The sequence below is a fragment of the Sceloporus occidentalis genome, unplaced genomic scaffold (assembly GCF_023333645.1).
Source record: "Sceloporus occidentalis isolate IW3139 unplaced genomic scaffold, rSceOcc1.0.p SCAF_358, whole genome shotgun sequence".
Taxonomy (NCBI): domain Eukaryota; kingdom Metazoa; phylum Chordata; class Lepidosauria; order Squamata; family Phrynosomatidae; genus Sceloporus; species Sceloporus occidentalis.
Window position 1 is genome coordinate 384,173 of NW_028317338.1, and position 144,179 is coordinate 528,351.

At 38.1% G+C, this 144,179-nt stretch overlaps 1 protein-coding gene across 1 annotated transcript; it reads right to left on the bottom strand.

Annotated features, from left to right (window-relative positions):
• Window positions 1-29,114: 29,114 nt before the first annotated feature.
• On the bottom strand, window positions 29,115-107,939 carry LOC149273819 (rho GTPase-activating protein 7-like). Its single transcript, XM_089505991.1, has 14 exons — window positions 107,846-107,939; window positions 43,738-43,809; window positions 40,568-40,649; window positions 37,435-37,498; window positions 34,910-36,321; window positions 34,261-34,437; window positions 33,160-33,319; window positions 32,844-33,042; window positions 31,896-32,109; window positions 31,241-31,355; window positions 30,635-30,853; window positions 30,072-30,289; window positions 29,783-29,956; window positions 29,115-29,235 (listed from the first exon to the last, which is right to left on the bottom strand). Exons 4-14 carry the CDS (start codon window positions 37,465-37,467, stop codon window positions 29,115-29,117), a joined length of 3,042 nt encoding a protein of 1,013 aa, XP_089362117.1. The 5' UTR covers window positions 37,468-37,498; window positions 40,568-40,649; window positions 43,738-43,809; window positions 107,846-107,939.
• Window positions 107,940-144,179: the final 36,240 nt, after the last annotated feature.

The following is a 144,179-nucleotide window of genomic DNA, read 5'->3' on the forward strand; positions in this document are numbered from 1 at the left end:
ATTTTTTGTCATTTCCCTTTCTGCCTGTCTAGGACTGATATTTTGTAATGGGAAGATTTCTGCACTCAGCCTTTCACAAGGCCATGGGAGACAAAGCATTATTTACAGAGAGGTACAAATCTGGAGATATCACTCTAAGAAAACATATGTATCGTATTCCTTACTGCGTATGCTGTCTCTAGCGTAGCACATATTATCAGCAAGCAGGAACCTGAAGAGAGTTAATGTTTGGCTCTGTCACTTTGATCTACATCTGCATTAGCCACAACATCTGGTGTAATAACAGCATCGCAAAGAGAAAGACCCTTAACCTTGCATGACTTACAATAATGTTATTGGGAAAAATACTTTGGAAACTGCTTGCCAAACATTATATATATATATATATATATATGTATATATTTATGTGTATATATATATATATATATATATATATATATATGTGTGTGTGTGTGTATATATATATATATATATATATACCGTATTTGCTCGATTATAAGACGAGGTTTTTTCCAGAGCAAATTATCTCAAAAATACCCCTCGTCTTATAATCGAGGTCGTCTTCTAATCAGACCTCAAAAAAATGTCTGCTGGGGCCAGGCTGCTTTGGTCGCGAGCAGCGTCTCTGCTCCTAGCAGCAGGAGAACAGGAAGCTAGCAAAGTCCTCACATAACTCTACCTCCCCCTCCTTCCTCTGGGGGCGGGGCCAGAGAAGTTGCTCGCACAGCCGGGCCCCTGCAGAAGTCTGCGAGTGGGAGATCTGCAGTTCAGGTAAGGGGGTGGGGGAGGGTTTTTGTAATTAATGTGTGAAGTATGTGTGATTAATTTATTTAAATGTTTGTGAATGAGTGTGTGTGTGATAGCATGGATGTGTAAGGGGGGTGGTGGTGGTAGCATGGCATAGGGAGGCTGTAATCACACTACTATCATCCCCAGGTTCCAGCATGTACTGGTTGCCTTGGCTTGATAGGAGTGTGATTGCTGTTAGCAGTTATATATATATATATATATATACCTCCAAAAATGCATTTTAACCCCCTATATGCCACTCAGCCCAAAGATATGCATTTTAACCCCCTATATGCCACTCAGCCCCATGATATGCCTTTAACCCCCTATATGCCAGAGTGGCATATAGGGGTATAAGGCATATCATGGGGCAGAGGGGCATATAGGGGGTTAAAAGGCATATCATGGGGCACAGTGGCATATAGGAGGGTAGAAGACATTTCTGGAGGCAGAGTGGCATGTAGAGGGTTAAAAGGCACATCAAGGGGCAGAGTGGCAAATAGGGGGGTATAAGGCATTTCTGGGGGCAGAGTGGCAAGCCTGGGGGAAGATGTGCATAACTGGGGGGGGGCAGGTTGGCAAATAAAAGGAAATAAAAAATATATATTTTTCTCAATCATAGCTTTTATTAAATATGAAAAAATAGTTTACATTAATTAATATTTACTAGTAAAACGTTTTTCCTATAGGGTAGTCTTATATTCAGGCTTTTTGTTTTTTCCCTAAATTAATATTTTGATTTTGGGGGGTCGTCTTATAATCAGGGTCGTCTTATAATCGAGCAAATACAGTATATATATATATATATATATATATATATATATATGCACAAAAACGGTGAACATTAATTACAAGAAATAATGTTTAACCTTTTAGGCCAAATAATTAGGTATGGATATCGGGGACAGGAAATAACATAGTACCAAAGTAATGAGAAGTATTTCCTGCGGTTGGGCTGTTGCAGAATATTTTATCTAAGGCAGAGGATTGTTGGAAGTTCACCCAACTGTATGTCTGAGATAACAGAGTTCTTACAAGTTCCCTTTTCATTTTGGTCAGACTGAGCTGTGTTTTTCCATTTGTAGATTTCTTTTCTATCTATGGGAGGCTGTTCTAGAGCATTTACTGAGCACCGTTTTCTATTTCCAGGGCAGCTTTTAAATCCTGTTGGGTATTTTAAGTAAACCTCCAATTAAGATCACATGAATTATTATTATTATTAATATGAGTTTCCATCCAGTGATAACCAGAGTGTTTGTGCGCTCACAGTAAAAATTCTGAAAACAAACATTGTATATCCTTCCGTTATAATAAGACAATGCCTAATAAAATAGTAAAATGTTAAAGAATGTCTAGACCTCAAAATGGGATTTTTATTTTTGGATGCGTGTCCATTTTCCATGGACTCCAAAACATTTTTTATATGCAAACCGGTGCATGCATTCCTTAGTTATCAGAGTTAGAAAAGGAGCCACTTCCAAGACACCAATAAAGTAAACTGTTTAATGAGATGTTTGTAACATGGATCTGTGACCATGCTTATTTCTCGTTGCTATGTTTATACCCTTTCAGAAAGTTCTGCAAAGCATATCACCTGATTCTAAAAGCCTTAAAAATATTTTTTAAAAACTGGAGCATAAAATACAGCGGTGTATACAATAATGCAGATTAGTATTGATAAAAACCTAGTTTTATCTTCTTTTGTTCCAATCAATTTCCGTTATCTGCAGAACAGGAGGCCGCCATTGTTGTCAGTCATGTGATCTGTTGGATGACTCTCCCTGCACAATCACCACACCGAGTTGACTCTTTATGGCAATACTATGAAGTTTCTTCCCGCATAGATTTTTATTAGTCAGAGTGTCTTGCTGGGTGGTTAACAATGAGCCATTGTATTGTTTACAGAAGGCAGTAGGGTAAGGGTAGGATAAGGGCGGTCTGCATGTTTGTTAAGTAGATCAGGCTGAGATAACACAGCTATAACACATACAGATGGTTAATATGCAGCTACCTAAAAGCATGACAAGCGCATAGTTGAGATTGTGCCCAGGAAGACCGTACCCCATACCCAAATAATGACACAGACATTATTTGGGTGCACAATATATTTTCCACAGCTTTATTAACATATATACAATATTTAAAGGTCATTGTCAAGCCAAGCCACCCCGGTTAGAACATAAATAACAGTTTTCCTTTTATTAACACAATGACCTTCCATAACAAATACAATAACCGTATAACAATGGCACCAACACATACCAGGTGCCTCCACATTAACCCATTAACACATTGACCACAATAGGGGTATACCAAGACACCCCTACCAGACCGTTTAACCAAATAATAAACCATGTAGGGGCATACCGAGACACCCCTACACCACCAATTTAACCAAACCACCAATGCAGGGGCATACCGAGACACCCCTCCACCACCAACTTAACCAAACTACCAATGCAGGGGCATACCGAGACACCCCTACACCACCCCAGGTTCTGAGCCACAGGCCAGCTCGAAACCTACCCAAATAACTTGAACCAAGTCAAATTATTAAACCAAAACATAAAAAACCACCGTACTAGGCAATAATCCCCAACTATCTCCGCCGCTGTGACCAAACGGGGTAGTCACCTCCCACAACCCACCATTAAAGGGAGGGACGGTGGGACAACCAGGATTTAGAAAAGCAGTAAAGTGACCGTTTACAAAATTGTTGCCACTTATATACCTTGATAATAACCCCACCCATAACAACTTTGAACCAATTAAATTAAATCACTCCTTATGCACATCACCTAGCTCTGTCAAGGCCCACTCCACCTAAGCTGCGCTGTTCCATGGGCTTCATTAATCAAAAACTAAATAAAAAAAAGAAAGCAGCACAAAATTTTTACAAACATAATGTAAACTAACAATAGTAATGAAGAGAATGGGTAGGTCTGATACATGTTTAACCCCTTAACGACAATTGCCGGTCCTGGCACGACACGGAAAAGCATGTGCTTTACGACAATTTTCGCTTTCTGCACCCAAAAAACGTTGCTGAATGCCTCGACCTCGAGGCATTCAGCAACGCCGCGATCGGAACGAAGGGGCCATCTCTGGCCCCTCCACGGGGCGTCAACATCCGCCATACTTTGTATGGTGGCGGACGCCCGTTTTAAAAGCGTTTAGGAGGCGATCGCCGATCGCCTCCTAAACTTAAATGGTGTCGCTGGAATGCCTCGATCAGGAGGCATCCAGCGACACCAAACACTTACCTTTCGATGGGCTGTGACCGCTCCGGAGAGCGGCCACAGCCGCAGCTGCCAGTGATCTTCGCCATCAAGCAAGATGGCTGCTGCCCTGTAACAGGAACCAACAAATTTTAAAAGTTCGCTAGATGGTCCAGACCATCTAGAGAACTTTGGCTCCACTTGCAGGTTGAATACAGGTACTGCATTCACCATGCAAGTCAATGGAACCCAGCTTTCTAATCACAGTGTGATTAGTAAAAATAAATTAAAAAATAAAATAAAATTAATAATAATTAGAAAAAAAATAGTAAAAAACTAGTAAAATGTAAAAATCATTTCCCACTGATGTCACTATCAGGGGAACCTCCAAGTTGAAAAAAAATGTTAAAATTCTTTTTTTAAAAAGACAAAAAAATATATATATATATAAAAAATATATTTTTGTGAGCAAGTCCTAAAATTAGCATATTAGCTTAAAACAATTCTCGCATGGAAAGAGTTAAAATACTGGCATATTAAATGCCCGTGGGGTGTCTACTTTTAAAAAAGGTATGATTTGATGGGGTAAATTGAATTGGCCAGGTTCAACAACGTCCCAATTAACACCGGGGGAAGGATGGCCACACACCTAATTTCCAATTAGAAAAATGCACACGTACCAAATGTGGCCTTTTAGTTCCCACAAAAATGACAAACCCATGCATGTGGGGTATCACTGCACTCAGGAGATGTTGCTGAACACATTATGGGGTGTCGTGTGACAGCGGCATATACCAGGAGCTGTATATTCATACATAAAGTAGGTGTGTGTGGGAAAAATACACACACAAAAATACTACTGCAAACTTTGAAAATATGCTGGTGGTAAAATGTGTGCATGCAAAGAGTTAAAATACCAGCATTTAAAATACCCTGTGGTGTCTAGTTTTGAAAAATATATGGTTTTGTTGGCCACACTGAAATGGCCCGGCTCAAAGATGTACCAAATAGGGCATGGGCAGTGAATCCCCAAATGCCAAAGTTCAACATTGAAAAATGCGCATGCCCCAAATGTGGCCCTTTTGCCCCCAAACAGCCAGGCAAAATCATTCATGTGAGGTATCGCTGTACTCAGGAGATGTTGCTGAACACATATTGGGGTGTTTTGTGATAGTGACATATACGTGAACCTTTTAATTCATACCTGAAGTAAAATGTGTGTGACAAAACAAATGCAAAAAAATGACTACCACAAAGTTTGACAAAAACTGGTGGTAGATATGGTGCATGGAAAGAGTTAAAATACTAGCATTTGGAATACCCTGGGCTGTCTAGTTTTCAAAAATATATGATTTGATGGGGTAAATTGCATTGGCCGGCTTCAAAGATACCCGAAATGGCACATGGGGGGAAGAATTACCAGATTTGGAAAAAATGGCTTTGAAATAGCAAAACGCTACCTGTACTTATTGCCCCATAATGGGTAGAAAAAAGCAAAAAAACATAAAAACATTGGGTATTTCTAAACTCAGGACAAATAGTAGAATCCATTTAGCAGGTTTTTTCATTACCTTTTATAGATGAGTAAAAGATTTTTCAACTAAAAGTTAGAAACAGTCATTTTTTTCTAAATTTTTCACCATATTTTATACTTTTTTTAGTAGTAAATAATATGATACAATCAAAACAATGTCATCTAAAGAAAGCCCTTCTTGTCCTGAAAAAAACAATATCTAATGTGTGTGGGTTCAGTAAACGGGAAAGAAGAAAATTACAGCTAAACACAAGCAGCGCAGAAATGTTAAAAAGGCCATTGTCACGAAGGGTACAAAAAGTAAAATCAGCCTTTGTCACGAAGGGGTTAAATATTTAAAGCACATCAGACATGTGCTGTTGCTGTAACTTACTCTGTGGAGTATGGATATAATCATTAATGCTCCAGAAAAGCTAAATCAACACAATAAACATGATCCAACTGAAACACATAATTACAACCAGATGTTTTCTGTAAATACATAAGAATGTTTGGCTACCTGGACAAAAAAGCTTTTTCAGATGCCATTTAAAATAATCAGAGAGGTCCTTGTTGCAGAAACAAAGTAATAAAATATTATTAAAATATTATTATTATTGTTATTATTATTATTATCTTTTATTTATATAGCGCCAACAATTTACGCAGCGCTTCTTACAATACATATATTCAAGGGGTATGACAACACTAGAATTAACAGACTAAGACAAACTGATACATTAGGTGGAGAGAGATTTTCTTGCCACTAATACCTCTTTTAACATGAATGAGATTTAATTAGCACACAAATCTAAAAGATTAAAAATGTTACAGAGCTCTATTAAAACAAGTCAGTCATTGAAGCACCATACCCCAGCTCAGTTACCTGGGTTGGACTGGACTTAAATCACACACGGCGCTGTTATTTTTAAAGGAACAGAATTTAGAATTCTTGAATGCAGAGCTTTGTGGAATTTAGCCCAAACCCCAATAACACAATCTAATTACTGAAATCTGGATTAGTTGTGGTGTCTGTAAATATCAGGAATAACACGAACATTAAAAATGCAAGAACAACATGAAAAAAGTCATAAATAAAAGAGTGCAGTAAGAATGGGTCAGAGAGAAATTCTTAAGAAAATGGCGATGATGCATTGTATACCATTTTGCAGGTACTTATAGTATTTTACAGACTACATATTTTTTCCCACATCAATCCATGGTCTTTTTTCTTCTACGTGGAATGATGTGGTCAAGATTGTATGGTTAAAGATGCCTTAGGAAAGCATTGTGTCTCTGTGGATTATTGTCTCTTCCCGTTTTCTGGAGCTCGAAGTTATAATGTAATAGGATAATAGTTGCAAGCCGACCCCAACTGAAGTCTGTTGTGAAACTCATATTTCATCTGGTCAAATAGAAAAGAATTGCTTCATGCTTGAGCTTGTATAATTACCGTATTCTGATCCGCTAAGCCATGCATTACACATGTATATTATAATTATTTCCTAGAAACCAGAACTTCCATTAAAAGTATGAGAGAATTTTTTTCTCACAATTAGAGTCTCTTCTGTATAAATTCCAGACTCAATTACATTAAGCATGCTGACAACTTAACCATTTGAAACCATCAGTGTTCCAATAACTTGCTTTAGCAAACTAGGTATTGGATCTCTCATTTGAAATGATTGGAAGAGAGGAACCGCTGTATTATGTAACAGCATTCAGCCGTTTTATACCTACAAATGTTGTGTTTATAATGAAAATTACTAATAAGTTGACTTATGGATACATGATCCATTGTCTATCCATTGTCCATTGACTGCTAATTGGATTTTAGAATTTTAGTATAATAATTATGTCCATGCTGGTTATCAAATATGTTGAGCTTTGCACACGTATGTAACTAGGGTGACCATGGGAAGAAACATTTTATTACATTAACATACATTATGAAGGCCCAAGCTGTTCCTCTGCAAGATTGAATCAGTGGACCCTACATAATTAATTGTTAAAATGGTGAAAGGTAAAGTCATCCATAAATACATTCTATATTTGAGTGCAAAAAGCCTTTCTAATCGCCTTCATAGAATGGTCAGCAGCTTTTCCCCAGTGTGTCTGTACCAAAAATATTGGAACAGTACTGCCCTCCAGGACTCTGTCAGCTAGTGTGATGGATAATGTAATATCTCTCAGGATACTATTTAATATGTTAAATATGTACATTACACATTTATTCCAGATCACATCAGAAATAACTTTACATTTTCACATGCCAAGGTTTACGTTGAAATCCTTCCAAGTCGACTGTTAAATCCATTTTCAGGCAGGTGCCTCAGGAACTAATAAAACGCAGTTGCGTACAGATTTATGTCATATGGTTCTTTGCCATTTGGAAAAAAGAAACGTAAACTGGACTTGCCAGTAATATCTGTGACCTTCATTTACCAAACGCAAACTCTTCTAAATCTGTTTATTTCCTCGTAGAGTCACTTAACATTATGGACCTCATTTCCTGAAACTGGCTTTGTGTTGATGTGTTGGCAATAATTAATATATCAATCCACTATTCAAAATTCATTTTGATAAGTTTTTGTAAAGTTGTTTTTTTTGTTTCACTAAAAGTTTGGTAGACCTTAATGGATCTCTGGCTGTCAGCTAAGTCCCCAGAAAGACAGAATGCTAATAAATTATAGTTTCTCAAAAACATACACAACAAAAAAAGTATTGCGTTATCTTGAGTTTCTGAACTTAAAAAAAGCTTAAATTATATTTACATTGGATTTTATTAGATGCCAGTTTGAATGTATGATAGTTCACCTACTGAGTTGTGATGACTATTTAGTATGTAATAAAAATAAAAAATTTTCTTAGGTTTGTACTAGTGCCACCTCAGCACTAAACCTACTGGATCCACAGTCTAGGCTGGAAAATCCTATTATGTGGTACAGAACTGTAGCAAAATAAAATTTTTATTTTTTAGTATTATACAGTAGATATTTTTGCATAAATGTGTATTCATTTCTAGACTCACGTAGCCTGTGTTTTATAAATAACGCCATAACAATAAAGAGATGACATCAGAGAGTAATGGTGATATATTAAAATTAAATTGTCATAAAAAATCTGTGCTACTGTATGCATGTTGGTTTTATGGGAATATTGGATATTATTACATTTCAGATGTATTTAAAGTGCTGGTATGCGATGCGGATACCTTTTTTCAAGGAAATGGCTAAAATGGTAGTCTGCTCTGCCAGTTCCATCAAACTTGCCAAATTCCATTCATGTCTGTTCTGTAGATTAGGAGAACCGCGTAAACTGTTGGCACTATATAAATAAAGGATAATAATAATAAAATATAAATCCATATTTAAATCCAATTCTACTTCTGCTTTCTACTGTGGATATGAGTATATATATGTGTGTACTGTATATATATATATATATATCAATATATATATATTGTTCCCTTTAAAATTGTTTATCATGTGAAATTACATGCTCCTACAGTTTTTTTTCTTTAATGTGTCCACAGTACAGTAAAAGTGTATCATACGCTATGCCCAAGCGCCATTTCATTATACCAGAATGCACCTGTAACTCTACTTTATCTAATCCTGTTATTTTACACTTCATGTCACATGTCATTTTCTAATTTTTTCCCCAGCTTTGATTCCGAGTTCTCTTACTGAAGAGTATGTTAAAGAATATGAGGATGAGTATGAGCATATTTCACACCCCCTGTCTCCACTTATGCAAAAATAACTTATTTTGCAACGGGGGCAGCGATGGAGTCAGTGTGAAGACTGACCACGGGTGGGGTTAGAATGTCCTAGTAGATGTACTGGTTCGTTCTACAACTACACATTGTCTTTGTTAAACTTGACCACTACAAATTTTGTTGTCTTGTGTAAAGAAAGAGGACACTAAAGACATTCAAAACATAGAAATAGTTGATATTGGCCCTAACATCAAAATCATTGGCCACTCTTGCATTTTGCTTACTTATAACACATGTATTAATAATGGAAAGGTACTATGGACACAGAAAGACAAGTTTTTCCTGTGGCCATAATAGTGTCAATCAGAATTATCATTCCATGGGTGGCAGCTTATTTGTTTGAACTGTTTGCATTCCAAATAGTATTCTGTGATTATCCTCAACTAATTTATCTTAAAGCAGGCCTGCCACTTAATATAAACGTGGCTATATTCAACCAAGCATAAACAAGATGCCTATATGTTGTGTTAACTAATTCAAATATAATATAGCCGTTTTGAGGTATTTGTAATGAAAGAGTTCAGATTTATGCTTCAAAATCCTCTCCTGTGTCTGCATCAGTTACCAAACAAGCGAGGAGCCAGTCAGGAATCATTTACATAGTTGCTCACATCAGGTAACTTTTAATCTGTTTTCCTTTTTAATTAAGAAAAAACTAAATTATTTATGTGTGTTTCATTAGAGTTAAGGGATTTCTGAGTTCCGGTTATTATGGGACTGGTGGAACGGCTAACTAGAAAAATATAAGGGTGGTTCAATAGATCCTTCTGATCTTTCTAACACAGATGAAATAACACATACATTCATACATTCATACATATACTGCAGTAGTGGAGCTTCCATGTCTAACAAGAGCACAACACAAAGAGGCAGCAAAGTTAGAAATAAAACTTACATTTTAATATTTTTGTGGATTTTTAAAAACAGAGAACTCTCAGTGGCATGTGAAGTACACTTACAGAGTCTGTATTTGCTTTATGGCATTAATTTCTCACGCCGAGCCTCTAGTGTAAAATCAACATTCCAGAAGGAGTTATAATGTAAATTATCCCAATGTCAAACATACTCATCCACTTTCTTTTTTTCCCACCAATACCCCCATGCTCCAAGTATGTCAAACTGTTTGCCCTGTCGACGTATTAATCCACACATTATAGTTGCAGTGGGTTCACTCTGTAAGGGGATAGGTTTCACCCTTACATTGTGGTAGCCAGTTGAAAATTAATTTAAAAGTTTAAGCTTTCTCCTTATCGCTCCATTTCATAGCTTGCATTCCACTTGATCGTATTTCTATAGAGTTTTAGTAGTATCAGTGCTAGGGATTGCAGTTCACAACACAATCTGGTTGGATTGTTACAGACCTCTTATCCAGTAGCATGGTTGCAAACATGGCTGCCTAAAATTCTTTTTTCTCCTAAAGCATAAATATAAAGTGATATTCAGAATACTTTCGTATTTTTCCCATTGCTATAAATTAATTGTATGGCTGGCCTTAGCTGCCAAGGATTTCAATTGTGTTGGTTTTTGAAATGGTTAGGTTTGTCACATTCTTTGCATTGCTTCCCATAAGAAAGGCATTCCTCTTTCAGTCTCTCATGGAGCACCCCACAGTCTATGTATTCTACCATGCTTGTTTGGGTCCAGTAGTATTTTGTTTTGTGTTTATTTGGGGGGGATTCTACCTAGTGAATATGTACAATAGCTGTGTTGAGACTCTTCTGCACCTTAGAAAAGTATTATTCTGTTAACAATATATGTTGAGGTGCACCTTTATTCACATTTTAGTTCCAGATTGCTCTTGTGTTTGTGATTTGACTGATATGCTGATGGAGAATTTTCCTCTGCTATGGCAAGTGTGAGCTAAAATCTGGGACTCTTCTGAGTAGGGACTCTCTGTCGGACAACTTACTTAAGTTTTGAGTTCTTAGCTGAGCTAGTCTCATCTTTTATTGTATGCAGCATAACCCTTTGGGAATCTGTAGAAAAAGTCGGGTCTAGATGTGAACCTACTAGGTCATTGTGGTCAGAACTCACCACTGTACAGTTCTTGGTAGACTTGTGCATTCGTCTTCGGGCGAACATGGAAACGAACACGAAGAGTGCGTTTTCGTGTTCGTTCCGAAGACACGCCGAAGAGAAGACGGCGGCGGTAAAACGTAGGCGAAGACGAAGACACACACCACGAAGATCTTCGTGATTGTCTTCGTCTTCGTCTACCATTCCCCCCCTTCATCTTACCTTGTCTTGTCTTCGCGGCTTCGCGGCATCGCGGCAGTTCCCGGAAGTGGAAATCCGCAGGTTCGCCGTCACGGGTTACAGGGCAGTGCGAATGAGCCTATTGGTCGCCTACAGGGACCTCCTCTGGCATCAACCAATTGGTTGATGCCAGAGAAAGACCCTGCAGGTGACCAATAGGCTCACTCGCACGGTCTTTGTAGCCCCTGACAGCGAACCTATGGATTTCCGCTCCCGTTAACCCCTTCGATGCTGCGTTAACACAGCATCGAAGGGGTTAACGGGAGCAGAAATCCATAGGTTAAAGGGCCGTGCAAGCGACCAATAGGCTCACTTGCACGGCCCCTTAACCCTTTAAAAAAAGGTTAACCCCTAACTAATTGAACAGGGAGGGAGACCAGTGGCATCGGCAGTGCCGATGCCACTGGTCTCCCTCCCTGTTCAATTAGTTAAATGTCCGTACGAGCGACTTTATTGGTCGCTCGTACGGACATTTAACCCGGCACAGACTAACTAATTGAACAGGGAGGGAGACCAGTGGCATCGGTCTCCCTCCCTGTTCAATTAGTTAAAGACCAGTGGCATCGGCAGGGCAAGTTGCAGCATTGGGGTTTTAAAACCCCAATGCTGCAACTTACCCTGCCGATGCCACTGGTCTCCCTCCCTGTACAGAGTTAAATGTCCGTACGAGCGACTTTATTGGTCGCTCGTACGGACATTTAACCCGGCACGGACTAACTAATTGAACAGGGAGGGAGACCAGTGGCATCGGTCTCCCTCCCTGTTCAATTAGTTAAAGACCAGTGGCATCGGCAGGGCAAGTTGCAGCATTGGGGTTTTAAAACCCCAATGCTGCAACTTACCCTGCCGATGCCACTGGTCTCCCTCCCTGTACAGAGTTAAATGTCCGTACGAGCGACTTTATTGGTCGCTCGTACGGACATTTAACCCGGCACGGACTAACTAATTGAACAGGGAGGGAGACCAGTGGCATCGGTCTCCCTCCCTGTTCAATTAGTTAAAGACCAGTGGCATCGGCAGGGCAAGTTGCAGCATTGGGGTTTTCAAACCCCAATGCTGCAACTTACCCTGCCGATGCCACTGGTCTCCCTCCCTGTACAGAGTTAAATGTCCGTACGAGCGACTTTATTGTTCGCTCGTACGGACATTTAATTAATTGAACAGGGAGGGAGACCAGTGGGATGTGCCGGGTAAGTTGTAGCATTGGGGTTTTAAAAGTCTGCACGAGCGACCAACAGAGTCGCTCGTGCAGACTTTTAAAACCCCAATGCTGTAACTTACCCGGCAGATCCCACTGGTCTCCCTGTTCTATCAGTTAATAAATTATAGAACAGGGAGACCAGCGGGATCTGCCGGACAATTACGGCACCAGGAGTATAACAGTCTGTACGAGCGACCCTATTGGTCGCCAGCAGGGGGCTCGTCTGCCATCAACCAATGGCAGACGAGCCCCCTGCTGACGACCAATAGAGTTGCTCATACGGACATTTAAACTCCTGGCGCCAGAGCGGCTTTAACCCCGTTTTAACCCCTTAACCGGGGAAAACGAAGAAAACCCGAGCACGAAGAATGTCCGCGAATATTCGCCCGAAGAGAAGACAGGACCAGGCGAATATTCGCGGAATACGAAGTTCTTTTTTTTGCCGAAGACGAGCACGAAGACGAACACGAAGAGCCCCCTGGTGCCCAAGTCTAGTTCTTGGGACCCCATCTCCAGGACCATATTGAGATTCTAAAGATAGTTCATAGAAGAGATACTAAAATAGTGGATGGTTTGCAGAATAAAACGTATTAGGAACATCAATTTCAATATGTATAGCTCAGAGGAAAAAAGAGAAATGGGGACATGATTCAAACATTTAAATACATTAAATAATTTAACAGAGGAGAAATGTTAGAACAATAGAGCATAATCTAAAACTAAAGGGTCATAGGCTTAGCCTCCCATTAGAGGTGGTAGATATTTACACAGTAAGGGAATTTGAACATGCATTGGATTAATATAGGACTATCGTGAATCTAAAGACCAGACTAAGGACTGATTCAGATTTAAAGCAGGACAAACCGCTAGAATGGCTGAATGGTTCTTATCTGCCATCAAATTCTGTATCCTTTGATAGAAATTGCACAATTGCATTTTAATCAGGTAATCAGTTGTGTCCACTTTAAAACTAAACTATACCATCAGTTGCCGTACGGAAAGGGTATAATAGGATCTGACCATTAAGAGTCTACCCATCACAATCTTAATTCTCCATTTTATAGGTCCAGCTACCGATGTCCACACTGGCCATTATGCATAATAAGCAAGCTATCAGCTGTTCTTTGGGAGGAACATGAGCTGGTGTGGCTCTAGGTTTTTAACACCTAGATAAATATATCAATATACCTTGTGAGAGATTTATAGGGCAATTTTGAGTATAGAAAAAAAGGAGTTGTGCGTTCTGCAACCTTGAGTAGTCTTATGTCTAAGGTTATTTATACAGCTCTAATTGGGCTGTGAAAAGTGTGTCTTATACTTTGTGTCCTGTGAGGTGAAAAGCCATAAAGCTTTAAGAGTGTGATGGACCATTTTATAGATTGCATTACATCCTGGCTATGCTTAAAGGAATGTGCTGTTTTGGCTAAAGCACCAGAACAAGCCCAATCATGCATTTAATATAGGTTAACCTTATGCCTAGGCATTCATAACATATGATCTAAAGCACAAGTGTTAGCACAGTGACTATTTTTAAGAGCTGAGTGTTTCCACCCAACTGAAGAAAGGACATTTGAGGTCTTGAAAGCCTATGCGTCGTATTCTGTAAACCTAAGTCATTTTAAAGATCCACGGGATTGTAAGCTTGCTAGATCAGGGTCCTCCTTACTTTTTTTTACTTTCTGTCCAAATTGATATGTTAGCACCACTTGTTTTATCCGGTTTATGCCTTCTTCACCTCAATGGGATATGATGGCTCTATATAAATCACCAAAGTAATAATAATATCACGTGTGCAACATATTGGAACTAGCCAAAAAGAATGTTGACTATTGTTTTATTAGTTCTATTTTGTTCTCTTCACATCATACCTCTTAAGTTTCCCACTTTAGGAAGTACAGTCTCTCCTTCTTCCTTTGATGTCTCTCTTCTAGAATCTCAGAATGTTTGCTGGAAGTCACAATAATGTATACAGAATAAAGAGAAAATGCTTGTAAAGTAAATTGTGTACGTATACACTATTCTAAAAAAACTAAATGAATCAGTTACATAGATAGCTATCAATAAGTTACAAAGCAACATAAAAAGTCTTGGTAAAGTCATGTCCACTAGTCATACCTCTAACATCCCTAAAACAAAAAAAAGCCAATCTTTGGTCATATAAAGTGTAGGGAAATTTGCCACATATTAAACATATATTTAAGTTTCAAGATAATATTTTACCATTTGTAATGTAGATTAGAGTTATTCAGGGGAAACAAGTATGTGCGGAAATACCTGATAAAACACAACAGAGCATTCTGTTGTTCAAGCATTTCCTTCTTTTTATGGTTTATTGCAATACAAGATTCTAGGGAATTAGCAGACAATTTACTGGCTCTGGGTAATTTATGAACATGTAAAATAAGATGATATTTCCATGTTGACTCAAAAACTTCATAGCGTTCTAGCATTAGAAGTAGTAGAGTAGGGAGGAGTCATGCTAACACATACACGCATACTCACGAGCACACATATACTCATTCTAACACACATGCTCTCTCTCTCACACACAAATACAACACATACACATCCATGCTAATACACAAAAATGTACACATTCATGCTCGCATACACTTATTCATAGACATGCATCTTCACATACACTTATACATAGACATTCATGCTCACATGTATATAAACATAAATACCCCCTCCCTTTAAATCAAACCATGAAAGTTTAGGACCACTCAGGTATAGTGTTTATGAAACAAAACAAGCACATATCCAATAAATATTGAAAAATGATCTGGAAAAATCAGCTACCTTACATAAGGTGTAAATTGAGAAAAAAGCATGACTGACACAATAAAATTAAGAAAACACCATTGTAGGCTGTTCCAAGTTTTTGATGTAAGATAGTGATTTGTATCTGTAGTCAGCATGAAATAGTTCTTTGGATTCTCTTGTTACTTGTTTTGACTTTAATCCAAGGTGTCACTTATGCTCCAATTTTCTGCAGATTCCCCAATTTGTTATGTTGCTTCTAAAGAATTTACACGTTTCCTGAGCTGTCATCATTGCTTCCTGATAAGTTGTAAAGTTGCACACTAACCTGTTTGGACCTGTCCTTCCATTGTGAAAGACATAGAGCATTTTTTTTTATGTGGATATAATGAAACAGTGTGATGTAAAACTGAGTAGTCTAATGCCCCATGGACCCCTTCCATTGAAGAATGCATATTAAGTTACTTGGCAAGTACTTCAATATGTATTCTTTACTTGTAAACATAAATAAGTAGATAATGTATCTGGTAAAACCCCTGCAGCTCCATACCTGCAGTGTATCGCCCTATCCGTTGTCCTTGCAGGAGGTCAAACTCATCTCCTGGGATGCAAATAGCTGGGGGGGGGTGGCAAGTGAATCAAATGAATCCTTCTATTCATTTGCATGCAAAAAAAATATTTAAGGGTGCATAACACCTTTGTTTACATTAGAATTAGAAATAGTTTAAGTATATTCATAAAAACTAACACTAAAAAAACACCTTTTCAGAGAAGGAGTGCTCTATAAAAAGTAGCAGCACTTATTTATATATGTGTCTTAAAATATAATATGATTTTCATATTAATTAACTAATAACACACAAATTACTGTATTGTTCTTGTCCATATTGAATACATCAATATGCTATTCTCAAGAAGCATCTGCTTATGTGAACCGCGCCTCACACAAAGAAAATTGACATACAGATACAAGAGGAATGGAGGGCCCTGTTCCCGCAGGAACTTACATTCCTAGAAGTGGGTGCCCAGCCAAGATGAACCATCGAGTAATTTCTAAAGGCTTGAAGGAATCATTGGAATTGGTTAACATCTCTGTTCATGAGTCTACCATACGCAAAACACTGAACAGGCCTGTATTCCAAGGCAGGACACCACAGAGAAAGTAGCTGCTCTCCAGAGTAACATTGCTGCGTGCCTGAAGTTTGCCAAAGAGCACCTTGACACTACACAATGCTACTGAGAAAATGTTTTGTAGCCTGATAAAAGTAAGGTTGAATTGTGCAGGAAGAGCATGCAGCACTACATTTGACATAAAAAGGCCACTGCATACCAACATGAAATCATCATCCGAATGGTAAATTATGGTGGACATGGTAACATTATGATTTGGTCTGCTTTGCAGTTTCAGGGCCTGGACAGCTTGCCATCATCGAGAGAACAATTCCCAAGTTTATCAATGTGTAATACAGGATAATGACAGGGTAGATGTCTGCCAGCTGAAGTTCAGTAGAAGCAGCAGGACAATGACACTAAACATCAAAGTAAATCTACTACAGAATGGTTTAAAAAAAAAAAAAAAAAGACCCAAAGTCCAGACCTTAACCCATTAGACCCAGATTTAACCCTTTAATCACATTTCACAAGTAGTGATGGTGCAAGAAACTTTTCTTCCCTGTGTGTTCTCCAGCATCTTGTGAAAGGTATTTGTTCTGCTAATCATGTGTATCTCTTAACCTGTTTACCTCAGCACCTCTGCATATTTTAATTAATCCTGTAACTTTACTCTGTGGTCAATGGACCGTGAACATGGTTTTAATTCTAACCTTTTAACACTTGTGGCTTATGCCTAAGCAGTGGCGTCGCTACAGGGGGGCAATTGCCCCCCCTAGGTTAATCCTTGCCCCCCCGGTTGCCCCCCTGCCGAATTTGGAATAAAGTCGCAATGCGACTTTAAATCCCGTCTTTTTAAAAAAAAAAAAAAATTAATGTGGAGGAGAGAGAGGGGTGCCTAGCAACCGCTCGGCGCCCCACATTCTCCTCCACGAGGCCTCTACCTCCGTCGCGGTGCCGGCATTTCATGCTGTGAAGCAGCGGCCACCGCAGCAGAGAAGGAAGAGTGAAGCCTCGTGCTCCCGTCGCTGGACCTAAAGGTGAGAGAACTACAAAGGGGGAGGGTAGATAGTGAGTAGGGAGGGGGGTTAGAAAGTGATAAGGGAGGGAGAGGGGGTAGAAAGTAATAAGGCAGGGGCGTCCAACATGCGGGCCAAATGCGGCCCGCGAGACCTCGAGGTGCGGCCCACGTAAGATCGGCAGCTAGGGCAACCGATCTTACACAGGCCGCACCTCGAGCATGTGCTGGCTGACTTGGCATGATAGGAGTGTGATTGCTAACAGCAATCACAGTCCCATCATGCCTAGGTCCTAGCACTTACACATCCAACCAGTAAATGCTGGAACCTAGGCATGATGGGACTGTGATTGCTGTTAGCAATCACACTCCTATCATGCCAAGTCAGCCAGTACATGCTGAAACCTAGCTAGCTGCCCCCCTTGTGTATTGATGCTGCCAGCAGTATGGGGTCTGCACATCACTTACAGCCACCCTGTACCAGCATGTACTGGCTGACTTGGCATGATAGGAGTGTGATTGCTAACAGCAATCACAGTCCCATCATGCCTAGGTACCAGGATTTACTGGTTGCCTGGGTATGATAGGAGTGTGATTGCTGTGTGGGCAGTGTGGATGCCAGGGCTGGCTTTGGGGTGTGCAACCTGTGATCTATGCCTGTAATTTAGGGGGTTTTAAATATACCTTTTAATGACAAGTTTTTATGTGAATTCCAATTGATCTATATCTGCAAAGCTGGGTTTTTGCGTTATTCAGTAGATCCATATCTATATATTTCCATACATTATTTATGTATACCTGCAAATACAGTGTTTGTATGTCTTATTCAGTTAATACCTGCAATGCTGTTTCCATGTATTTATTTGATCTATACCTGCAGTGCTACGTTTCATATACTATTGTATACCTGCAAATACAGGATTTGTATGTCTGATTCTGTTTATTTGATATATACCTTCAGTGCTGAGATCACAAGTGAATTTCAGTTGATCTATACATGCAAAGCTTGGTTTGTGTGTTAATGTGTTGATCTATACCTGCTATCGGCAACTGGGGCTAATAATATATATGGGCAGCAGGGGCATCAATACACAAGGGGTAAAAACACTAAGGGGGGTATAAACGACAATGCAGTGGGAAAAATCCATCCTGATGTAGAGGTCTGTGACGTAGATTGTGTCCTGCTGTTTGTTTGTTTTTGGTTATCAGTGTAGCAGAGCCTGTCCTCGGGTGTGTGTTTGGGTGTTGGTGTGGCAGAGTCTGTCCTAGGGTGTGTGTTTGGGTGTCAGTGTGTCAGAGCCTGTCCTGGTGTGTGTGTGTGTGTTTGGATGTGTGGCAGAGCCTGTCCTGATGCGTGTGGGTGTCTGTGTGGCAGAGCTTGTCCTGGTCTGTGTGTATGTTTGGTTGTCGGTGTGGCAGAGCCTGTCCTGGTGTGTGTGTCTGGGTGTCGGTTTGACAGAGCCTGTGTTGGTGTGTGTTTGGGTGTTGGTGTGGCAGAGTCTGTCCTAGGGTGTGTGTTTGGGTGTCAGTGTGTCAGAGCCTGTCCTGGTGTGTGTGTGTGTGTTTGGATGTGTGGCAGAGCCTGTCCTGATGCGTGTGGGTGTCTGTGTGGCAGAGCTTGTCCTGGTCTGTGTGTATGTTTGGTTGTCGGTGTGGCAGAGCCTGTCCTGGTGTGTGTGTCTGGGTGTCGGTTTGACAGAGCCTGTGTTGGTGTGTGTGTTTGGTCATCTGTTTCCTGGCACTTAACTTACAGTAGGAATTATTTCATTTATATTTATCCAGAGATAAAATGCCCTCCTGAAGTTGTAGTGACTTCAGGGGACAAAACGTTCAATCATTTAGTGGAAAAGTTATTTATTGTGTTTATAATATTTATTTCAAGGATTAGTCGCACTCAATTGTGGCTTCAGGCTTCCCATGTTGAATGATCAAGTATTATTTTAGCCCAATAACAAAAGTATAATTCCATAGCACATTACTTTTGGAAATTATGAATGCCCCCCCAGTTTGACTGTGGTATCTTGTGTGCCCCCCCATATATATTGTTTCTAGAGTCGCCACTGTGTCTATGTCTTCTATGATGACCATAGGTCATCCTTTTTCACAAAAGCAATAATTATTGTTCAGTATTTAAGCTAAAAATTTAACCTATACAGTAATGAGGCTAAACCAAGATTAGTAAAAAAATTATAGATGTCATGTAAAATAGAGTAGGTATTTAAATACATGATGGCCAGTGATCAGCTGCTATTGCTATTTTCTTTACTTCACCATTCTTTGCATCTTATGCTCTGCTAAACACATCTGCCGTGTTCAATTAAAAAGGTTGTCAATACAGTGGTGTATTTAGACATAGGACAGGACTACCCCTGTGGCTCTGATCCCTGTGACTTCTCAGTTCAAGCCCAGAAGCATTTCATGGCCTAGGTCAACTACATTTAGGGCAGTAGAGCTGGCAGCCACTCTGCTGCAAAACCGATGCTTTAGCTATGTTGCCGTTCACTCCTCTGCACATTGTAGAGTACCTAGATAGAACCTCATATCTTGGTGCTATGCATAGTGAATCTATACCACAGCCCAGTCCTGTTAGTCAGGCATAGAACTTTGTCCCTTATTATTACCTAATTTTCAGAGAGGACCTAAGCATGTCCTAGTGTGTATCCACCATATAACAATTTCTTGCACAATTGTTAATGCTTAGTTGTACATTTGGATTTGTAGAATTTTAATTTTAGCAACATTTTTAATATAGAAAAACAAGGAAGGAACCCCTACGAAACAAACACAGCTGAAAGCTCAGAATTTTGAATTTATTTTTTTTCAGGCTCTCTCACACAATGTCTCCCTACCATTTTCATATACTCATAGCTTCACTTCCTGTTCTTAGCTTCTTCTCTTTCTTGGTGTTCTCCGAGTCTTCATTCATCTTTCCTCTCCAGTGATCCTCTTCTCCCAGTGATCCTCTTCTCCCGGTCATCCGCCTGGTCACACCTAGAGCACTTCTGCATCAGGGCGGAGCCTTGCTGCGCACCACTAGGACAACCTCTCCTGCGATTGGAGGAATGGGGAGAGGTTGTTCCTGTGATGTGCTCCGTCCTGTTACGGAAGTGCTCCAGGAGAAAAAAAGCATTTTCTGCTGTGGAGAGAGAGTGTGACAGAGAGTGAGTGAGTGACAACGATTTTTTTATTTTTTTTAAATAGACCTTCGGATTCCGAAATTGAATAGATAAAAAAAGAAACTAAAGAAGAATAACAAAATATTTGTCCGAATCGTTTTTTGGTCCATGTGCACAAGTCTACTGCTTAGTAGCTTGTGAGTGACTGGCATGCTCTGTGTCCATAGGTGATGTATTGGTGAGTAAATGTAAGGTTAAATGGTTAACACCAAAGATTAAATTAAACAGATCTGTCAATGAACATATGTCTACACTCCTCTACTGCAGCTCTCTATATTAAGATCCTTAAAACTGTGAGAATAAAGCTATTGTGCTCTTCCTAAAAGCTCTGTGCAGTAGACACCACTAATATCTATGTCTCCATACAGGACACTTTGGAGGTAATGGATCTTGTCTGGTTGACTAATTGGAATAATAACATCAACAAGATAAAAAGCAAACTTGAAAATGTCCTTTAATAATAGTATAAGATACTTAAGCAAGAAAAAAGACCTAACCTGCCTGGCAAATGTATTTATGGGAAATGCCCTGTTACAAATATTATGAGGTAATGGAAAATGGAATCTTTAGTAGAAGTGTATACGTATTATTGGGTCAACATTTGATAAAATATAAAGTTGTATAAGCTTTTAGGATTTCAGAGATGTTTTCTTCATTCCATCCGACTAAACGCTTTATTTTCTCTTGGACTAATACATTTTTCTTTTGGGAAATACAGCGAGAGAAACATATAAACAATATCTGTCATGGATCACAGCTTCCACTAGATAAATGTTAATATCTTTAAAACAATTACAGCGACTAATAGTAATAGAGTTGTGCTTTCAGTTTTGTACAAATTGCAAATTTCTCAAATTTTGGCAAATTTGGCAATTTGTATGAAGCCATGAAAACGGGGCCATAATCTCCATATTTTTGTTCGAAGGTCGCATGCTCTTTCATTCACACTCACTAACTCTCTCACACTCTCTAAATGTTTCCCTACTTTCTTTGCCAACCACTTCCACTTCTGGCGACCACTTTCACACATTTTCTTGTTCTTCATTTTCTCTCTTCTGCCTTCTGTCTTCCATCTGTCTATCTACGTCCGCATCTCCGCAGACATAACTTCTGCCAAAATGACGGCGCTCCTGGGAACGTCTTTTCCCCTGATTGGGGGGGGGAACTGTTTTCTGGAAAACAAAATTAATTAAATAGCCCTTGTTTTTTTCATAATGTTACCATAGATATGTGTCCCGCAGCTTGAGAAACTATACCCTACCTATAGCTATTTGCAGCCAACCATCTAAACAGTATATGAGGCAGCTCTGATGGCAACCATATGAACCCTATTTCCTGTATTTAAAAGGTAAAGGAAAACGTATCATTATAAAAATATAATTTAAGCCTGTAAATACTGTAAAGATATTCTTCCTCGTTGCCGTTTATGTTATCTTCTGTAGAAACATTTTCTAATCCCACAAGGATGTCCCATGCTCCTCTCAGGATATTGTCCTCTTAGGAGATCATGCCTGACATAGAAAGGAAGCTTATTAATCAGTTTGTGCAGGTCCTGTGACAACAAGGTTTAGATTGACTCACATTTAGTTTTCTGGAATGTTTTCCTTTCCTGTGTCAATAGAGTAAAACACACAGGGAGTAGGACTGGAATCTGCTATTTATTATGCACAATACTACCATTCATTTTGAATGTGTTGAACCTCTTGGAAACATACCTGGCGTTTCATTGAAATACAACTACGACAACATATCGTACGATAGACCAAATCAACTTATATGACCAAAACCATGTATGATTTTTTGTGCTTGATTTTACAAAGATCAGTAGATTTTATTAGAAATATTTCATTTTAAAACAGTATTGTGTTTTATGCTTGAAAACTTAAAAAAATTTGAGTGCATGCGGTCCGGACAGATTTTTCTCCTAGAAATAGTTTTGCTATAGAAATATACAAACATAGAATTTGAATAGAATAGATGGCAGATAAGAACCATTCGGCCCTGTACTATATAGTTATAGCAAGTTGACAACTGTTTGTCCAATTTACCCAGTGAATCCCAGCACACGATATAGTGATACAAAAAAGGCTATTTTTCAACATTGTTTCCCCATTTATGCGAAACCAATTAGCAAAAGTAACAAAAACATAATAACTTACTTCCACAAGTATGACACTCTTTTTGCACCCAATTTGAGTGATACAAGTCCCATTACCCTCATAATTATTGTGTGTTAGGGTAATGTAGTCCACAAAATCTCATTTATATAAATATGTTTCCTATAAATGTGTTTTTTCCATAATGTTTAATTTTGTTTAAACATGTGAAGTCATGCTTGCTGGGATCAGATTTTTTTTCCTGCATACTGCCCAGCTGAGTTTTTGAGCACTCTTTAGACAGGGGATGGGTTACTTCTAACTTTTAGGTTACTTACAGAGAAGCTGCCAGTGGGTCACTGAATGATTGGCAGTATTTTTTCCTCCCCAGAGTAAGTCTCATTGTTTAAGTGTATACTTAAATATGCAAGACTTCCACCAGACAAGGTAAGATCATCATCACTAGTACTGATAAGTGCTCAAGGCTTTCCCGGAAATAATTATTTAATCATGTCAAATGTCACCTCATTCATAATTTTTACTAGGAACACCTGTCACATAATACAAAAATAGACAATGTTAAGTTGCTGCCTAAAAGGTTTGTGTTTTATGTGATGAAACCTTCAAATGATAAAAATAACAGCTCTAAGCTTTATTTGCTTAACATACTAAAGAGTGCACTTGTTGTCCTGGTGGAACAGCACCTTCAATTAAAGACAAACAACGTGTTCTTAGTGATCATTGAGAAATATTAAAGTGACCGTTATAGACAATCTTCGGCAGTGGAAAGAATGGTCTAAAGTAGTAGATTAAGTAGTTATGAGAGTCAGATGAAAAAAAAAAGATTTTTGTAAATTTAGACATGCAGTGAGTAGAAAGGTGTGATTGAAGTTAGAGTAGAAATTACACAAAGAGTTAAGACCATTTCAGTTTATTATAATTTACTTCATTTTTGATATTTCAAATGTCCCAGGTAACATGGGCTACATGTTGTACCCCCCTGATGGCAGCCCTGCCTTGGTAGAAGTATTGTGCAACGGGCAGGTAGATTACCTGCGGACATCAACTTCAACTAAATAGATTAGGAGCCAAGTATGAGTTGATTTGCATGGAGGCTCATTAACCAGAGATATAAACCCTGCCATAGTTAGATACAGCCTAGGACTAACTTAGCATGCAACATTAGTCTTAGGAGCATGTACGAACAGCCAGTAGCAGGTCCAAATGCATACTGACCCGGTGTCCCTTTTGATTTCAGATATTCATCCAATCAATTGCTAACCTGTAAATCCATCTTGGAGCTGCCAGTTGAAGTTCTGATATGATCCCGTAAAAAAATTCCCCATTTAGGTCCCCTATAGCACTGGGCCTTCTGTCCATACTGTGTTGCCCTAGTGGTCTGTCTTTCTTCCTGGGTCATCTATAATGTACCATCTTATTAACCTTTTGAGAGCTGGGACTCATTATGTGTAGCTATTTTCTTTTTCCTTTCCATAGTTTTGTTCACTTCCAGGACATGGTGAATTGTGATGTAATTTGTGGAATGCTTGGTCCTCTCTAGTGCAATGTTTTTGTTTAAAATCTCTCCGCTGACCAAGTTCTATAAAGAAAACCTTCACTAGTCAACGTGTGGCCAGATTAATGGGTGGGATAAGTTCTAGGTGCTCTTATTATCCACATTACTCTTGTAAATACACTACTAGGTATGTCTTTTGACAGGATAATTTTGTTACAACATTTTAGGCATACCTCATGTTGTCTCATAATTAATAGATGTCATCACAAAGGGCTGTTCAATCAATCATTGTCAATTTGTGAGGAGAATTGTCATGATGTCATACACCTGATATTTTAGCCCTTTGGAATGTTTTCTTAAGCATTAGTTGTAAGGGTATTCTTAATCTCAAATAGTAGTATGAAATGTAAGATTTCATGTACTGTCATTTATGGACCAAGCAAAAGAAAACATACATATCAAAAGACTTTGGTTGGATCATATTTTCATGCGCAATAGGGTGAATGCAGCTGCACAGCAAACATTTTTCTTTAAAAAAAAATAATTTGTGTGTTAAGTCATTTAAGTAACTGCTGTTCCCATGTGCAGCAGAATGTGCATCATATGTTAACGTATTACTGTCAAGCAGCTCAATTATAGATAGGTAAAGCAGACCTAGACAGTAGGGACTCATTAAACAAGAAATATTAATATAAGTTATAAAGGAGGGCATATTTTCCATCTGGCAACGCAGCTTGATGTATGATCAATCCCTGGGGGGTTGGGGGGGTCAATGAGACTTATACTTGCACTTTTATGAGAATAATATTTATCCTATTTTGTGTGCAGCCTATCTTTAGAGTTTAATATGGTACTTATGCTGACATTGAGTGTTAGCATACCTAGGAATTTCCCAGGGAAGACTACCTTGAGCTCTCCCTCTTCTGGGGCATTGGCTTCACCTAGGGGTGAGCCCTGTATGGGTAGGGCTAGCCACACATAAGAGCCTAGCTAGCCTTAACAGTATTGAGTAAGAGGGCAATGGCAACACTCCTTATTTAAAAGAGAAGTGACCTGGGGACTCTGTGTCAAACTCGGAGGGATCTAAGGCTAGGTTAACTAGACATCGAGAGCAGTTAGGGGAGTGCAACAAGAGAGCTTTTATTTAATTCTGTACACCCGCTGCTGTCTTGACTCTGGCTTGGTCTGTTCTCTTCCTCTCCCTCTGGCTGGTCTCCTCTGCTTCACTCTGGCAGCTGCTCCTTCACAGGCACAGAGTCCATGCAGAAACACAGTGTTCGTGCTGGAGACACAAGGTAGTTTATTTCAAACATGTATCATAGCCAGGTTTAGTTAAGACTTCAGCTGTTGAGACTACATTTCCTATGACTCTCAGTCAGTCTGGTATATTAAGCATCGTTACAGTGAGTACACAATAACTGCAGTGCAAAAGGTTAGCTTTAATATCATTATGGAGTAGTACTGCAGGAGCTGTGGGATGCACATCGCATGACATCCACCACAGACATCTCTCATTCTGCTGCTGGAAATGCTCACTGATCCTTTGCTGAGTAGAGCAGCTAAGGGTTAACTTTTATGCAGGCTCTGGGGTCTATTCACTATTCAAAAAAAAGTACATTGTCTGGAGAGTTTGCAGGCGAGTTGTGGCTTCAACTGCTTAACTTCACTATACATTATGAAGGCCATGTTCTTGGTGCATTGAACTCTAGGTTAGCAGTGACATGTTAATTTTCCTGTGTTTCATCAACATGGCACAGCAAGACTGCCCATTTCAGAGTACATGAAGCAGGATTCTTCCTATAGAAGGTGAATACATACGTGCCCCGCTACCTCCCCAGTAGCACAGTGCGGCAATGCGTGTACATCAATGCATCGGGTGACTTGCTCTAGTTTTTCCTTTAGTTTTCTATGCCTAAGCATAGTATAAAGCAGAATGCCAGGTCAGTAACCTGGTAAGTACCCAAATTGCCCATAAATGTGTTTAAATTCAAGTTCATAACCGGGCATTGACAAATATGCTGGTATACTGGACACTGATTTTGATTTCAATTGTGCTTCTGCATAAATGACATCATCAGCATGATTATATAGCATTGGCACTGCCAACATAATTGATCGTCTTGGTTGATGCTGTTGAAGTCATATCTGTCAGTACATAGACAATTGCCTATTTTATTATCCTTGCCCGGGCTTCTATTGTGCACAAACCCAGCACCACTCTATGGTGATCTCCCGGAGAGAGGCGAGCACGGCAATGCAGTGCGGTTGCGCAACGTCGCCCCATCAAGTGACATCTAGGTTCACACTACGGCTCCTCACTGATATTCAACCAATTTCTAAGATTCTGTCAGTGTAGCCACGCAGTGGCGGACCTGGTTTTTAAAGGATAGACAAGGTCCTTATCTTTTCTTTAAGTATCGACTGCATGTTCGCTATTCTTGGATAAACATCCTAAACTACTAGAAAATAAGGAAATCGTGAAAGAGGGGCCTGGCTATTAATCATATGGATCACAAGCTGATAGAACAAGCCTTTTAATATGTTTCCTGTGCCGACGTCTTCTAATCTCCATTCCGCAAAAGCCTGAACCAGCCCCCAGAAAAAAAAGTGCCGCACTAGCCCAAATGGGAGAAATAATTTAATGAGGAGAAATACAAATTATGAGACCAAAAAGCCAAGATGGCATCAGTTACCATGGTGACATCAGCCATACCATGGCCCATGGACCAATCTTATGTTTTTTTTTTTCTTCAGTTTGAATACGGGTCTGATTAGCCGCATTCTCCATTGTTCATAGAAGCCTACACATATAACTGAATTCAAGGCTTACATGTACAGTTAACTCACATGCCTACTACTGCAGGTAACGAATAGGTTACAATATACATGTAAATGTATAGAAAAAATATAATTTTGGATGAAGAGACAGAAACACATATATTTGAAACATTTAATAGTGCATTTGGCTATATTTTAAAGACATATGCATCAGGATATAAATCTATGTACTATGCTCATTTTACTTTAATGTATAGATCGAGGGAATGCATCCAGACAGAGAATGAGAATGATCTGAGATATAAATACATAAATGTACATTTTAAATAATTACTTTCATCATGCATTATAAGTTTACATTAATGTGGTATGTACAACAATGCATTTGTACAGTCAACAAAAGATTACACTGAATATACAAGGTATATATTTAGATACATATATATATGTAAAACACTGATCATGAAAATGCTATTATTTTGACAGATACGAAAAGAAATTCTTCATTGAAAAGCATTTTAATACTGACAACGGTAACAATAAAATACATCTTTTAGCTTCCACTCACAAATGTGTCTTTCAGCCTACATACAGTTAATTTACTTCTATAACATCCCGCGCTTCTCCTTACAGCAATAAAGATCTGACCAGAGGTTCTGCCACTTAACACTAAGTGTCAGTGGGGTGAGCAATTAGTTACAGGTGTCATACCAGTCAAGCTGCCCTGACACCAGTCCTCCACCCTCTTCACTATACGGAGGTTTTCCTCGAGGTTTCAGAGTCAAAAGAATTTCTTTAAATATAAAGACGAGCATTTCATTTCTACTAGCATCTTGAAAACCTGGCCTTACCTTTTAGAGATGTGCGTATTACATGCCTTCCCTTAAACCACCGTCATTCAAATAGATTTCCTACATTGAAGCAGAACGCTGTCACTAATACAATTTGCAAACTACCTAAGATAATGGTAACTATATTAAAAACAAGGGTACTTCAGATATGTATTTAAAATTAGAATGCTGCCTCAAGAGGCACCTAGTCTGCTGTAATTCCTATACTATATAATATCATGACAGTAAATATATAGTGTTGACATGGTTTGCTCCAAAATAGGGAGCTTTTTAAAAAAAAAAAATAAAAAAAAAAGGAAGTATACATTGAGTGCTAGATGGGAGCGTCACATCAGTTGCACTCAATTTGCTTTGTCCCCGGTAAGCTTCACATGGTTGGTACCTAGGGGCAGAACTACTGAATACTGACTTGTATACATGCCGGGTAGATGACGGAGATGGCTTTGCGGCATAGTGAAAAGGGAAACATAATTACTTAAGCTAAAAGTAAAAGTCTGGGACTGCCAGGTCAGCCGGTTAAGATGCAATATGAAAAAGGTCTATAAAAACCTGAGATTTAAAACCAGTACAATTGTATATTAGTGTACCAGACACCAAAACTGATTCCATTCATAAGGGCGACACACAATCACTCATTTTCTCTGTGCAAATATCTCTTGTCGGGGGGGGGAATAAGGAAGAGTACCAATTATTCCAGTGGATACATTAATCCCTCAAACTCAAAAATAAAATGTAATGGAATATAACAAAAAAAGCATAGGAATGTGGCATTTTCATAATGTTGCACAATATATAATTTCCAATACAGTTGTGTTGCTTCCCAGAAGCAATGTCAATATGTCATAAAACATACATTAAACGGGCCTATGAGTTCCACTCCAGAGCATCAAAATAGGCACCATACGAAGAATGAAGCAGCTTTAAAATCATGGACAGAGTCATTTTTTTTCCAAAATCTGGAATCCGTTTCCCAAGTCCATCAGGGTCTCAAAGTTCTTTAATAACCTATTATATCACTTTCTGTGAGCGAGCATCAATTGCTGGATTGTCACCTCGACTTTCCATCTTTGCCTTGCGGTTGTTGGCCGATAAAAGAGTCTCTAATCCTGACCACTTCTGCTGCACACAGGTGTCCAAAAACCTTGCTGTACCATTCTGGCATGTGGCCCCTAAAACACATAAAGCAATATAGTTGTTACAAAGTGAATATAAATAATGAAATCCATAATAAAATGGTAATATGTTTATTAACAACATTTGAGACATATTATAAATATAATAATGCTATCGTTGTATAAAAGGTATGTTTTCCAATAAGGAAATATCTGATGGGTAGTGTGGGTATTGCTCCGTGTCCCATCACCCAAAAAGTATTTAGCAGCTTTGGTATAAACTAAGGTACCAGAAAAGGATAGTATTTACATTTTAAGTAAACATAAACATCTTTTTCCCCAAAAGATCTGTAAAATTGATAAAATTTGCCAAAAGAAGGCACTGTTTTGCTGTTCAATGGTCTCCTCTTCATTAATCCAATATAACCCAAGTGTTTTGAAGTCTGTCTAATTTCCACATCACAAACATTTAGAACTTTCCTTAGTATTTGGGACAATATATGCAATATATAATAGTGAAACACGTTTTTAAACATGATCTTATAGCTTATGGAACAGAAATCACAAAACAAGCCTTATTTCATGAACTTCTCCGCACGCTTACCTCATGTCAGCTCTGCACAGATATGTGAGCTTGGACTTTCCTGTGCCAGACGGTTCAATGAGATACTTGGATAACAGTACATTGACCCGGACACCAAGTAGAGGAGCATCGTCATGATCCACTGATGTGCATGAAAGAACACAAGCGCCCTTTGGCAGATTACTCCTCCATGTTCTGTTCAAGGAAAATATAATGAAAGAAATGTCATAATCATAATAAAATGTATACTATGACGTAAATGAGCTAAATGGTTTTCCAACATGGAAACACTGCAGGATTAGGAACCTACCTTAAAACAACAAAATCTCTAGCTGGGTGTGGTGCCATATTATTCTGCACATATTGATAAATATCAGTCTGGTCATCCAAGCGCTCAATAACTTTGGAATCCACAAGGTCTTCATCCCATAGGTGTTGCTCTTTCAGCAAACGCTGTAAAATGTCTTCAGGCTGTGCTGGAATTTCAACGGTGGACTTCCAGAGTCGAAGAGGAGGGCCTTCACACACCTGAAATAGAAACACCTGTTATAATTCTGTACTTCATGACTGCACTTGTTTTATAGAACTATAAAATACAAATATAGAATGGCTTTATGTTTCTTGAATTTTAACCAATCAGGGTTTTATTTTATTAAAACAAAAATCTGTAGTATAAGCCCAAGGGCTGTGACATTGTTTTTTTTTTTTTTTTGTTTTTTTTTTTAAACGAACAATGAAATTTCTCTAGTCTCACAAGTTAGTGTGGGTCCATTTACCAACACCATTGTACTTTGACATTTATGTCATTGTTAGCACTGAATTTGAGAAGTATGTGATTTCTAGTGAATGTGTTTCTTGAAAGCAACAACTTACTTTCTTGTAAGAGAGGTCAGCTGGCTCTGAAGTGGAACAGCTAACCCAACCTTTGAACTTGTCCTTGGCTTCCTTCAATAGGCTGTCAATTCCTTCTTGCAGATACGACTGATAGTCACAAGATTCTTCTGGTCTCCCATTTACAAGTTCCTCCAAGCACACCGGCCTCAGGTCTTGCTCTATGTACGAATTACGACACTTGCTCATTTCGTCCGGTATCTATTAAAAGAAAAGGTCAGAAACAAACTGAATTTTTAATCTAGCCAACAATACACTGTTGTGCAGGATTAATGTGTGTGTGTGTGGGGGGGGGCAAACTGTTAAATCACTTACACTTATTATTAGCATAAATCCACATTTAAACTATTGTGTAAGAGCTGGTGCTGAGCTATGCAACACTCTTAATCCCGGAATTTGAAATCATTATATAATTGGCATGGGTGTAACCCGTGGATCAAGAATTAAACCATGAAAATTAAATCCATTTATAGGTCAGTCATATTTTGAGATTTATTAAAATGCTCAAAGCTTGGAATAAAATGGACTTGCGTTTATGTAATATGCTGAACAAACCACGGTATACTCAGAAACGTGAAGAAAATTTACCTGAAAAAGACTCTTGCATTCAGCAATCATGTGTGCCAGTCCTTGGGTGGCAGCAAGGTTTTCATTTAAGTCTTTCTGATCAGGTTTCCCCAAGCTTTGTTTTCTCTGCATTACCCTAAAATAATAGAGATACAGATAAAATGATCAGTTAAAGCAATGCTTACATTTTAATCTTCAACCCCAAATTATAATTGGGCTTAATTATTAATTGCTAGATGACTTGCACCGTTCTTGGTATGATGAGTTTGCAATTTAACTACCCAGCTAAATGCTGTGTTATTTCCTATCACAAATTACCTCGAATTGTGTATTCTTAGGAGTGAGCAGCCAAAAATACTTGTCGGGGAAAGGCTGGGCTTATGGCGAATTAGTTTCTATGATCTGAAATTGCAGATGTAATCTAGAAAAAGGTGATTTCAGTAGTACAGGGAACTCACAAGTGGGTTTGTGATTGGAACGGTGCCATCACCAATATTAAACTAAAGTGTGTCTCTATTGTGGGGGTAGTTTATGTCGGGGTGAAGATAAGAAAAAAAGCAGCTGCTCTTTAAGGGTTAATTTTGGTAGCTAAGAGTTTTATATTATGTAACCGCGGTAAAGCCCTCCAAGGACTATGATGTTCCTCACTAGGTTCTACTAAAGGAAGATGAAGTACCTGGGAGAAGAGTTCTCTCTCTTTAGAGTATTGAGGTGGAAGAGAGAAGGTGCCAGGCAGACAGCAAGGTTGGTAGGAGTCATCTGGTTTTCTTCTACAGCCGCAGCAACATCACTTAGAAAGTACAGTAGTGTCTGCAGAACTTCCCGGTTTTCATCTGGCAAAAGCATGATGGCTGCCTTAATTGCCTGGAGCCGTTGGTCTTTTGGAACATCTAGAAAGAGCAATGGAGGTCAGTTAATACACTGAGTGAAAATACATTTTTTATCCTCATGTTTTAGTATTTTTTCCTGCCATTTTTTTCATACATTATTGATAAAAGCGAGAATTACTGTAACACCCGAGTGTTACCCGAGTAACACCTGAATTAGGAGCTGGAGATGGGCTAACTTTCTCATCCAGCTCTACTCCCTCTGCTTCTACCAACTGTAGATGTGTTTTTAATCTTAACAAGCCAAATCTTTATTCAATAATCAATCAAACTGGAGATTATTCAGTAGGAGTGGACAGTAAAAAAAGTAATTAGCGATGATTTTCAAAAACTGTAATTACCTAAACTGCACTGTAAAAAGGAGTAGTGATGGCGCAACATCTAGTCAAGTACAAGTGGCACATCCATGTGTCAAATTTCCAAATAAATTCCATATTCAGAAAGATTTTCCTTATTGTGTTAGTACATGGACTTATTGAATTGCAAATTATATTGACATTATTACAAATATGCTGCAGTCACGAACATTGGCTCAATGCAATAATGTAGAAATATAGTAATGCACTTTCCCCACTTTATTATATTTTTCAATAAAAATGGCATTATTAAAAAAAATATATACAGCAAATTATATTTTTATAAGATGGTAACTGGCCAACAGAAGTATAACATTATATTCATCTAGTACCAGAGCTAGACATAGTCTATGTATAATATAAAATAGAACAAAACCTTACACTGATAGATCTGCAAGAAGGTCTCGGAGAGTTTGCTGGTCAGAAGTGGCTCTGGCAGATCTCGGAAGTATTGCTTTAGCATGTCAGCAACATCGTAGGCGGACTGTGCTTCAAAAGTCAAGCTGTCGGAATTGCTTTCACTCATCTCCCTAAGAGCTTGAATCCTGGACTTCACCCCAGATTTCCTAAACAAGCCCACCTTTAAAACAAAATAAAAATAATAATAATTAAAACACAATAAAAAAAATAATAATAATTAAAAAAATCCAATCTATGAGCATAAAAAAAATAAAGAAAGAATAAAAAGGTGACAAACCTGATCTAAGCATTGACTGCGCAGGTAACGCATAGCCAACTGAATGCTCTGGGGCAGCGGCTGACCAGAGCGTTGTACGTTAACAGTCAAGGGAACACCAAACACATTTCTGTCTTTGTAGTCAGGAACTTTAACCCTTTTCATAAATTTTGGCACAGCCCTTAAAAGAAAAAACATGGTTTTAGCAAAAAAATAAGAAAAAACTCAAGCATATTATATTTGTCAAAATAAATTAAAATTTTAATATATATATATATATATATATATATTTTTTTTTTTTTTTCTTATTTCATGTAAAATGTGTATTTATATTCCGAATTTCCAGTGTAGCCACCACAGGGGTCTATCTATCATTGTAACTAGAAGATACAATTCTATTAACAAACTTACACAGTGGAATAATTACGGTCATTCGGAAACAGAATTACAAGTCAATAAATCCTACTACGTATGACCTCTAATAATGTGACTTCTTTACTCAGTCCTCTTTATCTAGAGGAAAATGGTCTTGTTAACAAAGAGGTTTTTGTTCATCTACTTTGGCTTTGAACAAATCCCCAGAGCAGGCCATGCCACCCAGCAGTTTGCAAAACAGCAGGGATGTGATGTTAGGGCATTAAAGGCTGCCAGCCAGAAACATCAGCTCTACAAATGACTAAGCTCCCCAAAGAAAAAGCATTTGAAAGAGAAACAAGCTCAGGTCTAAAGAAGCTCAGAGAAAGTCACACACAAAAAACAATGCCCTATTTTTCACTTTTATTCTTCCAAAAAGATTTAAATGCATTTAGTAGTTGGGCTCTCAACCGCCCCCACTTATATACAAATCACTTTTCACATACTCCATTCTGCAGATGCAGATCAGTTTTGTATGTCAAAGAGTGCAAGCAAGGCATACTTACAAAGTTATATATGTAAGAAATGCATCAAATAAACCTAAGGAACCCATACGGTTAACAGGGTTAAAACAATAGCTGCTGTACACGTGAAAGCTTTGGATAACATTAATTACATTCATGTAGTATGAGAGCCAGGCGCACATAATTCATACAGATATACAGACAAACGTAACTAGATTTCAGGAGGTTTAAGGTGTGTACTCACCAGCTAAATCCATGCTTGTTAGATGGCGTGTATCTCTCTAGAAGAGCAGTTAACTTAAGAAGAGAGAACTTCTGCAGCAAGTTGATCTGAGTCACAGACTGACAGTTTATCTGCAGGGAAGCGGAGCTCAAACTGGGTCGATGTGAACTCTGGAAGCTGTGCCATCTGAATCGATGCCTAAATAAGAAGAAAGAAATTAACTGTAACCGGCGTGGTTCTTAAAAGGAGCAGAAACAGTAGCAAGCCGTTAAGAGTTTTGTGATGTACTAATATGAACCAAAAGGATTATTCACCTCCTTCTTCTGATGCACTGATGATGTAGGCATAGAACACACAACTTAGCTGACGCTAAAAATTATTAAGCCCAAATATGTCAATTTACTGCATAAAACATGACTAACACTGCTTTTATTCACCAGATGCTGAAAAAGAAACCCCTAAAACGTAGTATTTTTAAAAATTTTTGGTTTTACAGAGTTGGCAAAAATGGAGGCTTAAGACCTATGGTAGGACTGGGTTCACAAAATACAAATCCCATTACTACGTCCTTTAGGAACAATATGCATTTTACTGCACCATAACAAAATAGTTGTAAAATGAAATGTATAACAATTTAAATAAAAATTGGAAAAAAAATAAAAATACAGACCTATTACTTCTAGTCAGAGATGCACCAACGCCAGAGTCTCTTCTTCCCTGAATTACAGTTTCCTCACACTCGTTCAATGAGTTCCCTGTGCTATCTAGATCACTAAGAGCATTGCAGTCATTGTCAATATCCAGATGAATTTGTTTTGGGGATGATGGGCATGGAGAGACAGAATCTAGAGCCGAATCAGAATCCCCTTCGTCGTAAAATTTCTCTGACCACTGATTTACTATTCTCTGCATTCCTTTAACATGGTACAAAATATCATCAAGTTCTGGGAAAATATCTTCATTTTCCAGGTCAACCAGGTCACTGTTACTTGAATACAGGAGTGTGCCCGGTACATTGTCATAAATACTCAAACGGTTTCCTTCAGAACAAAATGAATTTCGTCTTCTGCTACTAATGGAACTTTGGCAGCTGTGGATACTATTTTCCCTTGTAAAGTTGAGTAATTCATGTCCATTAAAGCTTCCTGTTCTCCAGTTCATGGAAACAGTGCTGTCAGTTGGAGAAAGACTGCCATTTGAAAGTGCTTTGGGAAAGGTACCGGGCTTGTGGTCTTCAGGGATAAAGAACACAGCATCATCACCGAAACTCTGCTGGTTCCTATAGTTTTGCTCTAGGACATCACCGAACGTTGATTGGTTGAATGGGTCAAACCCTTCCAAGTACATGCCTGCTCTCTTGTGGCAGGTACTTAGGCTACGCGTTCTTGTTATAGGACTTGGTGTGCTAACTGCACTGCTTGTCTCTGACTGACTACTGCTACTACTGGTCAGTGTGGAGTTTGAGGTGCTTCTCCTGCGTACTTTGGGCACATTTATGTGGTTGCCATTGACAGAAGATATTTCCACACAGTTAAGATGCTTTAGCTTATCGTCATCCATATCTTCCCGTAGAATAGGCTCACTTATAATCAGACCAAGCTTGGACTTCTTTTTACTGCCTGAGCTTTTAATTTTAAGACTTTCCATTCTCTTTAGAAGACTCTTAGTTCTCGACTTAGAGCTTCTCTCGGTAGCTTTCAGGTTGAAATTGAAACTTGAAAGTTCTTTTGGCGACGGAAGGCTACCAAATGAGTCATCATTCGCAATAAAATTTCCAGACGAACAAACACTGATGACGGAATTTGTTCTTGTAGTGCTTGCCTCGCTAGTAGGATGTGCCCGGAGACTGTCACTGTTGTTACTGTGTATGGATGTTACTTCCTGCTGCTCGCTTAGATCTGTAAGAACGCTGTCTTGGCTGGCAGCACTGGCCAGCTGGTGTGCATCGGGCAATACTGGTTTTGGCCCATGGCTAAGGTGAAAAACATCAAATTCTTCCAACCTTGACCACCTTTTGCTATCTCTCTGAAATGTCCATTTACCACTAATTGCACAAGGCTCATCTTCATCAGAATCTTCACTCTATATATAAAGGTAAATTCACATTAATAATATGTTACCATATACTCCGGGGTCATAATATTTGCAAACCAAAAAATGAAACACATCAATTACATTTTAAAAGTAATAGCCAACAGCTATGAAAAAAATAACATGAACTGCTTTTATATCTCTTGTAATTTGTTGGGAAATAGTTGTGGCAGGTATTTAAAGAGATTTATTTATTCCACAAATACATATAATAATGTATAATAAGAGTGGTTACAAGGAAATGAAGTCATCTAAATTGCTAATCATCAACACGGTCACTTAATCATCATGATACTCAATGTAGTAATTATGAATAACTTTCTCCAGTTACCAACTGGTTATAACACTGGTATGGCACTTGGAAGCGACTTAGAGCATAACAAGAGCATTTATTTATTATTTTATTTTTTTTACAACTAACAAAAGTTGAGAAATATATAACTGCAACATCCGTTTCATTGTTTTGGGGAAGGCAGTGCTTTCTAGTAAGTAATACAGTATTTCCCCTGACACCCCAATTAATAATTTCACTACAGAGTGAATGTAATGAGATCCAGGTAAGAGCTGTAGAGACAACTCCACCCTTCCCCTAGCCATGATGACGCATTATTACACGAACACTGCTAGAGGGTACAAGAGCCGCTCAATCACCATTTCAAACAGCATTGTATGAAAGGTGTACATTTGATTGATGATGATGACTTCTGAAAAAGACTGGTAGCTGACAGCTAAAGTCAAAATGCAGCAATATTCTAAAACATAATCACAGGCTTAAACCAACTGATTTTGATCCTTAAGAGAAAATACATCATATAACCAGAAATGTATTTGATACAGACTAAAGTTTTCCAGTATATTGCTGGTCCTGTTAAAGCTGGCCATTCATATCATCCCTGTTCTAGAATGATAGCCGTTACCTAATCAACATTCGGGTTCATTAAAATTCCTTTAAGGCCACTAAGTGATATATTCCTTTACCTTTTCATTAGATTATCAGTTGCAAATGGTAAATTCAATTACCCAGTTAGCAGTGATAAATTAAGGCTGCATAGCTTATGGAAATTGACATAAAAAATGAGCAAAAGCATCACTTGAGTCACTTACCCTTTTTCGGTTTGGGCTGATCTCTAGCTTCATAACAGCGCACTTATTTAAGGTATTTAAACGCCTGCGGAAAGGAAACAAGGAGATGCGTTACATGAGATGCAGGAATTGTTAAGGTTACAATACTTTTGGCACATTGCTTCCACGCTAATCTACATACAAAAAGACACCAACCGATATTTCCAATTAGCATCTGGCTGCAAGTAAAAAGCAGACAATGCATTAACTATGCATTTGTACTTATCACTTAATCCATTACGGTTCACCCGATGTAGCATATGTGTGTCAGTAGAAGGTAATGAAGGAATAGGACCAAAAACATTGGGTTTCTGGGTTGGACCTATATTCCAGGAAAGCTTACATTTTAAGATCTGCCTTCTCAAATGTTGCACATGTAAACAAAGTAATACTCAGGGAGCAAAATATTTGTACTTTAAAAAAAAATATATTAAAAATAGAAAAAACAGTAGTCTATTCTTCATCTGTCTTTCTTTGGTCCAGGATCACATTGTGATTAAGAGAAAAATACACAATTCACTGCAACATTTGTATTTCCATATAGTTAGGAATGGGTTTTTAAAGTATGGGTGAGATTATTGGGGTCAGATGTATGGTTCCTGCCAAGATGATCTGTATTCTAGTTGGCCATCCATGCACTGAGCCAGTTTGCAATAAATTCTATGGTGACTGTACAATGCAAAGCTTTGAACAAAGTAAAAAAAAAATAAAAAAAACAAATAGCAGAAATTAGGTATAAGTAAAAATAGAGGTTTAAAGGCACTATTTTAAGATTGTACACAAACACAGGTATCACTTTACACTATACAGAAAATGTGCTTTTTAATGTAAGATACCACTGGTTTGCTCAATAATCAAGATTTCCTCAAATGTAATTCGTAAATATTCTACATACAGAAAACTGACTGATTCCTAGATGTATGAGTATATTGTATTAAACAGCACAGACTCCCTTTCTACTACATTTACACATCCAACGAAATCTTCAACAAGTGGTTTTGCTCGAGATTTTTTTCCTGCCAAATATATGCTTTACAAACTATGCAAGAAATGCATTTGATGTGCGCAACAGCTACAAGGGCTCAAATATTAGCTTTCTGCTGCTTTAAGTAACTATTCCTAATTAAACAGTACAACTGTGTGCAGAATTAGAGGCTGGGAGGTACATTTGTGCGTGTAGGGTGTCATTTGCAGCCTCTCTTTGTATGGATCTCAGTCAATCAAGAGGAGGAACATAAAAAAAAAAAAAGAAAAAAAAAGAAAAAGAAATAAGATCTGTTGTATTGCTGACCTGTAACCATCTGATAACCTCAGCTCAGCTGTAAAAGTTAATAAGTTCCCAGCATTTACTTGTTGCTTTCGGAGGGTCCGATTACACACAACAGTATTTAAATACTGCTTTTATTTTCTTTGACACAAAGACAAGATCAAGTTACATGTTTGCTTAACTATGCGGATCTGTCTGGGCCTAATAAAAACATTGTGACATTGTCGGGGTCACTATAAATTTGGACTTCTGGTGACATTAAGGAGCCATCACCACCGAGTCACAACTGGGGCCAAATCATGTTTTTTTTATTTGACATATCCAGCTATGTAACTAGATGGTCTTTAGTTATTCAAAATCATTGACAGGTAGGGCTGAATTGTATTAATTTTAGGAACTGCAAGCATACCAGGAGAGCTGATAAACATCAGAAACCTTGAGAGACACATTTAACTTCTTCTACCTGGTATCTCCGTATCGTAACAACCTGCATTCAAGCCTAATGCAAGGTCAACACTGTGCTAACTATATGAGGTCATGGTTTCCAAAAAATGCAATAATCCAATTATTTCAAGATGTGTCTATCTAGAATTTGCAACATTCACTTATTTGATAGACATAAAGTGAACTCATGAACACATTTCATCTATTCTGTAAACCGAACAGGGCCAAATACAGCCTAACTGTGGCATTTCAATAACTGGTATTATCCGCTCCCATCCAGATGCACCCAACTTTCTCCAACTTGGGTGATGACTTTGATCTGCACAAGAGAATCTCATGTTTTACTGATAAGGTCTAATCTCACAGATTTTATTTTACATAGTCTACACAAAACTGCACAGACAGCTAGGGAAAAAAGATATGGCAGAGTCTGTTTTCAGACAGATAAATCTTCACTGGGGTAATGTGAAAGAATCATTCTTCATACTCGAGGGGAAAAAAAATACAAACCCCCCCCCCACCAACAATAAAGTTCTAGTTTGACATTTTTATGAGTACCAAGAAATAAAATCTGTTGGGTTTCTGTGACCTTGCCCCATGACATTGCATAGTCAACTACAGTGCAATACCATGGGTATTAAACACCTGGTCTTTAAAGCTACCAAAGCATTACTTTCCTATTCAAACAAAAGGATATAAAACTTAACACGACACCAACATTGACTCAAAGTGATTATGGGAATGTGCTAAAACAAGAAAACCGAGATGGGTAATTAAAGGGACACTGAATTTTCGTGAAATCAAAGAAACTGGCTTATCGTGCACATTAAAGTTTTAATGGGGAGGAGGAAAACGTTTGGGGTTACCTGCAAAGTCCAATCTACTTAGTTTTAAGTAGCCAGTCCCTAATAGTTGTTTGACTACTGAGGGCCACTAGCATAATGTGATAAAGTCTTTTTTTTTTTTTTTGAGCAAACTTAAGACATTGAGACCCAAACAGATACTTGTTGTCGGTGAATGACAAAGGTCAACAGTTTTCAATACGGGACACGTAAAATCACCCCAAGTATTCTTATAGTTTGCACACGAATTAGGATACATTGCTAAATGCAGCTTTGCAGCAATTGGTTAACTAACTTTGCCTAGTTTAAGAACATTCAGCTATTAAGACTTTTAACATTCCTGGTTAACAATGCATATCCGCCTAAAAGGTTTTTGCACATATATAGTTTATTATTCATTTAGCACCCATTTGGGTATACATGACCATTTTTACTTTTAAATGGGAAAAAGTAAACTTTTAATGTTAACAATGGATCTAGGGGAAGTAAATGAGTTTAAACAGAAGTATACGGTACATTTGTCCAAAAACAAGAAAAAGGAATTAATTATTAAGCCACCAACCGGCACAAGGCTTCGATCGCATCTCTGTCCAAGAAGTCGTGGTCTGTCTTTACCGAGGAGATGTCAATAGGAAATAGGAGATCTGTTTAAGAAGAAAACACAAGATTATTTAGTCAAAAGAAAGTTATTTGACATGAACAATGCTAAGGGTTGTTACATGGCGGGGAAAAAAGTGTCTTTATATGCATGTTCGGTAATAAAAACGCTCCACTATCTAAATATAAACAAAACCTAAAACATGTGCGTTATTTATTCACAGATACGGTTACTGGTGTTTTTTCTCCTTTAAACCAGAAAAGCAGACGACAATAATTTAACCAAATCACACTTTGACTGAGCAGACCCATTCTCGTTATCCTCAGACAGCCGTCTGCAAAGGAGGCGACTACAATATAAGAATTGGTGAAGGGTTAAAAGGAACCAGATGCTTCCTAGACTGGGCTATTGAAAAAAATGCTGAAAAATCCTCCAAGATAAATGACTCCTGGTGCCATCTCAAATACCACAGCGATGCTCTCTTTGCATGTTGGAGTCCTGACGTTTGGCCTTGATAAAAGTCACATGGGACAGGCACAAAAGGTCAGGGAAGCAGGAGAAAGATAAAAGCACATATGCAAAGAGTAAACCCTGTTGAATATAAACCATCTGTGCGAGATCAAAGCCGAAAATTATTTGGAATATCCGATTTGAAGATAAATATTTGTCCTTTCGGGACATATGTTTGTATAGACTTTTGGACCTAAAAATATTAGTAGTAGATTAACCATGTCATTTAGACGATTTTGAAAATCATTCTACGCTCGCAGAATAAGCAGTGAGCTATAATACCAACCATATCATTACGCGGACAAAAGAGAATGGCAGGGCTATCATTATGGAAAAATAAGTCATATGTCCCAAAGAGGGCATTGCTCACGAGTGGCAATCATTTACAGAGCTTCCTTTATTACCAGTCATCTGACTTCCACTGTGAAAGCTGACATCAGGTGATCAAGCCAGTGGCTAGAAGACAATACAGTCAAAGAATGAGTACTGGCCAAAAGCTCATGAGTACTGGCCAAAAGCTCTCTGGGGAGAAAACATACTTCATATACGTGCCTTAGGATCATTCCTGTGGTAGATGCATATTATATAATATATATATATATATATACATATATATATATATATATATATATATATATATATATATATATATATTATACACACATACACATACACACACACACACACACTTAAGAAACGGTGTTGCACGGAAAGTAAAGATGGCTGCTCCCATGGTATAAACAAAGTGGAATTCTTAAACCTATATATTGCTCAGTATAATATGTAAACTTTATTTCAAAGGATTGTTAGGTGGGATCTGGAAACAGGGAACCCCTATGTGAGAATTTAGCATTTTTAGTTGTGTCAGGGTTTTTTTGTTGTTTTTTTTCCGCTCCAGGGGTGTATACCTAAAAATACCATATATTGAGGCATCATTAACCCATTTAATTTTAAGTTGACCGAGCACTGTGCCATTTTTTAAAATGTTTACAAAGCATTATCCGAACTGAAGCAACATAAATATTATTAGATTTCGAACAGCTTTGCTCCCACCGCCGATGTCCCTCTGTTATTTTATGTGTGTGTACGTTCTTTGTACATTTTGCACATCTGCCACGGGATGATTAGAGGGCCTCCCAACCAAACAAGTTTTAAAGAGTGTATCTTGGCAGTAACTAAACCTTTGAACAGCTGCTTTGAGCATCTGTCAAAAATATAGGTTACAAATACCAGCCTTCCTCCCCTGGAAAAACTACTCCCTATTCACACATTTTGAAGAAGTTTTTTTTTTTTTTTAATTTTGTTAACACTTTGGTGATTAAGTCCATTTTTTGTGTGGTAAAATAATGCATTTTACTGATTACGGAGAGTTTGTATTTTTGCAATCTACGATCAATACATCAAGACATATATACATTTCTAATTAGTGTAACTTTGCTTTGTATGTGTTATTTTGATAAACACAATGGGTCATTGACATATCTATAATGAAGAAATATAGCCAGCCCAATTATCAGCAATATAATGGAAGGGATTTCATTTGAACAATAGGGGGGCAAATGAAAAGAACTCCAGCTAAGCCTTGTTCAGGAAATGGCTTTTTTTGATCTACATCCTCAAGTTCAAATCTCTTTTTTTGAGTGTTCTTGCTTAACAATTAGTTGTTAAAATCTTCCCAGCATGAAAGATCCTTCAAGTTATCATGGCCTTAAGGCTCCTTTACATAAAAATGGCTCAGTCATCACTATTAAAATAACAAAAATGATAATTGATTTGATACTATTCTTACAGAAAACTGGCATTTAGAATATGATGAAGATGTCATCCCATGACATCATTTTCTCTTAATTGATAAAGTATTTGCACATATGTATGTCTTGTTAGGGAGTACGCTAAGTTGGTTGAAGCCTTGTTGCAGATATATTGTTATGCGGGATAAACATTGTTTAACAGAGACAAACCAAACATAATGTCGGAGCATCCACAAATCCATGGCTCGCCACTCTCTGGTGCTTCCTTTACAGACGACCATCATTAATAGGTTAGAGTCTGTTTCTTGTAACCAACAATGGATCAAACTCAGCAAGTTTCCAGGTATCTTATAACTAGTAGCATGCTTAGAATACAAGTCCATGGGTGGGGGGGGGGGGGGGTCGAATCCGGTTCGGAAGTACTCAGGTTTTTTTTGTCATGCACATTTTCCTTCTTTTGCGGAACTTTGTCCCTTAAAAATTATGATGTTTTTCCTTTAACCACCTAGCATAATTGTAGGAAACTTTGCACCCGCTGAGAAATCATGGGCTCGCGACCGTCGATACACAATGAGGATACAAAGCAGACAATACATGGTAGACAAAACAGACATAAGAACGGAAATAACTACCTGCACGGCAGCTAACCTAGTTTCAGAGAAAGCAAAGTTTTCAATGAGCGTTAACTTATTTAAAAAAATGGTTCTTTCGTACGATAACTTACGTTTTAATATTGGTTTGACTCAAACTAAAACATCTGTGTTTGATTGTTTTTCATTGGGTTTAATGTTTAACAGAACTTCGCTAACAAATCTTCATACAGAAATGACTCCAAGCAGCAGCAAATTTGCTTTACAAAAGGTTTTTACTCACCTTCATAGAGCTGAGCATACTGAGGGAATCCTGCAGCCCGTAGCCAATCACATGCTTCCTTTGCCTCTATTTCTAGAAAAGAAAAGGCAGACAACCCACGGCTAAGTAATGAGCAGAGGAAAAAGTTCTTCGATACAACCCAACTCTTCGCTATGGAAACAGAATTAGCATCTAAATATCCTACAAGGGATATATATCCTTGTCGCTTGTCATTCAAGCAGTCTATTTTCGTTGTTCTTATGCTTTCTTGTTTTCTTAAATAGACAATTGGATTTCTTCCATTTCCTCTTGATTAACATTTAACCCACCCACTGCCCTTTGAATGCCAAACGCATTGCACACTCCCCCCGCTTAAATGCCTTACACACGTGTCTTAACAATGAGTGTGTGGGTAGAGTTGGCACGTTGCCGGTATTTTACTGGCAAGCAAAAGCATGGCTGCATACTGAAAAGGTAGATTGGCCAAAAACTAGCTAAATAATTGCTTTCAAGTTAGATCTTTTCAACGTCTGGAATACTTTATTTTGTCTTGTACATAGGTTTGACACACACACACACACAGTTTAAAAGGTGCAGAGGAAATCAAATATATACACATTTGATTTCAAGCTTCAAGTTCTATTCAGAAGTCAAAACTTAACTTGGTTAAATTCACTCAGAACGCAGCTCTATACTTTTTTATTTTATTTTAGCATCATTAAATAAATATACAGGCACCCCCCACACGTATATCAAATTAGGTTAAAGGAATAAGTGACAGCAACTAAAATTGATACAAACCATTTTTTTTTTTTACAATATATAGAAAATATAAAAAGTTAACGTTTGTGAACTGAGGTCTCATTGTTATTCCTCTTGCAGTGATTACTTACACAAAGTCATCAAATATATATAAAAAGCATAATTGTGTATAGCTGGTAGTATATAGTTACCTAAACTGCTGCACAATTGCATCTTTACAGAAAACATAAAAAAAAACATTGCTTTTACGCGTCCGATAAATATGAGGGAAAACAATGTAAGTCTGAACCCATTATGATGTAACTTAGATGCAAAATGGTAGTATGTAAGTGTCAATCCAGGTAAAATGAGTGGGTGGCTATATTCATGCTTCTTTTTTCTCATTTCAATTTGAGTCTTGAAGGAATTCTTCAAGAATAGAGTTTAGTGGCAGTTGGTGCGAAATCCTGCATTGCTCATCATGTCCTGGATTTATGTTCACTCCGCTATGTAAATACTGTTTTGCAGATTCCGAATCCACAAAAGATTTTCGAACAATTAATTTGCGTGGCTGCGAAATATATTCCAAAGAAAAACTATGTTCTCCCCCCCCCCCCATAAAGTTTTAGAAGTGCACAGAAAAACACGTTTTACTCCTTAGCAGCACATCAACAAGTAGGATGGAACGGATTCTGCTACAAACCTGTGGCCGTAACAACTAGAGAAACCTTCCCCATATGTGAATGTACAAAAAATCCATGTAGCTTGTGTTTAACCAACATATAGGCGACAATAACCAGCTAAGGAACCATGAGAGGTGCAGTTTAACTACCTCTATAGTGGATCCAACTTGTGTGCAGAGCTCTGTTACTCATCATGTATCTGTAACGAATCCCTGGAAATCTTTTGAAAGAGTACAGCCTTCGGTGCAATGTAAAAGGCAGTCTATTAAATGAAATGTGCGCTGACTCCTTCACATTTTGCTTAATCAAGCAAACAGGTGGTGAGCAATCAAATTCTCAATGTTTATCCAGCCTTGACTGCATTCAGCCTTCTTGATGGGCCAGAACAAAAAGGCTTAATTAGACATAATCGACTAGACAATTTTACCACCTACTTAGACTGGATACCATTGCTACCCATTTTACAAGGCACAACAGACTTCTTAGAACCCTGAACAGGCATGCTGAGGCAGAAAAGAACTCTCTCTAACAATTGACCTTGTGATCGTAACACTTAAAATATTTAATAATGGTCAGGTCAAGGTCACCAAACTTGGAGATCCATAAAATCCCACAAAAGATTCGGCGGAGAACGCCGTCACCCATCGCCCCGTAGGCCTAATTAGTGAAATGGATTTTGTAAGTGTAGAAAGCGCTGTAATACAATTCACATAATCCCAGCATTGGGACTAGTTATGTGGCGATAACGATTTACACATTGATCAAGTCCTTAGATGAACAAGGAAGAAAGGAGAGGGGGAAGGGTCTCAATGACAGACAAGTATTTACAGAACTGGCCTTCTGCTGTTTTCTTCAGCCTAGGGTCACAAAAATCACAGGAGGATCAGCACGTACAACTCGCACACGCACACACTGCTCAGAGAAAGCTTATTCTCGCTCGCGAACTCTCAGAAAAGCATTCTCGGGAATTTAATTAAAGTCATTTTCAGCAGGACATGAAAGAGAAAGACAAGGAATCCGGAGAACGTTTTCATGGACATCGGCCAAATATCATACAAGCAAAACTGATAAAGAAGAAAGACTGTCTCGCTCTAACAGTCCAACAAGTGGGAAACCTTCAACCGCTTGGATTAAAACAAACCAGACGCGGTGTCTTAAACTCCCACAATTAAAGAAAAAAAAAAATGCAAATGCATCCAGTTTGGGATAACGTTCACATTTTAAAATAGTAGAAGATATTAGGTAAGATTGACGCCCTTTTACACAAAAACGCTACTTTTGCTTTTGGGACATGTGAGGAAAATGGAAGGTAAACGCAATGCATTTTATCTGCATATAATATATTATTCTGGAATATTGGGAAGATCAGGCCTTGGTTTTTCCCAGAGAATATCCTGGGAGATAGGCAGAGTATGCAGCAGGAAATCTTTATTGTGATGCATTACCGGAACAGGCATGTAACATGCACAGGAGGGGGAGGAAGCAGGAAGTTTGGACTGGAAACAGCTTTATTTCTTAAACGTATCCATTTAACCCTCTAAGTGGATAAGCGTTGACCATTGCGCCCCTCACCCGGAAATTCAAAGGGTTAATCTGTGATATATTTTTTTCAGACTATGCTACAATTGTGATAAATCTTGCAGATTAGTAAATATATGATGTTTGTACCAAATAAAATTTTTAAACCACGCAAGCCCTCGCTATTTTTTATTTTACATTTTTTTTCCATAGCTTATCAATTAATGCAGACAGCAGCCGGGTTAGCATTAAGCATGACGTAAAACGTATACAACACAATACATTATTACCATTTTGTAGATTCCGTAGCACTATTACAATGGAGCGAATACAAATTTAATAAACACAGAGGTTTCAGTTAATCACATTATGTGAAATGTATACAGTTCACATATGTACCATATTGCTGCATGTTGTTAACTATAGTAAAAGCCCATTTGGCATGGCTAGAGTTAAACATTTTTGGCAAGAACAAATCGGGCCAAGCAGATGGCCTTCCACCCTTGCAATTCAGACATCCTTATTGTCATGTTGGCTCCTTGAAACAGCAGGAGGAGCTCTGCTTATCAGTACTCCTGGCTCTGTCAAGGATGCTAGTTGTCCCAGCTGCTGTGAAGATGAACAGAACCACTGCTGGCGAATATCAGCAAATCTCACCAGGTGTTAAAGCTTTAATGTCCTCAAAATATACATCCAGAATCACATGCGAACTTCTCAATGCAAGCACAAATTCAGATGCTCCTTGAAACGGAAGGAATTAAACTCCAGTGTTTCGTAGCCTTGGGCTAGAGAATACACAAACTGTGAGACTAACCATGTATTTTTCTTAGGATTTTTTTTTAAATCTCGCTGTGTGTGTATATTATAGAATTTGAGCATATACATATATATATATATATATATATATATATATATATATGTCCTGATGAAAGTCAGTAATGACTGAAACGTCGACTTGACTTTGAATAAAATGAAATTGTCTATTTAAAGACCTGGAGTGCTGACCATCTTTTTGAAAGTGTTATATATATATATATATATATATATATATATGCACATATGCACATATACACACACACGGTTGTAAGATTACCCTAGTTTGTTTCTGTAATTCCCAATTGTTAGATTATGCACTACTTGTTATATTTTATTATTTACGATTTTATATAGCACCATCATATTTGCCAACAATTTACGCAGCGCTTGTACAGCACTGTACAATGTAACAGCACAAAGTCTTAAAAAATAATCTGATAATGAAAATGATCTTTTAGCACATATATTAGCAATTACATTACGTACATTTTACCAATTGTTTTCTATTGCAGGGGATGGGCTAATTAGTATTTAATTACTCAAGGCACATTTATCTCGGAGGATTACACTTGGGACTGGTATAGGAATCCAAAGGGCAGCTGTTGTGAATTTAGTATCCAGTGTCTAACCAGGATACTTGAACCTGACACTTCGATCATTGAAGCTCCATTTGTTACCACCAAAGAAGTATAGGGGCGGAATTAACATTTACATAACAAGTCAGATTGTACTCAGAGCACTGGTCCATATGGCTACCTGTTTGGTGTGACATTTTTGGACAAGTAGCCTGTGTTACCCAGACTAACAGCTCAGTAGGAAGCTACACTGATAGGAAATTGAGATGTTTATCACCTATTTTATTTGTTTTGTCCTCCTTTCAAGACATCAGGGACCTTACCAACGTTTAATCTGCTAGATCCTGCAGGTAGGAACTGGGGAAGTTTCACTTATAGGAACATTTCTAAACATTCTTAAATCTTAATTGGTTACTTTTGAATACATGGTGGATGTCTAGTCAAGAAGTAGGGAAAAATCCATTACATTTGCTTCACAAATGAGTTCTTAAAGCTAAACTTAGAACGGTTCCTGTGTAGCTGTATGATCACTTTGTGATACAGCCAACATAGTTTTCCTGCCACTTCCTATCCGTTTCCTTTGTACTTGAGCATTCTTATGATGAGATTAGCCATTTCAATAAAGGGAGCCTTTGTACACTTTTTAGAGTCAGATGTGCAAAGCCAGCTACTGCAGAAGGAAGGTGCTCTCTAATAACAAGATCCCTAGAAGGCGAAAGCATGCGCGCCGTTTCACAGAAACGTGATGACAGTTTAAGAATTGCTTCATCTGCCTGAGTAGAGCTTTGTATGCATGGTTGACATTTTCAAAAGCTACATAGGCATTTAAAGCTCTCCAGCAAGACTGTACGTGTACAGTGGAAAGCAAGCAGAGAGAGGTATGCTACATACCAAGATGTGCCACAAACTCTACATCAATTAACGTGTTAAACATCCACGAAAGCCACACAGTCCACTTTGCCTCGCATCACCTGAGGGAATCCAGAGGCCACTATCCTCAATGCTAAATACCGGGCTGTGAACTCATATCCCCAACCCCATGCACCACATTTTAAGGAGGCATGGTACAGAGTAAGGTCACTATGTATGCTATATGCACAGTATTCCATAGTGTATACGGGGCTGCTACAAGGGAGATCTCTGATCTCCATGGGCCAAATGGGGAGAAGTTGGGCCGGACTGACCAATAGGGCGATCTGTCCCTTTCCAAGCAGGAGGCAGCCCTTTTCCCCCCATAACTGCCACCCTTGACCTACACCAGAATACACCACTGTAATCTGTATATTATATAGTCAGGATGCGCAGAAACGTAACATTACTGGAACCATAGGCAGCAGCGGTTTTAAGAAATTCAGCCATTCTACTCCTGATTATACACCCTTTTCAGCCTTGCATGTTCTTAGATCATGGGATTGCTTCTCATTCCAACATTAACCAATTACGGCTGGAAAGAATACCTAAACATAGGTAAAACAAGAATATCATGATTGTATTCGCTCTACAGACCACAGCAGCTCACCTTGTCATTTCCAAGCAATGATTGCCCACTGTACCATTCATTAGAGAAGGATGCCAACCAGAACAACATGCATCACAACATAACCATCCGGAATGGCCTTAAATTCACAACTCGGAGAACTGCCAACACACTAGGTCTTAGTACTTTGCAAGAAAAATGCTTAACAACCTAAAATCTGTTATACGTTTACACAACAAATTAAAACAACCTCTTATTGTAATGAACCTCGCATTCCAGATTATCTCTGGTCTTGTACACAACAAATAAACTGATCCCATGAGTTCCGTATCCTAATAATTTACTAAGCTTTTTCAGGGATCATATGTCTCTAGCCCCCCAAAAAACATCTTAGACTGGTTCCTATCTTATCTTTATTTTCGTGCAGGTCTGCGTAATTTTGGAAAGCATGCACTCAAAAGCAATTACTGATTATTAGTGAAAGCAGGAAGCCATCAATTTGTAACAGATACAGGCCCTTACTCTAAATCACACAGAAGTTAAAAAATAAACAAACAATCAGGATCAGTTATGTGACCTGATCTACCCATTTAGCCTGCATCCAGAGGCAGGTCAGTCCCTGTTAAATGGAAGTGCCTATCCAGACTCAGAGGAGCCAGGTGTTTAGAATTACATGCTTCCTGATAAGGGGGAAGGTGATCTACAATGGACCGAGTTCACCACGAATGAATGAGCATGATACAAACCAAAAGCAACTAGGTCAATGAAACAGGCTGTGCTGCCAAACATAAAAATAAATTACCGTTAACACTGCAAAATGTCGACCTTTTAGTTGTCAGTGCCGCAATAAACAATTTCCACAAAAACAAAAAAAAAGGTTCAAAAAGTTCCAGGGAACTTTAAAATATGGTAGCCTACGTACTCATTAAATGGAAAGTGATAGCACTAGAAGAATACATTATATATTAAAAAAAATTACAAGCAATAAATGTTGTAATGCTGCCTTTTCTTAATTAAAAATGTCATGATTCAGTTTATACACCTATATGACAAAACAGAAGTCTGTAGCATCCCTTTCTCTTAAAAGAAAGAAAAAAAAAAAAAAAAAAAGGACCATATAAAACTAGCAACAGTTCTTTTTTTATTAGAAACCCTGCCGTTTGTTGTAAGTGAATGCATACGTCAAGAGAAGAGTTCCCATTCCCACCAAATAACATTAGTCACACTGCTTACTCAAAGTCAGACTACGGCCTTAAAATACTTCAACGTTCCTCAACCTTGCGGTCAAGCATAATAAACAGTAAGACAATCCTGACAGACGGGGAGCAGGAGCAAAGTGTAAATAACCATGTGTGTGGTGCGGAAAATTAAGGTTTAAGGGCAAAAGACCTCTTTGCGATGGCCACACTGAAGGCCAGGTTGCATTAAGTCATTAATTATTCCAGTGCTTCAGAAACATCGTTTTTGTTTAATCCACGTGTATGTTTTATAATGGTCTTTAAACCACATGTATATTTATATTTTCAGTTTGAAACCTAAAGGGGCAGCACAACTGAGGCCGTTTATTAAAAAATATTCAGGTGCAAAACTCTGAAAAGTAGTCTTATCACTATAGCAAACAGTGGAATGATCCAATCAGTACTGGTTACTATGGAGATAAAACCATATTTAAATCTATAAAATAACAATTCAAGTAAACCAGTCATAGCAGAAAGAAATCGACAATAGACATTTAAGTTGAAGTTGTATGTTCGTTTTGAACATACAACTACAAGTGTGTGGCGTGTAGCTCACTACCATTGGAACCATCATGTTTTCTTGCCAACGTCTTAATAAAAGCATCAGACCACCATCAGTTCTCAAAGGGTTAAACAAAATGTATCTATTCCTATACTCAGGGCCACTGCATTTCTTCAAATTTAATCAACTCGTTAACATTGTGTATCGCTGAGAAATGTCCGTATGCTTGAAGCCGAGCGTGTCTGTATACCTCGAAGACTCACACCCACGGGCTAAATGTTTACACTTCTGTGAACATATCAGTCAATGTTTCACAGTGCTGAACAAACATTTCCACAAAACTGATTATAAAGCTGTCGTGCAACTGAAATTTTTAATTATACCAATCTGTGAGGTTCTTCTGCTGCCTGAAGATGGTGAGACCTCTACAGCTCTAACCACCTGTGGCTTGTCAAAAAATAAAGATATACATTTTTGATGAAAAGTCACGGGTCATTAACCTGTTCGACTTCCATGTGGAGTATGACCACCATGTTTTGCAAAAAGTTTAAATGTATGGAACACGTTGGCACTCCTTAGGTCTGGAAAGCATCTTAAAATCTTCTGTATGACAATCGTTGATGGATAAAGGCCTTTGACACATGTGGGCAACCAACTGAACTTGAAAATTCTGTTTTCCAATTTAGAATTTTCTAACTTATTCTTTTAGACAAGATGGGTCTTCTAATCTGGCAGGATCTCATACTATGCAGAGAGAGGAAGAGGAAACATCTGAAGGTATTATGTTTAGAATGCTTTTTTGAAATATACATTGCACGGCAGGGTGGGTCTAGCATTGTCTGGAGCCTCTAGGAGTCCAAAAGGCATTGCCTCATTTCCTTCTTCCTGTTACGCGGAAGACATAAGCATGAGGGATGTTGTTTACCTTTGTTGACCATCCTGTTGAGAGCAACATCCAAAGCTTGGAGCCAAAATAGAGCAACGATCCAGAAAGCAGTGATAATCTAAGCCAAACAAAACAGCCAACCATTTCAGTAGCAGGACACCTATCGGTAAACTGGTAATAGTCACTCCCATAGAGTTTTCAGAATTAATACAACATGAACTCGTGGCCTCAGAAGGTTGCATCACAAAGGACAGCTAGCAAGCAGGACCTTAATATCTTCTTCGGACATAACAACACAGATGCTCCAATAAAGTTGCAAATTTAAGATGCACAAACATTAAATTGCTTAAAAAGTCATGGAACACAATGTGTTATGCCAACACCACATCACATTAATATGTTCCTTTTTGTGTTGGATCTGTCATTTAGATCTTTGGAGAATCTGGCCAGGTGACATGACAGACAATGCTACCATATGCCACAAAGCCTAAGACAGCATGGTGGAACAGAGAGGGTAAATTGAAGACAACACCTATTAGCTACGGTTTGGATGAGCAATAGCCTGTGGGCCAGATGGGTATAGAATTATATAACCTTTCCTGAGCCGCTGACAGATTTATACTCTGAAGTTGTTCTGCAATCTGCTACGCTATTATTTTTTCCCTTGGTTCAGCTGAAGCGCACAGAAACGATCTGACAAGCTTCTGCCTAAATCTTCAGCTTGAATAAGGCACTTAGCAAATCCATTGCCCCGCTAAGATATAACGGCCCTAATGCTAAACAGTTCACACCACTTTACAAACCAGGACCTTATCAAAAGTCTCTCGTTTCTAAAACTCAAGGGCAATTCTACCAAAATCCAAATAAAACAGACAAATATAAATTTATATGCAAAAAAAAAAATGACCAACACATAAAATTGATCCTTATGCATCAAATCTAAACCTCAGATGAACTCAGATCAGTCCTCTAACTACAGTAAAACTCAGGGTACTGTTAGTGATCTGATTCTTGTTATGGTCATCTTTTAAAGTCAATGCTATTCAGGTAACATCTTCACCTCTATTTGCTATCATAACCAATTGATAGAAGAAGGGAATTTAAGTGATATCAAAATAAAATGAGACGTGCATACCGACATTAAGACAATACTTTGCTCAAGTTCCCATAGTAAGAAAACTAGTGCACTTAGATATAGAATAAGAAATAATATTTGAAATGTGGCGGGGAGATCAACATATTGCTATTGCTGTGCTGGCACACAAAGCGTTAACACTCTTGAACACCATTAAATATTTGTCACTTGGTGTAGTCAGATGCGTCAAAACAATTCAATCCTGTGCCTTCCTTTGCATATTTTAGCACCAGCAGACCATGACGTTTTCTCTTAGAGGAAGGCAAACAAGCATTGCGGTTTGACAACACAAGTGGAATTTGTTTAGTGTTTGTGTTAGATGTATATGGGATTTTACTCGCTCCTAGGAAGGGATCAAAAGCCCAATGCATGTTATCATGGGCACCACAGCACAGGAGGGGGTCCTTGGTTTGTAAAAGGCAGCAGACTAATTACCAAGGACTTCAAAAGAGGCCATGTCTCAAGACCCAGCTTTTAAAAATTACACCAGGCTGTTCATATTAAAGACAATTCTCCAATATAAAGTTGGGAAACACTGTTGCAAGTTTTGTTACATAAAAATCCACACAATTAGAAACATTATGGTAGGATAACCTCATGTGGACACCAAACTTATATATATATATATATATATAAAAAAAACACAATCGAAAATAAAAAAATAAAATATATATATATATACACACACGCAGCACAATTAAACTTCTATACAGAGGACACATTGAATTGTACTATTTCATGCATATAATCTTGTGTTAAAATAAGTATATATATATAGAGAGAGAGAGAGAGAGAGAGAGAGAGAGAGAGAGAGAGAGAGAGAGAGAGATTTATTATTTTAAATGCTTGATCAATGTAATATTTAGCATCTAAAGAAATCATACCATAGGCTGTTTAAACTGAATTGGGAACTATGTGATTTCCATTAGGTTTAAGGAATATTAAGGATCTGTGCTAATTACCAGCAGTGTCTAGAGTCCTGACAACAGTTTAGGGATGGGGAGCCTACAAGAGTACGTGCAGGGGGCTCCCACACAGCAGCCACGGACCCCACTGGTGACACACAATAACCCCTTTCACCCACTGATCAACATCACACAAAACCAGCAGTCAGTCAGCCCCTCACTTAGATCACAGAAAAAGAATGAAAAAGCAGCGGAAGGTAGTTTTTTCTCTCCGGAGGACTAATGAAAAGCCCCAGTATACCTGAATCACAGAGCTTCCAGCAGCTTTCTTAATGAAGCGCCGCTCCTTCTCTAAGCCCGGGGACCACACGCCACATTTTCATTCCCACGCTCGGGATCCCGGCACACGCACACAGCTAACTAGAAACAAGACTAATCCACATCTATGAAAAGGGGAGAGGGTTCTTACGTGTCAGGATCATAATGTCCAGCTTTTCTTTACACATATGTGGATCCAGGTCTGTTCTAGCTGTAAGAGAAATCGGGTTAACCCCTGCTTTGCTCCCTTGGTAATGCGAAGGCTAGGAGCACACAGGGACCAGTCATTGCAAGGAATGGGACTTCAGCAGCTGAGGACTCCAACTTCTTACATCCAAACTCAGTGACTCCAAGAATCCACCACTTAGAGTAAAATCCAGTGAGTGTCCTCCATAGAAAGTGCCATGTTTTGTATCCTTGTTTTCCCCAAATGCTAGGACTTTTGGTAGGACTGCTCAGTAAAGGCTCTCAAGCTGTATCCCATACAGCCCCAGCTCCTCTCCAGCACGGGGTAATAGATCCCTGCCTCTCCCCCACTAGGCGTGACGCGAAAAGCCCTTCCCTATTCTCATTCGGGACTGAATGACGCCAATTTGTTCGCACACAACTAGCGCCACATACAGGCTGCTATCTGAATTTCACCCTGAGTGAATGGAGTATGTGTGTAGAACAGAATCTGATGGAGAGATTGCATGTCAGAGAATGATCTGCTCCTCAGCTTTGAGAACCTGATACTAAGCGCACGATTAGGTTTAAAAAGAAAATACATTATTTCTTTTACAAATGGTACACACTATTAAAGTGGGGATCGTATCACAGGCCTGTTTTTGCTATATCATATATACATTTCACATGTTGCTGACCAGCACCTGTTAAGCGCTGCCCTGCAATATGTAGGAGGCATGTACTCCTAGAAAGAAACCATTAGTTACACATCTAACACATTCATCGAGAGTTTCATGTGCACTGGCCGCCAACTGGTATGTATGTGTGCTGTTAAACATGGCTGATGTGGCCACCCTATAAAGATTATATATACTTTACTATAATGTGCAGGCATAGGTGCATACATATAGCACACATATTGTGGTGTTATGGGCAATGTGCAAAGCCTCTACAAGTATGTATAAGATGATTATTGGCAGAAAAAAATGCACATTTTCGATAAATATGCAAAAGTAGAAAAGTTATTTTATTATTATTATAAATAATCAATCTTATCAATGCATTCTTTATTCTTTTCCGCTCATGACGTTCTAACGTTCTGTTTTGTAATTAGTACAGCACATATTTAGAAATGTGTACAATGTAACGAAAAGCAAATGCGGACTTATTGAACTTTTAGCAGCCCATTGAAAATACATGATTCTTTCCCCAAACTGGCAGGCTGGGTTGAATTTCACATAAGGTAATGTTGGAATGTACCTCTTGGTTTTTAGTGTCACCAAGTTGCCATCCACATCTTAATATTTCAACAATGGTCATTCTTTAGAATAAGAAATACTGCTGTGAAGTTCTAAATACGGAGCCAAAGCCATAACAACTGCTGGAATATTACCAATGTTTACCCCAGAACTAGACTTTATAAATATGTTCCAAAACTTTGCCCATTTTGGTCATGGTGTTCGATTTTGATACATTTTTGTGTATATGTATCATATTTTGATATTTGATACATGGTCATGTATCCGCAGCAGTGAAATCTGAAAGTCTTGAATGTTTGAGAGCCCCAAGTATCAAATGCCACCATGCAAGAGAAGAGATTCAGAACATCCCATGGCTAGACACACCCAATGAAATCCTTTCCCAGTTCTATGGGGCAAAATTATAATTTACGCATTCTGTGTCAACAAACTAGTTTTCCTAAGGTGAAGTAATCTATTTGTGTTTCCATTGCTTGCCTCATTAACTAAGCCACAGTGGCACACATCATGTTTCCAGATGTTCTCTTTGATTCTTGGAGTTTGTGCATATCTCAGGGTAGGATCAGCTGCTGATGTCCTTCTTTGCTCTATCCTTCTTTGTAAGGAGTTCTGTATGGTAAACTCTTCAAGACAATAGTTTTTATACCCTCCCCCCACATCTGAGGGATAACTACATCTTAGCTAGAGACAACAGCGCTGGTGTATTTATTCTAAAGGACATAAAATATAATGGAATTTTGTTCAATTTTAAATTATATTTTATTTAAGAAAACACTTGGTCACAATAGAATCATAAAACTCAAGACATGTAGAGCTGGTACTATCTAGTAAATAGCTAATGAAATGCCTCCCACAGATTTAACAAAGCATCATCCATTTTACAGTAGAAGGTAACTCGGGTAAACTCTTTAAAAAAAATCCCTGGGTTAGTGAATATAGTCCTTTTTTGACTGTACAATTGGCCTGTATGTTTTCCTTGAATGAACCTTAACATTTAACATGCTGGCTATAGGAAGGTTTGATGGCTACACAATATCAACCTGATCTGTGATCACATCCCAGGTCACATCCAATAAGGTGTCTTCAGAGATGCAATGTTGATAAGTATAACAACCAACCCTCATACCAATGGCTAGTGTACTATTTGTGAAGTATATTATGGACTTATGACACAAATGAGATTGATTTAATTGCGGTATTATCAAAGCCTAGTTATTTAAATTGAAAAAAAATAAGAAAATACTGTCCTTATCACCATGCGCTTAGACCCTATATCTAAACCTGTATGAGCAGTTATCTCTCAGACTTATCTGCAATGCCATCATTAATGTAATATAACCCCATTATTCTATAATGAGCAATTATTACTGCATTTTAGAGAAAAGAAGGGTGTTGACTATCATCCAGCGTTATATTTATATCTATTTGGATAATATAATTGGGCCCAATTCAACCAGAAATGTAAGTATAAAACCTTCAAGTTTAACTCTGGGTCATGTGAGTCTGAAAGTCAACTTAGTTTGACTTGCAAGTACTGCCCTGCAACTAACAATTTTTTGACAAAATTACTATTTTAGTTGGTGGCATAAACATGTTCTGATACAAACTATAACACTATACTATACTTGTTAGATATACATTATCTGGAATTATAAGAAGGTAGGGAACATTCAATGGAAGCAAGATACGGGGAGTTGTCGTCCACAGCTGCTAATGTTCCAGAAGTTGTCTATTGCCTGAAGTGTAAGATCTTTGAACTCTGTCTCTGTACACTTTATAGTGTAATCTAAGATTTTCCAGAGGAAAGTAGATGAATGCTTTAAACTCGTGAACATGTAAATTACATCTGAGCTAGCCCGAGGGCACAGATACAACAACATGGAATCTGCAGGAGCAGTGTGATTCAATTCCCCAAACAATGAGCAAGCAAGCAGGAACTCTCCGTACCCTTGAATCACAACAGAAAATATGTTATATTTTATAGGCGAAGTTTAAAGGATCATTAATAATTTCAAGCAAAGACAAATTTTTTTTCACGAGTGTCGTAATACTCCTAAAAGAGTGTTTGTCAAAGTTTTTAACAGAACTTTAATGGTTAGATTACCCAGGTTTTCTTAAAATACAGATTTAAAAATTATGGACGTTTCATACCCCCTCAACATTTTAAATGGCCAGATTTTAGCAAGGAGAGAAGCTGGGCTATACAGAGACTTTATAATGTATCTCGGACCAACAATTTAAATCATGTATTTATGTGCTTATACGCACATTGTTACTTTTAGGGCTGTGGAACACTTTGCTGCCAACAGTCCTGAATTTTCTTGGGACTGTTCGGACAGCCATATCTATGTCCCCGCTATTAGGACTGCAAACAGCTCTGCAGCACCTGATATGTGGAGTGGCAGAGACAGAGTGTGGACAAACGTGTAAGAGAAGCCTAGAGTTGGTGTTCCATGGTCAAACAACCTCATGATGTTGCACCTTTGCCCATGTCTTATTTGTAGACACGTACATAACACAATACACCCCTGATTAACACCATACGCTCCTGGAAGGGATACCTGAAAGTTGGTACACACTAGACACTCATACACTGATATCTACTAAACCTGCATAAGCACTTATAAAAAGTATGTAGTTTGCAACCCCGTCCTTAAATCCAAAAGTATAACTTTATAGCAAGAGGAAAAACTATTTATTCAGGAACTAATCAGAGGTGACTTCTTATGTAGCAACATGATATTAACAACTATACATAATGGGGACGTTTATGAACTTTTAAAGAAAAAAGACTTCCACTTGAACGGTAAATCTCCAACACTATGCGCTGCCCTAAATGGCATTGCAATGCTTTTCTTTTTAATCATTTAAATTGGTTTCACCTTGGTAGGTCGTAGACTGATTTACTGACCTGTGCCAAATAGCTCTGTTTTGGATAGTGGATAACATTATTAGCAAAAGGCCCTCTTTACCTGTAGGATTAGTCAAATATTAGGGAAAAAAGAAAACTAGTTATTTGATTAAGGATAACCTCCCGGTTCCCACCTACAACAATATTATCCTAGCAGTTCAAACAGCAACTTTACAAAGTAAATGAAAAATACAATTTATGGTAGAAAAAAAACAAGAATGTAATTAAATCACCCAGACAGATTAAGGCCTTGGGTAGATGAGCTGCTGTGTCTCCATTAAGTCTTTAAATAAACATCATAGTTAACTGTAAAGGTCATGAAAAGGATCTAAAGGTTTAACTGGGGGATAATCTAGTGCGTAAATATAGACTTAATTTTACCAATGTGTTCCATTCACAGAGTTTTTTTTCTCATAGGGCATAGTAGTTCTTGAAAAATGTATATAAAGTTGGCCTTCTACCGCATCTACAGCATCCATTTAATAAAAATAGCTATAGACTGACCACGTAAAACAGGAAATCTATGAATTCTGCAGGCCGCTACATTCTTAAAGCTATTGATTTATGCCAGAATTGACGTCACAGCAGGGGGTAGCTAGAAAGGGAGAAATAGTCCCCTATTTTTTTTTTCCTGCATGTCTACCTGCAATTCCACATTTCACCACTGGGCTGCATATACAGGGAAATATGTGTGGAACAGAACAGCACAGCACCCCCCAGACTGAAAGCTGTCAATTCTCCACTATTCCAGAGGGAAAGAAAAAAACATATTTATGTCAGGAATGGCTATAAGTCTAAAATATTTGAACATTTAATTCATGTGAGATCACAGTGTCCTCAAGCCCACACTAATGGGGCCCACAGTATCTTTTAACTGAAGTAGTATTTCACTGGATCTCAAAATGTTTGTCAAGATTGCTAACATGTACAATACTCTTAGATATATTAGATTTTTTTTGCAGATCTTAGTGCTTTAGGTTTATGCATATCTACAACTTGTATGGCAATCACCGAACACAACAAAGACCCCTGAATGGAGATATTTGCCTAAAGTGAGCTAATTATGGGGGTAATGTCGGGTTAGCAGAGGGCAGATAGACAGTAAATGCATCTTTTACATCTTCCACAAAAGACATCGTGCCAAGAAAATGCATTCATGTTTTTTTCCATCCACCATTTAGCACTAAGGCACAGTCCCATTCACATATGTATGGAAAATAATAAACTACATGCTATGAAATTGTCCAACTTATATTTAACTCCAACTAGTATTTCATTCTTATGACTCCCAATTCTATCTGGGTAAAATTCATCCAATTGTTCTCATAGAACAAAAGGTGGAATTCACAGGGGTCTTATGTGTTCTGTTTGTTGACTTTGAGAAAATAAAAGAGTATAAATGGGTTAACAATTAAACTTTAAGTGGGTACTAAGTATTGTTGTATTTTTGCCCTAAAACCTCTATTCTTCTTAGCAACGTGTGTGGTCTATTAGATGCAGCTAATTAATTCAATAACTCCTGTTTATTTATAATTCCCTTAGCGCGTATTTGGGAGCTGATATAGTGGACCAGTAGCCCCCACCAGATCAGAATTCAGTCCAGTTAGCATCATGGGAACTCTTGGGGTAAAGTGCTGCTTCCCTGGGTCTCAATGTTACTCTCCCCTTTCTCCGTTGCAGGGGAGGGGTGCTTCGCCACACCCACTACCAGCCTAATTCACTCTCATTCACAAGCCCTGCCTGGAAGAAGGAAAGCTCTGGGTAGCATACCACGGCAAATTTCCTGGGTATGGTCATCAAAATATATTTCAGCGATAGTGGTGGGCTTCATATACCTATTCATTAAACCCCTTCCAACTACTTACGTTTCTGGATTTTCAACTCCCTTACTTCTACATGTGAGAAAGATCCAACAAGAGCAAGAAGGGACAAATTGTCCTGTACATATGTCCCAACATTTTAAATGGCCTCTTGTTTTAGGAGGGTTTAGCTACAGCCTACAGATGTGGTCAGGAGTTTTACTGAGACTTTTTATTTGACACTGACCTGTTGATAGCTAATTATGTAACGAAGACACTTAAAATAAAAATGACATTTATTTACACAATTTCATTTCTAAACACACTTTCTTGTTTGTGTACAGAATTAATACATTATTGGGGATTTTGGGGTTGCAGAACACTGTGATGTACCATCTATACACAGTAGACTTATGCAAATGGCCGGTGATTTCCACAGGGTAAAACTGGTTTTTAGCCTCTTAGATAGAAATCCTATTATATGGTGCATGCAAAGTTATATATCCTAGCTCTACCTCAGGGTGAGAGGTTAGGCAGGCCAGCGACCCCCATGACCCATAGGAATGTACTGTAATGTGTTTTTGTTTCCACTGATTCTACTGCTTGGAGCATTTGATTTCTCCAGCAAGAGAGAGGTTTAAATGCAATTAGGATAGGGTCAGTAAATGTATATCGAGGACACGTTATACAGACCTGCACCATTTCCATACACACATGGAATATTTTTTGTTTGCTATGGAACCATGTAGTCATTGCCGAGTTATGATAATCCAGTTTTCCTGAAGTTGAAAATTTTATGCAGTGCATTAAAGTAACACTCTTGACAAAGTTAGCAGTTATGCTGCCAATACCCACTGAAGAGGATACTGGCAGGATACTTTCCAGGACAACTGTGGTTTGCACTCCTTGGCTTTGCTATACATTATGAAGGTCCATCCCTAGTGAGCCTTTTGTACAGTAAGAGCTTAGATGGACCTATATCATTCATAGATTAATTTGCCTTCTCACCCATTAAAATTTCTATTACACGAGTCCATTTCAGCCCTTCGTGCTGGATAAACCTGACAGTGTTGGTCCTTAATAATGCAGAATTAGGGACAATCTCCTTGTTGGACCCAACTTCCTTGCACATCTTTTCTAGGAGCTCAGAATGTTTGACAAAGTCCATCATAGTGTTCTACTTTATATTAAAGTGAGGGGGTTGAAACCACAACTCTCATGCAAACTCTCCTACCAACTATTCCTTTAGTGAGTAAATCCCACTTTGAGCAGGTCCCTCTTTACCTTATGATGGCGCTATATAAATCAATGAATAATAATAATGGAACACATTAGTATAACACATGAGTTTAACTCTTTCACAACCAACCAAGTTGTGCTTTTATATAATGTATTGCACATCATTATACATCAATTAACAATAAAACATAGTAAAAAAAAACCAAAATAATTTTCTAATCGTTTGATATGTTACTAAAACTTGTTTCAGTGTTGGAAGTGAGCCTGGTATCCCAAGCTATCACTTTCATAACAGACCAGATGGTAGTCAATATGTCCATGTGCACAATGCAGCAAAAGACAGTCGGCATCAGCTACAGATAAGTAACCAGAATTCTATTAATCTATCAGTTCAGATGTCAGATCTCCGAGAAGTCTGGCAGTTTAGTACAAAAACATGCCCAAAAGGTAAGACGTCTCTTCTATAACAGCTACACATAAATTGAGAAAGGATCGCAAGTAACAGTGCTGAAAGGTATGTGAATGCCCCTTCTAGATAGCAGCCAGACCCTCTATAGCCTTTAGAGTGAAAGATCAAAGCAATTTTGGAGAAAGCTGAAAAGTGTAAAATTTTGTCAAAAATACAAAACATAAGTACCATAGTCTCTCGTAGAAATCATTTTAAGGGAAATTTGTACTCAAGGATTTCTCCTGAATTTGCAGTGGACAAAAATGTGTTTCACACCTACTTAATAACATCTATTGTTAGATATATTTTAATTTATCAATGTTCTATTCTATTATAGTTATAGTAAATGTTTTTGCCATTTTGTTTTTGCCATTTTGTGACACATATATAAATGTAGCAATTGAGAACAGTTTCTCCTGAATCATTAACACCTGCAGACACAGAAATCTTTTAGTTTTTACATGGGCATCTGTTCACTAATCACCACTCGGGTAAAACTGTGAGAACGTTCAGCAAACTCAACACCACTGTGAGAGTGTGAGCAGTCAGTGAGTTAAATGAAGAGTAACAGTAAAGACATACACCTCACTATAAGAGCCAACAGACACTTTGACAAAATGGATTTCACATTTAAAGAACCAGTGACGTCCTATTAATAGAAGCTGGGGCACACTGGCGGCTGGTTAAGGGGGTCTACTGGTGGAGAAAAAGCAGCTATAAACATTGTATGCACCTAAAAAAAACCTCCACTGCCCACTAGACAAGATAGTCCTGCCCTTAGCAGACACTAATGCGATAAGAAACGATTCCCCATCTTATATCTGTCTGCAACATCTATGGTTTACTGTTTTCACAATATCAACCAATATGGGGAGCTCCACTATGTAGCCAGTCCTAATTCACAACCATTTTCAAACTTACTACTTTTAAACAATCGCAAATCCTACAAAGGAAACGTTTTCACACACACACACACATATAAAAAAATTTTTGATAATTATTTTTCTTTAACATTGTAAAAGAACGTACAATATATTTGTACAATTTTAGATTTCATATATATATATATATTTTTTTTTATTATTTTTTTTTTTTTTCCCTATTTAGTTTATTATTCTGTAATATATCCATCATGGTATCTGCAGCCTGAATTTATTTAGCTCCTAAATCTATTTGAAAATTTTAGATCATTATTTTTCTTTAACATTGTAAAATAACTTAACAATATATTTGTACAATTTTAGATTTCATCAGTCTGGGGAAAAGTTCATCTGGGGCTTTTTTCTGCTTTTGTCAGCTTTTCTGAACTACAAGGCTAAAATAACAAAATAATCTCCAGTATCTATTAATCATTAATTACCCTACCTCCTTTACTGAAAAAGTAAAATATTACAAGTTAGGTTTAAGGCAACAGTTTTAATAGTTTTGTCCATTGCTACCAACAACCACATTATATAAATCAAGAGACAATTATTTGTATTACACATAAAATTCCATCATATAGTCTGTTAAGGCTTCTCATAATTACAACATACATACATATTGTTTTGAGTATTTTTTTAATTTAAAAAACACTTTTTAAAAAAACTACAGCTCTTACATCCACCAATATTCTCCAACACTCCCTAAAAATATATATGGGGAGACTTAAAGACTGGGAATTCATTCCTAACCATAATACTGTTACCATTTTACTTCTATGTACCCAATGTTTTAGTTGGGACACTTTCTGTATTGTTTGTCTGTTTGTTAAGAGGCAGCAGACCCAGTCTCCTTTTCTCAGTGAATATCCCAGCATTGGGACAACATTCTCAAGTGGGCTGAACTGGGTAAGAAACAGGTGGGAATAAACTCCTCTCACCTACTTAAAGATGGCCCAGGGCAATTTGTAACGAGAACATTGAAGCCCTTCCGTGTTGCTAATTTCCTCCTTGATCACTTCTTGGCATTGTTTCTGTAGTTCCTCTACCTCTGAAGTCCTTTCTCTCATCCTTGCCAATTTCAACATCCCTAGAGACACCACCATAAGCTCTGAACAATGCAGTAGGGCAAAACAGACTACATAATATATGGTGTATTGTTACTTTAAGGCACAATTTAACAGCATTTTTACCTTCTGGACCTGTCTGCCACTTTTGACACTTTGTCCACCTTCTTCTTCTTCAAACCTTTTTAATTTTTGGTATCATCCTGCCTCTCTGATTGCACTCCTTTGTCTCCTTTTCCGGTAAATCTTTCTCTTAGCAGCTCCTCTCAGTTGGTAAATACAAGGTATAGGACTTCCTTTCCTCCCTGATCTCTCTTTCCTTCTCTCTTTATTAATGTTAATAATGAATTTGTTTGTTATTCTAATTAGATGCACAATTTGTAAAATTCAGTAGAAGTGAATTGTTTTTTATCTCCCCTCCCTCCAGCTTAATCATTCGTTTGGCAGTCCATTAATTCCGACCTCTCATTCGCAACTCATATTCTGTCTCCAAAAACTATTACCTGCATCTTAAAATTGGTTGTGTTTGCCACTTCTTAGCAGGAGGTGCAACTGAAGCTCCTGCTCGTGCACTCATTATCTTGTTTTGACTACTGCAATTCAGTCATAACTGATCTCTCCCATCATCTTGCCCCCTGACAATCCAACATGAATACTGTCACCGGACTTCTCCGTACGCTTCAAGATTTAATGTAAAATCCTGGCTCTCTTTATAGCTGTTCCCTTACCTCGATCTCCTCATTTCCTCCATATACACATCTACCGGCCTCTCTGCTCATATTGATTTACAGAGCGCCTTCATATTGATCTTCATCTATCATCTACTCTAGTTTCTACCACTCATGCATGTAAACTTGACTTTTCAAGGGCTACCTCATCACAGTTTAACAGACTATTCTCTTGTCTCCAGTACTTTAGAAAATCCCTTAAGAGTCACTTCTTCGAGGAAGCCAACAGGTTACCTATCCTTCCATTTACTTCTATACTTCCTAGCCTCATTCCTTCTATTGGGTGACTCCCGCCATACCCTCTTTTCCCTCAGTGAGTCTGTACCTATATCTAGTAATATTATTAATTTAAACAATGTTTACATTATATATATATATATATATATACACATATATATACATATACACATTCTAACTTGTAGAGGTTAGTAAGCGATGTAGTTGTAAGTAGACTTGTGCATTCGTCTTCGGGCGAACATGAAAACGAACACGAAGAGTGCGTTTTCGTGTTCGTTCCGAAGACACGCCGAAGAGAAGACGGCGGCGGTAAAACGTAGGCGAAGACGAAGACACACACCACGAAGATCTTCGTGATTGTCTTCGTCTACCATTCTCCCCCCCCATTCCAACTTACCTTGTCTTCGTGGCATCGCGGCAGTTCCCGGAAGTGGAAATCCGCAGGTTCGCCGTCACGGGTTACAGGGCAGTGCGAATGAGCCTATTGGTCGCCTACAGGGACCTCCTCTGGCATCAACCAATTGGTTGATGCCAGAGGAAGACCCTGCAGGTGACCAATAGGCTCACTCGCACGGTCTTTGTAAGTTAACCCCTGACAGTGAACCTATGGATTTCCAGTGGCATCTGCAGGGTAAGTTGCAGCATTGGGGTTTTAAAACCCCAATGCTGCAACTTACCCGGCACATCCCACTGGTCTCCCTCCCTGTTCAATTAGTTAAATGTCCGTTCGAGCGACTTTATTGGTCGCTCGTACGGACATTTAACCCGGCACAGACTAACTAATTGAACAGGGAGGGAGACCAGTGGGATGTGCCGGGTAAGTTGCAGCATTGGGGTTTTAAAACCTCAATGCTGCAACTTGCCCTGCAGATGCCACTGGTCTTTAACTAATTGAACAGGGAGGGAGACCAGTGGCATCTGCAGGGTAAGTTGCAGCATTGGCGTTTTAAAACCTCAATGCTGCAACTTACCCTGCAGATGCCACTGGTCTCCCTCCCTGTTCAATTAGTTAAATGTCCGTACGAGCGACTTTATTGGTCGCTCGTACGGACATTTAATTAATTGAACAGGGAGGGAGACCAGTGGCATCTGCAGGGTAAGTTGCAGCATTGGGGTTTTAAAAGTCTGCACGAGCCACTCTGTTGGTCGCTCGTGCAGACTTTTAAAACCCCAATGCTGCAACTTACCCGGCACATCCCACTGGTCTCCCCGTTCTATCAGTTAAACATTTAACTGATAGAACAGGGAGACCAGTGGGATGTGCCGGGTAAGTTACAGCACCAGGATCCTAAAAGTCTGTACGAGCGACCAACAGAGTGGCTCGTACAGACTTTTAAAATCCCAATGCTGCAACTTACCCGGCACATCCCACTGGTCTCCCTGTTCTATCAGTTAAATGTCCGTACGAACGACTTTATTGGTCGCTCGTACGGACATTTAACTGATAGAACAGGGAGACCAGTGGGATGTGCCGGGTAAGTTACAGCACCAGGAGCCTAAAAGTCTGTACGAGCGACCAACAGAGTCGCTCGTACAGACTTTTAAAATCCCAATGCTGCAACTTACCCTGCAGATCCCACTGGTCTCTCTGTTCTATCAGTTAATAAATGCTAGAACAGGGAGACCAGTGGGATCTGCCGGACAAGTTACGGCACCAGGAGTTTAGCAGTCTATATGAGCGACCCTATTGGTCACCAGCAGGGGGCTCGTCTGCCATCAACCAATGGCAGACGAGACCCCTGCTGACGACCAATAGAGTTGCTCATACGGACATTTAAACTCCTGGCGCCAGAGCATCTTTAACCCCGTATTAACCCCTTAACCGGGGAAAACGAAGAAAAAACGAACACGAAGAATGTCCACGAATATTCGCCCGAAGAGAAGACAGGAACAGGCGAATATTCGCGGAATACGAATTTTTTTTATTTTTCCCGAAGATGAGCACGAAGATGAACACGAAGAGCCCCCTGGTGCCCAAGTGTAGTTGTAAGCTGGTTTCTGTAAGTTAAATTGTTCTGTTATATAATACATGTGATGTCCTGTCTACCCATCGTACAGCGCTACTGAATATGACAGCACTATATAAAACAATAAATAATATTAATAATGGTTTGAAACAAATGGAACTGATTTCATGTTGCAGAAATAAGAATTTGTACCCACATGGGCGGTTGATCAAATACATTCAAGGTTTTGCGCAGATTTAACCTTGGGGGGCACCTAAGGAAAGCTGGAAATCCTTTTAGGCTAATTGTGCAATAAACCATGATATCCCTACTACTTAGAGCACGGCACACGGCCTATAATTTATCTGGTCAGATTTAACCCTCCGTGTGATGAAAGGGTGTCTTTAGTTTGTCTGCTTATCTTAACCCCTTTGGTTTCTAGAACTTTAAGGTTATTTTTGAAAAACATACCACAATAGACCCAAATGTTGATCATTTTTGGGTCCTTCAATCCTTAGAATGTTCTCCTTCCCAACCATATATGTATGTGCATATACATGAGGTTTAAACGTAAGACACATATTTCATCAAAATAAATGTTTCTTCTATTTTGTTTTCTATGCTCTTGTATGCTTTCTCAGAATCCAAATGGATGGTAAAGTATGAGTGAAATTCCAGGAAAATGGAAGTATTTGTCAAATTTGGAGGCTTGTCACATTTCTGAAATTGATGCTTCAGGCTACTAATGTTTCAAACTGTTAAGACAGACTAAAAAAACACTATTTTAAATATATATTTATCTTCTCAGTTAAGACTAGGTTTGTCAAGTGTCCGGTATTTGACCGACTTACCATTTTTTTTTTATTGTTGCATACCCTGACAGTTTTTGCAGGGGGAAGGCTGTATTCTAACAGACAGTCTCGCAGAGACAGCCTTGCCTCTATTGTGATAGCGGGATAGATACCCTGTTGCAGTTCTTGCAAGAGGACTGTTATAATTAAAGGGAAAGCAGTGAGCAGTCCAGTTGTTCTGTTAATAAGATACAATGTAAAGCTAATTACTAATAAGTAATGAAATACCAATGGCCCTAACCGTTGTCTCTTCAGTATTCCAGTGTCTGTGTGCTGGGCACAATAGTCAATAGTGTCAATAGTTAATAGTAAACCTCTACACGGCTGAAGCGCACATTTAACCTTTAATATTACATTAAAATCCTTTTCTTAGTGTAACGGTATAATGTAAGCATTATACATGTGCCACGATGGATTCTGTATGTTAGCCTATACCATTTTTTCTCCATTTTGAACTTGGCCACCCTAGTTAAAACAGGCAGTTTGTAATGTCAGCTAAATGAAACAGGATAAGTTTAAACATAACAGGAAATCAGCAATTTTTCATAACTTATCCCACAGTAAAATCTGGAGATAAAAATGTACTATCATGAATGAAATCTCATACTATTTGTTGAGATTGACATCTCAGTTAAGGTTTAGGAGGCTGCTGCAGAATTTGCTTTCCATTCCATGAAACTGCTGACTACATGCAGTTTTGGCATAAAACATACCCGAGCTGTGGTTCGTCAAGTTGGATTAAGGTATCGTAAAATGTAATTTATTGATGAGAGTATCTCTAAACCAGAGTACAGGTGGCTGTTAGTTTGATTGATGTACTTGAGCTTCAGTGAAGTAGATCCCATAATCTAGCACTTCTAGAGGGCAAAAAGTCCCAGCACTTACAAATGTTGGATCTGGTAAAAAAAAACCTGTATATTTATTTAAAACTGAATGCTGTAAAGCTACAATTCACTAAAAATTGTAGTAAAGGTTATTTTTCAAATGAAAAATAAGATAATCATTATTTTTTTAATTTTATCTAATTTATAAAAGCCTATACTGTGCAATATTTAAAAGAGACAAAAGTCCCCTCTTTTACTACCCTAGACACCGAAATCATTTATACAATGTGGCAACCAGGATGATCAGGGAAAAGCACTTGGCAGATATAAGTCAAGTATACTTGACTTAATTAATGCAAATTTTAGCTTATTAAATAAAAATGAGTAACGTCTGCCACTCTACTTTCCATGAAATACAACTCATATCATGCCTAGCCAGAAAGATAAGGGTATAGGTAATGGCTACTAAAGTGTCACTGGTGATTGTTCCATGATTCCACCAAAGCGTGCATCAGGAAAGCGTATTCTATTCTGTTTTCGCCATGTAAAGGAACAAAGAACAGCAGTTGTATCATTAGATCCTAATACATGCTAGTAGCACAGTGCAGCCGGGATTGATTCACAGGAGTCTTAAAGTAATCTGCTCGCAGTCGGCAGTTTCTGAACCGTACAGTCACAAAGAGACACATTCACACCATATTCCTACATCTAATTTCTGTCTAGACAAAGCCCTTCTTGGTCTCTGGACAGAAGCAGAACACAATCAAGATTCTCCTTTTTCCTTACAAGCATGTTCCTGATTACAGACACAAATACAGGAAGGGTGGATGAAACAGCTTGCTTTCTCCGTGCAACTTGCTCTGCGTTTTATAAACGTCACTGGAAGTTAAAATGCAATTGCATTGTAAACTAGGTCCTACTTGACACTGAAACAATCTAAGACAGCGCTGGTTTTATGCCACAGTTCATACTACTACGTGAATCGTGTCACAGCTAATAGTCCAATTAAGTAGGTATTGTAGAAACCCCTTTGGCAAAGTGTGTAAATGGTGTTGCGCTGGATACCTACCTGGGAACCTATGCACAAAAAGTAATACATCAAAGACTAAGTATATGCATGCAAACACACACACACAAATATATATACTGTATATAGAAATTCACAAACCAACTGCACTTATTCATATGTCTTTTTTTTGTAAAGTGAAAAACTTTTTTTTTACGACAGATGAAAATATTTTTTATAAAATATTAGAATCTGGCATAATAAAAAAGGTTTTTTTTTACTTTACCTATGAGTGTACTTGTTTTGTGGCACATATACACAAGCATCTTGACGTCTTGGGTAGGGATGAAGGTCCCATCATATCCACTTACAGAAGAGGAAGGAGGTACAGGAGAATTGCTGCCAGGTGGCTTAAGCGTGCCCCTCACCTTGCAGCGCCTGGGGCAACTGCCTCTCTCGCCCCATGGAAGGTGATATGCGCTCTGACGCACACCTTACTGTGGGGGGCAGGGCAGCTTGGTTCACATTGCACCAGCCAAAGAGGCTGCGGAGTACAGCCTGTTTCATCTATTTCATCCATTTCATCCTAGGTTTAACGAACGAGCGTGAGGTTGCTTAAGGCTTTGGATAAATATAAATACTCTAGAACTGGTAATCTGAGACAAATGATAACCTTAAGTCCCATGAAACATCATCAAACGCCATAAATAATATCTTATAAAATCTTTATTTAATGATGAAAGCCACTCCTCTCCAAGTGTCCCTGTGTGGACTCCATCCAACTCTCTCTACTCATCTTACTTCCAAATCCCTCGTTAAGCAAAATAGTTATCTGCATATCAGTAGATCCTAAAGACAGAACCAGGTAAAGATTTAGAATAATACAATAACAAAAGCAGTAGTGTGTTACTTACAGGTAGAAGGTTTAACGCTGACATTGGTTAACCAACAACGGCCTGACTTGTGAGTTATCTTATGCCTAGGCTTAAAACACACATACTCTATATATTTTTTATTTTTTTGTCACTTTTATTTTATTAGTGTACATTTTCCAAGGGTGAGTGACTATCATAACATAGGTTTAAACATTGTTAGAGTACAATAGTACCTCTAGATTGTAAGCTCGTTTGAGCAGGGCCCTCCTCACCTGTTGTCTCTGTTAGTCAATTTGTTATGTTACATACTACTTGCTGTGTTCTGTCAACCCATTGTACAGCGCTACGGAATTTGATGGCGAAATATAAAACAATAAATAATAATAATACAGCTCAAAAAAAGATACATGTATATCTGTGATCGAATACAAAGTTTTACATACGTTTTCAGATGTGGATATCAAGGTTGTGACAAGGTAGCACTTGGGTAGGACTACATACCAGATATAGGTCTTTCTACCTATGGAGTACAGCACTGATAAAAAAAAACAACTTTCCTACGTATAGATGTAGAGATTTAACCTGTCGTTAAGCATAAAGATGTTGGAGCCCCTGCAAATTCTGCACACTCCCACTTTAGTAAATACACTTCTCAGGATTAATAACAGATATCTATTCTGATATAATAAGATCTCGGCTTTGAAATAAAAACATTTTAACTGGTTTATCACATTTAAAAACAGTACAGGTAAATATGTTTAATTCTGGCAAACAATATTGTTTCAAAATGACTGTTAGAGGTATTTTGGGTTCCCTGCTACTACAACTGAACCACCAAATCAATACAAAAGAAGTTCACAAATAAAAAATGTCTATTGCAATGTGCTTTATAAGCAGGAATACATTACAACATGCTACACAAGCTATAAATTATTATGGTTGTCTCTGACTTTTGACCTATTAATGCTTATTGAAGACAGAATTGGACATTACTGACCTAGGGTGTCCAAAACAATCACGGTGTTAATGAGGACAGTTTCATTCTTACCAACCTACAAACCAAAGTATGGATATGTTGTGTTATTAGATACTTCTCTTACCGTGACCCTGTGAACAATAACATAACATTGGCATTGACGGAGAAGCACATCTCAAATTTCTGTCAACAGTATCATGTATAAAATGACCAAAACAAAAAACACAAATATCATAATTACATAAGGTCAACAAGAGTTAAGGTTTGACACTGAGGGTCCCCTGCCCCCAAATCCAAGCTTAGATTTGGACAAGCTGAACTTTGAATCAAAACAGCTGCATAAAAATGGTCTAGTGTCTATCACTAGTTATAAGAAAGGGAGATCAAAAGGAGAGCTTATCATCAGAACTGGAGACAGTTATTTCCAACTTGGAAGCAAAAACAAAAGGCACAGTGTCTTGAATCTTCCTTTGAGGTTCCGTAGTCTCTGTTTCTTCATTCCCACCCCCTTGAAAAAGCCTTCGCCTCTCCCTTCCTTTATTGGCCGAAAGTCTCTGACATACATAGTTTAATATCATGTATTAATTGTTCAAATTGTGTCAATGCTTCACTTACATAACAGGAACAATTAAAATAGAACCGCATTGTTGTAAGAAGCAAAAGATTGAAAATAAAAGAGGAAGCCTTCCTCTTCAGAGCGGTTTAACAATGACCTGGCACTTCTCCCACACAAATACTGCATTATTCCCTATGGATCTGACCACAGAGCATGTTAAGTCTGAAGAAGTAGTGTTATCCAAAATACTGATAAGTCTATTTATAGATACAATTAACATACAATATGGTATAAAGAATCCTAGTGTGATAACAACACCATCATACCATAACAAAGTTGGATTAGTGAATACTTTTCTGTATTTACACAGTTTAGAAAACAAATGTTTAACATCCACGGGGCACGGTCAGCCATAGAGTCCATCGGCAAGGTCTTTTTTTTTTTTTACTACAGCTTGCTTGTATACACATACTGAGTTTGTTCTGCTTGTATTGGCAATGCCTTGCTGAACCCTCTGACAGTCGAAGGGTCAAATGTTTTGTGTACATTTGAAGTTTAATCTCATGTAAACTTTGTTACGCCACTTTGACTCTGGTGTTTTGGGGTCCCTTGAATAAATGCCAAGTTTTATTAGAAATCCTTTTTTTAGCTGACATGGAGGCTTAACTTGCTGAAGTCCATTACAAATAGCCTTGTGTTCCCAAGATCTAGGCTCTGATATGTTCTTGGTAGTATTGTCAGCAAAGTCAGAAATAGCTAATGAAAATAAGTGAGGGGGCCTTCTTTACTTTGGAGCACTTTCCAACATTAATTTAAGGACTTTGAAAGCATTAGAGAGGTCACAGCTGAACACAGGTGAAGAGTGAATATTTAATGTGTTGATTGCAATCACAATCCTACATGAAGAATGTTTGTGTCCAGGACAGCTTTTTCCTACAACCTTGGGTCTAAAGTATGCATACGTGTTGTAATACATTATTATATTTACATTATGTCTTTGTATATGGGGGAAAAGGAAATTAATGATTGTTAATTAAAATATTGGAGAATAATGCTTGGGAAGAACTAAAAGCAACAATGCCAAACACGTGTTTACTTTGAAACAATCCACATCTCAAGCACAGCCAGTCAACGTTAAACCATAGATACTACATGTCTTACCGCTTTCTGTCAACTTTTTATTATTAATAATAAAAATACTGCACTTTATCGCAAAATATGGTCCCCTTGGCAAAAACAATTAAACAAAGATGAGCTGATTAATAATTACCCACATATCCTGCTCCACTAAAAATGGATTAAACAAAGATGGTATAAGGCCCTAATGTGAGTTGATTAATAACTACTCATATGTCCTGCTTCAATCAAAATGGATTTGAAACGGAAAAATATTTATGCTTTTACAGTTGTGTGTATAACATCATAGTTAATTACCTACACGACTAACCAGGGTACAACTTTTATTGAAGGCTCTCTTTTATCTGTTTATTTTTTATATCAAAATTAAAACTTCTAACAGTTTTGTTATTATTAATCAATGGGATTGTACTGATTGTTTGTCCTGTCTGGTTTTGTCAGGTAGTTACTCTGCATGCAGTTAAAATGGCTGTTTTATTTTTAAATGCCTACATAACTTTTCCCCAGTAGTAGTGTTAAGGTGTTAGCAGTTGTAATGGCTTCTTCATAGCCTGGTCTTAACGGATAGACCTGGACCATTACTTACTGGATACTGTTCCATCACTTGGAGTGGTGGTTGGATTGGAAGAACTTTAGGTACAGCCAGACTGCAGACACCATTTCATTCACTCAGCTACACTATCAGTCCTTACACCTCTTTGTTGGATGTCTTGGCACTGCCTTTAATTTTGGTTTCAATGGCCTACTTCTGCTCTTTTGTCAAGCAGACCCTTGAGACACCCAATAACTGATTGATTACATTTAATAAATAAGTAACATATGTATCAACAAAAACATCTTCGGCATGATGAAGCATAGAATGTTTTAACAGTCAATAACAGAAACAGTTGCACGTTTCATATTAAGCAGTGACAGCAATCCGTACCTTGCCAAAAAAAAGAGCAAAAGAAGAAACTCTATTCATGGTGAAAGCCACAAAACTGTTAAATAGTTTCAGTGATGTAAATCAAAAAGTGGGATTGCAGCAGAAATAACAACAGGGGATAAAAAGGTCAGGGGATAATTCTTCCTCTTGGAGAGTTTCAATGAAAGTATAGTTTTTATCTAAGCTGAGGTTGAGATGACAGTCTAGGAAAATAGTCTGTTCCATGCTCAGGATCAGCCATTTCCTAGCGAAGCATGAAACATCATTACCATGACACATTAGGCGCTAATCTTCTTCAAAGGTATCATCTGCAAGGGTTCATGCAAAACAAAATGGAATGGAGGAGTCTTTGAGGGAATTTTGCAGGCTTCACAATGAGGCCTGTGCAACAGGACACTGCCATAACAAGTTAAGCCTTTCCACCATGATGCACCATGGACAATGTTCTTATCTGCTCAGTCCCCTAAGTGTACTTTGGATGAGGTGGCCCTTAATGGCCATCCATGTCATGTCCTTGTATCTACTGAAGCTCACCCCTAATAGTAAAGCCTAAAGAAACATTTTAAGTTTATTAAATACAATGTCTGATGTTTTACAGGCATGGCTGGTTTCTGGACCTCTAGACTTTTCTTTATGACCCACTTTATTCAAATAGAGACTGAGGGTTTTTACTGAGTGTATTCTTAAAAGCTCCTCTGTCTATAGAGGTGGTGAGATACAGTGAATACATTTTGGTAAAAAAAATAAAACAAATCGGCAAGGGTTCAAGAATAATTTTTATTTATTTGATTAACGTAATTAGGCATAACTTGGAGAGTTTGATCTTCATGTATCTTTTCAACCTTATAGTGTAATTATGTCAAACACTTACAGCATTTACAACACACATATTCTCCTTTAAGACCTATGCAGTATTTTCATATATGAATATCAATCATGACTGCTATGTTTAAATTTGGCACTGAGTGAGAGGTTTAGTAGATTGCTGGAGGCATTGGAGCATGTGTTCAGGGTTACTGCTTGAAATGGCCTCTACGCATCTGGTTACTTCCCACCACATAACATGCATGGTAAACACAACAGTCTGGATGAGCCACATGGCAAGACAGGGTTAAATACAATGCAGTATGTTCCAATTTCTTCTGTAACCATATAGGTTCTGTAATCTGTAGGTAGTAAGGATTTGGAGTCATCAAATGTATACTTTGATCCTGTAGGTCACATACTGTATATTTAACTAACACACAAACATTAAGTGAGTTACTTAGTATTTTGTGCTGGCTTCATATTATTCTAAAGGCACATTCACGCTATATGCTCATATAGTATTATTATTCATATATACACAGATATGAATTGCTTTCTTTTTTGTAAACACAACGTGATCAGTGATGTACGTGCTTTAAGGCCAGTGGCTGATAAATTATATGTGTATATCCATAGGTACATGTATATCCATACTAAGGTATATTATTATAGAATTTTAGTATTAATTATGTGTTACTGAATCTAGGCAAAGTAACGGACAGGTGTCCACATACGTTTGGTCATGAGAAACAATTTGAGGTTATAAGCTTGCCCCTTGATTCTGTGCTCAGGTGAGGAAAGGGCACTGCCAGGTCCATTGTTGAAGCTGACTGCAAATGCTAAGAGCTCTATAATTAAGGAACAACTTATTATTATGTATTGTTTTATATAGTGCCATCATATTCGGCAGGTCTGCATGATTGGGTTTCTTGCCCCTATGCAAATTATGTCTCTGTGGACCTTCTCCTGCATCTCCTAGTTGGCTCAAAAGCTGCCTTCTTTGCCTATACGATAAGGCTTGCCCTGTATTGAAGGATTCTGAATGGTAAAAGACCAAGCAGAGAACTTAGTCTCTTCCAGAGTTTAGTAAGTGAAGCAAGGCAGTGCACGGCAGAACATTTCCAGATCTCATTAGGTTTTGAGCATCCCTGTCACAGAAGGAAAAACTGAAATAGGCATCAGTACCATTCAGTAAGGCAACGGTGGATTTTTATTATGTGGTTTGCTTGGTGGCTACAGGACTATGATTTGATATTCGGTTTGCATAGTATTAATGAATTTTATGGTTTCTTCAAAATCTTACACTACAATATGTAATGCTGTGAAAGATGTATCACAAACTACCTATTGTTTGTACTTTTTGTTTTTCAATAATTATATATTTTGGGAGATATTTAATAGAAGTTTAGATCCGCATCAAAATAACAATATGTAATGATTTTTTAATTTTAATGCATAAACACCAATGTACAGGTTTATTTAGTGTACTGATGTAGGATTTGGGAAAAAGCAATCTATTCCCAAAATTAAGTCGCTGATTATTATTAATTGGTTATTGTAGCCTTTATAAAGGTTTGGTGAGGGGTAGCGAGGTAAAAACATAACTAAATATCTCCAAAACAATTTCTCTGATTGACAAATAAAAAGCACAAGGCAAAGGTAGTTGTAATTTAGCTAAAAGCTGTGCCGGTGACAGTTCCCTTTTAACACTTTTGATATACTGAAAAATTATGACTGACCATTCTTAAATGGTGTCATCCACAAAAGCAGTAAATCATTAGCTAATCCACACTGCTTATCTGGGATATTTGACATGGGGTATGGAGAGTGAATTTATAAGCCCATGAGTGATGCTTTTACAGCTGATAAGTGTCTCTTAATGTTCATTTGTATTGAAAGGTTAGCTGAAGTAAAATAGGATGTTAATTTAATGTTTTTAAAGAAACCGGAGGGTCCAGGTAGAAGTTGATTGGATTATGTCCGTTTCCATCTGTTAAGTATATAGCCACCTGCCAGAGAAAGTTTAGCTTCAGGCAACGATTATAGCAGAGGTGAGTGGGACAAGGGAGTGTAACCGGAATTAATATCATGTCATAAATCCAGAGACCATACACAATATCTTACTATTGGCTTTTGACTTCTACCACTGCCATTAAGTAGGTTTGTTACTGTACTGTATGTATAAGACTTTATTATTATTCTAATGCTGTGGGATAAATATTATAAAATATGATGTCATAAGGCTATAACATGGCTAAAAGTAGCGTCATCTCAAACCAGAACAGAACATGAACTAACAGATCCAAAGAGCAACAGGATTGTAAAACCCAGTGCTTTACAACAACATCCATACACTATAAGCATGCACTATACTGAAGTCTTTCCATTAACAAACAGGAGGCACCAAAATGACAACTTCTAAATACCTTTAAAGACCCATAAAATACAGTACATTTGACTAATGCTATAGGAATGCACAGGGAAGTCACTTTCAGAGCCCCCGATTAACTGTACATACGTCAGAAATATTTCGAAGGTGCTGTGGGGCTTTGAGTAGGAGAATTAAATGCTTTCTTTGTGATGATTGGCATGGATACAGATGTCGCTTAAGGGAGAACCTGTTCTCCTTGTGAATAGTCTAAAGAAAAGCATATTCAACATTTACAGTTACAGAATTTTTTCCACATATTTTTCGACTCCCTGATTATTTTATTTGACTATCCACCTACTGAAAACATAATAAAGTTTGCTTCCCATAATGACTATCCACCTTTTACCTGGCATTAAAAGACATATTTAAAATTTATTGGACGTTTATTTAAAACGGTGTTTAGGCCGCTGTATTGAGATTTTTTTTTTTTTTTGCATGAAACCATAAAAAGAACCCTAGGAACAGTAAAGTCTTATGTAATCTTACAGCTATTTTCATTCCATCTACCAGAATTATCGTGAACACTAAATTGGATTGGGTACAAATCCTTGTCTGGGGTGAACAATTTCAGACATGAAAACAAATAAAGGGAAAAAAGACTGAAGCTTAAATATTTAGAACAATGAGTAATTCAGTCTAATTTTTTACCACCAAAGTATTTTTTAATATAATTACTATAGCCCACTTCCTGCTTTATTTGTCATATATTTTGAACAATATATATTTGCAGATTGTGACCCAGTAGGTGTTTGCTCTCCTGAAAAACTCCCTTTTAAGTGATAAGACCCATTTGAGTTGGGGCACTGTACAATGGAGGCAAGTGTCAAATGTAGTATGGCTCAGAAATGTCGAGGCCAGTATGACTTGGTCAGAGGGGGCCTTATAATTCTTTAACGTGCAGTCTTCTAGTAAAAGCACTATGTCATACAACAGGGAAAGTGGATGACACACCACTAGCAGTCAAAGAGGTCAACTGTTAGAACCATCCTGGTGGCCTTCATTTATTCCTTGAATGTCAATCAGCTGTTATCCACATATCTGCTTTCTACACATGCTTTCTTCTGCCTGTGGTACACATATAGTTATATATGGAAGCACAGGTGTATAGACCGCAACAGCAGTTGAATGTTCATGGATAGGGACCAAAGAAGAGCCAACAGGACAAGAGACCAAGTTGCTGTCAAAGATTTTAAGTCACTGCCTGATTTTGTTTTTTTGTTAATTTTATCTGAAATTCCACATATAGCCAGCATGATGCCAAGAGTATCAAGAACATAACCTCAGTGTTTACATGATAACTGAATACTATGTTTCTTTTAAGGACGTCCTATTTATTCCCATTTCTTAAATGTGTTTTATTCAGGACTTTTCACTGTTGTTTACATTTTATAAGAAAGTTGGGAATGAAGAAACACTGTGTGATGTAGTAAAAATATTAAAAATAATAATAGAAAAATAATACAATAAGTTTAATTAAAAATCAAGACTAGACAAAAGACATCAACAATTAGAAACCTTTATTTGTAAGGTGTTCTTGGGCCACTTAAAAAAATGGTCTCTGCAGTTCTATATGTAAGCAATTGGCGGAAAAAGTGCTAGCGGGGTGTTTGGCTACACTTGTAAGTAATGTCAAAAGAGTGTTGCCATAGTGACCAACCTAAAAGACTGATCTTATGTTACACGCATGATTATGTGAACCATTTCATTTAGAAAATAACAGGTGCTTGGAATGATGAGCAATTTGATACACTATGTAAAACGGAGCTGCCAGACTAGTTATGTCATTTTCCAATCTTGTTATTCTACAAAAATATGGTGCTTAAGTAATGTAATTCAATCCATACATGTAAATATTATGGACAAAGGAATATACATAAAGTAGTGAAACCACAAACAGCTGTTTTATGGCAATGCTATTTTGTTTCAGACCCTTTGTTTAGTATGTAACAAAAATCAGTCCAGGGTTGGAGATGTGCCATTCGGATAGGACTGGCACATACCGTAGATTTTACACATGTGCATATTTTCTCATGGCAAAGTTGTCTATGCCCTCCAATTGGGGGCGATAGCCCACCGGTGTTTCGGAAATTAATTTATTAACACATGGCATTAGCATTTTAAAGGGGTTGTTCCATATACTTGACTGCCCAAACCCCTCCTAGAAATAAGTCTTTAATCATGTGCAAATTTTGGCACATTCATATTTTTTTCAGAGAATTCCTAATTGACAAGTGACAAAAACAAGTGATTAAACCTTCAGAGGAGATATATTTTAACGTCTTTAGAAGACGTGGACTGAAGATGACCATAGCATCATATTCTGTTTACATTTGCGTAAAGTGAGCCATATGATCACATATAAATAGTTGAGGATATGAAGGTGTTGGCTTACCATGTCATACACCGCACTTTACCAAATTAACCCCGTTTTGTTAAAACAAGCCTCTCCAGCCTCCATGTGTCTAAAGTTGTTCTGGTAATGAATTGACACTGAATTCTCAATCCAGGAAATCCACGAAAGTGAAAAGCCCTAGGAATTTATGAACTTATGCATCAATTTTTCTATGTATATTTATTTGGCAATAACCGAATTAGTACTTTACAAATAGACCTTGTGAACTGGGTACAATAATGAATACATTAGAAAAGTGTCTTGACGAGATTACAGTCTAAGTATTAGCGCTCTTATTTCAACAGACCCCCCAAAGGCTTCTCAATACAACACTACCCGGTTATCTGAGCGACAGACTAACTGGGGACACTATACAATATGAAGGGTTGACCATGGTAGGCTCGGTATGACTTATTTAACTATGCATTCAAGGACCAATCTAGCTGTTTTTGCAGTAAAAACTCATTGGGGTTTGCTCTTAGAAGTGCTTGAGAAAGTTGATGTGTTAAAACTGTGTCTCTCTTGCAAACCTCCTCCTTAGTAAATAAACATCAGGGGAGTTTGCTTCGCTGATCCCTTGCAAAAGAATCCAGGCATGGATGATATTCAAATCCCAGCCAAGACACTGCAATTACATTTTTCGCAGAAATTAGCCTTTCCTGCCTTTTGGGCTATAAGACAATAAAAGTGATAGCTGATATGTTGGATTCATGTTTCAGTAATTTGATTTAAGGCGTGGACCTCAGTGGTTTGTTCAATGATCATTCATTACGCTTGTATAATACAGGTATCATAGGCATTTTCTTTCACTGTTTATTATCAGATACTGAAGGAAATTTAGAATATCAATATACAGCACGTGCCATGACCTTACTTTATGGAAGAAAAAAACTATTCTGATGTTCAGGAAAAATAACCATTAATAATAATATCTATAAATTTGGATCCTAAGTAGTTGATAAACTGCTTTTCCTACATTTTCCAGTTCTACGCTCTAATTAAACCTATGTAATTCTACAGATTAAAATAAGAAACATACTGTATGCATTAAAATCCACCTAATGTTTATACCACTGGAGTGGCCAGTTTAATGTCCAGTTCTCAGGATCTGCTGAATTATTCCATCCAATTAAATTATCTCTTCCTTTGCTAACAAGAAACGTATTGTTATTTTTGTTAAATCGCAAAACTCAAAAAAACCCCAAGATAAATAGGTTGGATCAATAAATTAATTTAGTTATGATGTGGTGTCAATGTCATCATATATTTGACGCTATATAAAACAATAAATAATAATAATAATATATAGCATCATATATTCACATTAGTAAGCTACACTTCTCAAATAACCTAGTCGCATACCGTGTTATAGTCAGGGCCAGCCTTAGGGGTGTGCGACCGCACAGGGCGCCATGGTAGCAGGGGCGCCTGCCCGGGACTTAACTTTAAACAAAAACAAAAAAACCCCGATGTTTTAACTTTATTTAACATAATTCATGTTAAATAAAGTTTAAAAAAAAACAAACAAAAAAAACCGATGCTTTAATCTAAGTCCCGGGCAGGGGCGCCAAGCGGTTGCTCGTGAGGGGGGGCGCCAGAGGAGTAATCCGCACAGGGCGCCACAACACCTAAGGCCGGCTCTAGTTATAGTCTAGCACCCTCATCAAATGCTGAGCTAATCCAATCTTGCAACATTTAAATTGGTGGAAAGTTTGGTTTGATTTTTATTTACAAAGGAATCTAGCCGTGCATTGGCTGGCGTTTTACCCGTAGAGGCCGACACTGAACGAGAAAGGTGTTGTATTTTACAATCCAAGCTCATCGCACATCTGGAGAAGGGTGGGAGCCCAAAACAGAAATGATGTCACTTGTGGAAGAATTCCATTTGAAAAGGCTTATTATTTCTGTTTTGAGTTTTTTCTTTCCCAGTCATTAAAAGTAATTTTCAGATTCAATTTCAGCAGCTTTTATATGGTCTTTGTTTTTCTATTTCTTTTTTTTCAGTTCTTAAAGTTTAGAATACTGTGAAAGGATTAATAGCCCAACAATCTAGCCACAGATGTAGGATATTTTATGTTTAACAATGTATTCTTCATTTCTGACTATATGCACAGTGGTGCAAAATAGAATCACTGTTACTAATAAATAAAATGCGAGGAGAGTTGACATATGACTGGATTTGTGAAGCTATAATTGCTATGGTTCATTTGTAGAGATTACTACACCATGGTCCTCCAAATAGTTATGCTACAAAGAGGGTGATGGATGTCCTAGAACAATTTGCAACATATGTCAGAGCAAAGAGGGAGCTTACCTGCAATGAGACACCAATCAGGCAACAAATTTGGGAATAACCGTAAGAGTAATTGTAAACAATCCAGACATCAACATTGCAGAAATCGAAGGGCAAATGCATATTGAGGCAGGCCATAGGTCAAGGAACGCTGTAGACAAGGCAGGAAAAAGTCAGACAGCGAGTCTGTATATTGAGGCAAATGCATAGTCAGGCAGGCCATAGGTCAGGGCAGGCTGTAGACAAGGCAGGTTAGAATCAAGACAGCGAGTCTGCATACTGAGGCAAATGCATAGTCAGGCAGGCCATAGGTCAGGGCAGGCTAGAATCAGACAGAAGGTCTGTATACTAAAGGATCAATCACAGGAACAACGGGAATCAGTGGAACAAATCTGGTTATATACATAGAACATCAGAACAACATGGTCGGGGAAGGAGAACTTACCGGTAAGTAAGGCGCCCTAATGGAAAGTGGAAGGTCACATCTCAAAGGGGTGTTTCTGGAGCTTCTCCATATTTCATGTGTGTGCTATGTAATATATGCAAGGCCAGGAGGCATATTTAATATTATCATTAATATCATTAACACAGAGTTAATGAGATTGAGGATTTATGATTAAACATAATTATACCACATTCATGGGCAATCCAATTAGCTAACACAATGGCTTAGTGAAAAGTTACCTTCTACAAAAAGACACCTGCCATTTTTCATGACAGGTGCACTCTAATTTAGCCTAATATGCTAGGCAATCACACTAACTCCTCATCATACCGCCATGGGGAAAACAAGTTTTAATCACACACATGGACAGTTTAAATCATGAAAGCATAAGGAGGGAGGAATTTGATGCATAAGCAATACTTAGCATTGCATAGTGACCTCAGTGTGGTATTTAAAAGGGAACATTTCCCAAAATATCATATTACTATAATGGCAGCCACCAGGACTGCAGATAAAGGATGTAACAAAGCTACTGTATACAGTACTGTATTTGATGTTGTTTTTTTTTTCTATGGGACACTGGGTAGTATGGTCCTTTGAAACACTCATTGGGCTAGGAAGAACCACAGATCATGGGGCAAAATGTGCACAAAATGATGAATAACTACAAATTGTGGCATGTGTGGTAAGGGGAAATGGAATTGCAGACACCATGTCTGTGGTGAAGCTCTAAGAACACCTCATATGCAGTATATCTATATATTATTATATAATCTTTGTATATTGAATGCTTCAGTCTCATCATTTTATCAATCTATTTATGCTAGAGCAAAAGAAGAGCTAACTTTAGTACATGTACATAGATATATCATCTGAAAAAGATCTGATCCTCTAGATTGTAAACTCGTTTGAGCAGGGCCGTCCTCGCCTGTAAGTCAAATTGTTATGTTACATACTACTTGTTATGTCCTGTCCACCCATTGCACAGCGCTACGGAATTTGATGGCGCTATATAAAACAATAAATAATGATAATAATAATAATCCACTTAAAAAGTAAAATCAAAAAGTCAAATGAGCATTCATTACATTTGACAGCCCGATAGCTTTTAGGAAATATGTATGCTCCTGATATAGAGACACAGCAGGCTTTTTAACACAATAGAACATTTCCAAAGAGCACTTTTTAAAGGAGCAGAAATGTCTTATATTTTCTGTTGCATAACTGCTCCTTCGACTAAAAGGTATTATGTCATCCAGCCTCTCCTTGTGTTATAATTGCACATTAGCCTGATTTGCAAGTGTGAAGAACATTTTATCTTAGGAAAAATTGGTATTTATGTCCCTTTATTAATTTTAAAAACAAATGATCAGCTAACGCAACAGGGCTTAGAATATGTAGGCAAATACAGTGCTTGCTTATTATGAAGATATTTTATCACTACAGAGGTAGCCACATGACTTGGAACACCAGGGCGTATTTAGAATTTTAAGAAATATTTGACAATGATACGGTTCAGATTTCTAGATTCAGGTTGTTAGTTCTCACAATTGCTCTTTATACTTCATATTACAAAGCCTGCCATAAAGTAAGAAGGTCTTGTGAAGGCCTATGTGGTTCATAACATAGGTCAAGTGAGTACATAAAATCTGTAGTCTCCTTAGGACTTACTTTAGAATATGGTATTCTGGTTCAGGAAGGGAAACCTTTTCTCTTGTTTTTGGAAAGTTGGCTTGAAGTTTTATATCCAAATCCTAAATATGCAACTCTTGTTTGTTTGGTTCTTAGTGTTTGGCTCGTGATAATATGGCACAGGTGAAGATTACTGGGTAAAAGCAAGTGGAATGTTATCTGATGGAAAAAACATGTATTGGGGTTAGTGCATTTGGAAATTTCTCATTACATCTTTTTTTAACCTAATTATCATCTGAAAAAATCTTAATGATTTGTTTTGTCATTTTAAGCACCTCATTAGCGAACTAAAATGTTTGGATATGAATCATATCTTAATCCAATAAAATCCAATGCAAGCAATGTTACAATCTCAAAAGCAATCCACTCCATTCCAGGAAATTATATTTTGACAAGAAGACTGGACTTTTCCCGTGCACTGTACCAGGGGTCAATAGAGATTCTGTCAATTAACTACACTGGGGAAATAATATATATATATATATACACACATACACTGAAAGGGGTTTATTCACTAGAGGGAGAGATGTGGTTTTTATTTCCTCACTTTACTGTATGAAGCAAACATTCCATTTCATCATAGAAACAAGATTTTCCTGCCTTTTCCCGAGTTATTCCAAATGTTACCATAGACTCTTATATACAGCAGTAAAAATATACAAATAGGGAAGCACACAACCCAAAAAACATAAAAGGTCTTCAAATTCAGATTCCAGGTTGCTGCTAAAACTTGTGTACTTATTGGTCATAATTTATAACATAAAAGCAGTATATATGTATAAGCTTGGAAAATATGAAAAGAATGTTGTTTTGGGGTGTTGTTATGGGAAATAGCAGCATTGTGTAATGAAGATGTCTCCAAGACACACAATAGACAATCCTTCTTTTGAGCATGTTTACGGTATGGACACCCTCATACAGTGCAAAAAGGACATTGTGTCCCAACCATGTAGAGTACACGTCGTTACAGTTCTAGCCTTGGGACACTGAAATGACCAGTGCTGTATTGCAGGAACCTCCATTACATGTTTTCAAAGAGCCTTTGTAACTCATTCCCAAGGCTGCTATAAGGACGCATTCCAAGCAATATTTTCAGATTGTGGATGGAAAAAACATGATTTCTCCCTTGAAAGCAGATTTGTTATACATCTGAAATTAGTACACTATGTGTCAGGGTAAACCAAGCATTTAGTAAAACTTTGCAAACAACTTCATGCAAATAAAATGTAAAAGCATCACTGGGAAAGCTGGTGAGATGTAAGCAATTCATATAATTATTTTTCCATATGAGCCATAGCTTTGTCTGGTAAGAATTAAGTAATCAATATCATTGGGGGGGTTTTCTATTAAAATATAAAATATTTGGCCCCAATGCATGCATTTTAATGAAACTTTGATTTTTTTGTGGTCTGTTAGTTAGCTGGGGGAAGGAAATGCCCTATGCATTTGCACTTCCTGTCCAATTCTGGCCATGGGGTGGTTGTAGGATACAATATGGGACATAAATATATATTTCTTGCTTAAAGTCTGTCATAGAAATTTTGGCTTACATACTTGTATATGTTTGGAAATTTTCCATTTCACATAAAAGGCATATACACGTGGGTAGAAGGAAATTTAGTAGGTAAAATTGACACCAAAGTAGGCAAAATTACTGTGTAAAAGAATACATTATAATAGAAGACCCAGTCATGCTAGAGATGTGGCCTAAAAAAGAAAAAAGGTGGTCTTAATGTACTTAATATTAGAAACCCAGATGACAATAGTGCTCCTGTCCTAGCGTATGTCTGCTCCTGTACATTATATAACATAGAAGGCAATATATACCGTATTGGCTCGGATATAGGCCGCCCCCATATATAGGCCGCCCCCTAAAAGTTTTTTCTTTCAAAAAGCACAAAAAAAAAACATGCTGAAACTCTGTCTCCCCCCCCGAGAAAAGCTGCCACTGTCCTCCCCCCCCGAGATATGCTGCCACTGTCCTCCTCCCCCGAGATATGCTGCCACTGTCCCCCCCACGAGATATGCTGCCACTGTCCTCCCCCCCCCAAGATATGCTGCCACTCAGCGGATGTGTCGGCACCGGAAGTTGTATACGCGTATTGCGTAGATGTCCCCCGCCGGCCCCGCAAGACACCCGGGAGTCTGCTCTGGTAAGTCTTGGGGGCAGAGGTAAAACGCATCCTGCGGACGGTCACCGGCTGCGGCGATGCGGGTAAACAACCTCCGCTGCCGGGACATCTGCACGATGTGCTTTAACAATCTCCCTTGCCGCGACTCCCCCCGTGGGAATTCCCGACAAGGGAGATTGTTAAAGCAAATCGTGCAGACGTGCCGGTAGAAGAGGCTGTTTACCCGCGTCGCCGCAGCCGGTGACCGTCTGCACGATGCGCTTAGACAACCTCCCGTGCCGGCACCCCCCCGTGAAAGTGCCGGCAGGGGAGGCTGTCTGAGCGTATCAGAGAGTAGGATACGGGTCCCCTGCACCGCTGCGGGGGATCTGTATACTAACCCCGCTGCCTGCTAGACGCTAGACCCCGAATATAGGCCGCACCCCCACTTTAAAGACTTAAAGTGGGGGAAAAAAGTGCGACCTATATTCGAGCCAATACGGTATATAACATTTGATATGCTACAATGTAGACATATGCATATATTTGTGTCATCATTTTTCTTTTACAAAAACAATTGTCCTTAACTATTAATTTAGTATCATTGTAATAAGAAACAAGTGCTAGGGAACTAGTACTAGTATCAGATTAAAATGAGTTTTCAGAAAATATTGTGCTGGGGTTTTTTCCCCAAACAATTCTGATTTACATAATCTAATGTTTTCAGGCAGCTGTTTACTAGCCATTTATGTGTGTTCTAGGTCTTGCATCTTTGCCTAGTCTACTAAATGCTGACTACCCATTTAGTGTACTGAATCCGGCATCGCTGACATTACTTGTATACAGGTTTCTGGCACCTCCGGCAAGTGCTTTGCTACCCTCTACTCAGTGTGTATATATATATATATATATATATATATTATATTATATATATATAGAATGGCAGCCTCAGATACAAAAAATGTATATTGAACAAAAAGAGATAAAAACAGAGTTCTGTCAATCCTAACCCACATTTGTGTATACAGCACTGTATTCTATGCTTAAGAAATCTTCAAAGTGCATTTTAATTGTATTTATTTGTATAGTTTGTGTTCTTTTGAGTTGGGTTAGCACATTCCACTTAATGTAATATAACTCTCATCCATCAACAGGATTTGGAAAAAATTAAACTGATTTCTGTCTTTTCCTCAGTTACTTAGAAACTGCATTCGAGTAGAAAAACAGAAATGGCCAGAATGTGCTTTTCAAGATTACAGCAGAACATTGGGAATAACTTTGAAATAGAAAGGTAAACAAGGCTTGTGATTATCCGTTCTTTCCAAGATATATACTTTTTTTGTAATGACTGATGTGATAATACCCATAATAACCCTCTTACCATCTGATATTTATTTTCATGGACAATGTATTTCCACACTCTAAGTAACGTTTTGTATGGCAGACAAATTTGCAGTCAGAGAGAAATGTTCCCATATGTAGTAAAACCTCAAGCCAGGTCTGATTTTTTTATCCTCTTGTAAATCTATAAGCATACTTGGTGAAGAAATAATCCTACTTATTGTATATATGTCACCATTCCACTATGAGGTTATAACGCAAATCACATGCCGCTGTCTTCAAGCCAAGGCACAACAACTGTGCAGTTTGTGTGTCTGGTTTTAATGTGCAGAACAAAAACAGCTATGGACAGCTGGAGCCGAGAAGCACTGACTTTGTCCTTAAAAAAAATACATATTTAGGAATATATTAGGAATCTAAGTTTGTAAATGTACCAAATGTTACTAATCTGTGATGTATGGAAGTCTTCAGAATGTATAATATTAGCTTTGCTTCTTATTTTCTGTAGTATATTAAATATTGTAAGCTCCCAAGACCAGAACCTCTGTACCAATAAGTCTTACATGTTAATCTTACTGTCAAATTGTATATAGTCAATTTTAATGTTAACGTTAATGTTCGCTGTCCCTCAACAGACTCTGCTGGTGCTCTTTAAATAAGTGTAACGTAATGCTGTAATTGCCGTAGTACCAAATGGCAGAACATATCAAATATAACTTTTTTTTGCTCTTTATCGAACCAATCACAGCTGATCTAAACTAGCCGATAATTACCGTGAAATCAAACATGTTTTAGGAGGGTATCTAGTCTTGCCAAACGTTGCTAGTATAATTATACCATGAAAATCCCAAACAGGTTTTCTTCGTGTGTACAGGACTACTGGGTTTTCCAGCTGGCATTTAGCAAGTATGTACTTAACATTTAAAAAACACAAGCATCTTGGTGTTAACTCCATAGTTCAACATACAAATACAACATTATGCTAAACAGAGCATAGAAAGAGCTGTACCTGCCTAGACAAATAAGTGTTGTCAAAGCAAACCTCTACGCATAATCTTAAATTTCTTCGTTGTGGATGAAAGTCTGGTTTGACTCGAGCTGCCACAAACACCAAGGGGACATTTTTTACTTGACGCACACCAGGGTCTGAGCTTATGTTTACAATGGCAACTGCCATTGGTCTATAACACTTCCATATCTTTTTTGCAAGCTACTAATATACTCTTATACATAATCTAATATATTATAATATACACTTTATTACAACTATGGCATACCTCAAGTTGAAAAAAATCTCTCTACAACATTTGTTTTCTGTGTTGGTACACTGGGAAGGGCTGGCAGCTTTTTACCCAAAGGGCATGTAAAGCCTGGTGCCCCCCAAGCCCCTTGTCTCCCTAAAACATATACACTCACTTTAACTCACTCACTAACACACACTTTCACATATACACACACTAAAGCCTTTCTTTATAGCTGCTCGCACACTATCATGTTCTGTGACCCAACTGAGCACCAAGTTGGACCAGCCCTGTTTAAAGAATTTGGACCAGCCTGGGGGCACCATTCACCTTGGGCTAGCCCGCACCTGTTGGTATGGGGGAACATGGAATATGTTTTTTATTCTTTTATTTTTCTGATCTAATATACATATATAGAAACCTTAAATGAATTTCCAAGCCATTAGGTGGTCACCTAACTCTACTGATATTGAAGAACTGGTTTCAATGGGTCAATCTGGCAAACAGTATTAAAGTGCTGACTATGAAGTCATTGCAACTAACACTGAGATACAAGACATTTATTTGGACATATAGACATTATTTTGAAATGGGTAAAAGTTGTGTCTGAAACAGGAAGCTGTACGTTTTGTGTCAGGACCTGTTTTATATTAAATAATGCTGCCATTATAATTACAGGCAGAAAAAAGTACCTGTAACTTCAGAATTGGCAGGCAGAAGCTGCTTTGGCCAATTCATATTTCTTACATTCTGGTATCATATGATTTTTTTTTGTGTCTCAGAGACATCTGAAAACATTTTACATCCCTGGTGGGGCCATTCCATGGATATTTCAATACAGCACAAAGCATGTTATTCAATAAAGAGTCTGAAAATGGACAGCCAAACTACTAAAACACATGTCGGTATAAAATTCTCAAATGCCTTGTGTGTGTCTTTTTTTGAGGTTACTGTAAAGCTTTTCTCATATGATACCATTTATGGAAAAAGCGTCTACATTTTTAGAAATTCTTTTAAGCAAACCCTAAAGCTCAGCCCAAAATATGTTGGCACCGAGCCACATAAATTTTAATAAATAAATAAAACCTTGTTTCATTTGTTGTTAAAAATGTTTTCCCCTAATTACTACAGCTACTAAGTACTAGTATATATATATATATATATATATATATAGTGTTAAATATTTTAACCTCGCCTCGGGAATCTCACTTTCTGTCACAAGCTCAAGCTACTACCCCCAATTTACTGACTTACCACTACCGGTTTGTGAGCGACCTCAGTTCACCAATATATTTTGCCGAAATACGTTATCAGCTGATATTCATGGAGTATTAACAAGGAATCTCAGGGATCCCATAACCGTTGGGGTGTTTATAGGTGTCACAGAACTAGGCTTAGCCTATGATTACTGTGACATTGGCTGCACCTACCAAGTTGACAAAAGTTGGGATAAGCAGGAACGTTACCATAGGTGGTTCTTTAAGGAATAAAAACTCTCCCTGCTCTCCAGCTACTTTGTCTGTATAAATACAGTGTGAGTAACCTGTTTGACCTGGTCTGACTGCTGTCATGTAGCTCTTCTGTCTAACCAGCGTTGGTTCTTTGAAGCTGTCATTAATTAGTAATGGTGAATGCTCAGTCCATTGACAATATTGATGGCACCTACCATATACATATCTTGATTTTGTTCCACACTAGTATGAATTACTAGAGATCTTCTTAACATATCTTCATAATTACCGTAATCTTCTAGATTTCACACTACTGCCCAATGGCATGGGAATTCCTCAAGAAAGCCAGCTGACAGCACTTCTCTCAGCTACAAGGAGAACTGAACAAACATGGCTCTGACCTCATGATTATTGCAATGCAGCTTGCCAACATCCACACAACACCTGTCACACGCAAAGACAAATCACCAGTATTAGGCATAGTTTGAAAGTATCTGGCTCTTTAATATTGGCATCATTTTTGACAAAAGAATGAATAAATATGCCTCTTACTGTAATAAACTTGAAACTGATATTTTTTTGGAAAGCCAGGGCCCCTACAAAGTTTCATTATCAGAGTGAGTACATTTACTTTGACCCCACACCATGCGAGAAAGGAGTGAATCTGACTCTGGAATGGCAAAGTTCCAGAAGGTCATTCACAAATGTATTCGTGGTTACATACAGTTAACTGCTCTGAATCTCAGCATCTGCTGGTGAGGATAGCGACTCTGTGTACCTCAGTTGGGCATGGTTCAGAGACTCCAATCCCAACCATAAGAAGAAAAATAAGTAGTACTGACAAAACTGATTCAACATGTCAAGACATCCCTGGTGTTTTGAATTTAAGACTTTTTTTCTCATATTTAAGATAAATGATGTAATTGAAATACTGCATAATTAGCTAAGAGCCACCCAGGTGATCTAAAGAATACCCTGTCAATACTGTGCAAAGAGGTATTTATATCGGGATACATTTGTTTGTACAGGACACACAAAGGATTGACAACCCATTCAGTACTACAGAGGGCACCTAAATACCTGTTTGCCAAACAGAGTACCAAAAGGTAGCATTAGCAAACAATGTACTTTAAAATACCTTAAATTTCAGAAAACTTCAAGAGTAATCAGTTTTGGTCCAAAGCTTTCTTTGGAAATACTGAAACACCTACTGTACACCCCATAGTCCTAAATTCGTTTAAAAGGTATTAGTCTGTACAGGCTGATCTAGTTAGAGTAAGGTAAGTCTAGGGATAAATAGGTGTACACAAGGTGGTAATGGTGCAATATAAAACTATTTGGTGACATCTGTTTCATGGAGAATGAGTTATTTGTGACACCTCTGTCTTTCTTTCTTAACACTATATTTTCTAAAGAAAACATAATAGTCCCATTATACCTGTAAATTACCAATGGTATCCTGAGGCCAGAAGAAGAGGGTGATTTATGGCAACTTAATCTATGGATCCAATTTATGTTGTCAATGATAGTCTATGCAAAAATGGTCAATTAGGGAACAGTTCATTGTAATGCGCATATCCTAAAACTGTTAAGATGAATTGTGACTCTGTTGCACGTCCACAATTAACACACACTTTAAAGTGTATTTTTCCAAAAAACTCAATGTAACAATTTTAACCCTGCAAAGCATACCTTAGGTGAAACTCTAATTATTACTGCATAGTTTGCTACTCTAAAGTGTCTTATAGTCCATGTATACTTACTGAACATGCACAGTATCTTCATCTATATGAAGAACTAATCCTTGATCTGAGATGTCTTTCGGGCCGGGGTACTGCCCCAATCCTGCCCCCTCCAAGCCTGTTATAATTATTTTGGGAGCTAGCCATGCCCCTACAAGTGACTAGACCCATCTTCTTAAGGCCTTTTGTGTGCTTGGTGGTACATGATACAGTACCTAAATCGCTCACCTCTCTCAGAGACATATTTGGCATGAAATTCCAGTTATATTCTTCTTCAATTAAACCAGTGACAGCCATGAAATACTTCAATATTATCTAGGGTTTTAATACAGTATAAGCCAGAACACTTAAATACACTAGGACTAAAACAAAGTACGCAACTCGCAAAATGTGCAGATATGATTAATTTCTGTATAACAATTAAAATAACTTTACAGGCATTTCTTCAAACATCTTATTAAAGGTGCTGTTCCCTCTAGACAACCCAGTAATTCACCCTCCAGCATGTTAGACAAAAAACTTAACAGATCTGTAATTTTATTTTTTTTTCTGAAGGTTTATTCATATAAAAACACAAACTTTTTTTTATTATTTTTGTGTCACATGCATATCCTGAAGAATTATTTTTGTGAAAGGTTTGGAAATTCAATGGTAATAGGAATGTTTCTAAAGATGTATTTTGTTATAAAAAAATATAATCTCACCAGTGCAAGAAGCAAAGCGCCTTTAATTAATCAATATGTATCATCCCTTATGTTTGTACTGTATAAACAGACAATAGTCATTTACATTTTACCATAATTAAATATCATAACAACGCCACTTGAGTAAAATACAATCGCATTACATAGTGTTACATAGTAATAGTAATAAGCACAACCAAAACTCGTTTTCTAATGTGGTCTGACCAGAGTCCTAATTAACAATGTGTTATTATTTAAACATTGATTATATGCTCTCAGTGGTCATTACTGACCAATATTCTTTTTGGAGCAACACAAAAAGGCTAGGTAAAGGAACTATTGGATAACTCTTTGATGTTCTCAAAAAGCTAGTTAAATAACATGTTAGATGAAAAAAACAAACAGATGTACAGGGTTCATCCACAGTTAAAACCTTTGATGCTTCTTGCTGCGGTCAAGATCTTCTTACTCCTTAATTTTAGGACACAAGTGACTAGGTTGTGTCTGCTAATGAGGTTATTTAGGTGATCGTGTTCACTGAAACAGGGTTAGAAGAAAAATAGGTTACAAATGCTGCCATCTAAGAACTCTCTTTGATCCTATCACTTATTGAGCAATAAAGCTGTTCTTTCACTCCTTGCCAGTAAGTAGTCATTATGGGATAAGGTCCCGGGGCTTCATTTACCGAAACCATTACTGATACGCTATGTTCTAAATGTAAATGATGACCGGTACAGAAAATGAGGATACCTGTTCATGCGGGATCACCAGCATTTGCCAGTAATAGGAAAGCACTACAGAACAAACATGTACTCAATGGTTCTTTATTTTATATATGTGTTTTCCGGCTGTTTCTTTTTACCATTTCTGATGATTCTCTGGATTTGAGTCTTTCGGTTTTTAATGTATCTGCTGTTTACCGTCTATTAAACGTCTTAGTTTGGTGTCGAAGGGCGACTATGATAAATATTCTAATCTGTGTTTAGAAATGGGAATGAGAAACATTTCCATTACCTACACTGCAATATATTACTTTTTTGAATATTCATAATTTTTAGAGGCTAGCCATCTCTGCCGGATGGCTGCTCTATGCATCTGTTGGAATATATTTCTTACTGGCATCTCCAATTTTCCCATAAAGTAGTAAATATGGGAGACCAGGTGCAGATGCGGGGGGGCATACATAGCATGCCTGTTAGGAACAGCCACAAATAACTTCTGGGACAATGTGCCTTCACTTCACCAAGTATCAACCATTAAAAAAACATTAACAATAATTACCAGTGTTGCCGCATACACCTCTAGTGTTATGTCTCCGGAAGAAGGAAAGAAAAATAATTAAAGGGGAAAAAAAGTTGTGTTTTTATATATCCCTTTTAGGTATTTCTAAATCTGTCATCTGGGCAACAGCTGATGTCATTATGTTTTTATTGGAGTGCCACAGACTAGACATAATTATGACCCTAAGACAGCAGTAATACAGCAATGATTGAACCCATCCTGGTGGCACATATTGCTGACAAGAAATAGCAACTTGAGCTAAAACAGTCACATCCAGCATGTTAAAAGAAAACAGAGAAATACAAGTAAATGTTACACTTATTGAAAAATTATGTGGCTTTATTATGTCATTAACAATAAAAAAAAATTGAGAAACCGATTAGATAATAGATCAATTGCTCTAATGGTATATCAGACACTATGATTTTAATACACTGTGTTAATCTTTGTTGACTCGGATACATGGAATGGATTAAAAGATTTATGTACTTTTTAATTTGTAAATGAAATTTTTAATACCTATAGTTATGTACATTGTGTATATGGTAATGACAACTATAAAGTGTTCAGTACAAAGATCCATGTTACAATTTGCTTATTTATCCTGTAATATTTAGCACGGTCTTGCTTATCACCCATTGGGATTAGGCATAAAAAGTGATCCCCATGCTAAATTTGAAAAAGTGCTCATATCACAACCAATATACAGTATTATATTTTTGCTTATTGGCCCATGGTATTGGAAGATTAAACACAACAGCATGGCCCTCTTGGGCTTTGTACCAGTACGCATACATGTTGTTCATTTTATTTTTAATATTGTATATTGTTAACTTTCATGTCATTGTGAACTATTTATCCCCCACCACTATCATAGCGCTACAGAATCTCCTGGTACTAATTGCACCAGAATAAATTTAATATTAATGTTTTAGTGCAAAATTTCACAGAAAATGTTTTTCAAGGGAAATACAGGACAAATACATAGCCATATAATTGATCTTGTGAACTACAGGGCATCTGCCAAAAAGTGGAGCATTACAAGAGTTTATTGCTTGTTTGACAAATTATGGGGCATTTTCTAAAATTGATCTTAAATACAAGTTTCTGGACCAGTTCCACATAATAAAGAGAAGGAGGTTATGTTACTGGAAAGATGAGCAATCTATTAAATTGGTCAGGCTCAATGCCAGCTGTACATGTCTACTCAAAGCCTATTTCATGGTTCTTAGAATTCCAGGTCATTTCGAAATTGAGGTGGCCAGCTGAGTACAAAAACCCTATCACAGCCAGGATGTTTCCTGTCTTCAGTTATTGTTGTCAATGATGTTAAAATTGTAGGTTTAATAAAAGAACAGGACAGAATGAGAGGCGTAGAGATGTATTTATCCGCCATACAATTTATCTGTCCAAGGAAACATCAAGATGTCAACTAACTATTAACATCTATTATGTTAATAGTTAGTCAAGATAGCTGTAGCATAACACAACTTGGATAGAAACTGATGCTCAGTACCACTAAAAACATAGGTTAATATACATTAAAAGAAATGAACAAGTCCAATTGAGTATAAACTGAAACATTTTAGTATACATATTCCATTAGCGTAGTGTCATACCAGATATAGGGTACACAGGGCACGGATCCACAATGGATAGCTCCTTGTCCCTAAAGAGGGTACAATGTTCACCTAGACAACCACAGTCCCCAAGGTACAAGAAGGCCACCTGGATTTAGCTGCAAACCAGCTATCCCTATCTGCTGAGCAAAATCCCCTGATGGGCAAAACATGGAAAAAGAACAGCAGGAAGAAAGACAGGAGTTAACAACTGGACTGGGACTCCAGGGCTCAGACGGGCCAAGAACAGTACACAGATCTGGAATGTAGTGCAGAAAGAAATAACTGAATCCTAGTCACTAGTAATGCCACTAGTACTAGCATGACATACATAATAGTCTGCTTAGGGAGCTTTGAGGACATCCAGAGGTCATCAATGAGTCAGAACTGAGGCTAGAATGCTACCAAAAAGTTATTAGTTGATTTTGGCAACTACTATTAAGCCCATGGCCAGTATCCCACTGGACATTTGCCTGTTTTGCACTGCAGCCAGTCCAGCCACTGGCAATCCCAAAGAATTTCTTTCCTAGTATTCAACGAATACATTTTTTAATGTTCAAGTAGAAGTAATGTCCACTTTTTCTTATATTGACCTCTATTGGAATGATATGCTACCCATTCGTCTATTGGAGGTTCTGTCTGTTGGCATCACTGGGTCTTTTGCATTCTTAGGCTATTGGAGCATACTTTTACAATCTCCCAATTCATTATTTCCTATCAATTGGGTGCTGGATCAAACCCAGCTGAGTCCCCATCTGTGCCATTAGCCTGCTGGGTAAGAACATATGCCAATCCAATGCAATAAACATTGTTTGGGTACATAGAAACACTCTGCAGGGTGTATAGAAGCAGTGGGTACTTCAGTGTTAGTGCTTTAAAAATGATATCTGCTGCATTAAATACCTCTTTAATTTCGTTTTTTTATGTGAGATTTAAAGCAGAAGGCATTTAATTTGCATATAACAATTGTTTCAGAAAATATAAAAAAAATGTAATTACATATTATAGATCTGACACATCACGAAAATTACGGTAGATTTCAATGTACAAATCTTGAAATCCCAAGCATATTCAATACATTTTTGCATGTATACTACAATAAAAGCAAATGGAGGAAGAAAAAAAAAATGCTAGCCCCACTTAACAAGCCATTTGCAAATAAACCCGATTAGTATGGAATGTTTAATCGAGAACTTCTTACAGCTGTGTCAAAAAATGAAATCATCGCTTCTATTTTACCATATGCCAAATGGCCTTTTCCTACACAAACTGTTTTGGGTCTCTGTTTCTCATTATGTGAGGCACACAACAATTTTTAACAAGCACACATCTTGCGTACTTTAAAGAAACTCCCGTTTGGTAATAATTACAAAAAGTACCTTCACATACTTTTCGAAATCTGCAGTTCTGCTTCTGTTCTCTTTGATGTACACAGTTGTAATATTCTGGTATCAACATTTACGAACAGAAGCTTTAGGATTTCCTAGAAGGCACGTATTTTTTCATGCCATTGCTTGTAAAAAAAGATCTAAGTGATCCAAAATAGTCAACTGTGCAATTTAACTAGCATTGTGAAAAAACCCACAAATGCCTTGTTTCTCTGTAACTTACATTTCTGGGTCACATTTAATCAACTTCTGTGTTTGATGCTGCTGGCTCAGTACAAGAGACTGGTTCATGACGAAGGTAGTCCTGGTGGAACCAATAGCTTGATCCCCTTTCAAGTGATAACTGTGACTATCAAATAACCGCATGCGCTGTGATCTAACCAAAGAGATTATTACCTTTTATTTATGGAGTGCTAGGTGATTCCATAGAACTATTAAAATAGGGTAGAATTTAAACTGACAATATCCAAAACTGACAACATCGTTAACATGTTAAGACACACTGGTACAGAAGAAGTAGAAGACCCTGCTCTTGTGAACTGCCCCCCCCCCCTCCATGGCTTACCAATATTGAAGGGAGAGAGTAAGATTTTTTCTCTTTTGTATTAGTTTTTTTTTTTTAGTTATAGGTCATTAGAGAATGGGGGATGGGTAGAGTGGAGTGATTTAGGGATCCATTTTTAAAACAAAATACCTACCCCCTACCCTTTCTGTACTAATTTTTAGTTTTTTCCCTTTATTGCTCTTTACGGGGTTAGTTTTAGGTTAGTGGGGTGAATTAATTTACAGGTCTTCAGTTACAAGGGGTGTGTGTGCAATTTATTTTTTTTATTTAAAAAAGCTTCTTCACACATTAATTTATTTTCAACATATATATTGGTCGAATAAGGAAATCCCGTGCCTGAAGAAAGCTTGCATGACAATGAAAAATCAACCTTTCACCAAACTGTACAAAATCAGTATGAAATAAAGATTTATTTGACCATATGAATATTCTGTTTCATGCATTAATAAGATGACAATTAAATTTAAGAACATCAAGACATGTTTGTTGAAGCCAATTAGTGGTTTAAGGACATCTGCTTTCCAAACTCACATTACAGCATCAGCTTTCCTCCTGCCAGCTGGATCTGGCCCATAAGGAGTAAATGCTGAAAAAAATAACACATAACCTTAGATTTATTTAAAAAGATACATATTCTGTGTAATTCTTAAGTATTGGAAATTATATTTAACAGAAGATCTGTCTATATTCAACAGATATATCTGATTCCTATGTCCTTGCATATGGAGAGATTGGGGTCCAAGTTTGGGATGTCACCATTAGGGTAGCCACGTCATTTTTCCAGGACACATCTACATTCCATATACTGAGAAGCACATCCAAGGTTCTGACTTGTATTAAAATCATGGCGCGCAATTACAAACATTTGTTATTGTTTTTCATAGTATGCATCTTTCATTTTGTCTTGTGATACAACGCAATAATTCTCTCAAAGCAAGTGAAAATGACTTCATACCATATAGTATTTGCAACATGTAAATCAATAAAACATGGCACGCCTTTTAAATGTGGTAAGTAAGGAGACGGCAGCTGGGGGGGTGCTCTGGGTTGGTCGTAAATAAGTAAATAAATCTTTGCTCATGTGAGAAATCATTATGCATATGTAAAATGTATGTGTGTCCTGGGAAAAAAAGACCAGACGTGGTCAAGCTACCTAGGACTGTCATTTTCAGAGCAGCAGAATGTATGTGTCAATGGAAGGTACAATGCTTTCATGTCTCTGTACTCTGTTGATAATTATAAGCAAGGGAGGATAAGATGCACATTGGCTACAAAGAAGTTGCACATTCATTCAACCTGAATGACCATATAATGTATCGGCTACTAGTATGTCTAAGTACCCGAATCTTGTATATATGGATCTGTCATATTTACCAAGTCCTATATTATATAATTTTTGTTTACAGAATACACGTATATACATATATACATATACACATATATACATATATATATACACATATATATATATAAATTACACTTGTGCATTTGGATTCATGTGAATTTTGAATTTGCCAATTTAGTCAATTTGTACGAATCTCCGAAAACGAGGAGGGAACCCCAATGAAACCTTCTACGCCAACCACTTTCATGTCCTTGTCTCCTTGGCCTGCAGCTCCCCTACTTCTCTTGCATGTTCTTGTTCTTTTGTCTTCTCATCTCTCTGCTCCTGCTTCTCCTCATGTCTTCTTTCTTCATCTGCTTCTCCATGGACATGGCCTCTCATTGAACATCCTCAAAAGGGCGGAGCCTCTAAGCACACACTTTACCCAATTGATGGAAAGGCAGAGGCTGTCCCTGTGGAGGTACACAGAGATGCCATAACAATCCATATAGATTTAAGGAGAAAAAGAGGTACAGAAATTTCTCAGAAAATCTGTCTTCATTATTCTGGCCGGTGAACTTCTGCAAAATGGCAGAATTAAACAACTGAAGGAACGAAGGGAAGGGTGTACCTGGAAGCGCCACCCTTAGTATAGGCCAGAGAGGGGTGAAATTTGGAGCTAGACTGTTATTTTATAATTTTGTTCTGAGGATATTTGTTGTGTTCACATGCAAAGTTCACCAGAATATAATGTTCCTGGGCACTAACTCTAACATAACATTTATGGAATCATCTATTGGATACAGTAAAATATTCTACACAGTTATTGTATACTTCTATACTGTTGTTCCTCATGTAGCTCTAGAGGTACACAGTGCATTTGATTTATATATGTTGCCTTTCTGTCCCTTTCTGTAACAGTGTTGCAAGATTTTTTTTTACATTTACTTTTGATAGTTTGCAAGAGATAAGAATATTTTGCATACTATGGTGACCTTGTATTGGAGTCAGTGACCTCTTGTAAGATAGAGCAGACCCCACATATTGCAAATGTCATATTGATCAGTTAAATCGTATAGTGTCGTATAGTGTTCTGTCGTATTGATCAGTTAAATATTTTGGGCCGTATAATGTTTTGGCTGACAGATAACAATCAAAAAAAGTATCTATTATTAGGTTAGATACACAGCACTAATTATATTCCACAAAATAAATGGTCAAAGCAATGGTTTGGAAAAGTACTTATGAAGATGGTGCAAAGGGAACCATTTAACCTTGTGTGTACCAGTGGGGTAAACAAATAATGGTTCACTTTGTTGGCATTTATGTAATTACATGTATGATATTCTTGTGTATTCTAATGAAATGGGTACAGTAAAATGGAATTTGACTCAATTGAGTCTACAGGTCATTTCAGACACCAGCCAATACAATTTCCAGTTGAGGTTAGTGTTTTCCAGTTGTAATATAAGGCTGACATGATTCTCTATCTGTACCAGTATGTCTTAATGTGTGTTAGTCTTATTGTCAGTTTATTATACTGTTATTGTTAATGTTCACTTCACCTTTTTAACATTGCTACGGAATCTGCTGGCACTCTATAAATGTAATCTAAAGGGAAAGCTTAGAGGTACTGACAAATTGCAAATAAAAATGTGAATTGTTTTACAAAGAATAAGAACAACATAATCTGGATTGTTCTGACCTGAACACTCTAACACTACAATCTGGGACAAAAGCCAGACAGATAGTGGATTTCTGTTGCTTATCCAAGTACCTTTTAGACCATTACTGTTCTCAATAACCATATGCATTTTTAGTATTATTTAACATTTAACACAGAAGAAGGATACCAAGTATGGCAGAGCTCCAGTACTCGACCAAGTATCTCCACTAAAGTCTCTCCCTTTTCCCCAGAGTCTTCAGTTATATATAGCTCCCCGCCCAAACATCAGTCGAGACTTCATGAAGGGTGCAAACAAAAAACACTTTATCGAGCTACAGGACACATATTTATACGGACAGCCCTCATTGAAATGCAATACCCTCCACTCCCCTATCCTGCGCAAGGTAAACACTCCAGCCGTCTGGCTAGTGCCTTTCTTCCCAGCTCCCTGCTGTGAAATGTCCTGGTGTATGGAAAACTGGGTCATCCAGGTCATCCTAATGAAGGGACCCTGAACCTCATACATACTGGTATGCATCCTACAATTGCCTCCCTTGCCCCCTAATATCTTACTGATCGGAGGTTTTATATGGGAGCGGCAACTGTTTGGTTCAGGATCCACCGGAGGGCTTCACTGTCACACTGGTACAGGAAAGGGCTTTCCTCAAACTGGTGGAAAAAGTTGGAAATATACAATTGTGTAAAATGTCTTTGTATACTGTGGCATTAACAGTACCCTTTACTGGAATTAATGGGCTAAGCCCAAACCTTAAAAAAACCTGCCACAAACCATTGTCCCTCTTCCTCCAAACCCTACAGTAGGCACTACGTTTTCTCGTAGGTAGCATTCTCATGGCCTCTGCCAAACGTAGATTTGTTCATCAAATTTCACAAACTGACTTTTGGCATCCTATGACCAAAGTCTTGTTTAAAGTCATTGGGCGACTCAGTATGACCGGTTCTACAGCCAATGTTTGTCTATGGAGATGGCTGCCTTTGTGCTTGATTTTATACATCTGTTAGCAATGGGTGTGGCTGAAACACCTAAACTCAATAATTACATCATATAATGTATGTAACTGTGCTTTGTAATTTAAATCATTATTAACAATGAGATATATACTGTATGCATTACATAATGTCAACATTTTTGCAACACTTAATATAGTAATTCACAGTGGCAAATAAGTGACAATAAGTAGTGCATGTAAATAAAATGTTACAGTCACGCGAAGTTGAAGTCGTTTATTTCCCCCAATACATTTGTCTCCAGTGACAATCTATTTTAATGATAGGTCCTTTTAAACTGATTGACTGATGGCAGTCTCCAACCCAACATGGGAGCATGACAGGGAAAGCAAGTCACAAATGTGACAAAGTTGTCAATGTCACATGACTATGTTGAGACCCCAACTCCTGTTGTCCTTCTAAAGTCAGGGCCAGAGGCAACCTTAGGCCTGGTGCCCCTCTGATTTAGTTACATGGGAAGTTTGTTACTAAGACGAGCCCTATATAGAAATATAGAATAAAATGAACAAATAGGATTCACCCTCCCATGTCAAATGCATTAATGAAAAAAAATACTTTGACCCAAGGTAGCATGAAATTAAATCCTATAAGTACATTTGTCATGTCCTTCTGGAGCTGTGTACGCAACCATTTTGGTTGAAAGCTAATTGACATTGAAAATAATATGCCCAGAGGGTCTTACATTGTGTCAGCAGCCAGATGTATTCTGTAAAAGCAAATCATTACCCTAATCAAAATGTATCAAATATAATGAGTATAATGAGAAAAAATAATTGAAGGGAAACAGATGGAGTGAGTGAAAAACACAAATGTGGTGGATGTTTCTCTTTTGAGGACATTCTTCTCTTCATTCCAAGCAAATGAAGATTACATTGTTCCGTCTGCAGGGAAATGAAATTGAAGCTTATCTTCCTTTCACGGGCTTATTTATACTCCAGTGTACTGAAACAGGACTATATCTAATCTTTATAAATCATAAAAGGAACAGTGTGTTCATTTTTTTTTCTAACAATAGCTAAAATAACTTTCCAGCAGAATTGTTAAACTTATTCTTGAAGACAGAGCACAAACTGAACATTTGTCAACCAGATCATGATAAGATATTTGAAGCCAAAGGCAACATTTGACATGACAGATTGTTTCTGTGGTTGCTGGGATGCTAAAGGGAAGGCTGCCAAAACCTGAGAGTTTGCCTTGGACCTCAATTTCAGGTGTCGCTGTTGTAATTTTATATTTTTTTCTTTTCAAGTTGATTTAAAGTAAAAAAAAATCCCCCTGCAGGAAAGCCTTGTTTAAGAAGACATGAACAAGTTCATGAACAAATATTGTACGAACTCCATTTAGTGTTTAACTTCATTAGTGCTAGGTGAGTTGGCCATAAAAGGAATGTTCGGGGAGATCGCCACATACAGAGAAAATTAGGGTTTGGGACATATGAAGTGGGCAAACTACTGGTTATTTTGGTGGAACACTCAGCATTTGGATTATAAACCAGATGAGAAACATGTGCCCATAGAGTAACATTTGTAGTTTTGTAGTGCTCAAGCCCTGCATGATTTTAGGTTATGTGACACCAACATACCCTTTAAATATGTATGTTTAAGGGTAGTGGGGAGTACCCAAAGAATGTTGGGTTATGTGTACCTAGGGCTCCAGACAAATATGAGAAGAAACATGCTATATCACGTGGGATTTAAAACAGGAAAATCTATTGAAAATTACATTTTATTGCAGAAGATAACTATAATATTATGTTTGTGTATGTGATTTATCATACATACTGTGACAGTGTAAACCCCAGGGAGATGATTAGCATGGCATCTGGGTACAGCTGCTATGCAGATTATACATATGGGTCCAGAGCCGGCCTTAAGTGTTCTGGCACTGGCTACTCCTCTGGCGCCCCCCCCATCCCCTTCTCACTGAGGGTGGGCCAATGCTCCATTCCCCCATTCTGTGGAAAATCCATGCCGGCTTTTCCAGAAGGCTAGAAGTCTGCAGGATCCGGTCCGGGATTCCTATGGGGCCGGCATCAGGCACAGGTGCTGGGCATTAAAACCCCCTGGAGCCTGATACTCAGGGAGACTGTTGGGGGAAGAGGAAGTTTCCCTGTGCTCTCAGGGCAAGGAGAGGCCCTGAACAAGAAGACCATCCCTGAGCCAAGTGAGGCAATACCTGCCTGGACCTGTGTGTGCTGTCTGAGGGAGGTTTTCCAGAGCCTGGCATAGCTGGGTCTGGCTGGGAGGTTGAGGTAGTGGGTGATTAGGCTGGTCAGTCTGGACCAGCATAGTTCAGTTAGAGAGGGCTCCAATTGGGAGCTAGGTTTTCTTTTTATTATTTGTTTTTTGGGGGGTTTCAGCGATTAAAATAAAGCTCTGTTTTGTTACAACTTGGTGTTCCTGACTCTGACTGTCCTAGAGGACTGTGCTTAGGACCCCTAAATGTGACATGTATGGCCCTCATGCTACAGGGTTTGTCACAATACAGATATAGAAATCTTTACTCAACTAAGTAAAAAAGATCCAGTTTGCATTTTTATTTGTAAAGGTTTTAGAACTAATTTCAATTATGCATTATGCTAAGAAAGCATTCCATCTAGTGCAGATAAAGCACAATAGTATCTATCCACTCACTCCCTCACATGTTTTAGTTTGAGTATAGAAGATGAACAGAACAGCCACTCAGAAAAATGTAAGGGCAGAAATCAACACACATTCCTTTTCCCCTTAAAAAGGTTCACCATTTCACTAATTGCTCTTGAAATAGTGCAGGCTGCATGAAAATATTTCAGATGATGAATAATAATATTGTTGATGATTTATACAGTTTTTCAACAGGTGCTTTCCATAACTGTAGAAGAGAAATGGTTATCTTACACTACTTGATTTCTTGATTTATATAAATTGGTTTTGCCTGTACATATATTTCAATGATAACAAAATGCCCCTAAACTTTTTTTTATATGCATTTTTTCTACATTTTTGAATTTACATTGTTGTTCAAGTTTTCCCAGCACATAATCCCTGTGTACCCATTTCTTCTTTCCTGCATCAAAGGTTTAGTGTTATGTGTAGATTTGTTTCAAATGAATAGTATTGGCATAAGTGACATATTTCATATTAAAATAGTTAGGCAGTGTGTACTAGACCAAAATATAGACAAAGCCAGCTAATGGTTTATAATCATTTAGCTTGGCCAGTCAACCTTTTCCTTGCTGCCATGTTACTTTCACAGTGGTTGATATATGCATTATCATTTAATGGTGGCAATGTCCATGATGTAATTGGCTAGAGATCTTATAAGTTTTGCATCTCTAGACCTTCCAGAGGTCCTGGAAATGTATGTGATGGCACATATTTTTCTTTCTTGGCCCAATAAAAGGCCAACTTGGTCTACTTTAGGGCTACTCCAGTAAGAACTTGCAAGCAAAAACACTTGCCAGGTTTTCTTCTTGCACTAACATGGCACCTCACCAAATTTATACTACTGTCAAAAGACAATTTGTTATTATACGTTTCAATCATGTGATTTACAGAACCTGTTACACGCACATTAGAAAACGGAATTAAACAAACAGATGATTCAGCAGGTTTTATGCACACTGGGAAGGCTGCCAGAAATGATTAATGCATGGTAAGGTAAGTTTTAGATACAACAAGATCGATATACAACATTTTATGGTGCATCAAGCAATCCTCGGCTTCCCTGATTGAGTCTTATTGTATAAATGTAAGCTTGACACATTCATCTTTAACATGACTTACACTGGGGATGGTAGGTGATGCAGGCTGATTAGCTCAGCAACTGGGAGGCAAGTAAAATCAATTGGTCCCCATTTATAGGATGTTTAGGTATATACACCTATCCTCCCCCACTCTTACCTGGAGGTCAACTTGAACACATGGTGGAAGCAGCGCTATTAGTGCAGCATCATGTATAATCACGATATTTGACCCAACTGAGCACCTGCCTCTCATAGCCGGAGCAGAATTGTTTAAATAATTTAGATCAGCCTCCTGTGTCAGCCCGCCTCCACTATACCACAGAAACAATGTACCATGCACAACATTACTGTTCTAAGAATTAAAGAAACAGACAAGCATATGTAATGTAAAATTTGCCAAACACATACATTTATACATTTTCCATTATTATTATGAGAAATGCTACACAGATTCCTGATGTTGGTAAACCATTGGTATATTTACTGCTCACTAGGGTCCATGCAGAACCTGTGTGTATATTAAAAGGTATTGGAAATGTCACCTATTGAAACTCACGTATAAGTGGCACCATGGTCTTCCTTGTTTTCCTGACAGACCAGATTAATTCATCAAACCTATGACTTCAGGAAGGAATAAGAGGGCAACACAGAGGGCATTTTTTCGAGGATGTGAAGTAGTACATCTTTCCCCCAACTCTCATACACATCTTCTCCTAATTGCCTCTTTTCATTTAATTCCCTAAACTGTCTGATGGCTTTACCAACAGTGTTTGATTAAGTATGAGGCACAGTAGACCCATGGTGAGGGGCCTCCGAGCTCTTAGGGCACCTGGTGCCTTAATGGATAATCTGTCTATAGTTGAATGTCTCCGGGAGTTAGGAGGCAGGTGCTCAGTGTTCTACATGCAATGCAGCTCATGCAAAAGATTTGTTGTGTCTTTGAATGTTAAGTGTGCATGTATGTATGTGTGTATGTATGTATGTGTGTGCATGGAGCCACAAATGTGCATGGCTTCCCACCAAAAAAACATGGCTACTCTGAAGAAATACAATGATGATGTACTGCTCACTACTGTCCTGCCAGAAAACACTAATGCAAGGTAGTAAAAAGTTGCAAAGAATAAAAAATACAAAAACATAGAACCATTTTGATTTTGCAAGAATCATATACATAAAAATGAAGCAGACACCCCTGCTACCATATGCACTTTCATGTCCATTTAAGTTTTCATGCTATTATTTGCCATGTAGTAGATGTGTTCTCTAGAACACATCTTTCGGGACATGCTGCACCCATCACAGTCCACTCAAGCACTCGAGGTGGGCACTACAGATGTGAAACTGCAGCTTCTACTAAAGGTAAGTGATTATTTTTTTGGGCCAATGGTAAAGAAAGTACTAAAGTGCTATAATATGCATTATTTGCTTAAAAGGCTGCCTGGGCACTGGGGTGTGCATTTCAGCACTTTCAAGAAGGATAAAAGTATAAAAAAATATTACTATCGGAAAACGTCTGTTTTACCTCTATTTAGCCAAAGAAGCACCAAATCACTCAATTACCTTCACACCAGTCAGTGCCAAAGAGATAAGCCAATCACTAAGTCAACAATATTTTATCTATTTTTAATCCTGTGCTCTTGGACCATTTTGAAAGCAGTTTCCTGACTATACTTCCTGTCCTTATTGTGGCTGAATTTCCTGATCCAGATTTAATTCATGATATCGTTCAAGTTCCTTTTGGTTTTCTGGAGCTGCTGAGGTAACAGCTTTAAATATGAAACCACTCTCGTAAAAAAAAAAAAAAATGGCTTCTGGCAAATCTAATACAACCTTGGAATTTAAATCAAAGGGAAGCTGCCAAAGGAAATGCCAGCCATTTCTCACTACATAGCTCATATATGCCAACCGACACCTTCTCTGGCAATAAAACACAGCAGGCTTATTGCAAGTTGTAAATCACTACAGTGTAGTAACCCGTTCTACACTAAACCACTTCCAGATCTGATAGATAACTTTATCTGTGTAATTACCTTACTCGTGATAAAATAAAAGTATGAATCCTGTAGCTGAACAATGCCATTCCTTCAAAGTATAATAATAATAATAATAATAAACAACAATAACAATAACAGAATTTCAGTAAATAACAAAAAAAATAACAATATGCATGTCTTATAGTTACCCTTTTAGATGCCAATTATCAGAGCATAGTGCTCAAAGAGGTTTTAGGAAGTCTCTCACCTGCCAAGCGTTTTTCTCTTGCGTTTTTCCAGATGGCATCCAGAGCCCTGGCAGTGGAGTCTCTGATATGATCACTGAATGATCTCCTTAAAGGAGCTTTCGGCATCCTTTCCATTGTAAAGAATGGCACCCACTTCCACCAAGCTACAACAATTGACTTCTATACAGTGGTTCTTCCTTCTTGGACCTTAGTTACATCTGTAAATAAATGCATTTACAGAATGTCTTAATCCTGCAATCTTCATGGAGAGGTAAAGGCTTACCCTTCAGCAATCAGGCATTGCAGTGCTCACTGCAGAGAGAGGATGATAGCTCATACTGCAGGCAAAATGTTGATAGGCTGCCAAGTACACTACTATTAGTACATCTGGAATACTTTACAAAAGGCTGAAGATACACTAGTTTATTTAGGGTTCGCTTTTCACTTAAAAAATAAAATATTTTTCCCCTGTAAAATAACATTTTGCAGGAGTATAGTAAAAATAAAACATTTTTGGTTACTGACAAATCATTGATTTTATATATATTATTGCTGAAACCAGAATTTAATATGTATGCACACATTCTGGGGTTTTTTTTCTGCAAAAAGGAAGGGGGGCAGGAATGCTACTTTGGGAAGGGGTCATCTGGTGAACATTCTGTGGGTTACCCAGTTACTTTAAAGTTACTCTTGAAGGGTCACATTTTTTAAATACTGCTCAAAACACCCATTATGTATTACACGACTGAAAAAATGTGTTTATCTGAATAACTGAACCAGTATCCAATTATTCCTTAAGGAATGCTCTTACCTTCCAAAAGAATAGGATCATTTTGGAAGAAATTATAGTTGTCATTTTGTAGTTTAGATAAATGAATTGTTATAGAGGATGGGTTAGCCATTTTTAAATAAAAGCAAATACCTATAACACTCATCTTTGCTGGGAAATGGTATAGCAACAATCAAATTCAAGCCTCCACTGTAAATTTTAAGGCACACATCAGGTTCAAGGACATGTTTTAATTAGATGACCAATAGGATTGGTGTCAAGAGTATTAATTCCACAATAAAGTCAAAATCCAACAGAATAAGAAAAGAAAAACAAAAAATGAAGACAGCCCATATGCTTCTGTCCCTATTGCTTAATCGGGAGCTCACAATATTTGTCATATATATATATATATGTATATATTTAATTGTCACATATGTAAGGAAAATAGTTGTAAAATAATCTGATAATGTGTAGGGTTTTACATGTATCTGTCTCTTGAGATTAAATGAACCTGGACACCTTTTAATGGCTAGCGGATTTTAATTGTAGTAGATGGATAATAGAATCTGGCCAAATGACTTGTATATGTACTAGTATAGTCAGCATAACTTCTTGGTTAAGGGCAAAGAAATCCTACCGAGCCACCAACATAGGATTAAAAAAAGTAAACCTTCCCTTACTTAAGAGACTAAAATATAACAATCATTGGGAGTGGGAGTTTTTTCATGTATTTGCAACATAAAACGGCTACCTTGCAGGATGCAGCCAGGACTGCCTCCTGATGTAAGCGGGCAATCCTGTGACATCGGTGAGAGTCCCCACTGACATCAGTGGGAGGTCCCCCTGATGTCAGTGGGAGGTCCCGATGACGTTGGGGGCGTTCCCGTTGACATCAGTGGGAGTTCCCGCTGACGTCATGGGAGTTCCTGCTGAAATTGGGGGCATTCCTGCCAACGGCAGCGGGGAACACCCCCATTTAAAGGGAAAATGGGCGGGGAGTGGGCGTGTCAAGACAAAACCGGGCAAACCGTAAGAGTTCCTTGGTATGCATAAAATCTATAATTTACTTTCACCAAAATGAAATCTAAGATTCCCTTTTAAGGAGCAGTTTAGCCCTATCTTTATGTTAAACGTATAGTTTGCATGAGCTCCAGTGTATTTTACCGCATGTAAATTGGAGCAGACATTCTTTAGTAACTGGAATTAGAAATTGAGAATTCAAACTTAACTCTTCCCCCTGCTGCCTCTGCTGAAAGCAGGGTGTATACCTTGGTATGCATCTGGCACATGCTAACTAGAACTCCCACTTTAGTTAATGGGAGCAGAGCCCGCCACTGAAATCAAAGGGAATAACAGCAAAAGAACAGTGATGTTTTGCTAAAATAAATGCAATTGACTGCTTCTTTAGTGACAGTGCTACTGAGCATGTACATACTATTGGTTGACTCGGCACTTTGCACGCAATAGAATGCATGCAAAACTTACTCCAACAAAAAATTTCAAAACAACTTCCAGTATATACTGGATAAACTGAATATACTTGGTTCTGAATGAACGTCTGCATCCAGATGCATCATGTCCTACGCCCCAAGAGCATTCCTTTTCATTGATACGTTCAGCATAGAAGTGGTTAGAGGGCTGACATCAACATGGAGCTGTGTTTTCATAGAAGCAATGCAAAGCCAGGACATTTTTTCATTTTCGGTCTTCTATCTAATGACCATGACCGTTCATTTAGTTCGAGAATTGTAGTCACAGCCGAGCATCTTATGTACTAAGAAAAATAAAACCCTACTGTATGCTGACTATCAAAAGATTTATGAGTGCAGCTGTTTTGTCCTTTTTGTATATAGCCAACACACTTGAACACATGCAAGTCCAAGGCCTATGTCTAATACATACAGAATGTGTACAGATACATTTATGTTCACAAAGATGTCTCAATAAGGTGGTTTATAATACATTTTTGAAGACCATGTTTTATAAAAGCCAAGACCTCTTACCATAAGTATATTATGCCCAAGGAGGATACATGAGGATCTACTAGGATTTAATTTTAAAACCACTCATCTCAAGAATTGCAAGGAAGTTACTATTCTAAAGACAACAATCACACAGCAATAGTATTAAGAAGTAAGTTTGTTGAAGCTTTCCTTTATGCTCTCTAATTTGAAGGCTTTCTGTCTGACATATTTCTTTTGGAAAGCTCAATTGCTGGGGTGAGTGCTTTGTCCTTTTTGAAGGGCTTCTTGAGAGTTCATTCAATCTTCATGTCAGTTTCACGTGGCCCATTTATAGAATGTCACGTGTCCAAGACTCACTTTTCGCCCACACCTACATCAACAAATCAATGGCATGATCTGATGTTCTTTCAAACAAAATATCTCAATGCTGAGATTCATGATTTAATTCTTAGTTCTTCTTTAGCTTTAAATATATTTACCCACAAGCAACTGATTTAAATAGTAAATTAAAGGACTTTGCAAATCTCAGTACCATATGTGTACTGGAAAGCTTTAGTGCAAATGTGCTATACACCTGGACACTCAAACCATCTGTCATGAGTTGAAGCAGAAGCTCTAAAAGGGAGGTATCTGTTTCCATTTAATCAGCACAGCACTAGAAGCTGCTAAGTTTAGAGCAACTATTTTTTTAATGGCGTTTTGCATTAGTTGGGAAAAGATATGATATTTTTGTACAAATTATATTTCTGGCTAAGTGTATTGAATGATAGTCAATAACTTGCATTGTAGTCCAGACAGTTAGCACATAAAAGGTTAATTATTCTTGCAATTAAAGGGGAATGTCAACAAATTGTTTTCTTTTTCTAATAGGATCGGTTATAAGGTTTCAAAAATCAGTTTATTTGTCATTAAGTTTTTGTAAAATTATTTTTTGGATGTTTGTGTCTTTTATCTTAGCTGAATCCATTACACTTTTTTCATACTGCCTTATGGTAAACAAAAGAATGTCTCAGTTTTAATGACCTAGAGGCATCCTCTGACTAATGAATGTCTATGGAGGAAAATGTTCCATTAGAATTACATTAAAGAATCAGTTTTACTTTGAAATGTAACCAAGACATCACAGGACACATCCAGATCTGCACAGTAGGAAATAGCCCAAGTTTGTTCTAGTAAGGGGATGCAGGCGTGTGAGAATAGAGAAATCTATGGTTCAAATAATGCTTAAAATTGACAGAACAACTCTGGGATAGTGAAGATGATATGGAGTAGAGTGATTTATAACGGGAAGTGAAAATCAAAGTGATGGGAATTTGTGCTTGTGACACAATCTAATATTAAACTCTAGTAGAATTAGCAGCTTTACGATATATGAACTAACCCGATAAATCTCTCATACTTTTGAACTGGTACGTGCCGTGAAGCCTAGTTATGAAAAAAATGTTGGAAAACTCAGACACTTTTTGACACAAAACACCACCAATTCTCACTTGGTATTGCAACTCAATCACAAATTTTAAAAAGCTAAGGTTGAGCTAAAAGGCAGCACTCTGGGCAATGTGACTGCCTTTGTTTTCTGCATCTCACCTAGTGTCCTGGCTTCTCTCTGCTCACTCCCAAGCAAAGGCACCCTAGATTTTCTAGCCCTATAGGCAAACTATGTTTCTGGCACCCTACTCCTCCATGCACTTTGTTGAAAACATAGAAAAAGATGTCACAACAGCACCCTCTGCCAGCTTAGCACCATAGGCAGTACATAATTCGCCTAGATGCAAGGTCAACTTGCTCCCAGAGTCCCAAGGACTAGAAATAGTTCAGACTAATGTAAAATCAATGTGTGTCCCGATTCCCCAGCCATGGTACGACTGTTTTTTATTTGTGGGCTCAGGAAAGCAGGTGCAGCTATAAATGACCACTGGCCATACAGGTGCTGTGTCTCTGGATAGTTAAGTGCCTTTAAGGCCAGTACTCATTAAGGCCTTTAAAGTAACATAACATTTCATAATGTTTGGGATAAACTAGGTTTAGAAAGCAGCTACAAAGTATGTTGATCAAGCTGGTGGGTTTACATGGCAATTCTATATTTTGCACACAAAAAGAGCTAGTAGCCAGATCATATATTATATATATGCCATCTTATACTTGAAATTAACTATTGCAAAACAAATCCATGTGAAAAATATAGCTCTTCAGGTCCATAGATTCTACATCTGGAAAGTCTTTATTACAAACATGATTGAGTTTTCTGCTGGAATTGAGCAGTTCCCATGACTGTAGTTTACTTCTGTCCTATTTTTTTTTCTAAAGGAAATGTATTTGCCGTTCCAAGTGCACATTAGTTCATCTAAAAATAGGACTATTGTTATATATTTTACTGGATCAGCATCCTTATCCTTCCTGAATATGTAAAACATATTTCAGCCAAGAATGCTCTCCTGTGTTCAGCACAGAATGCACCGAATTTTAAGTGTATGCATTTTTCTATGATTTTCACAATATAAATTCAATGTAATGCTACTAAGATAGCACTGGATGAGGATCCCATGCGCTCTAGAGCATAGTTCTTGATATCCTTTAACAAAAATAAGCTCTGATGATCCCAAGGACTTTCATAATCCTAACCACATACATCACTCTGTAATGAAAAGTGTTACTATTATAAAATGTAGGCAGCATGTGTTATATGGCTTTCAAAGTAGGCAACACATGCAGGTACTTAGAGTAAATATATACTGTATATATTGTACTTTGAAGAAAAACCAAAGGAAAAGAAACAGAGAAAGATGCTTCTAGTGTCCCATCTAGCTCAACTCGAAGATGCAAACTGCTTTCCTGCCTCTTTGGCAGCTTCTTCCCCCCACCCCACTACAGCCCAATATGTAAATCCAGAACTCACAACTCACCGCAGTCCCACAAAGGGTTAAAATATATACTGCATTTAATATATTGAAAATTTCAGAATAAATAAAAGATGGAAAAGGATTTCAAATTCAAAGATAAATAGGGAGGCGGATACCAAATGCAAGCTTTATCACCTCATGTCTGTCATTGGATGTCACATTTATTAATATGTTTGGTAATTTATTATTCTGAATCAAAGGTATTCATAAATCCAAATATGTATTCTAGGAGTATGCCCGGGGCCATGCAAAATCCCTTGTGTTTGTATATTTTATATACACATTTTAGTGTATGATCTAAAGGCAATTGGGGACAAAATGTTGATGTGCCTATCGGGGAGGGGGGGGTGACTTGCTCTGTTGACTGTCGAAATGAATCTTGATTGAGTGTTTTGCAGAAATAAATGTTTTATAACACAATCCTGCAAAAAAGTGCTTACATCAATGAACGACACATCGCAAGCCTATTTCACTATTCACTATTTTGACTTAGTTGACTGTATTTCTGACTGTGAATTGCCTTTAACACTATATCACTGGAGAAAACCAAAATAAGCTAGCATTCACTGCAGCAATTAAGAGTCGTAAAAAAAGAAAAAATGGTTCTGCACTCAGCTCCTAGGAAGCTGGGTGCTAGCAGGAAAAAAGGGACGGCATAAACCCTCTTGAAGCATACAAAGAAAGAAAGAAAGATACATAGTGCTGGGATTCCTTTTCTTTGTTTGCAGCAATTAAGAGAACATATAGGAGAAAACTTATTCAACTTGTTCCCCTCAAATTGAAGACTACCACAATCCCAACATCTTGAAAAATGAACTTGTATTCTAATATTTATACAATATAATTTATTGTCTTACATTTCCACTAATGGTCCATTTGCCCAAGTTCTCTGTAAGCAGCAACATGCACATGCATGTCATATCATGACAAATACAACCATTTCCCTAGATAAACACAGAACTGCCTCCACTTTAGGCACAGGTGAGACATTTCATGTAATTCTTCCTTCACTTCCCGTGACCCACGTTGAAGGTTGCTTTGGAATTTGTCAACCCATGAAGGATATTGTAACACCCCCACCTGCATTGGTGTACTACACTGTGAATGATCCTCCAGCATTAGTATTTGCTTACATCTGGGCAGTCCTTCTTTAAAGTTATTGTGTGAGTGAGGCAGCAGCAGAATGGCAGCTCTCATAGAACCATTACAACAAAAAAACTACTATTATATTAATATTTTATTGAAAAATGAAAAAAAAAGAAGCCATGATAAATATGCATACTTGGATCCGACCCAGCATCTCAGTATTTTTAGAATACTCTCTGTGGAAAAGTGAAAATTTTCACTGTATAGGCGATAGCGGATTGCTTCAGTTTTTACTCCAATTTAATGATATATAAGCAAAACTGATGGCTTATCACAATTAACTAGTCACTCTTTGTGATTGGCTATTCAAGTGGAATACTTGGAATAGTCTTAGAGGTAGTTTATTTATAAACAGACATAAGCTTTGGGTAGAATATTTAATATTTGAGTATATGAATCAGAAATTTAAAAAAAAACTACTTCATGAAAAACGTAAGTGCACGTGTTCCTTGGATTCCTATATATATATATTATAAACATGGTAGGATATTAATAATATTTCATAACACAGTAATAATCAACCAGGCAATCACAAACAAGAGCTAATAAAATATAGTTATATGGTAGCGAGAAAGTGTTTTCCCAGGTAGATCTGCATGTTGTAACCAGGGCTTTCATGGCATCTGTCAATGGGGTCTGTGTAAGGACTTCAGGAATTTAAATGGGCATGAAGAAAACACAGACTTCAAAGCACTCCTTTCCTCCTTCAAGTATTCAGTGAAAGAGAATTTTATACTCGAGGAGTGGGACTTTGAAGGTACCTAGACAAATACTTAAGGAAATTAGACCTATTGGAGGCTGCAAAAACATTTTAGAAAACATTGAGTTTTTTTAGGAAAGGAAAAGTATATTGTATTAATTTAGTGAAGCATATTCATAAATCAGACACAGGAAAAAAGGAACTGTTTTTACTCCTCTTAAAATTCTACAGATAGGGTGTCAATGTACACATTCTCCTCCTATATAGGTCCCAATCATATATATGATGATCACAGATGCCTGTGATGCAGACCAATGACAACTGTACGAAATACACTCATGAGTATGGTAGGGCGCAGTCCTGAATATATGAGTAACAATAATGCTTGTTCTTTGCAGAACTGGACCATTTTAAATGCAAGTGCTCTCATTCTAATAGATGCTTTAGCTTGAATTGTTATCTTTAATCTGTTGTTAACCACTAGTCGACATATTGAATGTAAAAACAACATGAATAGTCTGTGGATCCTTCAAATCAGCCTGAAGACAAACAAATAAATACATAGATATATTCAATAGTTTGTTTCTCCAGGTTTTCACTTGTTTTAAATATAAAGTGTGAGCTTCTTTATCTGGTTTAGGCCAACCATTATATCACAGACATCTAATAAGTCAATAATACCAAGTTACTATGTACAGTACCTAGAAAGGACTGGACAATTCATAGGCCAGTATCTTTTAGTACTTTCTTTATGCCGAGATCACAGAGAGCACACTACTATAGTAAGGTCTTCTACATAGATGTGCTATTTTTATAATTTACTTGGCCCATGGGATTTGTTTCTTTTCCACTAAAAACTGAGTTGACAGGAGGGCTGCAGTTTTGTTGCAGTGACTGTACTTTACATTATGATGATCAAACGGTGAGCTTCAGCTCCAAGAATAGTTTGGTAGACCCTGTACAAAGCATTAAAATGAGTTCTTAAAAATCACCTCACTGATTTAACTATACACTTTTCAGGGCCAGATTAGCCCTTCCAATTAGCAAGGGATGTCCCTTTTTAATACATAGAGAATTTAAGAAGATGAACCCATAGCTCTCCTGTCAACACCCACTTTAGTGCGTAGAGCCACTTATGTGCCCAGCCTAAAGGGTTACAGATTTTCATGTTTTCTCCTATCCAAATATGACATTTTATTTGATAGACTTTCCCTTCAATTAAAACATCGGAGAACAGCAATTTTTATTGCCTGTGGTTTCCCTATAGAATGTAATCGATATACAGTATATATTTTTTTATCAGCATTTGATAGAGTGCTTACATATCAAATTTCACATTTCTGCACATAACTCTAATTTTATCAGTTGGTTTAGTAAGGCATTGTTTCTTCCAAAAAACATTATTACAGTTGTTTAAATATTTCATTCACTTAAGAGATGCATACAAATAAGGCATAAGTACACCCAGCCAATTTTTCTCTGTAAGAGATCCAAGCTTTCAACATACAAGCCTTGTTTGAATTCCAATTAAAAAAGAATTAAAAGAAGTTGGCCTTTGAAGTGTCTTATTTGCAGAGGTAAGGGAATGGAGAACGTGTTGTCACTGACTTTTTAAAGGTCTCCCTGCTGTGATGTCTTACATAGATGCCTGCCCTGCGCTGTCATCACAAAATGAATTTATGTTCTAAAGAACAAGCCATCCCGTGAGCGGAATGGGCCCTCCTTCAGACATGGAGTTTACAATGAATCATAGGGAAATATCCAGCAGTACAACTGCCTCTTATCATCTAAACATTAAAGTCCTTTGGGATAAGAGACAATCACAGAGCATAAAACCATAGACAGAAAGTCTAACTACGGACACAGTTGCTTTGCAGGAATTCAGTAAAGTAAAAACACAAGGAGCTTTCCCAAATGAGTAATGTTATGGTCATTGTTAGCTACCAAAGAATACAACTTTGAACCATGCAAATGCATTCCACATTACATATTCCATTGCTCCTTTCATCACCTTCATCAGGCAGTATACTAGTGCTAGAGAATCCCAAAAAGGGGAATTTATATTTTTGTGTACCTGTAACAAAATTGTAGCACAAGCACACTATATTGTAATTTCTAATGATAATGCAAAGGTGGAAACTAGGATAAAATTAGACTAATATTTAGGTAATCTCTGCAAATGCTTGGAAGAACAATGCCAGACAGTGCCTCCCATGCATTTTTATTGCCGCTTGAACAGCTGATTTAATGCGGACATGTTCGGCTTTCTGGCATGTATCCAGCAAGTGGGTACATGCCCTACATTTATTGACCAGCTAGAATTAACCCCTTAACGTCCATTGCCGGGTCAGGCACGTCATGCAAAACGGTCACTTAACGACCTATGACGTGCCTGACACGTCATCAGACTTAAACAAGCTTAGAAAGTGATCAACGACCACTTTCTAAGCTTAAACGGTGTTGCTGTAATGCCTCGATGTCGAGGCATTCAGCAACACCGAGATCGGCATGATGGGCCATCTCTGGCCCCTCCCCGGGGCGTCAACATCCGCCATACATTGTATGGCGGCAGACGCCCGTTTTAAAAGCGTTTAGGAGGCGATCAACGATCACCTCCTAAACTTCAATGGTGTCGCTGGAATGCCTCGATCAGGAGGCATCCAGCGACACCAAATACTTACCCCAGGGCGGGCTGCACGCAGTCTTCGCCATCCGCAAGATGGCGGCAGCCCAGGAAAAAAATAATAAAGTTGAAAAAGTTCGCTAGACGGTATCCAGACCCTCTAGAGAACTCTGGCTCCACTTGCAGGTTGAATACAGGTACTGCATTCAACCATACAAGTCAATGGAGCCCAGCTTTCTAATCACTGTGATTAGTAAAATATTAAAAAAAAGGAAAAAAAGAAAAAGCTTAAAAAAAACATGGTAACATTTAAAAATTATTATGCTTTAGAGGAACTATCCAGTTCTAGAAAAATGTAAAAAAAAAAAGTCCAAAAAGAGTAAAATAAAATAAAAAAATAAAGTTTATTATTATGAGCAAGTGCTAAAATTAGCTGTGTATCTTCCCAAAAATCCTGACGTGGAAAAATTTAAATAAAAGCATTTCAAATACTCAAGGGGTGTCTAATTAAAAAAATGAATGGTTTGATGGGGTAAATTGGAGTGGCCGATGTCAAAGCTAGGGCATAGGCATAGACTGACCGAAATGGGGGAAAAAAAAGCGCACTTCTAAAATGTGGCATTTTAACCCCAAACACCAGACAAACCCATACATGTGGGGTATGACTGAACTCGGGAGATGTTCCTGAACACATATTAGGGTGTTGTTTGATAGTGACGTATACCTGGAGCTATAAATTTATACCCAAAGTACAATTTGTGTGAAAAAAATACAAAAAAAATACTACCACAAAGTGTGGCAAAGGCTGGTGGTAGAATCTGATGCATGGAAAGGGGTAAATACTACCATTTTAAGTACCTTGGGGTGTCTAGTTTTCAAAAATATATGGTTTTATGAGGTAAATTGTAGTGGCCAGGCTCAAAGATAGGGCAAAGGCACAGACTGACCAAAATAGGGAAAAAAAGCGCACTTCCCAAATGTGGCCTTTTAACCCCAAACAGCAGTCAAACCCATGCATGGGTGGTATCACTGTACTCGAGAGATGTTGTTGAACACATATTAGGGTGTTGTTTGATAGTGACGTATACCTGGAGCTATAAATGTATACCCAAAGTACAATTTGTGGAAAAAAAAAATACTAACACAAAGTGTGGCAAAGGCTGGTGGTAGAATCTCATGCATGGAAAGGGTTAAAATACTAGCATTTGAAATACCTTGGGGTGTCTAGTTTTCAAAAATATATGGTTTGATGGGGTAAATTGAATTAGCTGGCTTCAAAGATGGGGGCAGAATGACCAGATGTAAAAGTTCCAAGTTAAAAAATGTGCACTTCCTAAATGTGGCGTTTTACTTCCCAAACAACCTGACAAACCCATGCATGGGGGGTATGACTGTACTCGGAGATGTTGCTGAACACATATTGGGGTGTTGTTTGAAAGTGATGTATACCAGGAGCTGTAAATCCATACCTGAAGAGCAATTCTAGCGATAAAAAACACAAAATAAATTACTGCCACAAAGTTTGACAAAGACTGGTGGTAGAATTAGTGCATGGAAAGAGTTAAAATTCTAGCATTTGAAATACCTTGGGGTGTCTAGTTTTCAAAAATATATGATTTGATGGGGTAAATTGCATTGGCCGGCTTCAAAGATACCCGAAATGGCACATGGGGGGAAGAATTACCAGATTTGGAAAAAATGGTTTTGAAATAGCAAAACGCTACTTGTACTTATTGCTCCATAACGTGCAGAAAAAAATAAAAAAAAAAAACATAAAAACATTGGGTATTTCTAAACTCAGGACAAATAGTAGAATATATTTAGTAGGTTTTTTCATTAGCTTTTTTGGATGAGTAAAAGAATGTTTTTTTTTAAAATTTTTCATCATATTTTATTATTTTTTTTATGGGAAATTAGATAATATGATTACAACAATGGTATCTGAAGAAAGCCCTTCTTGTCCTGAAAAAAACAACATATAATTTGTGTGGGTTCACTAAATGAGTAAAGAGAAAATTACATCTAAACACGAACACCGCAAAAGTGTTAAAACAGCCTCGGTCCCAATGGTACAAAAGGTAAAACACAGCCTGGTCCTTAAGGGGTTAAAACACCAATGCCAATTTTTTGTCCCAGTTTGTTCCTGGTATAAGTAATTTTGACAAAACAAAATTTGTGGATGAAAGGTTGACCAAACAAGCCTTAGAAAGTCATACCTCTCAACCATCCTGCAACCACATAGCCTCCTTGTGACGCCTTGATGTGTTTGCCAGGCACATTGAGGTTGATTTAGTGCTTCTGACAAAATTTGGTTGTAGTCAGGAAATACCCAAAGTTTTTTTATGTATTTAAATGTGCAGAGCAATTTAATGCTCCAAACTGCATGCACAACAATGAACAGAATTCACATAAGCCATGATTGACTGTATCACGTAATCACACCACAACACGTGCAGTGAGAACAGCAAAACCACTTAACCACCATTGATAACAAAGGAAAGATATAAAACAGTGAACCGCTCCCTTGATACAGTAAATGCTTATTACAGCAATTGGCCAAGTTTTTTTTCGGAGAATTTAGGCAACTCAATAATTGGGGTCTCTTCAGTTATAATTAAGTTGGCTGAGATCCCAGCATAAGTATGGGAACTTAGCCAACTCAGATTTCTGATTTTACTGCTCCTGCAAACTTGGCACTTCAGTGAATAGTTTTCAACGGATGGTTTTCCAAGGTTTGAATGTAGCATTCGTACAATTAAATGTATAATTCTATGCAGTTTAGTCAGGTCACTGAATAGCTTACTGCATTTTCATATGATTTGATATGTTACAAATTAGACATTATTCAGGTTGTTCAATTGACCTCATTGTGAGGAATGCATGTGTGGCACTTCACGGGGCTAAATGGTGGTATTGAGATTGGTAACACATGGTACTTTGGTGGCACATATGCCTGTTTGGTTCATATTGAAGAACTATGGCACCATGTGACATGAAACAACAGGTCATATGGTACATGGGGTTGCCTAGCAGGTATAGAGCTGTGTATTTCCATGTGGAAATGGTAAAAGTAAATGATGGCACATAGGGATTGCTTGGGCATGTAAAGTTAGCTTGGGTATGTAAGAAGAGGGACGACACTCTCATGTCCACACCAAGATAGGTGAGCAGCACCCTTGCCTCGTCACTAAGTAGAGTTGTAATTTAGTTTTGTACAAGATAGACCAGTTTTAGGCTGACTGAGTGAACAGTCATCATCAGAATGATTTGTAGGGTTAGCACTGCCGTCGTTGATCATCACGTTGATGCTGTCATATCCTCACCTGTACAGTAGACAGACAGACACTCTTGTCTATTTTATTTATTATTCCTGCCCGGGCTAACCTTTTGCTGAAATCCTCAGCTCTGGTTCTGTATTAAAACAAATGTTGGCATCAATGCACCGCTCTGAGATCTGGCTGGATTCAGGTGTAGTCTCCCCTGAAACTTCTAACAGACCCGGTTTCCAGCTGATCTGCTCCTGCAGTTTTTGGCTAATCTATCCTTCCATTTCCCATGAGAAGGGAAATTAAACCTTTCATTACCGTTTCAAATGATGTCTCGTTAAAATTCACAGTCCAGACAGCCCAGAGAATTACCCCCACCTCCTTAAGAGTATAGTATCCAAAACTTATACTAGAAGCACCAAAATCAATATTGTTTTAAATGTCCATGGTCTTAAAATAGCACTGGATTTCCTGGCAACATACATATATAGCAACTGCAGTGGTCACATCAGTCTACATCAGTGGCAATGGAGTGAATGATTTGGGGGGGGTAGGTGCGTAGCTGGCCATTAAGTAAGGTCATAAACACTGTTTTTTAGGTAGAGTCAGAATTCAAAGTACAAAGAAGAAAGTGGCTAGAGTAGCAACATTTATTATATATGGCTGTAATTGCTACTAGTGCATCAGTTTGGCCTGTCTGAACTAGTCAACAACAATTAGGAGCTTAACAATAAGGGACTTACAACAAAACAGTAATTAATGATGCAGATTTAATTATGGGTATCCAAATTATCCCATTTTAAAAAATGGGAACAAAGTAGCTCTTTCTGCCCTGGGAAAGGCCTTGTGAAAAAACTCTCCAAGTCCGAATTTTTGTCACCATTCACATTACCAGCATTGCGATACATAATGTCATATGGCCACTTGTGATGTCACAACGCACAACACACTTCATGAAACGTGCGCTATGGTAAAAAGAATTCAGCTCCCACACAGCTCTAATGTAACTCCTAAAAACAATAAGTTAAAGTGACTGATCCCAGGGGTATTTACAGATACATTACAGATGACTTCATTTCATTAGTAAACATTGGTGTATTTAGGGTACTGAACTATAAAATTAGCAAAAGTGACAGATCTGCAGTATTTTGTCAGCCAATTAATAATGCGTATCAGACATGGAATCATTAAAAAAAAAAACAAGATGAACAGGGATTACATCTACTAATACTATAGACATGACTCAAGTTCTCACAAGAAGATTAAATATTTTTGGGTGCATTTCTGCATATTTACTAAGAAGTCTAGACCATGTTTTTTCAAAGGACATTTATTTTTAACTTGCACTTTTAGGTGTGACATAACTCGTAGCAATAAACATTATTAGTTTTAGGCCTGTATGAATAGACCATTGACAGCATATAAAAGCAGGCTGGTCGTGAAACACTTGTTTCTAGCGCTGAGCACTATACCCTTCTGCAAGTGTTTCTAATTAAGCTTTTAATTTAACTCTATCATAACTGAACTCAGAGCGCTAATAATTAGGAGTGGAATATGTAAGTCACACAACGTGCAAATTAGCAATAATTTAGCAAAAATGCCAAAATATACTAGACATTTTAATTGAAATGTGAGCATACAGTCACTGTAGAAAACCTTTTAGCGATCATGTCATAATTTTCTACAAGCTGCAAAGCCAAACCTTAAAGCATACTAAGCAAGTTTAGCTTACTTGAAACCAGTGGCGTCTCCAGGTTTCATATTTAGGGGGGGCACATGGGGGGCCAGGGACCAAAGTAGGGGGGCCAATTATAAAACGGTACATATACACTATATATATATATATACACACACACACACACGTTAGACGTGCATTTTTAACTACATAGTATGCACTTATCTCTTTGAAGTAAAGACTGTGATTAAAATATGATTTCAAAATAACAGCTAAAGTGACAGTTATTTTTCATTCTTTAATATTAGCCCCTGCTGACAATATATATAAATATTAGACCCTGCTGCAGATATATAGAAATATTACACCCTGCTTCCGATATATATTAATATTAACCCCTGCTGAGGATATATTAATATTAGCCCCTGCTGCGGATACATACTTATATTATACCCTGCTGCCGATATACATAGAAATTATACCCTGCTGCCAACATATATTAATATTAGCCCCTACTGCCGATATATAGTATTAGTCCCTGCAGCCAATATATATAAATATTAGCCCCTGCAGCCAATATTTATTGATAATAGGCCCTGCAGCCAATATATATTAATATTAGCCCCTGCTGCCGATATATATAAACATTAGTCCCAGCTTCCGATATATATTAATATTAGCCACTGCAGCCAATATATATTAATATTAGACCCTGCTGCCAATATATTTGCCACACTGACTGCAGATCAGGGGAAGACAGTGAGAGTCAGTGCAGTGTTCCCTCCTTCTGACTGCACCGTTACATTGAGAGGTCCTCTCCCCTGTAATCATCCCCAGAGTCCCTTTGTCCCCTCATTCACTAAACCATAGCGCTCTTTTACTTACACCCTGTAGTTCAGGTATAGATCAAATAAACAACACATGGAAACAGCACATGCAACTGAATAAGACAAAAAAAACCTTGTATTTGCAGGTATACATAAATAATGTATGGAAACATAGCATTGCAGCTATAAACCAACAGAACACACAAACCCAGCATTGCAGGTATATATCAACTGGAAATCACATGTACACTCAGCACTGAAGGTTTAGATCAAATAATCAACACATGGAAACAGCACTCCAGGTATTGATCAACTGAATAAGACATGCAAATCCTATATTTCCATAAACATTAATAATGTATGGAAATATAGCCGATACAGATGAACAGAATGACACAAAACCCAGCTTTGCAGATATAAATCAATTGGAAATTACATATAAACTCTGCATTAAAGGTATAGATAAAACCCCCTAAATTACAGGCATAGATCACTGGTCACACACCCCAAAGCCAACCCTGGTGTCCACACTGCCCACATAGAACCTGACCAGCACCTAAGTTACACATTATGTCAACTTTGTCCCCAAACAGCTGAACGTACGCCGTTTTTGTCCCATAAAGACCTCTCCCTCCCAATCTATCCTATCTACCCCCTCTCCCTCCCAATCTATCCTATCTACCCCCTCTCCCTCTCTATCTACCACATCTGCCTCCCAACCTATCCTATGTACCCCTCTCTCCCTCCCAATCTATCCCATCCACCCCCATCTCCCTCCCAATCTATCCCATCTACCCCCCTCTCCCTCCCAATCTATCCCATCTACCCCCCTCTCCCTCCCAATCTATCCCATCTACCCCCCTCTCCCTCCCAATCTATCCTTATCTACCCCCTCTCCCTCCCAATCTATCCTTATCTACCCCTTCTCACTTCCTATCTACCTCTTCTGACTCTCTAACCCCCTCCTAACTTTCTAACCCCCCCTTTGAAGTTCACTTACCTTGGGCTTGTCCAGCGGTGAGATCGCGAGGTCTCTGTATCCCTGGTTTTGCCGGCTTCACTGCTGGGCGTCGGATATGACGACATATACCGGCGCTCGGCTTGAAATGCCGGCACTGCGAACCAGGAAGAGGCCTCTCGGTCGCGGAGAAGAGTGAGAGGCGCCGAACGGTTGCTGAGAACTTATTCCTCAGCAACCGCTCGGCACCTCTCACTCTCTCCTCCGGGTCTATTAAAAAAAAAAAAAAAAGACGCCGTTTCGATTGGGGGGGCACACCGGGGGGCACAGCATGATGTAGGGGGGGCCATGGCCCCCTCTGGCCCCCCCTGCCGACGCCACTGCTTGAAACGAAAGAGAAGGAAAACGTACATAAGGTTTGGCATGGGTGTTCCTTAATTTCGGTTTTCCCAAGTTACTAGCAGTAAATCCATTGTTCACTACATTGCCATTCCTAGCCAGACCTTGGGCATTAGGGGGTAGCAACAGTCAGAGCACTATATAATATATATTATTATATAATATATAATAGTCAGACACACGATATGGGAGGCCAGGCTATTGTTGCAAATAGACATGTTTTGATATTTTTTGCAATGTACATATGTACAGACTTTAGACGTGATGCAATCTGTGCTTTACAAATAGCAGTGGATCACTGATAGGTGGGTACCCGTGTAAAACATAGTAATAATATAATATAACGATTGCTTTCTATTGTTGAAGTTACAAACGTATATTTCTTACGACCATAGGATAATGGATATAAAGGCAAGGTGGAACTTCCCCTTTAAAGACCTTTTTCTGTTGGTCTACGCGCAATATCAAAATGCATGAATTCTTGTATTTACACTCTGTAAACATTGTTTTAGTTTACAACCATTTAAGGATTTGAAAGTATTTTGACTATAAACACCCTAAAGGAAAATTAGAAGACAGAAAATAAATATATTTAATAGATGTGTTTATGTGACAGAACAAAATGATGTAGAACGCTGAAGTCAGACAACAGGCTCTTCCTGCCAATCACACCAGTTACACAATGTTTACATTAGAAATAGCCCTGAGAATAACTACAGGCCTAACACTTTGTATAATAAGTGACATATTGACATGGAGCAGCTGCTTCTGCTGGAGATGTTTCAGTTTGTAAATTAATTTTGTGCCCTGAGGTGACACTTTCCATTCTGCAAATGAAAGCAAGTATAGTCTCACACCAATGATCCTGTTTATAATAAAGGCTCCAGTCAGACACTTCATAATGGGTACTGGATCATGGCTAAACAGAATCCGTGTTAGACTTTTGCGAGTACAACTAACTGTGCATTCCTTTTGCAGAAAAAGTCTTTAATTGTTAAAATTTGTCTCATTTGGAATATTAAATGTTAGCTTTAAAATGATTAATTTGGAATAATGCCATCTTTAAAATGGCTTCTTTCCTTTTTCCTCATCCCCTCTGTTTCTCTTCTTCCCCTATCGCTCTCTCTTCACCATTTACTTTCTTCAGTCTATTTTTCTGACCACCCCACAACACTATCCAGCAGCACCTCACCCCTTACTCGTTCACATAACAATATCCAGCAACCCCAACCTCTCACACACAATACTATACAGCAGCCCTCTCCTCCCCGCGCATAACACTGTCAGAAAGCCTTACCCCCCCCCCCAACACTAACCTCCAGACGCTTATCAGCATGCAAATTTGCTGTCATGCTGGGTGGGGCATATAGCAAACTTGCTATCATGCTTGGTGGGGAATATAGCAAAAGTCCAATCATTGCACACCTTCCTTTAAGCCCACCCAGCATGACTGACAATTACCACAGTGGCAATGCTTTCATCCTTAGAGGTTATTGTGGGGGATTGGGTCCCAAAGACAGACAGTGAGGAGATACACATCTGTCAGTGTCACAATTCCCCATTGTAAAATGGCATGAAAAATTATGCTCCTACACACATTATTATTATTATTAATAACAATACTACTAACAATAATAACAATAGTAATGTTTTGGGAGAATTAGGAAAATGTATGTTATTTTAAATGTTGACTTTAAAAAAGGATTGCATTATTGTATGTGTTAGTTAATATTTTCTAATTTAATAATATATTCCTGTGGGACAGGTTTATATATATAAACAGGGCAGATATCTCAAAGCTTACTACTTTTAGAGATTTGTAGTAGGATCACTCTGGAAATTTTAAGACAGAAGTTGTAAAGGTGCTTAAGTAAATGAAAAAGATGAGTCCAAACGTTACGACTGGTTGATAACAATAAGGGTTTGCAGGGGCTGTTCTTTTACAACAAGGAAGACATGTGAAAAAGAGTAAGGTGTGTTTGGTATAGTTTTGCTCAGTTGTTGCAGTTCATTTTTTAGGTTATGTTTCCAAGATTATCTTTACGGTTTAAATGTTTATAGAAAAATACAGTTTTACCACAGGATGTTATAAGTTATCCTTATGGGATATTAATATATCATATTAGAGAACTTTCCCAGGTTTCATTTAGAGTCTCTGGGGCCCAGGCTTAGAATCTTTAGGTTCAAATAATGTGCAGTGATACATTAAAGTTCTGCTAATACCCTTATCTTGTTCACTAATTATTAATATAGAATATGAGGCTGCTTTTAGATAAGGGTTGGACATGGGCAGTGGCGTCGCTACAGGAGGGCAAAGGGGGGCAATTGCCCCCCTTAGGTTATTCCTTGCCCCCCCTGTTGCCCCCCGCCGAATTTGTAACCACCCAGGACAGTCCCGCAATGGGACTTTAACCCCTTGACTGCTAACGACGGCATGGTGCCGTCGCGAGCAGTCCCAGTCAGGTGCTAACGACGGCACCATGCCGTCACTAGCACTACCCTAACTTGATGGAGGTCTGTGGACCTCCATCACCACCTACCCCGGCGATCTGCCGCTCACACTGAAGGGCATCACCAGGGCCACCCGATCTGCCCGGTGACGTCTCGCGCAATGACGCGATGACGTCACCGCGCAACTTTATTAACAACTGACAAATGTCAGTTGAAGAGGTATGGGGGCATGCTGCTTAGATGCCTGTATCTCAGGCATCTAAGCAGCTACATACCCCCAACATATACCGTTGGAAAGGTAATCGCCTCACCTTTCCAACGATATATAGATTGTAAAGAATAAAAAATATTAAGTTAAAAACAAAAATGATTTGGGGGGCTCTAAAGACAGATAAAAAAAGATCAAATTTGCCTAGAGACCCCCAAATTAAATTATTTAAACATAAAGTAGTTTAACTTTAAAAAAAAAAAAAAAGTTTACGTATTCTAGCTAAATGATCACTGTGGTAGCCAATGTTACCACAGCGATCATATAGCTATAAAAAGTCACATTTCCTTTTTTAAAAATGACCGATACTAATTTTTAATCCTATGATCCCTTTGATAATGGGGTTAAATTTAGCCAACAGTAGAGGGAGGCAATTTTTGAAATCCTGATGAACTGCAAATATTATTAAAATCAGCCATTTAGCCTGTGCGGTACGTGAGTAACCATCTCATCGATGGAGCGCCTTGCATTTTTACTGCAAAACTTATTTTTGCTGTAAAAGTGATTTTTTTTTCCTCCCTTTACCATCATTTCTTTGGGATTGTAAGGGTAAAGAATGGTGTGTGCTTCTGTGAGCGAATTTATTTAAAGTATGGTGTGTGCTTCTGCGAGTGAATGGAGATATGAAAGGTATGTGAATGATCAGTAATTAGGGTTGAAGCCTTGACGTGGCATTACTGCTCACATAGGAAGTTAAATTATGGCACAAAAAGTACACATTTGCAAAAACGACATCCCTTGGCGCATCAAATGAGGGGCTACATGTGTTTCTAGTACAAACCTGGAGTGCTCAAGACACAAATGAACATGTCGTTATGGTTAGAAAAAACATTTTCAAGCCAAAGCGACATATTCCGTCATTATTTGTGCACTCAACTTTTGTCCTAGAAATACATGTAGCCCCTCATTTGAAGCTCCAAGGGGTGTAGATTCTTAAAATGGATGAATTGTTTGAATGAGGGAGAGCATGAGTTAATATGTGGATGATTTGTCTGAATGAGGGAGAGCATGAGTTAATGTGATTGTGTGTATCATAGATGTATAATTGTGGAAGGGCAAAGATGGCACTAGCAGGATGTTTGAGCCTTGGGGACCAAGATGGCACAGGCAGGGTGTATATGGGACAAAGATGGCAAATCTTATGTGTGTTATCTGGGTGCTGGCCAGGTTCTATGTGGGCAGTGTGGTTGGGGTGTGCAACCTGTGATCTATCCCTGTAATTTAGGGGGTTTTAAATATACATTTAATGCCGTGTTTTTATGTGAATTCCAATTGATCTGTACCTGCAAAGCTTGGTTTGTGTGTTCTTCTGTAGATCCATATCTGCTATGCTATGTTGCCATACATTATTTATGTATACCTGCAAATACAGGGTTTGTATGTCTTGTTCAGTTGATTAATACCTGCAATGCTGTTTCCATGTATTGATTTGATCTATACCTGCAATGCTACGTTTTATATATTATTATTGTATACCTGCAAATACAGGATTTGTATGTCTGATTCTGTTTATTTGATATATACCTTCAGTGCTGAGATCACAAGTGAATTTCAATTGATCTATACATGCAAAACTGGGTTTGTGTGTTAATGTGTTGATCTATACCTGCTATCGGCAGCAGGGTCTAATATATATATATATATATATATATATATATATATATATATATATATATCGGCATCAGGCACTAATATTAGGCCCTGAAATCATTTAGTGGAAAAGTTAAGGTATTGTGTTGTTTAAAGGATTTCAAGGATTAGTCGTACTAAATTGTGGCTTCAGGCTTCCCATGTTGAATGATCGAGTATTGTATTGTCCAATAACAAAAGTATAATTCCATAGCACATTACTTTTGGCAATATATATATATATATATATATATATATATATATATATATATATATATATATATATATATATATATATATATATATATATATATTGTGAGCTGGGATCATGTAACCACACAGTCTTAAGGTTTGAAATACCACATAAGGCTGAATTATTTTTAGAATTGTAGTCCTTTTTATTAAAAGGTCTATAAACAAACATAAATAAAACAAACAAAAAGAAAAGCCTTGCTCTCTGAGCACTTACTGACAAACAAACTAACTAACTATCGTTGGACGGCTTACCCGCTACCAACAAAAAAACATTTAGCACAGACCTTTTTCGTTTAGGAACCGTTCAGCAGATTTGTTTAGGAGAAAATGCAGTCTCACTCACTGCTTGTATGTTTCTCACCTGACTAACTTACAGGGCTCCTTTTTGTAGCAGCCCCCTGCTGCTCATTGGTAACAGGTGAGTAAATCTCTGAACCAGAACTCCTGGACTGGCTGCATCACCTGCTGCAAGTAAACTGTGGAGTGGAGCACTGGCCCTCCCTTCTCTCCAAATGCTCCACCCCAGGGACCCAACCATAACTACAACATTACCATTACTTTGCTGGTAACAAAACATTCTCCCTGGGGTTATCGAATACATTGCACTGCAGTATTTTGTGGGAAATGTACATGTTATCCACCACAATGCCCTGTTCCCTGTCACAATATATATATATGTGTTTTTTCAGTGGTATGATTTAATGGTGGAAATTATTAATGCCCCCCCAGTTTGACTCTGGTATCTTGTGTGCCCCCCCCTATATATTGTTTCTAGAGTCGCCACTGGACATGGGTGAAGCTGGACAGGACATTTGAACATCTAAAAGTCCCTCAAAGAAAATGCTCTGTCATACAGACAGTGCCTCCATGGCATATGTCTATTAGTCACCTTAACAAATGATGATTTGGGTCTGGGTTGTTTAGGGATTGGTCTGTAGGCAATAATTGGCTATACTCTTTTACAAAAAAAGTTGATGTTGTTTGCACTTGATCTCAATTCTTAGCGTGAGATGTAATTTGGTCATTGCTTTGGAATTTGGAAGTAGGAGTAGTAAAATAACACCATAGTCAACAGTGTCGGAAACACTGAGACTGCCAAACCAGATTAGGAGTTTGCAACCAGCTCAAAAATGTTATGAGAAGCATTGGCATCTCCAATACATATTGGACTATACAGGTAGGGGCAGAGGTCAGGATTCAGACCATTGTCGTCATTGTATTATCCAATTAATTTTTTCCCTTGTGGTAAGAACTCAAAGGATTTAGGTAAGCCTGTGAAAGGATGTAGAAGTAAACTACCTAACCACCCACATTTTAGCTGAGGTTTTCACACTGCAGCTCTGTTACCAAGGGCATCTAAAAGAATGTTACACAATAAATATATGAGGACCACAGTCAACGAGATTCTAGAAGCTCTGCTCTGTGTGGTTTATTTGCATGCACATACATATAACAGGAAGAATCAGGCAGGTATTTGCACCATTACACATCAGTGAACACTGGTAGATTTCATATTTTTGAGGGAAGTGATGTGAAAATCATTAAAGACAACAAAAATCAATCATTAAAGACAACAAAAATCAATGTTATCCTTAGAATAGCAGCATCTTTTACATCAAAACATACAACCAAGTTCCACTGAAATCAGCAGTCATTTTGACAGCTTAATCTGTTCCACAAGATCTTTGGTAAATAAAATGAGGTATAAACGAACCTACCAAAGTAGTGCAAAGTACTGTTAAGTGGCAAATCTACATTTTCTATCACAGAATTGATTATTCAATGTGGCTTAATTTGCTTTACCACATCTGATCTGAAGTGATTGTAACAGAAATACACACAAAAATAATATACTACTGGTTTTCTTGACATCAATTAAAGGCCGTGCTCTCTCTATAATTAAGAAAAAGCATCAATGTAATGTCAGAACTACCAAAAAGATTACTTATTAGACTTGTGCACATGGACAAAAAAAACAATACGGAAAAATTGGTTTAATTTTCAGACGCATTTTGTTTCCTGTTTTTTTCAGTTGGGACGAAATTTGGAGGACTTTTTTTGACTTAGAAACAAAATTTGTTTTCGCTCTCCCTTTGTTATTGTGACACTCTCTCACACTCTCTCATGTCTCCTTACCTTCTCTGTGTCTCCACAGCTTCTTCTTCTCTTCTGCTTCTTTTTCTTCGTGTACTCTGCTTCATTCTTCATCATTCTTCTTTCTTCTCTGGTGATCCACAGAAACACTTATCTTTCTCCACAGATCCTTCGGTGTTATTCGGGCCTCCTGGAGCACTTCCACTTGGAAGGAAGGGGGAGGCTGGGTGCGCACCGCAGGGAGAACACCTCCTCAATCCTTCAACCGAGGAGAGGTTGTCCTAGTGGCGCCCATCGAGGCACCACCCTGATGCGGAAGTGCTCAAGGAGGCCAGAGCAATGCAGTGGTTTACTGGGAGAAGCAGATCATCAAAGAAGAAGGAAGACTGAAGTCCGCAAAGAGAACACGAAAAAGGAGAAGAATCTGAGAATAAAAAACTGATCTGTGGTAAAGGAGACAGATTAGGTAGGGAGACATTGAGAGAGAGTGAGAGAGTGTGACAGTGTAAAAGAAAGTCAAATGAAAATTCTGAGTTTTCAGCCTTCTTTTTGTTTGTTTTGGTGGGGTCTAGTTTTTACGAATTAACAAAATTTGCAAATTTTGGTAAAATACAAATTGCATTGAATCGGAATGCCCAAGTCTATTACTTATCCAAGATACCATTTTCAAAATAATGTCATCTGTAAAAATGTCATAGGACAGGATATGTATATCTCGCTGGAACTGTCTGCATACACTGTAACTGCATAAATATATCTGGGAATTTCCCGGGTTTAGCCAGAGCTCTCACTATTCTGGGGGAGTGTCTTTGTGAAATGGGTGGGGTTAACCACAGACATGGGCAGAATTAGCCCCAGAAACCCTTTAGTGGGCATGGATAAATATTGCTCCCCTGTTTTAAGAAATAATCAACTGACCCAGAGACTTGGTAAGTGTTTCAGCATGTATGAAAAGTTGTCTCAAAAGCTTGCAATATAACACAATCCAAGTAAGTATTTCCCAAACACTGTAACAATCCATGTTCACTACAACAAAGGAATATCGAATCCTACAGATCGACCATGGAGCCGCAGAATCCACTACCCCTCTGATCACCCAACAAATCTTTAGTATGTGTCCTCTAAATTCAATTTCATTAAAGAATGGAGAAGTGAAACAAAAAACAAAATCCTGGTACTTACCAGCCTTCTCTTTTTCAGAAATAACCGGCATAGCCTACAAAAAAATATAAAGTAGGGAGAGACAAAGCTATTAGAATACAATATTACAAATATAACAGACCAGAATGTACAGTATATTATGGGCGCCAAACAATCTTCTAACTATGCTAAAGGAGTTGGGGGTGTTCATCAATTAACTTGATATTATGCAATGTAACAGTATGCTAGAGGTGTATACGCCTGATGGTGTTTAATGCCTGGTGTGTTACCTGATTTAGGGCCAATCCATTCTAATATGCCAGCTTCGCAAAGGGGAAGGAATAATCATACAAATCATCTGATAAGTACTCAAGATAACAGTTCTCACTAGTATACAGATAAGGTGTGTTTCTTAAAAAGGACTGGATCGGACATAGCTCAAGCTGGTCCTTTGACAAACTTTTGTTGTGTTGTGTGAGAGCTGAGTTAGACTCATTTACTGAATACCAGACATGTCTGAGCTCACACTGGCTGGCCTAGCTATAGTTTGTGATATATAGATACAAGAAAATGTAAAGCATGCCAAAGTTACAGGTCTACTTAGACCCTTCATTGCTGCTAATAATTCACATAGTTTCTATGATCACTATTATACATACTAAAAATATTTGTATTTATTGACTGCCTGTGTACCTAGTCCAGGGGAAGTTCGCCCCCCCCCTTAAAAATTATCCACATTGTGTGAAAGTAGCACAATATGATTACCAAACTAACCAGGATGCATGCAGTCTGGGTTAATAGGACCCACTCGTCATCCTTCCATACAAAGAGCCTCTGATGCACATATCTGGGAACTCTCCGGATTCGACCCGGAAATTGTCGGGTGAGCGCTGCTCCTCCGGTTCTCCGGGTCAAGACCCGAATCCCCCGGGTCCCGCCCATTTTTCCTTTAAATGGGGGTGTTTCCTGCTGCCGTCAGCGGGAACGCCCCCGACATCAGTGGGAACGCCGCCGACGTCAGCGGGGACTGTCTGCCGACGTCGGTGTGCAGTTCACGGGAAGGCTCCGGGTAGCCGGAGCCCAGAAGTTCCCGGGTATGCTGATGCACCATTGTAAAATCAGAACATGGTGTATAAAACTCATTGCATTAAAAAAATATTTTTAAATGTACTGCTTTTTGGTCTTCCTGCTACATACATAGAGGATTCCATTAAACATTTACCTAATGAGACTCCAAAGGAGATGCATAGAGAGAACATAGAATGTTTCTAGTCAGGGGTAAATGCTGCATTTACTCCCTGTAATTTTAGAAACCCTAAAGACAGTATAAAGTATCTAGGAGCCATCTCCATCTTGTTCCTGAGACTTGTAAAGCCCTGGATTAAGCAGTTAAAAATAATAAATGATCTGAGAGATATTTAAAGGAAAATTTACTTTTCTTTGTGTTTTGAGGCAATCAGTTAAAATTAAAAAGCGATGAAAGATAGAATATATTTGAAGTCGCCTGACAGTTCAGGCATTCTGTTTCTAGTGACTTTAACACAAATTCCTTGGCTTTTTTCAAACTCTGTCCTTAACTCCCACCCACATCTAAATAGTTTCTATATGTGGCACTAGAGAAATGAAGATCTGGATGGAAAGATATAAAGATGTAAAGACAAACATCTAGAAGGCATGGAAACATATTTCAGAACCTACATATATTTAGACATTTCTCATTGCCACACAAATTGCTAAGCATTTCTCAGGAATTTAATATGGATTTTAGTTCATGGTTTACCGCGGTGGAACATCCTATGTTGTTTTAACTGAAAATAGTTCAGATACAGCTTTCAGGTCTTCTTTTTCATTCTTTTATTGTTGATTATTCGGTCTTAAGTATCCATTATCATGACTGCTTAGACTTTGCCAGGAGCAGTTTTATCCTTATTTAATATATTGATTTGCGTTAGTCTCTTAATTCTAGTTTTGTCATACTCTTTGAATGTATGTACTGTAAGAAGTGCAGAGAAGAGTAAATGCTATACAAAAAATATAATACACGCATCCTACGAATATACAGGTACGGAAAACCCTTCCACTTTTGCAAATTAAACTGAAATACTATGCTAAAGGGATAAATAAGAGGAAAAGTGTCTTATTGTCTCTAAAAAACTGTACTTAAAAGTTTATTGAAATACTACAGTTGACAAAACATAGTCCTGCCATTTCTCCAAAGCCCTTCCCTATGTATCACATCAAAGCAGACTGACCACCTATAGCCTCTGCCACCTGTCATTTCATGGTCATGCATGTAAAAAAAAAAAAAAAAAAAAAGGACTTTACAGAAGCACATTAACACGGTGATGACCAGTTACTGTGATTGAGTGAGGTGTTCTGTGGGATAGGTGTGATGAGAGTAATTAGAAGAGCTTAAAAGTAAAACCCCCTTTGTGGTGGTCAGGCTGTATTTGGAACCCCCTTATGTTTAAAAAAAATTGAATAAGCTTAAGATACATTCCATATTAATACATAGTAATATCAAAAATTGGAAATGTTAGGAAAGAAACATCTATGTGGAACAACACCTTTAAAGCCTCTCATTAATATTCACTATTCACAGCATTACATTGCCAAATACAGTATACTGTGTAAGCAACATGTTAGAATAAGGCTATATGTAAGTATATTTTGTTGGATTACAAGCCTCACATAGCTCACGATGGGAAAAAATGAGGCACTATTGGCCTAGATTCATTAAGAGAAAATGTATCATTTTTAATTGTTTTTATTTTTCCACTGTAAGGATTGTTAGTCAACTACTAATGATAGATTTATTGTTAAGTCCAGTCCATTGCAAGCACTTACTTAGAAACACACTTTTTGTTGCGGAACTAATGGGTGGGCACTAAACTTGTGCAAATTGATCAAAAAATATTTTGATACATTTTTTATTTTGCATTTGGTCCATTCGATTTCGGACAGCAAATTTATTTTCAAGCTCTTTTGGTTCTGATGAAATTCAGAGGGGCTTTTCTATTTGGAAACAAAATTTGTTCTCACTCGTACTCTCTCTCTTTCCATCTGCATTATACTGGCCTCATGGAATACTTCCTCAACAGGGACAGCCTCTCCCCCATTCCTCCAATCTTTTGCGGAAGTTCTGTGGGAGGCCTGTTTAAGGTCAGCGGAGAAGGTAGCGAGAAGGTAGCAAGACATTGAGAGAGAGCGTGAGAGGGTGTTAGAGAGGGCGTGAGAAAGCATGAGTGAGAGTATGAGAGAGTGAAAAAGCAACTAAATACAAACGGAAATTCAAAGCTCCCCTAGTTTTCGGACATTGTACGAATTAACCAAAAAGGTCTTTTGGGGCACCTCAACCCACTACTTAAATTTACCTGACTCCACTTTTTTCCCGGACATACTGCAACTTAATCATCCCAATATACAATATTATTAGTATTGTAATACTTTGTTAGGCCTTGTGGAGGCACCCATAATATTGGTGGTAAATTGTACCAGAGATGTAAACAGTATCTCAAGATTAGTAAATGTGCATATCTACAAGGTCTGTAAGAAATATCCTTGGAACTATATAAATTCTAAAATCACAACCATGGACTTTAATACCTCCAGCTCACATCTCAGTTTCCACAAACCTACAATTTGTGCTTTATTGAATTAGTTTGGAGCTCCAACGTGTCTGGAGGTGATTTTTCTGCTAGGCTTGACTGAAATGAATCATAGCATGGAATTTACAGCATACAGAGTGGTCTTCTGTCATCATGCAGTGTTGGTCTCAGAGGCAAGAATTAACAAAAACATTAGCTCTAGCACAAAATTAAGCAAGAAGAAACTGAGGAAAACTGGAACTACTGAGACTAGCGTATTTAAGAGTTTTAAGTACGTCAAGAAAAAGAATCTTGATAGAACTGTCATATGATGTAATGTGCTAAAAAAAAAAAAAAAAGTTGACTACTGTTTAAATGATACAGTGAACCATTGTCACACCACAATGTAAACAACAATAAATGCAAAGCTAAGCAAATTCTAAAAGGTTTCTGCCAAGTAAACAGATGGGCAGTTTGGTCAATTTACTGTGTAAGTCTATGCTAAATATACTCAAGATGTAAAATGTGCGACGTCAAAATTGTTCCCATGAGAAATGCTTGAAACATTTTCAGTTGTTGTGACAAGGAATCATCTGATATACATTAAACGGATCAAGACAACAATTTTTTGCAGAGGAGAACATAATTGAAAGAATGGAATGTGAGTAACACTGTGAGTAGCCAGGGTGAGCATAACATTTTGTTATTCAAATAAATTAGCTGGGGAATAACAGAATGATTCCTAAATATTTAGTGTTAGCTCTATTTAATAAATTCCAACAAATAATAATATTTTCAAAATACAGTTACGAAGAGAAAGATGATTTTTGGAATCAGCAGTATAGTATCCCCAAAAATATCACAAGGTATTGTGCAGTTACAATTCCAAATATATATATATATTTTTTTTTAATTATCAGTCTAACATACAGTATATTCTAGTTCGAACTTTTCCTAAAAAACAAACTTTATAAATATGCATCTACATCATCTTTGTTTATTACCACGGGCTGATCTGTAAGAGATTGAATGAGTGGCTTTAATAACACTACCAATTCACACATCTGAAGTGTCCTGAGGATCTGAGAATATAAGCCATTGATTGACATTATCCAACATATAATGAGTTGCCACTTGCTTTAAGACTACGACATTAAAACAATGTTCGAGGGAAGTTTACTAAGTCAGTAGTAGGTGTAACTTCAAGAAGAAAACCAGCAGCTTGGTAGGTCATGTAACATTAGATCAGTGCAGAAAACAAAAGCTGGCAACTTTATACTATTTGGCTCACCACCCCCTCCACCATATCTAAAGTCTGTAAAGGAATCCACCAGCATAAAATATACTAATCTTTTCTAGAACCCAATAATTGAGACCACACCAATGTGTTGGAAAAATATTGTCCACAGCTTTATTACAACCACAGAATATAAAATATATATGATATAAACATATCAAAACATAACAATAAGTCATTGTCCAAACAACAAACATAACAATGTAAACCCCTTACACATTCTCAACATGTCAAAACACATAGACAATGACCCCCAAGATAACAGATATAACAATAAACATCACCATACCTGTAAGGTACAATACCTTACCAAACCAACAGTAGGGGCATACCGTGACACCCCTACACCCCCAGGTTCTGAGCCACAGACCAGCTCGAAACCTACCATACCAACCAACAACACCAACCAATCAACCAAAATTAACCAAAACATCCAAAATTCTACCCCCACCTAACCAATCCGGCTCCGCCGCTGTGAAAAAGCGAAGCCAAAGGAAAAAACTAAATATAGGGAGGGACGGACAAAAGCAGGTAAGAGGCTCAAATTAAAAGTGACTGTTATCTAAAATGTCCGCCCATTTATAGCACTCAAAAAGACTCCACCTACTAAACCCTGTGACCAACCCCAGACCTAGTGACATAACAGAGCCCTCCTCCTTGCTGTGTCAAGGCCTTCTCTGCTAAGCTAAGCTGCTCCTCTGGCTACATTCTGAATCCATCAGATGTACTGAGCTTCCAGAAGACTGAGAAAAACTAAAGTATATAAATATAAAAAGCATATTTCTACAGCAGCATGACCACTAACATGCAAAGCGATGTGAAGAAACGGATGGACACTTACACAGTGATATTTAATTTAATGACATTTTTATTTAACTACACAACTTGCCAGATGAGCCTGCAGCATTTTTGAGATATTCCATTACACCTAAATAATCTAGTAGCAAGACTATTTTTCCAGAAAAGGTAAAAAAAACCCGCTAGACTCTAGCCCCGCTATTACTTGCTTCTTTCTGAATGCAGTCACACATATCAAGTACGATATAAAATGAAAGCATTACTCTGTGTAATGGCATGTCCATGTCATTTTGCTATGCATAAGTGCGTCATTCAGAATCAGTAATAGAGTAGTATGGCTGGCTGAAGTGTGAGCTCACATTTGGCAGCGTTATACGCATTACACAATATGTTGTCACTATGGAAACAAAACTTTAAAAGGACTGGAGAAAAAAAACTTCAATAAGTCTGTTTGGTTGAACTTTAACAGTGCTTGATTCAGATACCTACTGTAATGAAAAATGAAGAGCAAACTAACCATATAAACCCAAATTTATAGGTACTGATTGCTTAGCAGCCCGAGCCCTAGGGTTTGTAGAACAGGGGTACACTGACAATTTGTTCTTGAGTGGGCAGGTCGATTTTCTAAAGCAAAATGCTGCCAAGTCATCTTATTTTCAGTCATCAGCTTTGAGTAAATGCGGGTTTTGCGCGTACTGATGGCCCATGTCATTGTAGTCAAGTGCATGCTGATTATTGGATGTGAACGTCTACTGTGGGTTGCAGAAGCAGTGGAAATATGTGCAGTATTTATAGGATGACCATAAACTGGGTTTTTTACCCCAGGCAAAATCCCAGCAGCCCCAAAGAAACTTATTAATCACCTCCATATTGTAAGTTCGTTATGTCCTGTCTACCTATTATACAGTGCTACGGAATATGATGGCACGATATAAAACAATAATAATAATACCTGGGAATTAGCCAGGGTACGCACTCCCTTATCTGGTGAGGGGCTAGCCCAAAAAAGCCTTAAATGGGTGGAGCTTTGGGGAGGATGTGGACAGAGAGTGGACAGGTATGGGAAGATAATCACATATACTGTAAAGCCTATAGGCTGATCTTGTGGTATACACATAGTATCAACTATACATATACTGTAGGATATTCCTTATGGGTAACAGTTATAGGAAAATATGCACATAATCCACCAGCTGTTTCATATTTTACTCCCCCTAACAGGCACGCTGTTTGGACAAAGTATAGGTAATCCCATTTTACATATGTCTTTATGTGGAGTACATTGGGTCAAATAACTCTTTGATAATACAAAATTATGTTTTAATAGTCTTAGGCTTCTGTACTTTGCAGCAAAGTAAATACATATGTTTACGATTCAAGCACTGTTTGTCCAGGCTCAGTCTCATTTATTTTAATAATGCGGTCATCGGATGACTATTCTTTAGTGTTTGACTCAAATGATGTAATACAGTAAAAACTAGGTCAGACTGGGGGCCATGCAAATATATTTGTAGGCTGCACCTGGCCCCCTTCCGGACTGCTGTGTTCTAGCATTTGTGCCAGATCCCACGTAAATCACACATGTGTAATTATGCCGCATGACTTTTCATGGTACTGCCCTTGTAGCGATGCTTCAGCCTAACTTTCTATGCCCCTTCCCCATTAAACTGTTCCCTGTTTATGCCTCCTGTCAACGATTTACAATTATATCAACAGTGAACGTTCAACTAGACTATAAAATGTTTGTTAATTATCATTAAATACGCAACTATTTTGATCAAATAAAATACGTATGCACTCTATTTAGTCCAATCAAATACAACATACAACAAAAAGAACACAATAAAAACCTTACACTGAGCACAAACATTTTTAAAAATGTCCTTTGTAAGCAGAGATCGATAGAAGGGAGCGCAGACAAATATTTCTGTGTTCAACTGGAACCTTGCTGCTACATAAAACAAATACCACCAATGGCCAAAAAAACCTCAAAATATACACTGTTAGATTAAAATATACATTAGAGTATACACTAATATTATTATAGTCCACAGAGTATTGGATAAAATCCATAACTACCATAAATGAAGTCAAATATTTACTTAACCTATATATTATACTTTCTTGTGTGCCAAATATAATGGACATAATCACACTTTATATATTATAAGTATATTATAAATATAAATATTGCTCACATAATGGATTTAAAAGAGCTCTTAATAAAAGCCTTGAACAGAGACTAAAGCATTGAGCATACGGTATGTATTCTTACCATGTTAATATAATACAGTATTTTTTGGCAAATCCCTAAAACAGCAAATTGGAAAAAAAAATAAAAATACAGATCTTTCCTTATCAACATAAGAAAAAAACATCTCATTTACAATTATCTGAGAAGTTTGGTCAGGATTACAATTGGGCTTAGGCATTAGTTTTAGAATTTAGGAATGCAGAATATTACATACATGTGCAATGCACCAGGGGTAGGCAGGGCCCCCAACAGAAACCTTGGGACCCAGTACAAACCTACAGACAGCCCCCCTGCCCCATCCACCCCATGTTCCTGCCACCATCACACCCCATACTTGCAATGGGGCAACCAAAGGCCCCAAAGCCCACTAAAGCTCAGACATGGGTAGTGGACCACAGGGGCCCAGTGCTGCATAGCCATACCTGGGAACTCTCCAACAGCCAACACCTGAATTTTTCGGGTCATGGGAGCAGGGTCTTGACACACCCCACTCTCTGCCCATTTCTTCTTCCCACAATGTATACAAAAATCTGGAGACTTCACCATCCGAAGATGTTAGACTACTCTTTTTTTTCACACCCCCATAACTCCTACTCTAGGATTGACTACATCCTTCTTAGCCAACATGCTGCCACAGCCGGCCTCTCCTCCTGCATACATCCGATCTCCTGGTCTGATCATGGCGCAGTAGAATGTTGTCTTCGCCCAGCAGATTGGACGCCTAGCTCCCCTACCTGGCGCCTTGATGAATTTCTGCTTACAGACCCCTCTGTTGTGTCCGAAATCGCTCATGATCTGGAAGATTTTTTTACTTTTAATGATACCTCTGATACATCTTTACATCTTCTATGGTTGACGCATAAAGCTTTTATCCGCGGCTCCTTTCTTAAGATAGCCGCACGTCGCAAGAAAATCCGTCGACTAACTATGGACTCTCTTACGGTTAAATTATCTGCTATGGAACGACTTCATAAGAATTCGCTTAATGCCAGCGAACTCCGAGATATTATCCATCTTCGGGGTGAACTGAATACGCTCTTAAGCAACGAAGTCCTTCATTCGCTGAATCTTATTAAACAGAAGTTTTTTGAATTTGCTAACAAACCTGGAGCCATGCTCGCTCGTAGATTACGCGCACAGAGGAAGATTCAAAATATTTCTAAAATCATAGATACTAATAATACGTGCTGGGCAGCTCCCACGGATATTGCGACTCAATTTGCCAATTTCTACAGCTCTCTGTATGATGGCACTAAAGCCCCACAAAATCTTCTTGATAGTAATTTAATACACCGTTTTTTGGATCCTTTGCCTATTCCGCGACTCACTGACCAACAGGTGGATTTTTTGAACCGTGATATTACTATGGAGGACTTAGATGCCGCTATTGCCGCTATTAGACCTGCTAAAACCCCGGGCCCGGATGGCCTTCCAGGGTCTTATTATAAGAAACTTGGAGAACAACTGAAACCTCGTCTATTGACCCTTTTTAATAGCTTTTTAGGGGGAGTTTCACCCCCGAAGGAAATGCTTCAAGCAAAGATTATAGTGATTCACAAAGAAGGTAAAGATCCCTCCAACTGTGGCAGCTACAGGCCCATCTCTCTGATTAATGCTGACGTGAAGCTGTATGCTAAGGTATTGGCCACGCGCCTGAGCCGAGTCGTCTCCTCTATAGTACACCCGGACCAAGTTGGTTTTATACCTCAGAGAGACGCCCCAGATAATATCAGGCGTATAGTAGACCTTATTGAAATTGCTCAGCTCACTGATCAACCGTCCATGCTGCTAGCCCTTGATGCTGAGAAGGCATTCGACAGAATAGACTGGACGTATATGTGGGAGGCCTTACGTAGATTTGGGTTTTGTGGGCGTTTTCTATCGGGTGTTCGTATTCTTTACAACAACCCTATGGCTACCGTTGCTCTAATGGGATGCGAATCGACGCCGTTTGCCATTCGGAATGGCACCAGACAGGGCTGCCCCCTGTCGCCCCTTCTGTTCGCATTATGTCTAGAGCCACTTGCGGTTGCCATTCGCCAACATCCTGATATCTCCGGGATTCGAGTACGGTCTCACCACTATAAATTGAGCCTTTTTGCTGACGATATATTACTGACACTATCCCAACCATTGATATCTCTCCCTAATCTTTATGCGGTCCTAGCTGATTTTTCGCACATATCTGGCTACAAGATCAATACCTCTAAATGTGAGGCTCTCAATATTAATACTGACACTCACATTAAGCAGATTTTGGTATCTTCTTTTCCCTTTCAGTGGCAAACTTCCTCCCTCAAATATCTGGGGATCAATATCACTAATAACCTTGCAATGTTATACGCCTCCAATTACCTGCCACTCCTAGCCGACCTTCGTCGAAATCTTCGTCAGTGGTCTCACTATTGCATTTCGTGGTTTGGCCGCAACGCTGCCGTGAAGATGAATATTCTGCCGAAACTGTTATACCTGTTCCGTGCGGTACCTCTGGCCGTTCATACCCCTGATATCGACGCTTTTCAAAATCAAATTTTCAACTTTCTCTGGGACGGCAAGAAGGCTAGACTTAATCGCCACACTATGTACCTACCAAAAGATAAAGGCGGCCTTTCGGTACCATGTCTCCGTCTCTACTATCTCTCAGCTCGACTGGCGCAATTGGAAGCATGGTCTCTCTCAGAAGGTGTACTGCCTTGGGTTGACATTGAACGCAGTTGCATCTCCCACCGTCAACTCCAACTGTGTCTGTGGACAGAACAAACCCAGCTGCCTACCACGATAACATTATCTACTATGAAAGCCTCCTACTCTTTGTGGCGGAAGTCTAGATACAAGTTTGCTCTCAAGGGTCAATTGTCTCATCTGACCCCAATTTTGCATAATCCCCTCTTCCCGGAGGGTATGGTGCCCGGGAAGTTTAGGTGGTGGCTAGGTGAGGGATTTGGCTGGCTGGGAGCGATAGTTCATGAAGGTCATGTTCCCTCTTTTTCGGAACTACAAGAACGTAACAGCATTCCCATGTGTGAGAGATTTCGTTATCTCCAGATACGGCACTTTATTGATTCGCAGCTCCGGACTAATACTGCCTCTCCTCTAACTCGGTTTGAAAATCGGTTCCTGTCATGCAAGAGGTTAAAGCAATCTATCTCAACGCATTATACTCACCTGGTGACGACTGCGTATAGTACTCCCCCGTCATATCGAGCCCGTTGGCACGTTGATCTCCAGGAACAGTGGACAGACGAGATGTGGAATAGAGCAGCGTCTAACACTCATCGTATTACTACTAATACGATTATTAAGGAATGCTCTTATAAAGTAATGGCTCGCTGGTATCTCACCCCAGTGCGC

Excerpts from the sequence above, each read along its gene's own strand:
- LOC149273819 (XM_089505991.1), bottom strand. The coding sequence starts at position 37,467 with ATGAAGCTAGAGATCAGCCCAAACCGAAAAAGG. Across the intron at positions 32,110-32,843 it reads CTTCTTGCAGATCTATCAGT|ATGTTCCAAAAGACCAACGG; the intron begins GTAAGGTTTTGT and ends TGCTCTTTCTAG. Across the intron at positions 31,356-31,895 it reads AGAGAGAACTCTTCTCCCAG|GGTAATGCAGAGAAAACAAA; the intron begins GTACTTCATCTT and ends CTATTATTTTAG.